The sequence below is a fragment of the Prosopis cineraria genome, unplaced genomic scaffold (assembly GCF_029017545.1).
Source record: "Prosopis cineraria cultivar Desert tree isolate PC_DT_omini unplaced genomic scaffold, ASM2901754v1 PC8, whole genome shotgun sequence".
Classification (NCBI taxonomy): Eukaryota; Viridiplantae; Streptophyta; class Magnoliopsida; order Fabales; family Fabaceae; genus Prosopis; species Prosopis cineraria.
The window spans coordinates 22,338,550-22,460,821 of record NW_026555339.1 but is presented as its reverse complement, the minus strand read 5'-3'; the positions used below and the strand labels follow the sequence as shown (position 1 = coordinate 22,460,821).

General features: G+C 31.2%; 4 protein-coding genes, 1 long non-coding RNA gene and 2 pseudogenes across 7 annotated transcripts; 3 read left to right on the top strand and 4 right to left on the bottom strand.

Annotated features, from left to right (window-relative positions):
- Window positions 1-1,005: 1,005 nt before the first annotated feature.
- On the bottom strand, window positions 1,006-2,836 carry LOC129317121 (TMV resistance protein N-like). 2 transcript variants are annotated; one of them, XM_054961478.1, is made up of 3 exons: window positions 2,754-2,836; window positions 2,114-2,640; window positions 1,006-1,215 (listed from the first exon to the last, which is right to left on the bottom strand). In XM_054961478.1, the coding sequence occupies exons 2-3, from the start codon at window positions 2,623-2,625 to the stop codon at window positions 1,149-1,151; spliced, it is 579 nt and encodes a 192-aa protein (XP_054817453.1). In that variant the 5' UTR covers window positions 2,626-2,640; window positions 2,754-2,836; the 3' UTR covers window positions 1,006-1,148. The 2 variants fall into 2 exon arrangements, with proteins under 2 accessions (XP_054817453.1, XP_054817454.1); XM_054961479.1 differs by lacking the exon at window positions 2,754-2,836 and having other exon boundaries at window positions 2,114-2,747.
- Window positions 2,837-6,361: 3,525 nt separating this feature from the next.
- On the top strand, window positions 6,362-11,379 carry LOC129317468 (toll/interleukin-1 receptor-like protein). The gene is made up of 4 exons (XM_054961790.1): window positions 6,362-6,385; window positions 7,637-7,768; window positions 8,902-9,320; window positions 9,415-11,379. The coding sequence occupies exons 1-4, from the start codon at window positions 6,362-6,364 to the stop codon at window positions 9,557-9,559; spliced, it is 720 nt and encodes a 239-aa protein (XP_054817765.1). The 3' UTR covers window positions 9,560-11,379.
- Window positions 10,378-11,379, top strand: LOC129318001 (disease resistance protein RPP2B-like). Its single transcript, XM_054962484.1, has 2 exons — window positions 10,378-10,514; window positions 11,042-11,379. Exons 1-2 carry the CDS (start codon window positions 10,410-10,412, stop codon window positions 11,318-11,320), a joined length of 384 nt encoding a protein of 127 aa, XP_054818459.1. The 5' UTR covers window positions 10,378-10,409; the 3' UTR covers window positions 11,321-11,379.
- A 1,394-nt stretch (window positions 11,380-12,773) lies between these two features.
- Window positions 12,774-16,872, top strand: LOC129317020 (uncharacterized). 2 transcript variants are annotated; one of them, XM_054961325.1, is made up of 5 exons: window positions 12,774-12,966; window positions 13,490-14,044; window positions 14,700-14,878; window positions 15,595-15,694; window positions 16,530-16,872. In XM_054961325.1, the coding sequence occupies exons 1-5, from the start codon at window positions 12,811-12,813 to the stop codon at window positions 16,767-16,769; spliced, it is 1,230 nt and encodes a 409-aa protein (XP_054817300.1). In that variant the 5' UTR covers window positions 12,774-12,810; the 3' UTR covers window positions 16,770-16,872. The 2 variants fall into 2 exon arrangements, with proteins under 2 accessions (XP_054817300.1, XP_054817299.1); XM_054961324.1 differs by having other exon boundaries at window positions 16,527-16,872.
- Window positions 16,873-20,141: 3,269 nt separating this feature from the next.
- Window positions 20,142-65,778, bottom strand: LOC129317467 (probable terpene synthase 2; annotated as a pseudogene).
- Window positions 65,779-74,026: 8,248 nt separating this feature from the next.
- Window positions 74,027-76,190, bottom strand: LOC129318952 (uncharacterized). The gene is made up of 3 exons (XR_008595366.1): window positions 75,826-76,190; window positions 74,800-74,868; window positions 74,027-74,378 (listed from the first exon to the last, which is right to left on the bottom strand). It is a non-coding gene; the product is annotated as an uncharacterized LOC129318952 (long non-coding RNA).
- A 24,836-nt stretch (window positions 76,191-101,026) lies between these two features.
- On the bottom strand, window positions 101,027-107,701 carry LOC129317465 (probable terpene synthase 2; annotated as a pseudogene).
- Window positions 107,702-122,272: the final 14,571 nt, after the last annotated feature.

Below are 122,272 nucleotides of genomic sequence, written 5' to 3'. Positions count from 1 at the left end.
GGTGGTCTTCCCTCCCTCCCTTTTGCTAAATTCCTCGTGGCTCAATACAACATAATTTATTCTAAAAATGTGAAAAAAAAACAATTAAAGAAAAGAAAAAAAAAGGGGGTTAGCCTGATAAAAGGAACAAAGAAGGTTTTTTTAAGAATGGCCGAATTATGAGGACAAATCTATAATTTACAAATAATATGATTCTCCATAAATTTTATATTTTATGTCAAGATTGATATTTTTTTAAAAAAAATCATCATGGAGGAGAAAAAATTCAATAAGGAAAAAAAATAATGGAAGTAGTTAGAAAATAATATAAAAATAAAATGAGACAACCGCGTATAAAAACGACACACAAAAACCTAGACTTTCTTTTTCATAATGCATCAATTTATAAGAAGACGGACTCCAACAAGAAAACAAAAAATACTCCCACTAGTCACAGCTCAATTTCAGCATTTTCATTGTAACTAAAGAAATTTTAAATCTCATTAATTCCATTAATTCTGTATAAAAATTTAACAAATTTTTAATTTTATTTCAACTAAATATACATACTTTAAATATAAAATACTCTATTATTTAATAACCTTTTCAATATTTAATGAAAATAAAAAGGATAAAGATGGATACTTGAGATACTTATAAATAGGAATAAAAATAAATATTATCCCCACCTAATAAATCATATTAAAGGAGTAAGGAATAATGAGCAAATAGAATTTTAAACTTGCTCGAAATTGCTTTGAACCTTGAACTCTTAAAATATATAAAATAAATCCTAAATTTTTAAATTTATAGTAAAATAAACCTGACTATTAACTTTTTAACACCATTACTATTCACGTAGGCACTGTTCATAGTTTATTTTTTTAGGAATTTAATCTTAATTGTTATAGTACCTGTGTAAACAATAACAATGTTAAAAAAGTTAATGTTCAGGGTTTATTTTGCTATGAATTTAAAAGTTTAGGATTTATTTTATATATTTTAAAAGTTCAGGGTTTAGTATGATTTTTGGATAATAATTCAGGGTCTTATTTACTTATTAATCCAAAGAGTAAAACATCAATCATATGAAATGACATAGGAAACCACGCGCTGGCGCACAGACAGTATTGTATTTCATAAATTCTCCGACCAATAACTGTCTCACTTTAATTACGTAGTCCAAATTGGATCCGTAAATGCTCGACCACGTTTTGAGCTAGTTCTGCTTCGTACCTACAATCCCAAAATACAACACAAAGGTAAATATAAATGCTGATTAATTTTTGAATTAGAATATGTTGCTGCAATTTTCGAAATAAAAAAATTGATGTTTAATTAATATTTTGAAAAAGTTACTCTCTTTATCAAAAAATATAAGGCATTTTTAACTTAATTTCACTCCCAATAAAATAATTATTTTCTCCAAATTAATATCATCTTTTCATATTTATTCTTTTTTAATAGGGCGTTTCATTTTAAAATAAATATAAAGTGATTTATTTATTATAATCACTTTTGAAAAGTACACTAATTACATTTCAAAAAATTAAAATATTTCACATTTTTTTTAACACTCACCTCTAAAAAAATACTTTACATTTTAAATAGAGGGAGTATATTTAATCCTTTTAATTTGGTACTCTAATTTTCCCCTCATTTAATTAAGGGTTAAATGAGAATTTGGCCCTTAAATTGTAGATTCATGAGCGTAATCTAAGACCTTAAACTCATTTTTAGTATAATATTTTTCCTTAATTTTGAAAATGGTGTCATGTTACTTTTACCTTTAATAAAATTTAATTTTGATAGTTAGTTGACCATAAAATAATAGAAAATAACCAAAAAATTATAGAAAAGGACTAAACTTGTCTGTATTTTATGAGTCCTTTTCTGTAATTTTCTTGATCATTTTCTATCATTTTTAAGTCTTTTTTTTCATTTTATGGTCAATTAACAATAAAAGTTAATTTGTTAAGAATTAGGGAAACATTGTACCGTTTTTAAAAGATAAATGAAAACATTGCACCAAAAATAAGTTTAAGGTTTCAGACCCTCTTAACCCTATAATTTAGAGACCAAATTGTCCCTAAAACCTTCTATTAACAATGAAAATGGAGTAATAGACACTTACAATCCCTTGGAATTGAAACCAGATAAGTCAGCAACTTCTGTTAAACAATCCTTCCATTTTTGCACTTTGTGTGGTACGTCATCTTGGAACTTCCTTTCCCAAAAGTCCAAAGCAACAGCGAAACTCTTTTTTTGATCTCTCAGATCAGATGGATCTACACCATAAAATATGGGAATAACTTGTTGTCCTAATTGTTTTCTTGTGGCAAGAATATGTTGGAGCATATCTAAACAAAATTCAGAATCTGCATAACTTTGAGAGATAAGAACAATCGCAAAACGAGAATCCTCGATTGCTTTTAGGAATTCATTTGTGATAACTGGCGACAGATCATCCAAATAATTCGAATAAACTTTGAATCCTTCCTTACATAACGCAGCATATAAGTACCCTACGAAGCTTATGCGAATATCTGAACCCCTATAACTCATAAACACGTCAAACTTCCAGTTTTGTGTTGAATTGGAGTCAGAAGAGTTTGAGGAAGATGCTTCTTTTACATTCAGCGCCATTGGAAGATTTGTGATCTATACCAAAAGAAAAAAGACATCATTTTGCTAAAGGAAATAAAATCAAATATGGAATGAAAATAACAGAAACAAGGTAAAGAAAAATGGCTCAAGATCTAGATGTATATTACTCTGGCCTCTCAGATCAATGCTTGAAGTGAAATCTGTAAAACCCAAACTTGATATGTACAAGTGCTCGAAGAATGAGAATATATATCTATACGTGTATATAGACAGATCGAGAATCTTCGCACTGAGATGGGAATATATGGAGCCAATGCATTCTTACGACGTCATTTGACTTTATCAAAGTCAACCCATAACACGTTGTGTCTCGATTTAGGGAATTTGAACTATCCAAATTAAATAAATCTAATTCCTTGTCTAGTTTATAATATATAATATTTAAACAATAAATTATTTATTTATTTAAGAAAGTGATAATTAGGTGATTAATATAAAAAAATTCACAAAGTGAAATAAATAATATTAAATAGGCAGAATGATAGTTTAGTCATAAAAGAGGAAATTGACAGTTAAGTCCTTGATATAATTTTCTGAAAATAACTTGTAAGTATCCATTTAAATAATTGCAAATTTTTGAGTTTAATATTTTTGTTTTATTTGTTTTATTATTTTTAAAGTGCCTTACATTTGACTACTTTCCTAAGTTCCCTCTCTTAGGGACTCGTCCACGGACACATTTTCACGTTCTCTGAGCTTTGATTAAATACCAAAAAAAAAAAGGGTGTTCGGCTATTAATTTACTATTAACACACCTTAACGGATTACCATAAATAGTTCACAAGGCGCAGAAAGAGAAAGAGATTCTTCTCAGGGGAAATAGTAAATAATCTCGGGGTTATTTCAGATGGGTGTTTCTCAGTAGATCGAGCTTTGCTTGCACTTGCAGTCTCACAATGCTAATGCCTCGTTGAGTACAAAGGATCTGATTTCTAATGAAGCAGAAGTGAAGATGAAAGTGAAAGTAGAATTGGGCTAAAATTGGACTTAAAAGTATGTTTGGTGTTTTAGAAAATCAAATGGAATTTGAAGTTATAGTCACAATCAAATATTCATATCCAGTTTCTCTAGCCAATCATAGCCCTCATGACCTTATCCACAAAATGGCTAGCCACGACAGCTCATCAATTCACCTATTCAATTACAATCAAAATGCACTATTTGTACCCTTGTTAGCAATATATGTGATGTAAAACAGGAAGGGGAGAGGGGAACAGAGAGAAGAGGAGGAGAGAAAGAGAGAAAGAGATAAAGAAGGAGGGAAGCCAAAACTCTTGAACTCAAATTCAATAATACTCAAAATCTGAATATAAATGAAAAACCTAACTCTATTTATAGAGATCTAAAAATAATAAATAATAAAATAATAAATTTAAATTTAAATTTAATCCCAAATTCTAAATCTAAATCAATATTAAAGATATTGATATCTAAGATAACAATAAAATAAATAATCAAAGCTAATCTAATAGATCAATATCCTCATTTAAATATCCCTATCGGATAATTCTAATATCCTAAATTAAACCTAATTATATTTTATCCCATATCACCATTTCTCTCCCCTATTTGAAGAACTCGGCTCCAGACGAGTTAAAATTTAGGTACAAATCCAAGAAAGGAAGGGTGAGATAAATTTCAATGGAGTGCTCAAATCTGAAAATCCTTTCCAACAAGTGAGATATTGAAAAAGCAAGCTCTGGCAATAGCAAGTAACTTGATATAGGCTAGTATCTGGGAATCCGCTCCAAAAAGTTAGGTAGCAAAAGAACAAACTCTAATAAGGGTGAGTAGTTTGATCATCCATAATCTCTAGAAAACCCTTCCAATAAACAAAGTATTGTTGAATTTGACCATAAAGCAATGAAGTGACCTTGGGAGACACAGCCCATAGACAAGGAATAGTTGTAGCATAATGAGATTGATCCTTCCTAGGAACAATTTGAGAAGGAGCCATTTGTATGGTGTATAGTAGACAACTTGATCATTATTTAGAGAATCTTCAATCTTCTATTAGTAAGGAAGAAGCTTCTGCAATTATTGGTTTGCTTGATGCTTGTTCTTCCATTTGTTCTTCAATTCATCGATCATCCTCTTAATCTCATATGTTTGCCTTTATCACCTTCCACAAGTTGCTTATCATTGGATTTTGGAGGTTTGCAATTTCTTCATACATTTGTGGCATGTTGAGTAATTTTTCATTTTTTGTTGATATGAATTTAGCATAAAAAAATAAAGAGAAAAAAGGGGAAAAAGGAGGAGAAGGCCGAAACTCTCAGACTCTAATTCAATAATAGTCAAAATCTGAATACAAATGAAAAACCTAACTATATTTATAGAGATTTAAAATAATAAAATGATAATAATTTAAATTCAATTCATAAATAATAAATCTAAATCAAATATTAAAGATATTGATATTTAAGATAACAATAAAATAAATAATAAAAGCTAATCTAATGGATCAATATCCTAATTTAAATATCTCTATTGGATAATCCTAATATCTTAAATCAAACTTAATTATATTTTTATCCCATATTACACTATTGGATCATATGTTTTAATAATTACAAAACCAAGAGAAGAGGTATTTGTTATGTGTGCAGACATAAAAAATCATGGATGAAGACAAAACCTCAAGATATGAAGAATTAAGAGAAGATGATGAACTTTAAGATAAGTTATTTAAATTTTCTTAGATTCAATGTGAAAACTTTGAGAGCTTAATCACATTTCATAATCATTAAAATGAATGCATCATATGTCTCATTTATATACATTAAGACTCATCTAAGTATATTCAAGCTTGCAAGTGATGTCTTTCTACTGTGTTAAAAATCATTATAACTGAATTTAGTGTGGGCTGCAGAATCACACGTGATTCTATTTGGATGCTCACGAGAATCAACATGTTGGGCATACTAACAAATGGATCACACAAGAGTCAAAAAGTGATTCACGCGTAATTTGTCACTTATATTATGTGATGCCTTAAACGTTGCTTTTTATATGTAAAATCACGTGAGATAGCCATTGATATCCATTGTTGCTCAAACCACATATTGCTACACTGAGTCTTAAGTCATCTCAAGCTAAGTTCACTTTGTTAAAATATATGATCTTTGATTCACATGTTCATATCTCTTGATCATGCATAATCTTGCTTGAGTGCATTGCATTTTCATGCATGAAATGTAGCCACCAACTAGTTTGAGCCTTATTTCCTTACTATTTCATGCATGAGTAAAGATGTGATCCACATGTGATTTGTCCTCCCAAATAGACCAAGTCTGGAGATGGTTATTTCATGCGTGATAGCTTTTTGCTTTCACATGAATTTTGTTCACAAGAATTGGCTTTGGCTTTCTACCAGCCACTTCACGCGTGAGAGCAAAGAAGTTCCATATGAGTTCTATATCATATAGATTTGAGCTTCACTTTTTGTAAGCAATTTCACGTGTTAAAGCATAGTGGTTTCACGTAAGATGTGTCACACAAGACTGATGATAGTTTTATATTAGCTAAACCATGCATGAGAGCTGAAGGTTTGCACGTGAGTTTTAGCACATAGAACTGAGTACATATTCACATATGCAGAACCATGTGTCAGAGATCAAAAGGTTCACACATGAATTATCACATATAAATATCTAGAACATGTTGAGAGCAATTTCACACATGATTAGCAGGTCACAAGCAAGAAATTACACTAATGGCTAGAAACACTGTTCCAACAGTTTGTCAATTACCAAAATTATATATGTAATTCATTTTAAGCCTGAACAAGAACTTTTGATTCTTGCGCGAACTTATCTTTATCTGAACATTCAAAAAGTTTTCAAATTATGCTTAAACACCTTGCATTCATTCATCATTCTTAAATAGAATTGTAAAAAAATTCTCACAAGTTTAATAAGCTTTTAACTGTAATTATCTACTCTTTAAGAGAGTCTCTTTGTAAAAGTTTATTTCATTCATCTGAAATCTTAAAAAAGTATTTTTCAAGTGGTTGTAATAACTTGCTGAATTGTCGCTTGGTTTATTAGTTGATTCAAGATAAGTTAAGTCTTGTGAGTTGTATTGTGGTAGCAAGCACCCATTGAAGCTTGCCAATTTAGTTGAAAATCTAATGTTTGATCTGAGGACTGAACATAGGCCAAGTTTGGGGCTGAACTAGTATAAATCTTATGTGTCTCATCTTCTTCCTTCATACTAAAGCATTTTACTCTTTTAACTTTTTAAGTGTCATTTAATTCACTCCTTCTTGGGTGCCAGCCAGCCTATCCTCCATACACCAATGTGTGTGTGTATGTGTGTGTAAATACATAAGTTACAAATCCTCTACATGTGCAAGAACTAAGAGGCATTACAATAAGTAGTTGTTTGCCTCTGGTTCTTTTCTCTTGCCACTAATTGAAATATCACCTATAAAATGTTAAATTATGGGGTGAAATAAATATCTTAGTAATCAAGGAATCCTAACTTCTATTATATATAAGTATAAGTATTTAAAGGCATATAAAGTGGGTAAATATAAATATCAATTATATTAACAAAATTAGGCATGTATGGTCATTAATTTCCCCCTTTATCTTCTCCTTATTCATTATTCTAACCAAGTCCGTGGGCTACAACTCTTAACAAGACCAATTCATGTGATTGGATTAGTCTAAACTCTTCAATATTCAAGAGATAATAGGGCAAATGGTCACCTCTCCCCAATTCTCAACTAGGCCTGCTGGCATATAATTTTTTAGGATCAGGCTTAAAAAATAGGAAATTTTGGTATAAAAGGGCTTTTAGACCTTGCCCTAATTATATGCCCTGCAAAAACAAGCGAGCTCGGACTTAAGCTAGTCCTTAGGCCCTTACAATATTTTTTTAAAGTTTGTTTATATAATTAACTTAAAGTTATGACCAATTAGGATATAAGAATAACACAATTTGTTAAATATTTATTTTTAGTGACAAAGATGAATTTGGTCAGGTTGTTGAAATAACACGACCTTTTATTGATAGCTTTGTTGGTGTTGGAGCTCCAGTGACTTTTGCTAGAGTTTTTACAACTGGTGACCTCACTAGAAACAAGGGCTTTTCGGCAGTCGAAGGCGGTGATTTGGTAGGCGTTGGTGACTGTGGTGGACTTTTTTTTTTTTTTTTTAAAAAAAGAAACATCATAAGTAGTTTATATTTTCGCAGCATAATTTAATTCCATTTAGGTCCCTTAGTCCTACATAGCCATTTTATAATCATTTGCTCATTTTTTTTGTAATAAAAGTCCTTAGGAGGTCCTTAAATGCGATTTTCCCAACAATTACAAAAATTGCAATAAAATATTCTAGAAATTCATTTTCTCGATGAGGCAACTCAAGTTTATTGAATTGGATTTTAATAAGTAAAAATTTGACTTGCTTTTATTATATTAATTAATCATAGGATGAGCATCACTTCTTTGTCCTTAGTACGTATATGTTGTTTCCAAATTTCAAAGCATGTGAAGTTTTCTTTTCTTTTCTTTTTTATCTTTTTTAGACAGCGTTTTCTCATGTGAGAACGCGTTGACTTTAGAGGTGAAGGAAAGATGTCTCTAGTTTCCTTTCCCAATTGCATTTAAAGAATATGTCATCGATCGCGAGCCATGGCCATGGCGATCACCATGGATTTTTTCTTCCTGGTGTCACCATGATGGCCTTCATATGTTTTAATTGTTTACTTTAAAATTTAAAGTTTAGTAGAAAAAAATGAGGCAGAAGATGAGACGAAGTTTATACACAACATAAAATTTACAAAAGTTGCAATAAATATTCTAGAAATCCTTTTCTTGATGAGGTAACTCAAGTTGTATTATTGGATTCTCACAAGTAAAATTTGACTTTCTTTATTTAATATTATCATAAATTAATCGTAGCATGAGGCACTTCCTTGTCCTATATACGTTTTGTCATGTGAGAAGGCGTTGACTTTAGAGGCGAACGCTAGCTGCACGAAAGCTGTATCTGGTTTCCTTTTCCCAATTGCACTTCAAGAATTCAAACACAGCACCCCAAAAAAAAAAAAGAATAATCACAGAAATTATCAGTCTTTAGCGTTTACATATTTGGTTTGAATTCCTTTAGCTAATGATATACTTTAATTCATGTAGCATCTTTCTCAACTCAAAATCTTCCAATGGCACTGTGCGTTCAAAAAGCATCTTTCTTTAAACTCTAAATCAACCTCAAAATGGAATTTTCACGTCTTCTTGAGTTTTAGGGGTGTAGACACTCGCAAAGGTTTTACAGACCACTTACGAGATCTCTACGTAGAAAAGGACTCAGACCATTCATTGACGATGAAGAGCTTCCAAGAGGAGAGGTGATCTCAGAGAAACTCGATAAAGCAATTGAGGATTCTCTCTCAGCAATTGTCATTCTCTCTGAAAACTACGCTACTTCTCCATGGTGTTTGAATGAGCTTCAAAAGATTCTTGAGTCTAGAAATGGATTGGGGCAACTAGTTCTTCCAGTCTTTTATGGTGTAGATCCATCTGATGTAAGACATCAAAAAGGAAGATTTGGTGAAGCTTTTGCCAAGCTTGAAGACAGATTCAGAGAAGATCAGCGCAAAGTGCAGAAATGGCGAGATTCTTTAATAGAAGTTGCAAACTTAGCTGGTTGGAATTCCGAAGATTGGTGAGTAGGTTTTACTAATAAGATACTTCCTATTTATAACATATTTATTTGTATCGGTTCATAGAAAGTTCATTTGGTACTTGTTCAATTGTAGGCATGAAACAAAACTTATTGAAGATGTGGTTGAAGCATTATCAAGGAAATTAGATTCTAATTTGCCGTCTCTCAATTATGATACGCTTGTGGGAATGGACTCTAAATTAGATGCATTTCATTCTCTCGAGTATAGGATCAGATGAGGTTCAATTTGTCGGCATATGGGGTATGGGCGGGATCGGTAAGTCAACTCTTGCTCATGTTGTCTATGACAGATTGAGAAACCAATTTGAAATTAGTTGTTTCCTTGGCAATATAAGGGGGTTTTGTGAAAGATATGATGATGATAGCCATCTTCGCTTACAAAAGAAGCTTCTTTCACGTCTTAACATGAAAGGAATGGTAATTGAAAATACATATCAAGGAAAGAACAAAATCCGAGACCTTTTTCGTAATGGAAAGGTTCTTCTTGTCCTTGATGATATAAGTTCCATTAGTCAATTAGAGAATTTGGCAGAAAGCAAAGACTGGTTTGGTAATGGTAGTAGAGTGATTATTACAACTAGAGATGTCCAATTGTTGGCATCACATGGAGTGGATAATACTTACAAGGTTGAAATCTTGAACAATGAAGAATCACTTGGACTCTTTTCAAGCAAAGCTTTCAGAAGTGATCAACCTAGAGAGGGATATTTGGAATTGTCCACATCCATGGTTGATTATGCTGGGGGCCTTCCTTTAGCACTAAAAGTTTTGGGGTCCTTTCTTTATGGAAAAAGTGCACTTGAATGGAGAGATGCTTGGGACAAATTGGAGCAAGTTTCACATGATGATACTCTTAAGATACTTAAAATAAGTTATGAAGGGTTAGATGAGGAAGAAAAGACAATATTTTTGGATATCGATTGCATTTTTAAGGGATGGGACAAAAATAAAGTGATGCAAATATTGATAAATTGTGGTCTTCATGTAAGACTTGGAATAAAAGTTCTTATTGAGAGGTCATTGTTAAACAATGGCATGCATTTAGATATGCATGACTTGATTTAAAAAATGGGTAGGAGTATTGCTTTTTCAAAATGCCCTAGCAACGGTAACAAACGCACGCCCAATAGGTTGTGGTCTATGGAACTCTTAAATCGATTACAAGGAAATAAGGTGAGTGTTCATATTAAATTTGTTACAAGATTTTAGTGAATGCATGCTATGGGCTTGTTTGGTTCTGTTTTCTGTTTTTATATTTTTAAAATAATTCTGTTGAACAGCTTTTCAGAATAAGCTTGGGAAACAAACAAATGAAAAAAAAACTTTTTAAATCATTATTTTGAAAACATATCTAAATTGGTGAAATAAGGGTTAAAGAATAATTTATTTTATTAACTTAATTGTCATTATTGAAAGTATGATGTTCTTTTCCTTTTATCTAGTTTTGTAGAACAAAAAGTAACAAAACATCTAAAAAATGTTCTCTCTCTGTTTTTTTTTTAGTTCCTCAGAATAACTTTTAAATTTTTTGTTTTCAAAACAGATAAAAAAAGCACATTTTCAAACAGTTTTTTTTCATTCTTTTGTTTTTCAAAACAAAAAACTATTCTGAAAACAAGTAATCAAATAGGCCCTATATTTCTTACTTTCTAATAATTAATTATGGTTTTTTTTTTCTGGCGTTTAATATTGTTTAGCAGGGAATGGAAGTAATCCAAGGGATAGTTTTAAAGGAAGGAAAGCCATGTGATGTAGATTGGGATCTTGAAGCCTTTTCAAGAATGTGTGACCTTAGATTACTTATTATATCAAGTAATTTGAACCTTTCACATGGCCTCAAATGCCTTCCTAGCGCCTTGAAAGTTCTTCGATCGAAGGAATATCCTCTTGACACTCTTCCTCCTGGAAGCCAGCTAGATCAACTTGTAGATCTTAAATTGCGTTACAGCAAAATAAAGCAACTTTGTAATGAAGGATAGCTAATTACTTTAATGTTTGGTAGCATTGGTGAATTTGAATTTGAATTTTAAATTTAAAATCTTGCATTTCCAATCTCACATTTAAAATTCAAATATTTAAAATTCTTTGCTTGAGTAGTTTAAAAAAATTTTAAATAAAGAAGAGAGATAAGTCAAAATTCGAAATGAAAAAGAAAAAAGTGAAAGTGATTAGTTTATATTACCTCTATATTTCAATCCATATGAGTTGAGAATAGGAAATAAGAAAAGGTATAAGAGTCATAGAAGTGTCAACAATGAAAACATGAAAATAAGATATTTGAAATTATAGGATTTCAAATGAGTAATGTATAGAAGAAATTTGATAGTACAAAGGAAATATACTAAGAAATAGATTTTTATAAATTTTTGTGTATCCATGATTTGATTGAAATCAAAATCCCTATGAATCCAAACACACCAATATTATAGATATACTATACGACTGATTATGCTAGGACATTGTATTTTTCATATAGTTAATTCTCTCATGTTATTTTGATCAGTGCTTGAAGAATCTAATGCTTTTGGACTTGAGTCATTCTACGTACTTAATTAAAACGCCCAATTTCTTGGATCTTCCAAATCTGGAAAAATTAAAACTTGAAGGTTGTGTAGATCTTGTTGAGCTTCATCCTTCACTTGGTGAGCACAAAAAGCTTCTTGCGTTGAATTTGAAAGGCTGCGAAAAACTTAAAGTCCTTCCACAAAATTTGGAAATGACTTCTCTCAAGGAATTTATTTTAGAAGAAACTGGCATAGAAGAAGTGCCTGCTTCGCTTGGACTTTTGACAAGCGTTGAAGTGTTAAATCTAAGAGGTTGCAAGCATCTTAAATCCCTCCCAAAAAGGTTGGAAATGACTTCTCTAAAGGAATTTGTTCTTTGCGGATGCAATCAAGTAAAAAATCTTCCTGAGTTTAATGAAGACATGACAAATCTGGTTAAACTTGATATTGGGGAGACAAATGTGGTCGATCTTCCTGAGTCACTTGGATTATTGACTAGTCTTGAATCTTTGAATTTGAGGCATTGCAAGAATCTTGTTTTCCTTCACCATAACATTAAAAAATTGAAACATCTCAAGGTTCTTGATATTTCTGGATGCTCAAAGTTTTCGAGGTTGGCAGATAACTTGAATGAAAATGAAGCCTTGGAGGAGCTTGATGTAAGTGGAACAGCTATAACAGAAGTACCTTCTTGCATTGGGCAAATGAAAAATGTGAGAACAACGTCATTCCATGGATGCAAAGGACCAGAGTCTAAATTGTGGATCTCATTATCATCTCCTACGGGCTTAACATTGCCTAATTCTGTCTTCAATCTTAAGTCACTAAGAAAATTAGATTTAAGCTATTGTGATATTGGTGATGGATCTATTCCAAATGATCTTGGAGGCTTATCATCACTAGAGAGAATAGATCTTAGTGGGAACAAGTTTGTGAATCTACCTTCTGGATGCATTTCTAATCTTATGAAACTATATTTCCTTTGTTTGCATTCCTGCCCAAGACTTCAGTCATTGCCACAACCTTCACCAGATTTAGATACAATTGATGGAGGAGAATGTGCTTCATTGGAAAACTTGTCAAATGAAAAAATATTACGTCTCTTTCATTTAATTGGACAGGTAAGAATATTTGTTAATATATATTCATCTACATGGTTCCTCAAGTTTGTCTCAATTATTGATTTGATCCATTAAATTTAATTTTTATTGATTTGGTCCCTCAAGTTCATTTAAATTAATCTAATGTGTAAAGTATGTTGATGACTTTGCATATATATGTAGCTAAATGAGAACAAAGTAGCTCTTAAATCAGTTTAATTTTTCTCAAAATACTCTCTCATATTGCATTTTGTTCTTTTATTTTTTAAAATTTCTGAGTCTATTTTTTCCCACCTAAATAATTATAATTTTTTTTCATTATTATACATGATTACCATTAATAGTTCCTTATCCATCACAGTAGATTTTAATAGTATTATCTTCTTTATAGACAATAACTAAGATATATTTAAGGGACCAAATAAATAAAAATTAAACTTGAGAGATCTGTTGATAACTGAAGCAAATTTGAGAGACTAAAAGTTTCATTATATCTTAATTGAATATCGATCTGAAATTTTTTGTGAAAAATTGCCTGTTTTAGCCTCGCACATATGCTCACCGATGGGGATTTTCGGTTTATAACTTCGGAGCCACCATTCCAGGCAAAGAAATGCCATCATTGTTTGAGAACCAAGAGTATCTTTCATTGAATGAGAAACTTGAAGCTTCAATAATAATTGACATTCCTCCATCTGACTTGTTTGGATTTGTGCTGTGCACTGTGCTAGCTGATGATATGTTTTATTCCACTGATGAGCCAAACCAAAAACAAATCGGTTGGCTTATTTGGTCGTTTGACTTTGTTGAAGCTTGCAATAATGGTGGATTTAGATTTGTACCAATTGAAGGTAGGAGTCGCCTGAACGAGAAAGGAATAAAATCTCCTCACCTTTGGATCGTTTTTGGGCAGATCAGTGACCAAATCGATCATGAAAAATCAAGGAATTGCAGCCAGATTCGCTTGAGATTTCAGGCTCCTGAGACTCAACCTCTATTAAAATTGGATGGAAAAATCATTAAGTGTGGATGGCGTGCCATCCGCAAAGGTCATTTTGGAAAGCTAGTCAAATCAATGGGTGATGTGCACAATGATGAAGTAAGTCCTTTTCTCTCCTTGTAATATCTTATAATTTAGGTCCCGTTTGATTGCTAAAAAAGAATGAGATGTAATGGATTGAAAAAATAAAAATAAAAATAAGAGTATCAAAATTTGGAAGGGGATAAGTGAACCTTAATCATAAGGGATTTAGAAGGGTAATTTAGTTCATGAGGTTGTGATTTATAATTTATGAGATTTTTGGAGGGTGTGATAATTCCCACATGTGGCATATAGTATTGGATTTTATCATCCTTATCACAAGAAAGAAAGGTAATTTAATTTTTTTATTTTAATTTTTTCAATCCAATATCCCATTCTCATCCTTTCTAGCAGCCAAACAAGTTCCAATCAAAACACTACTATATTTAATAGGGAGAATTAGAGCTTTCAATGAGCTTTGGAGATGTTTAGTAGGGAGAATTATATACAAGTTCCAATCAAAACAATTAATTACTGCCAAGTCAATTAACAATTGAGTTTAGGGGAATGATAACACAACAATTGTGTTAACCTTAAAGTTTTGAATGGATACTTTTTCTTTTTTTTTTAATTCTCTTTACTTCCTTGATTTATATATATTATTTCAAATATTTAACTAATGAGAGGAACCACTCATCAGATATACTTATGAATTTGTGCCCTGTCTTTTAAGGAAAATACAAGGTGTTTTGATGTTGAAGAGCAAGGACAGAGCAATTTATCCATAAGTGAGAACTCTCAAACCATAATCAATGAATGTGAAACCAAGTCTCCAAAGCCATCTTTTCTAAGCTTAGAAGAGGAAGGAAAATCAGATGATTCGCGGATGCAATTCATTATTGACGATGCAAGGTATAATATACTCTTTTTAGTTTTATTTATACGTGACTTCCAATATTTTTACTTTTATTCCATTAACTTTGTTTAAAAATTTAACAAGTTTTCAACTTTACTCCTATTAAATAAATACATACTTTAAAAACAAAATACTCTGACATTTAATAAACTTCACAACATTTAATAGGGTCAAAAGAATAAAGAGAAATAAAATAATTATTGAGGTGTTTTATAAATAGGATCAAAATAAATACTTATACACTCTCTTTCCACCCTATAAATAGGATTAAAGGAGCATACACACACACACAAGAAAATGTGATTTTATCATTGGGGAAGAGAGCGCCTCCTCTAATGCCTCTTCTCTTTTACTTTTATTTATTCACTTATTGCGAACCTGAAACTTAATTTCATACGAAAAAGTAAACATTATAGGGTTATGTCATAGTCATACTGGATCTCTACCATATAAACAAATTACGCAACAATAGGGAAAAAAACCTAGTCAATTGTATGGATTGGGCAGCTTTTTTTATATAATATTATATAATTGGGTACTTTATGATGTCTATTTCTTTTTCCATCTATAAGTTTGATGATTAAAAAAATTAAAAAAACTGAAATTATGAAATTTATAATTAATTTGAAGTTATGATTTTGATATTATATATATATATATATATATATGTTACAATGTTGACCCTCCTCCTATACATTCCAATGCGAACCAGCACTGGTCTTTGCGATTTTCCTCTCCACATTGCAAGCCCAGCCACTGCGAATGCAACGTCACTCCCCATTGTTGAGCCAAATGACAATCTGATTTCTGAGGTATGTCCTTTAATTTATTGGAATTAGGGACCAGCAAGGGCCACATCCCCCAAGTTTTAAATTGTTTTTTTAGTGTATTATATAGATGTTAATTATTTTCGGCCTCCCTAAAATTTATTACTAAATCCTGGCTCTGCCACTGATTAGACTTTAGAAAAAATTCACTATCTTCCTCTCATTTACTTCACAATGTATTTGTTTGAATTTTTAGTGTATTGATGAATTCAGATGAAGTGATGGTTCCTGTAGCCAATTCCACAAAAGATTTACAGTGAAGTGTGTGAGATGCCCTAAACGAATCTAGAAAAGCAAAAGAAACCCAAAAATATGAATCATCGCGTTACTATTCACAAATGGAATGGATTGTGGAGAATATATGATATACTCCCTCCACCTCTTTTTTTTTTTTTTTTTTATACAAATCCCTCCATCTCAATTTATAAAAGACATGCTACTAAAATTTATTAACTAAATACGCTTTATAACCTTACCTTTTAAAATAACAATATAAACTTTTAAAAATCTCCTTCATTTAATACTTCATTTGTAAAAGAATATTAAAGAAAAATAATATATGAAAAGGGTAATATTAAAAAAATATAATTAATGAAACTTTTATTTTTGTTAAAGAATCTTATATTTGGGAATACCAGATCTTTTCCAAAAATGTCTTATACGTTGTCATGGTGTCTTATTATTTGCATCTTTTTGCTTTAATTTGGTGATCTGCTTTTGGATATGGTTCAATTCTGTCTAGCTAGGAAAAAACAAATTGTATTGATGATTCAATTGATGGTTGACAAGTTACAACTTCATCTTTGTGTCTTTGAAGCAGAATTTTTTAAGGAAGAGAAACCAAGCTAATGCTATATCCAAGGATTACACTCCACAAACAAGTGCCGAGGAGATATTTGAAGAACTTGAGAAAGTTTTACACTCGGAAGACACTGATGAGTTGCTGCAAATTTATGACATACTTACGACTGATGAAAGAAAATACGAGTCATTTAAGGCTCTTCCCACCAGATTAAGAAAACCATGGATTTTAATGCAAATTGGAAAGAAAAAAAGATAGATTAATTAATTTGTAATCGATATATAACCTTTTTAGGGAAAAATAATTGTGTTGTTATGCTTACTTCAACTGTGAATTGGCAAAGAAATTGCATTTGGAAATATGTTTAGATTTTGAATTTAAATGGTACTCCCTCCATTTAAAAAATATAAGGTATTTTTAATCAAATCTCACATTTTAATAAATTAGTTAATTGTCTTCAAACTAACATCATATTTTCTTATTTATCTTTATTTAATAGGGTATTTTACTTAACAATAAACATAAAATAATTCATTTAATAAGCACAATTTTTAAAAAAACACATTAATTACACTTTGAAACACTAAAAATGCCTTATATTTATTAAGTCCAACTCTTTAAAAAATGCCTTATATTTTTGAATGGATAGAATATTTATTATAGGTGTATTTCCATGCACTACCAAAAAAGAAAAAAAGACTTTTAGCAGCATTTATTGCGAAGTAAAAAATTCCCATAGAAAAAGACTTTTAGCAGGATTTATTGCGAATTAAAAAATTCCCATCACTATTTTTTTAAAAAAAAGACTAGTTAATTGAAAAGGAAAAGTTATAATACACAAGATTCAAAAAGGGTAAAAAATGGGGTAATTAAAAAAAGAAATAGATTTCAACTTCTAAAAGTTGGCAATTGATGTGACTTTAATGTTATGTTTGGATACATATAAATTTAAAATTGAGCTATATTTTCTATTTAAACACTTAAAAATTTATGGATTTAGAATCTTTTCAAATCTTTTATAAACTTTTATTATTTCAAATCTTCACATACACCTTCGAAATACTACCTAATAATAATAAACTTTGTTTTTTAAACTAAGCAAATAAAAATTTTTAGATATTTCAAGTCTAAATCTATCAATCCAAATACAACATTAAAATCACCATTGAAAGTTTGACTTCCTACCCCAATAGTTAAAATCATTTTTAAAAGTTTGACTTTCAATGATGATTTTAAAAAATTATGGCTTGAAGTGAGACTTTTAGCAACAACAATAAAATTCACCACTAAAACCTTGAAGTTCAGCACGATCTAGATGCCACCAGTCCACCATATGTCAAACTTTCAACACAAATTAGTGATTACAAAGTTATAAATAAGAGAATAGGAGTATCAAATCAATAGAAGTCATAATATCTTTAACAAGTTAAATTTTCTATTTTCTTTTATAAATAAATGAATGTCACTTGCAAATGATTCATTACGAGGTTGAAAACCAAAGAACAAGAGTATAATAGGGTTGAGATCAAATCAAAGCCAACAACCCAGGGAAAAAACAAAATCAAACCCATTTTTTTAATAAATCCCCCAAACCAGAATCAAAAGAAACCAGTGCGTATGCAAAGATTGGAGGAGGGAGAAGCAAATCAATGAGGAGGAAGAGATTGGAGGAGGGAGCGACAGAGGATGACTCGGAGTAGAGGAAGGAATATATAAGGAAAAGAAGAGTTGTAGCAAGAAAGAAAGGCATTGGAGAAGCTGTGGCCTTGGTGATCGATGGTGCAAGTGGTGAATCCACCCTTGGTGAAGTGCATGGCAATGAGATGGACAAACTAGTTGGACTCACCGGTGAAGCCATGGATGAAGGCAACAATTCCGAGGATGAGGGGTAGCAGTAGGATCCACTGGGTGACAAGCGAAGGACTTGCCAGAGGTCAGGGAGACAAAAGGGCTCTTCTCATTTGCCTCCACTATTGGGTGCATAAAAATTGTTTGGGTGGATGGATTTTGCTCTTGGCCTAGAGTATTTGCTGGAGACTAATTAAAGAGCAAGGATTTTGTTTTTTTAAAAAAAAATAATTATGACTAGGCATCTACTTGGATGCTATGTAGATCACATGTGGGCCCTACTTTCTTAAGATAATGGGTTGTTTGCTCCAACTTAATGGTAAGACACTGGGTGAGTTGGTTTTGAATGTTTTAGCAGTATATCGGACCAGAGTAGAATATATGACACTTGATGCTTTTGAGGGTATAGTTCAAAGATAAAAATAAACTTTAACCATTTATAAATCTTAATACACAATTTATAAGCCAACTTTAAAGATACACAAGTTTTTGAAGGAGTTATATATTTTGAATGAAGATTTATAATTTTTCACACCATTTTAATTTACAACTCAACTAGTGTCAAAAACATTTTCACCTATAAACGGCATAAACACAAGTTGAGCTGTTACTTTTTAAAAGATGATTTATATATAATCTTGGAGTAATATTTATAAATAATAATATTTAAATTATCAATTATTAAAACGTTTAATATTTTAATAAGATGTTATTAAAACAAATATAATATTTTTAATTACTTACTAATATTCGTAGCATTGGTGATTTGATAGTCATCCAGTAGTCAATCAAAATGGTTGGTTTTAAGTGATATTTCTGTCTTTTACATGGATAAAAAATAATATTATTCTATTGAGATTTATTTGCAATTTAGGGAACTTAATTAATAATAATTTTTTATAAGGTTCGTTAGCCCTCAACGGTTCCAATGGATAATCAGGCCTTTGTTTAACTTTCTTGAAGTGCGCATATTCGGATTGGTTGTGAGTTCCCGGGACCTTCCCTAGTGGGTTCATGTAACAGATGGGCTCAACACAATTTATATGGAGTGGGTTTTTGAGTTTACACCTATTGGCCCAGAGGCATTTATTGGGCCCAGAAGTATGAGTCCAATGGAAGTTTGTTAGGAATATAGAAAGGCAAGAAGAGAAGTGGAGGTGGAGGACGTGAAGAATATTGTTGAGCATTCTCTTGCTTTACTCTTCCCCTGTTATGTTTCTTCTTTCTCCTTCCCTCCTTTCTGCTGCAATTTCAGTTATTCTGGTGTCATTGTGTTAGTTCATTATTATAGTTTGTTTTGATGATCTAAAACTTATTGATGTACTCAGCTTATGGATTATTGCACATTAAAACGTGAGTATCTCAATTATATCTCTTAATCTGTGTATTTTCATTGGTGATCGTTACAGTTCGCACTAGCACATATTTGAATTTCTAGGTCATTATAGAAAATTAAACAAGTATTGGTATGACAAATCTAAAAACTACATTTCAAAACATAATATTATTGCGGTTTCATGAACTATATATGTGAATTTAGACATAAGATAAATTTGAAATTTTAATAAATTTGCACTTTATTTATTTTCTCTTACATAACTATTGATACAAGCAAGCATGAGAATGCTAGAATGCCTATCCAAATGGTAACAACATAAAGATAAAGGGCAAAGACTTGCCCCAAGTCATTGGATTTTGGGTCTCATGATCAAACTTAATTAATTAACTGTAGTATATCGGCACAAACTTCTCTAGCTAGATCATTCTTGTTGATGTACATTTTTAAAGAGCCAATGGATTTATTAGTAAAAATGTAATGTGATCCTTTGTTGATTCTATAGAGAAAGTGTAGAAATCAAAATCCTTGTAAATCACATCAACTGTACGATTGAGATTTAAAACTCGCAACAGCAGAGGCTTTGTTTCTCATTTACATCCTTCCACGCACTTATCACTTGCTTGTTTAACTCATCGATGGCTTCTTCTCTCTTCACACCATGCTGCTTCATGTAACACTCAATGGCAGAAGCAACATGCCCTCTCTTTTGCTCATGTTAACAAATACAAATTAAATTAATTATTGAGTTGAGTAATTAGTGAACATTTGATTACTTCCCCACCCTTAATGAAAGGCAATAACTAATTATAAAGACTCGTTTCATTAAAGATCATCACATGTTACTCTCTCATTTCACAACCTTGTTTTTGTCAATCAAGGAAACTCGATCCATGAATAATATTTATAGGACAAATTGGTAAGAAGGACCTTGAGGCAAAGATATTATGAAAAAGGATCAAGGTCCTTACAAAGAACTAAGATTAAGTGAATGATGGTTATAATCTTAATTTACTCTTGAAGGACTGCCCTTTTTTCTAAATAAATTTATCACTTCGTTCTTCTTAGCTACTTTTCCTATTTTATATTGATGGTATGACAAAAATGTACTTGAGTTAGAATGTTAAAGACCTTGAAATTAATGAATTAAGATAAAGTGAATTAAGGTTATTATCTCAATTCACTTGAAGGACTTTAGACCATTTTTCCAAATAAATTTACCCCTCGGTCTTTAGCTTCTTAGCAATTTCCCTTATTTTGTATTGACGATATAACAAAAATGCACTTGATTTAGAGTATCAAACAAAAGAAGGTACAAATTGTTGGTTTAAATGCAAACTTGCTCTTAAACTATAAGTCTTAGAATATGTCAATGCTAAACTCGATTTTGGTGCCATGATTCCTCTCAACATTTTAAAACGATGTAATATTACCCTTATCATTAACAAATTAATATTAAATTTGATTATTAGTTGATCAAAAAATTTAAAAAAATTGACTAATTTTTTTGTAATTTTCTAGTTAATTAATAATAAAAGTTAATTTTTATTAATAGTAGAAATAACAATATTATCTCATTTTTAAAACTTAAGAAAAAAATTATATTAAAAATAACTTTAGGATATCAAAAATTTCTGAAATTATAGTTTAAAAATAAAATTGACGTTTAAGTCTAAATTTATTATTGTAATTAATTAGTACCTTGTTAGACACGATGCCATCAAGAAGCCTCCCAATAATTTCTGAAGCTCTAATGATTTTAGGGTCCTTGGCGCCCCATTGAAAGGCTTCCTCTGTAGCAATGGTTCCCATCCCAATGAATGATGTGGCAGTGAACGTTCGGATCCGAATAGTTACCAATGCGTTGCTCATGTACTCCGCCATCGTTGGTGTATTATTGCTATTAAGCCACTCGGCCTCAACCATATAGGCTTGCGCCAACCTTTTCATCCATCAACCAACAATGCCAATTATTTTTTTAAATATAATTCATTTTTAGCTAATCTTAATCTAAAATATAAATAATTTAATATTTCTAAAAAAAATTCATTTACTCATATTTATTAATCTAGATTCTTGTGTTAGCTGTGAATTTATTACCTTATTTCTCACGCATCATAAATTAAAATTAAGAGTAAAAAAAAAGAAAACAATATATATTTTCATAAAAATAAGAATTTTATTAGTGTGTAAATTATTATTGAAAGCTGCTTATATTTTAAACCAAAAGTGAGAAACTCATAAAATAATGCAAAGGAATATGAAGAGAATGAACGTAATTTCTTAGGTAGTTTATTTTTTTAATCACACAACAATTTCTGATGAAAATAATAATAAAATATTGCAAATTGATTTTGGGGATGGATTTCATATAAGGCAGATTGTTTTGTCGCAAATACGGCATTGCAGAATTTTTTATGTTTTTATTTAAAAAAATTAATTCTATTTAAAATTTCATCATAAATTTTTTGGTTATGCTTAATGTATCTAATGGAGACTTCATATGTATATAAACATGAGTAAAATTGTAATTTGGCTTTAAAATTATAGGCTTATGAGTATTTAAAATTCTAAACTTGTCTTTGGTTCATTTTCATCCTTTAACATTTAAAATTGTGGCAATCTCTCCCGTCATTAACTTTGACTATTAGTTGATCAAAAAAATTATGAATTTTATTTTTTGGTAATTTTTTATATTTTTGGGATCCTTTATTATGATTCTTTTGGTCATTTTCTATAATTTTTTAATTAATTAATATTCAAAGTTAATAACAGGAGGATATACCATGATTTTAAATGGTTAAGGGTGCAAATGTACCCAAAAGAAGTATAAATTCTCACATGCACCTTGACCTATATTTTAAGGGCCAAATTATGATTTTACCCCGTAAATATTAATAGAAAAATTAATCTACAAATTTTTATAGTTTTTCTTAATTTTGAAGTAGGTTCTTGTATTTGTTTCAATCAAACTTTTATAGTTTAATCTATTAGATATTTTAATCTTTCAAGGTTAAAATTATAAATGAATAATTAATTTTATCAAATTAAAAACACTTTTAAAGTTTATATATAATTTTATTTAATATTTTTTGTCAAAAAAAATTTTTAATTTAATAATATTTTTAAATTTTTATGAAAATTCTGTATGTATAAAAATTATTTCGAAGACACCTATTATTATATAAATTTTGAGTTATAAAAATTATATATCTAAAAGTATTATTTAGATATAAATTTTTAGGCATGAAAGAAAAAAGAATCTTACTTCGTCTTTGGCATACTTTACACAAAATGCTCTTCCTTCCTTGGTCATTTCTTGCTCGATGTCTTCATAAATATCTAAAAGTGCCTCATGAAAGAACCTCATGTATTCTGGCAGAAAGTCAACGCACGTCATCATATCCCACCGGAATTTGCGTTTTCCAGAACTCTCTTAATTTTGACTCGTAGTTAAACAAAATTTTCTATTTAGACTTAAAAAAAAAATTAAAGGCTAAATTTATTCTTAAACTTTTATTTTTGTATGCAATATTTTTTTTCAATTTTTAAAAAATAATACAATATTACCTTTATCATTAATAAAAATTAATTTTAATTATTAAAAAAATCATAGAAAAGGACATCAAAACTTATAATAAAAAAAATTCTTAATCCTTTTATATAATTTTTTGGTTGTTGTTTATAATTTTTTAATCAACTAATAATTAAATATAATAATAGAGGTCATATTACACTATTTTTAAAAATTAAAAAATATTATATGAAAAACAAGTTAGTGTTTACACTTTCCAAGATCTATATTATAGGGAAAATTTTATCATTCAACCCAAGAAAAAAGACTTTGGTTTCTCTTCACTATATTTTTCCTTACTATGGCCTCCATTGCAAATATGAATAATTTAAATTAAATTTTAAAGGTACAAAATAATCTATGTTTTTTAAAACTATAAATTTATATCATTAAATTTAATTTAACAGTTTATATTTATAGTGCTTCTTAAACTACAGTGGAGGGAAGTCAATTAAAAAAAAGATGTTTAATTATTGATTTGAAGTTGATATGTATTCAGTTCAGACCTCTCAATCGCTGTGGTCAGGAGTTGCAACTCTTTAAGTGTACCGTACATGTCATGAATATCATCAAGGACTGATGTGATAGAAAGAACTTTGGTAGTTATTTTTCTTGCCAAAGAATAGTGGGGCTCACAATACACTCCCAATATCCAAGAGTAACATTCCACCAATCTATCGCGAGAAAAAGCAAGCTTTTGGTAAAATTTAATTCCTTCCACCACCTGTATATAATCAAAATCTATAATTAAGACTTTAGTAGGGCATATATTATATAAAGAATTACTATTTCAATTATTATATAATAATAGGCTAAATGGTAATTTTATCTTTAAACTATATATTTAGGAATTTTTGGGATCCTAAACTCATTTTTAGTCTAATGTTTCTTTTTAACTTTTTAAAAAAAATACAATAGCTTGCATTTTTTTAGCATTAATTGTTAGAGAGAATAACAATAAAGTCTTGAAATGAAGAATGTATGATAGTTAAGTCTCTAACAAAATTTTTTAAAAATTAAGTTGTAAATATTAATTTAAATAGTTGCAAATAGAAATCCCAATTACAAATTGAGATTTATATTTATAATTTAAATATCTTATTTTCAATTAAAAATTCTAAGTTTGCAACCACTTGATTAATATATATTTAAAATTGATTTTATAGAAAATTTTGTCAAGAACTTAACTATCATAAATACATTGTTTTGGGACTTTCTTAGGTTATCCACCCTTGGTGGATCAAGCCCATATAAAAGCTCAAATTGAGGAATGAGGTTCTTGTCACAATTATGAGAAATGTTTGGATTCAATGTGCAATTTACTTAGGGCTTCAAATGTAATTTTCTCCAACCTATAAATTTTGAAAGGGAATGGTTAAGAAACTGTATATGCCGTACATTCCCATAAGTGATCAGTTATGGGTGCAATTCTCGCTAGTTTTTTCTTGAGTGAAAAGAGTAGAACGGTTTCATTTTTTTCTTGGCTTCTCATTCTCTCTATGAGTGCATTTGCTGTATGTATTCAAATGAAGTTTGACCGATGTAGCTTTATGCCTGCATATATCTATGCAAATCAACGACTCAAAGTTTGCTTTTCTCCTCATATTTTTTTATTGGTATTTGAGCTTTCATTTCTCCTAGGCTGTGTTTCTTATGTCTGAAGAACCTATAATGATTTGCTTAACTATATACATGTAAATCTATAAGTTCAGTTTTTTTTTGTTTTCTTACTGTGTTTTCACATGAATCTGCCTCTGTCTGTCTTTATGATTATTGTTGCCAAAATGAACATGTTTATATGCTTCTTGGGTGATATGAGTATTCTATATAAGGCTATACACGTTTTGCATGCAATCAACAGTGATGAACATAACGACTGAAGACAAACCAAATAATGGGTGTTTAAAAAATGAGTTTTTTGAACAAAAGGATTGCATAAACGTGTAGAGCTCAAAAAAATAAAGAAAACAACACCAAGAATGCGTAAAATGGAGACTGGATGGAGGATATATAGCCTCTGGAAGTTTCAAGTCCTACGAACCCGACCTGCTAGAGGAACCGGGTCAAGTTGATCTAGTTGGAGGTAGACATCATTTCTGTCCTCATCAAAATGACACGTCATTTTGATGTGTTGTTCCTTAAAAAAAACCTAAAAAGGTTGCTTTTGGGCTATGAGCCTAGAAGCCCTAAAAAAATAGTCTTGGGCTTCCTAGCCTAACCCAAAGAAAAAACTTTTTTGTTTTGGTTTATGGGTCCATGTGTTGGGTACATAAAACCCAACCCAGATTAAAAAAAAAGTAAATAAAAAATATATATTTAATTCAAATTTGAAAAATAAAATACAAAAAATATTTGGACATGTGGCACATGGGACCCACCGGGAGACTCCATCGGTGTGTGGTTGACCCCACCTTGAATCTGTCGGTGCTTGGAGCACAACGGTTCGGCATGTGTCGTCATCGGAGCACAATAAGGTGGCACGTGTACAACACGCGCCTCCTCGAGAGTGGAATATTCTTTTTTTGTTTTCCCAGAATTTCTTAATCTAGAATCATTCTTGGGTATGTGCCGGAGAGTGTGGAACCAGATTGGGACACAATTTATCTTAAAAAATCCCTAAATTAGAGATCTTCATTTTGGTATATAGTGTGCATATTTTAGAGACAAAACAAGAATTTATTTTTTGAGTTATCTAATGCATTTTATGAGTTTAAAAAAATTTCTAAATTTTTTTCTCTTTTATTTTTTTAGGCAAATATGAAGTAAGAAGCTTCTAGCAGCATTGATAACTCAAAAAATTATTATGTTAGCATTGAGTATCTGGATGAATCAAATTATGAGCCTCTTAGTGAGGATTCTGACCTAGAACCCTTTGAAGAGGAAGAGGAGGAATATGAACCTCAAAGTGAGGATTTTGATTCTGATCCTGAAGAGGATCCCAATGTTGATTTCAAAAATGTGCCGGAAGGATGTAAAGAGGTGCACATGCTGTCGGGACCAGAATATGAATCAGAGGGTGATGAGAATGTTCAAAATGAAAATGAAGATGTGGAACAACCTTTCACAACCTCAATGATCATAAATATAGCAAAAAGAGAAGCTAAAAGAATAAAAAAACTGGATTAAATTTCTTCAATAGTGAGAGCATATTCAAGCTTCATAACAAAAGAAAAACAAGCTGTGGTTGTAGGAGAAATTTTCAAACAACTTAGGAAAGAGCTTGTGCAACATAACAAGCGAAACAAGTCGTACTTAGGAAATCCTCTATGAAATAGAGCCATCAAGGAGATGAAAGTACAAGAAAAATATAAAGACATAATTAAGAGTTGTCTTTTTAGGTCTGTACCTTAAGCATTGTTCTATTTTTCAAGAGTTTGTTTTTAGGTAAGTTATGTTGTATTAAGACCTTGATGATTTATGATATATTTGAAGCATGTTGTTTTATTTTTTATTGCTTTATATATACTTTATTTGAGTGGGAGCTCTAAAGTGATAAGTCATTTAAGAGCCCTATATGACGATTATGAAAATATTTGTAAAATTCTTTATAGATGATAGTGATTTTGTTAGAATCAATGTGATGGGAGATACAAACGTAGCCTCCTGATTGTTGACTTAATAGAGTTGTTATCACTCTAATAAAGAATAATATAAATATAAGACATTGTATGTTTCTTATAAGTATTTTATTCTTGGTTTAACATAAAAAACTAGTAATGTGGGATAGTTTCAATCAAAACTAAGAATGGCGACAAAAAACATTATCGCTGAAATTGAATAAGGGCGACAAATTAAACAGGGATAACTGGGATATCTAGCTCCATAAGGTGTCATATTTTTTAGAAGAACAAGACGCTGTTGAGCCACTGATTGTGGTTATGGTCGAGCCTGAGGTAGGAAACTTGGCTTAGCATAGGAGAGACTAAGAGGAATTTATGGCATGGAAACGAAAAAATAGCATTACACGAATAACACTTCTAAGTGCTATGGCAGACAATTTGATATGCGAATTTAAGAAGCACTCTACTGTCCAAGCCATGTGGGCTACCTTAAAAGAAAAGTTCATTGGTACCTCAACCAACAAACTGAGAAGGCTTACAATTAAATTTGACACTTATAAACTAAAGCTAAATACTACTATGCAATATCACTTTAGAGAGATGGCCAACATAATTCGTGAACTTAAAGAAGTTGGGCATGATTTTTATGATGAATAGTAAGTACAGGCTGTAATTAAATCGCTCCCAACCAGCTAGGAGCATATGAAAGTTAACCTAACCTATAATGAAAACATCATTAACTTTAACGATGTGGCTAAGCACTTAGAGCTAGAGGCTTACAAGTCATCTAGACAGGCTTACCTTATCAAGGAAGGTGCTCCCTCAAATTCTAAGCCCAAGAGGGGCAAGAAGCAATAAAAGAAGGGTAACAAGAGTGGCTCTAAAATAAAGAAAGACAAACAACCCTTCAAGAAAAAGGACAAGAAGAGTGGAAAAAAGAGAATTAACCTTAAAAAGGTCAAATGTTTTTCCTGTCAAAAGATGCGTCATTTTGTAAAGGATTGTCCTAAGCAAAGTGGATGTGATTAGATACTTGTGAATTATGTGAATTCATATTTTTCTTATGTTTTCAATAATGTTTTTCTAATGAAAACTATTTCTTTTTCTTGAATTGTAGACTCAGGTTCTACAGACAACATAAGAAAGGATCATGGATCCTTCGTAGAGTACCGTCGGTTGCCGAATCAAAGCAAGTGAATTTATGTTGGCAACAATGTGAGGATCTAGGTAAAAGGCATAAGAACTTGAAAGTGACTTTTAACTTTTTCAGTTGCAATAGATCATCAATCTCAAGTTCAAAATGGTAGTCCACACCTAGGCGTTAGATTGCATCGATCAAATTTATTTTTTCTACAAGCTTCTCAGTTGGAAACACAAGCATCTCCTTTACTTCTTCTTTGAGTATTTTAATCTTTTCCTCCATCTCCATTTTTTCACTCCCTTCTTGCAAATTCAACTTTGCGAGACATTCTTGCTAATATTGTAAGTTATGGGTTAGGGTCATAGAATTTGAGGACATAATTAAAAAAAAAACTATGAACTATATTCCATAAGCTTGTTGATGCAATTAAATATGATTATCTTTTCATACAGAAACAACTACTCAAAAAAAGTATTATGAATACCGATAATTCTAAAGCATATTGAATGAAATGGTCCCCCTAAATGTTGGGGTGCTAATTCCTGGAGCGATAAGAGCAAGGGGACGAAGTAACAAGAGGCGTACCTAAGAAAGACATTATGGATATGGATATGCTTCTTTGATCTTAGTTTTGAGTGTGTAACCTAATTATATATAGGAATTTCAATTATCTTGACACTTATAAGTGGCAGAGCCACATATACTTAAGGGGTGCGCATACATCCCCTTATTTGGGGGAAATTACATAAAAGTGGTATAAATTTTGATATTTTACCCACTCTAGTTATAAGATCTGGCACATCCTATAAATCTAGATCATTTTTATCATACACTTTAACTAATTCAGTAATACTTGATAATCAATTTTGGACTTTTTATTGCTGATATGCATAAAAATATTTAATTTAAAAGTCATATTTATCAATTAGTTTTATTTCTTAAAAGTTAACAACGCAATGATTTTACATATTATTATTGCAATGGTTAGAAAATCCTTTATTGTTTGCTCTAAGATCATGAAAAATGGGCTTCATTGTTAAAATAATAGTTTAGTACAGTTATATTTAAGGAAATACTTTTAATAATATTAATGACAATTAAATTATTATATAATCATTATTAAGAAAAAAAATCAATTAGAGAATAATTATAAAATATGTAATGTTGATTTTAAATTATTATTTTAGAGTCTTAAATTTTAAAAAATATACTGCAACCGCTAACTTAGGGTTCAGGCTCTGCTACTACTTGTAAGTTAATACTAAGTTTCTTTACAGGTATAGATAAATAAAGCTTGTCGGTGAGGAATTTTACATTATATAATGTATAATTTTATCATAATTTCATGTCAAAGGGTATATCATATTTCTAAATAGGAATTTTGAACTCATTATGAAAAGCTACTCTTAAACAGAACCCAGACGAGAAATTTTTTAACTCAGATAAATTGGTTGTTTTTTGTCTTGCAAAGTTTTTGCTATGCTAACAAGAGAGATCATATCCATTTGAGGAAGAGGGGAAGAGAGAAAGCAATTTTCACAAGTTCACAAGGTAGTTTTGATAAATTTGCATTTGTAGATTTGTTAACCATTTGATTAGGTTAAAATTTGGTTAGCTAGTCTGTAACTATTTGTAACTACTATTTAATCATTTTCAATAGTTGGATCATCAATATGTTGGTTAGTGTGAGAGTTACTCTATTCTATTTGTACTACATTCTCTGGTTTGAGTGTTTTTCTTTCTTCTGACTCTCTTCTTTTTTAAGCTTGTTGCTTTAGTGCCTTAGCTAGTTATTTGCACTTATTTATTCATTTAATTAAAACTCTCTTGTACCTTGTTTTGATTATAGTGGATTTACTTTTCATTGGTCTTAAGGACTTGTGATTTTTACCCTCGCATTAAGGGGTTTTCTACATTAATAAATTCCCATGTCTCTTGTTAAATTGTGTTCTATTTATTTCATGTCATGTATTTGTTTAATTGCTCCTTTGAGATTCTAACAAGTAATGGGACCTTATTTCCATTTCATATAAATTATCACGTTGTGCTTTTCTCATCACTTCCCTTCCTTTTTTCCAAGAGGGGTGTTCTATGTGTGAGAGGTAAAAGCGAATCTCAACTCTTAGTTCATACCTCAAATAGGAGTAGGTACAAGAGCAGGTAGGTCCAATTTGGTTTTGAAAGGCAATGTGTGTAACATCTTAATTTTTAATTTAAGAATTTTGTAGAGGAATTGCATTTATTCAAGGTTATTTGAGGTTAATTAAATGTTTAAGAAATGGATGAAAATTCAAACTGGGCATAGGATCATGAATAAGCACTATTGCAAGATGGACTTTTAACAATAGTTATTTTAATCTTTTAATGTTGGTTATTAAGGGGAAGTGAAAAAATGAGAAGTGAAAAGTATATGTTTAATATCGGTTCATTAACCGACGTTAAAAACACTTTCAACGTTGGTTTTATAACCGACGTTGAAACTATGAAAAAAATAATTTAATTTTTTTAAAAAAGACTTTTAACTACAGTTCTTCAAAAACATGGTTAAAAATCTTTTCAACTATGATTATTATATATAACCATTGTTAAAAGTAGTTTTTAACAATGGTTTTTCGATAATAACCATAATTAAAAAGACTTTTAACCACGGTTTTTGAAGAACCATGGTTAAAACTCTCATTTTTTTTTTTTTTTAAATTTCCTAGACATCCACAATTGAAAAAATGAAAATTGTATAGATTATAAACAGCCAGCTAGCATAACTATAATCAATATACAACAAGTTACAATTACATTATATATTTGTTCAATTACTAAAAAATATAAAATTATGTTCAATCTCTTTAAAAAGTATTCTTGAAGAAGTTGTTGAGCCAAAATATCCTAAATGCCATCGATCTCTTCTTCATTATAAGGCTCCGTATTATCAAAAAGCTAAATGATAAAATTAATCAGAATAATAATTTAAAGCATTAAATACAAGAATTTGAACTAAAATAATAAAACCAAATATCTCTTGTAATCTTTCAGTACTTCCAACTTGAATTATCTCATCTATGTAACGGATAACATAATATCCACTTTCTGTGCTTCTTGATTGCCTATGGCACTAAAATAAATGAAAATTTAAAATTAAACCAAAACATGCAAAGAATAATTAAATATGAAAGTTAGAGGTTCATACTTACATTGGGTAAATCCATTCCACTAATAATTTTGGCTTGCATTCCCCAAATGTAAGTATATAATATATCTTAAGTGCACTATTATCATTTGTAAATAAAAAGACATTACAAAAGTATAAATATATCTAGAAGTAAAATTTTATATAGATAAAAGCTTACTTATTAAAAATCCATATTACCTTTTTGCTTGGTGTTCTACCTAGAGAACAAAACTAGTATACTACACCTTGATTTGGACAATTATATGAGTATTAGATGACACGATTACACACATACACACACATGAATACACATTCATGAATAAAAAATACTTACCCATCAATAATTGGCACTAGATAACATGGCATTTTCGTGTTTGACATATGATTCATCACATATGTCATCCTTCTATGCACTACGTTGTGAGCTTTCTGCACAGCTTCCAGGCACAAAAATCCAAATGTATTTTGTTTTCCATTACAAAAAAAATATTTTATAGGTACCTATTATTGAAATGAGATCAAAATGTTAGTGGTCTGAAAATAAAATTTAGGAACTCCTTGAGATCTGTGTTATCAAATCCAAAATCATATCCCTTTTCCATACCTATGACTCCAAGTGGCATTTTAACAGTAATGCCTTCTGTTGTAAATTTCATGCAATTGTGCTAGGCAGGAAAACTTAACAGCATTTTTAGGTTCCTGTTAAAACATAAGATAAAAGAGTTATATAAGTAATTAAATAACTTAAAGAAAATAACATAATGTTAACTTATTTTTTTAACTCTGGCGATGTTGTATTGATATATGACGCAAGATTTTTAGGCCATATAATGAAAGAACCTTTTGCTTGGCCTATGTTAAATTAAATTAAATACATGTTTATATTAAATTAAATTAAATAGTACAAGCCTGAGGTGAATGATCAACTCTTAAAACTATCATGCTAGTGACCATAGATTTCATCTCTTCATAAAGTTAGGCCATCTTATCTTATTGGAATGATTCACGAAACTCCTACTCAACCTCTTGTCAAACCTCAGCTTGAGTATCTTCCCTAACTTTGGCCACTAACTTATGGATCTCATCTCTAGACATACTTCTTGGAAAGCTTTGTGGAGTCAGTTAAAAGTATTGCTTGAGACCAACTCCTCTACTGACCCCTCTAACTCGACCAGGATATTCTGGCTTTCCAATTACAGTTGATAAAATGTCTATTGTTAACCTCTAGAAGTTTATATTATTTCATCACATTTTCCGTAGATTCTAATCCATTCTAGTTCAATTGTATATGTTTTTGTTGCCCAAATTAGGAAAATATGCATTTTGTTTTGGGCTAGTGTTCTTAGCTTTAATTTGATATTTTTAGCCTAATTTCATGTTATTTTGATTAAAGTTTTGATTAAAAGCATTTTGGAGCTTTGTGAATGTTTTTGAAAGGCTTTTGGATAAAGAAATCAAGAGCAAAATGACTAATTTTTATTAGCTGTAAAAATAGTGTAAAACTGCTCAAGTCGTCCCAAAGTCATGACTTTCGTTCGCGACTTTCATAACTGTCAGAAAAATGCTGCATTTATTTATCAAAAATTAGTTGGCTAGGACACATATAAGCTGTGAGCTCAACCTAGAATGCATTCTTGAGACTTTTAGACACTTTTGGAGCTTGGGTGTGTTAGGGTTTGGGCATTGGAAGAGTTGGGATCAAGAGATTGAAGCTTTGAAGACATTTGGAGCTCATTTTCTTCAGTTTTTCTATTCCTCTTCCCTTTCCTCTCTCGTAACCTGAAATGAGTCCACTTATTTTGTATATTTATAGCTTGTGGATGATTATGAGTGGCTAAGCCCTTTGTTCTAGGATTATTTGGAACCCTTGTATGGATTAACACTATATTTCTCATCTCTTTTTGTGATTAATGATATATATATCTGTGTTTATTTTACTCTTTCCTTAATACTTCTAAGTGATTGGCCACCATTTAGATGTTGGGTTCACTTAATTGATGCTTGAGAGGGCTAGGTTGAGTATAGAACTTGGGTAATATTGTACAAGAACTTGATATTTGCATGTTGAATAGATGGTTTTGCTAGTAAGATAGAGATATACTTGCTAGCCTTGCATAGCCACATGAGGGTTGGTGTTTAAAATTGAGTTTTATTAATTCTAATAAGAGATTGGGCAATTAATTTAACTAAACATTTGTTCATGACTTGAGAGAGCTTGTCCAAGTATTTTTAGAACCCTAGGTTAGCACTTATTTTCATTAAAAGTATTTATGAGAGGAGGTAATTTTGGTGTTATAAAATGCAAGGGAGATAAATAATCCTAGGTAATTTTGGTGTTTGAAATTTATGGATTAATCACTTTCTTTATTTGCTAGTATTAGTTTCATTTGCAAAATCATTTTTACCTAACTATGTGTAGCTCAACTTGATCGAATTTGCTTAGTCTTTTGCTTGATCATTGTTTTTGAACAAATCCTTGAGGGAACGATACTTTACTTTCATTATATTACTTGCTACGACCCGTGCACTTGCGGTGAGCAACAAGTTTTTGACGCCGTTGTCGGGGATTTAGTTTTGAAAATATTTTGATCAACCTTAGACTAGTGATATTAGATTTTGCTTGAGCTTTGTAGATATTAGTTTTAGATTTTTATTTTGTCTTTGTTTAGTGCTTTTGTTTTAGTTTAATACTTCTTTGGTTGTTTTCTTCTTCAAGTACCTATTTGGCATATGCAACCCATAGGCCCAGAAGGATTAGAAGTTATACTTGAAGGATTAATAATCTTTGAAGAAGCTAAATCTCCAAATTTGAAAGAACTCCTGAAACTCAACTTGAAAACATGGCAAAAGACCAGTATGACACCACCTCAGTCAATGACTTTGCTAACTGAAATTTGAGGGGTACTCAATCTTGTATTCAAATGCCAGAGTTTCAAGCACATACTTTTGAGATCAAGCTCGCCATGATCACAATGCTTTAAATGAATGGTGTGTTTCATGGTCTATTCAATGAAGATGCTAACAAGTACTTAATGTCTTTTGTAGAAGTATGTGATTCTTTCAGACAAAACAGGGTGCCTAAAGATGTCCTGCGCTTGTGATTATTTCTAATTTCTCTACAAGACAAGGCTAAAGAATGATTCAACAATCTTTTCGAAGGTTCTATTGGTTCATGGGAGGATCATGAGAACAAGTTTAGAGCTCGATTCTTCTTGATGATAAAACGGTGGAAGCAAGAGGTGAATTTCTTAGCTTTAAGCAATATCTAGATGAGCATCTCTATGCAGCTTGGGAGAGATATAAGATGTTGATGAAGAAATGCCCTAATCATGGGGTTGACTAATAGGTAGTGATTCAGATTTTCTGTAATCATCTGAATCCGTCTTCTAAGGCCATGGTTGATTCTATCACAAATGGGGGATATCAAAATGTGCCTGTCAATGAAGTTTTTCACCTCTTGGATTAATTGTCTGTGAACAACACTTAAAACATGGATAAAAGAATACATCAATGGTGACTAGTGCTAAAGATGACTCTTCTTCCTAAATTGTATCTATCTTGAATGCAATGAATAAGCTTTTTGATGTGTTGGAATCTCAAATGCAAAGGGGAAATTCTCATAATGTGCATGCTGTCCAAGCCATTCCAACTGTGTGCAACCAATGCAATGATATTTATGCCCGATCAATATCTTCTTTATATGACCACTGAGTCTGTCAACTATATGGGCAAGTTTCAAAACCCTCAAAACAACCCTTACTCTCAAACATATAACTCAGGATGGAGGAATCACCCAATTTTTCATGGAGTCAAGGAAATTCTTCAAATCAACCTTCATCCTCTAATGTCAAGCCAATTCACCCTCTGAGTTTTCAAGTTCCACCAAAGCCAATATCGATTAAGGAAGAGGAGTCTAGAATGGAAAAGATGTTAGCACAAATCTTGAGTAATCAAGAATCTGCAAGAGTTGAAACTAAGGCAACTCTTACCCTTCATGATACCGCAATTAAGAATCTCAAAGTGCAAATGGGACAATTGGCTTCACAAATGAATGCTTTGTCAAGAAGCAATCTCCCTAGTGACACCATTCTAAATCTTAAAAGGGATGGTAAGGAGGAGTGTAAAGCAATCACTTTGAAAAATGGGATGCAATTACTAGAAATTCTTGTACCAAGTGCAAGTGATATGAGTAGTGGTGCTACTAAGGTGGTTGTTGATGATGAAGTGATCAATGAAGAAATTGTGGTTGAAGAGTGTGACAACTCAAAGAAGAATCAAGACAAGAAAAAGAATGAAGATAAAGCCAAAAAGGTTGGTGATGAGAAAAAGCAACAAGAGGCCAAGCCAAAATATGTGCCTCCATCACCTTTTCCTTTAAAGGCTTAGGAAGCAACAAGAAGATGGCCAATTTAAGAAGTTTCTTGATATGTTCAAGCAATTGCATATCAACATTTCTTTTGTGGAAGCTTTGGAGAAAATGCCTAAATATTCTAAGTTCATGAAAGATGTGCTCTCTAAAAAGAGAAGATTCAATGAATTTGAGACAGTTGCTCTAACTAAGAGTTGTATGGATATCATTAAGCAACTACCTCAAAAGATGAAGGATCCCAGTAGCTTCTCAATTTCATGTCACATTGGAAATAAATTTTTGGTAAGGCATTATGTGATCTTAGTGCTAGTATCAATCTTATGCCTCTCTCTATTTTTAATAAATTAGAGTTGGGTGAAGCTAGACTAACAATCGTGACTTTGCAATTAGTGAATAGAAGCTTGGCTCATCCACATGGTGTTATTGAAGATGTTCTTATAAAAGTAGCTAAATTTATTTTTTTGGTTAATTTTATTGTCCTTGATTGTGAGATAGATTGTGATATTCCTATTATCTTAAGAAGACCATTCTTAGAACTGCTAGAACCTTGATTGATGTTGAAAAAGGTGAGCTTACTATGAGGGTGGATGATGAGCAAGTCACTTTTAACATGTACAAGTTGATGAAATCTCCCAATGATCTTGACCAATGCTTCTTTATTAATATGCTTAATCAAATTGCATAATAAGAATTCGATGAGGCAATTCCTAATGATTTTTTGGAAGCCTTGTTGCTAGGAGCTCAATTAAAGACCCAAGATGGAGAAGAGTGTATGGCTATATGAATGCATCACCAGTTTATTCTAGAAACCGTGTGCAATTTGAATCTTTAGATTTATCTTCTCTAGGTAGACCATCTTTGAAATCTTTTATTGAAGAGCCACCATCTCTTGAGTTGAAGACATTACTTCTCATTTTCGGTATGTCTATTTGGAAGCCAACAACACCTTGGCAGTGATTATTGTTGCGGACTTGAATGCACAATAAGAAGAGCAACTTGTGGAAGTCTTGAAAGCTCACAAAAGAGCTATTAGGTAGACCATTGCCGACATAAAGGGTATTAGCCCTTCAATTTGCATGCATAAGATTTTCCTTGAAGACAATCATAAAACTTTTATAGAACATCAAAGAAGGTTAAATCCTATTATGAAGTAAGTTGTGAAAAAGGAGATCTTAAAATGGCTTGAGGTGGGCATTGTCTATCCTATCTTTGACAGCTCTTGGGTGAGCCTAGTTCAATGCGTTCCAAAAAAGGGAGGCATGACTGTAGTGGCTAACACCCATAATGAGCTAATTCCTACCCGCACTGTTACTGGATAGAGAGTATGTATGGATTACCGAAAGCTAAATGCGGCAACTAGGAAAGATCACTTTCCTCTTCCTTTTATCGACCAAATGCTTGACAAATTAGCTGGAAGGGAATTCTTTTGCTTCCTTGATGGATATTCAGGATATAACCATATTGCCATAGCTCTAGAGGATCAAGAAAAAATGACATTCACTTGTCCTTATGGAACTTTTGCTTTCAAGCGCATGCCTTTTAGGTTATGCAATGCATCAGCCACTTTTCAGAAGTGTATGATGGCAATTTTCTCTGATATGATTGAGAAAACTATGGAAGTCTTCATGGATGACTTCACAGTTTTTGGGGATTCATATGATGAGTGCTTGATCGACTTGGCCAATGTGTTGAAAAGATGTAAAGAGACTAACTTGGTCTTAAATTGGGAAAAATGCTACTTCATGGTTAAGGAGGGCATAGTTCTTGGCCATAGAGTCTCCAAAAATGGCTTGGCGGTAGATAGAGCCAAAATTTCGATGATTAAGTAACTTCCTCCACCTACTAATGTTAAGGGTATGAGAAGTTTTCTTGGCCATGCAAAATTTTATCACCGCTTCATTAAAGACTTCTCCAAAATAGTCAAGCCTCTTTACACTCTTCTTGAGAAAGATATTGAATTTAAATTTGATGATTCATTCTTGAAAGAATTTAAAGAGTTGAAGAAAAGACTTGTGTCTGCACCTATCATGATGGCTCCTGATTGGAGTTTTCCTTTCATTGTGATGTGTGATGCTAGTGACTTTGTTGTGGGTGTTATGCTCGGCCAAAAGAAAGAAAAAGTGCTTCACCCAATTTACTATGCTAGCAGAACACTTGATGCTACTCAAGAAAACTACATCACGACTGAGAAAGAGCTTCTTGCAGTGGTATTTTCTTTTACTAAGTTTAGATCATATCTTGTGGGTACTAAGGTGACAGTTTACATTGACCATTTAGCTTTGAAGTACCTATTCAGCAAGAAGGAGTCTAAAGCAAGGTTAATTCGATGGGTACTACTTCTACAAGAATTTGACTTGGAGATTATTGATAGAAGGGTACTGAGAATCAAGTAGCAGACCATCTTTCTAGGTTGAGTGTTGATGCTCAACTTAAATCTAATGTTATTATTAATGAAGCTTTTCCTGATGAGCAACTCTTTAAGGTTGATAGTATTCAAACACCGTGGTATGCAAACATTGTCAACTATCCTATTTGTGACATCGTGCCCTTTGATTTGAAGTTTCATCAAAAGAAGAATTTTCTCTATGATGCTAAGTTGTATTTTTGGAAGAACCCTATCTGTTTCGCCAATGTGCTAACCAAATGATTAGAAAGTGTGTTCCAGAGTGTGAGCAATAAGAAATTCTAAGATGTTGCCATTCTTCTGACTATGGAGGCCACTCCGGGTGTGACAAGGTAGAATCTAAAATCTTGCAAAGTAGTTTCTATTGGCCCTCTTTATTCAAGGATGCATATGACTTTGTGTTAAAGTGTGATAGGTGCCAAATGATGGGTAACATCTTTAGAAGGAAAAATGCCACTCAACAACATGCTTGAAGTAGAATTGTTTAACGTATGGGGCATAGACTTCATGGACCATTTCCCATGTCTTTCAACAATCAATATATCTTTATTGTTGTAGACTGTCTCAAAATGGGTTGAAGTGGCGGCATTTCCCACTAATAATGCTAAAGTAGTGCTTAAATTCTTAAAGAAGCATATTTTCACCTGCTTTGGAGCACCAAGAGTCATTGTAAGTGATGGTGGTACTCATTTTTACAACAATCAATTTTAATCTCTCTTGAAAAAATATGGTGTCAAGCACAAGGTTGCACTTGCCTACCATCCTCAAACTAACGGGCAAGCTGAGATTTCTAATCAGGAAATTAAGAAGATACTTGAAAAGATGGTAGGAGTGGCAAGAAAAGATTGGTCCACCAAACTTGATAATGCATTGTAGGCTTATCGAATGGCTTACAAAACTCTTATTGGCATGTCTCCATACCGGTTAGTTTTTTAGAAAGCATGTCATCTACTTGTAGAGCTAGAACATAGTGCTTATTGGGCTATGTAAAAGCTCAACTTTGATTTTAAGGTCGTGGGTGAAAAAAAACTTCTCCAACTGAATGAACTTGATGAATTTCGGTTAAATGCCTATGAGAATGCTAGGCAATATAAGGAGAAGACAAAAAGATGGCATGGCAGGAAAATTTTATGCAAAGCATTTGAGCCAGGCTAAAAAGTACTCTTGTACAACTATAGATTGAGATTATTTCCTGGCAAACTCAAGTCTAGATAGTCGAGACTGTTCAATGTGGTCCAAGGATTCCCTCATGGTGCTGTTGAGCTAGAGAGTAGTGAAGGAGAAAGATTTAAAATCAATGGGCAATGATTGAAGCATTACTGGGGTGGTGAGGTAGACCGTGAAGCAATCACCTTGCCCTTATTTGATGCCTCTTGAAGAAGAGAAGAGTCAGGCTGAATGACTGTAAAACAAGCACTACTTGGGAGGCAACCCAAGCTCTAAACCTTCTATTTTGATTTTTCTTTTGTAGTTTAGTTGTTTTGGTGAAGTTATGTGTGATCTTATCTCTTTTGCAGGTTAACAAGAAGTTATGAGGAAGTATAAGCCTTTGGATAAGCAAGAAATGTTGCCAAAGAATAAAAGAGCAAAAGAAAGAAAAATTTTAGGGAAGTTAATCTATTTAAGTTGTTTTTATGCTTATAAACTTTTTTTGGCAATTATTTTGAGCTTATTGGAGTAAATGCAATTTTTTATGGTTTGATTCCCATGAAAAATGATTCTTTTTAGGGCTTAATTGCATTTTAATTGAAAGAAATTGTGTATGGTTGATGAATGATGATTAGAGATTGATTTAGAGTGAATATGGTGCTTGGAAGAGGTTTTAAAGGGTGAATAAATCAGATTTTTAAAAACAGAGTGCTGCAGAATTTTGCTATCAAGAAAGTTCTGACAAAAGTCATGCCTTTGGGCTCACGACTTTGAGATTCCAGAGAAGGTCAAAGTCATGACTTTCATTTCAGGCTTAAATCCAAAGTCATGACTTTCATCTCCTCTGGACCTATTTAAAAAATAATAATAATAATTTGATTTTTTAAATAATAATAATATATATATAATATTATCAATTTTTTTCTTCTTCTTTTCTATCTTTTTCTTTTCTTTCTCTTATGTGCCTTTTTTTATTACAATGTTTTAATATATATATATATATATATATATTTATATAGTTATAATATTAATAATAATATTCTCCCTCTTCCATTCTAGCGCTTGTAGCTGGTCTTATATAAAAAAAAAAGTCACTCAAATTTGAAAACCTTCAGCTTCTTTCCTGACCAACCTCGCCGCCACACTGCTTTCCCCCACTTCTAGTTTAGTCATCTCCACCACTGACAGCCTTCAAAGCTTCTTCCCTAAAGCTGGTAACCGTCTTCCACCTCCGCACCTCCGCTATTGGTGACTACTTAACCCACCTTCATTATTTCTTCTTCTCATCTCCAGCATTTCCTCACTCGATCTCCCTCGATGTCTCCTTTATCCTCGTCGTAAACCATTGCTTCCTTCCTCACTCCATTTCTATTCTAGCATTCTTGATTCTCACTAATTTACTCTTATTTCCTCTTCACGAGCTTTCAGTCTTAGCTCTTCTCGAATCGTCGCTATCAAATACTTCATCCAGTCACTTAAAAGTATCTCTCATTCTGCCATTTCCGTTCCAGCCATCATTTCCATTCCAGCTATCATTTTCATTCAAGCCATGGCGTGTTTCTTCTTTGTAGCTGTCAACCTCTTTTTATGGTCCAATCGCTCAGAAGCATTCGTTTCACAGCCATTTCCATTTGAGCTACACTATTCACCATACCTTTTGGCCATAACCCCTACCGCTGCTACTGATTCTTCCTCCCTACCTTACCTAATAGTAGAACTCTAAGGTATTTCTAGTGCCATTCATCCTTGTTTCTCCCTTCCAAGCTTCAATCACTGCTTCAGATTCGAACGCTGATGACCCTGAGTAGCTTCAATCACTGTTATATCGTCACATTACTCGTCTAAGCTGCTAGCTGAGCTATTTTTTTTTCCTCAAAGCATTTTCATTGTCAAGATTAAGGTAACTCGGATTCTCCTTTTTAAACTTATAATTTTGCTATCTTTATGCTCAAGGATTCTTGCCCTTACCCTTGATTATTACTCTTCAAGATTGTTGCTAACTTTTAATTGTGCTTTTAGCTAGCAAAATAGCTAGCCAAGTACCTTGATTCTGTTGGACATTTTGTTTTTTGTCTTCTATGGTAATGTGTTTTGCTCTGGTCGTGATTTTCTTTTAATGTTAGGTCAGATATGTGCTTCTAATTTTGCTGACAGCCTAGGTTTCCAAGAGATATATGCATTGTGAAAAATGTAACTTTTGTTTTGAAAGCAATACTCTGGCATTTTGAAGTGATTTTGTTGCCTCATTTCTGATTTGGACTACTTAAGGGATGATACTATTGGTTTTTGGGTCTGGAAATGTTGTTGTGGCTGGTTAAATTCTTTGAATGGGATAGGATTGAATTTGCTTTGCTGGATATTTTTCCTAGTTGAATTAGACCTATTGTAAAATGGTTGTTGGAAGATTCAACTTGCTTGAGGCATTTTGTAGGTTCTCTAATCTAAATTAGCGAGTATTACGTAATTATGCTGCTGTCTGGTTCTAAATCTAGATAGTAATTATGCTGCATTTTAAGCTCTGTTACTGGCATTTTTCTCTTTGAGTTTTGTGTGTATGACTGGCTATTTATAGCTTGATAATTCTAGTTTTGGCATACTCTGGAGGATTGAAAAAGAGATATTTTTGGTTATACTTGTTCAAGTTGAATTTGCTGAGCATGAATGAGCTATATTTCTTTGGTTGAATGCTCTCATTATTAAACTTGAGCTCATGATTGTGACTTATGCTCAACACTATTGTCATGCTTCTTGATTCTGAACTTGGTATTGCTCTTCATTTTTTATATCCTCAGTTTAAATCTATTTTGTGGAAGCTAGACCTTGTTTGAACATGTTACGTAAAGTGTTATTTTGTGCTAGCTTCATTGAATCTTGTTTATTCTGATTTGAACTTTTGTCATTACCTGTACTGGCTGTTGCTTACTGGTGTTGCATTGAGTGCTTTCTTGTAGGCAATAGGTAAGAAAAGTGTCCCACTTTCTAAAAAAGTCAAGGTCATTGAGGTTGGTGAAAGTTCTAAGGGATCGGGATGGGATAAAACTCGATTTGCACTATTGCGATTCAAGATTATTTTTGAGCAAAATTTAAAAGACAGAAAAATAGTACAAGAATGACCTTTTCCTTTAAGATGGTCTAAATAATTTTATAATGATTTGCATGATGTCTATCATGCTACTAGCCTCATCCATAAACAGAGTCATGCCTCTCAGCTACTTGTGGAAGCTTACTATGCATTTGCTGCTTGCAAGGATACCTTGTGATGTCAGGTACGGGGCAAATGGGTAAAGATTATTGAGGACACATTTTGAAAGGTGTACAACCTTTCTCCCATAGAAGAGTGCTAATATACCGTTTACAAGAATGATAGAACTCAATTGCCATTTGATGATGTGGTTTGAGAGCTATGCCTTCCTAACAAAAATATTTGGCAACATGACACCCATGGCAATCCCAAGAGTATTCTGTGTTGTAATCTGAACAGGACAACTCATATATGGTGGCACTGCTTGGCATCTAATGTGATCCCAGTAACCCATATGAGCGATGTGACTGTTGATCAAGCTGCCCTTTTATATACCTTGATGTTGAGGCAACTTGTCAACTTTTAAAAATTATGTTTGAGTACATACGAAAGTTGCCTAAAAGTAGATATCGCAAGCAGGCATTTGGGTTTCTACACTTGATTACTTAAGTGTGCTTAGAAAAGAAGGTTCCCACTTTTTTGAAGGATCTCATGCTCCCTCCTTTACCAAAGTTTCAATTATAGAGAAATTCGATGTGTTGAGGGACCAAGAGGGGTACCAGATCAAACTGCGGATGGTAGGAGGTATATTGATCCACCTCATGTTGAACCTATACTAAGCAACCTCATAGCACTCATCCAGAACATGCATGAGGGCCTCTAAAGTCAACTGGATCGGATTGACTTCAGGCTCCACCACATTGAGCTATTCTTGCATCAGAGATTTTAGATGGACTTTCCAGAGGAAGAAGAGGAGGCCAATGCTAGTGTTGGCCAAGACTAGACACTCACGCTAACTAGCTTCACCCTTCTTTACTTTACTGCCTTTTATTTCTGTTTTTAATTCTAATTAGCTGTTGATTAGTTCTTTTTGGGTAAGTATGGTTAACCATGATCTTCTAATATCTTTTGTACAGGGCTAACTTTGATCTTTTTGTAGCTAATATGTAACACCTTGACTAATCTCTTGCAACTAATTACTCTATGATAACTTGTGTACATCCTGGTGTAGTTAGTTTATTTTTAGACTACCTGCGGATATATCTCAATTATACTATTATAGGTTTCTAATTTTTTGTGCCTCTCATGCACTTTTTTATCGTTGTTAAGTTGAATGAGAGAGGGCCCTCATTTTACCCTTTTGACAGTGTGGACACTGTTCAATTTAAGTTTGAGGGTGAGGGTATTATTTTAATTGATTTGACATGAACTTCAATTTTGAAACTTAGCTATTTACTGTTCCTCTTTTTTGAAATTTAAGCTAGATTGAGAAATTATTTTTTGAACAGAATGCGTGATCAATGATAGAATATTGCTTAAACTGTATGTTTTATAGGAAGTTGTGATCAATATTTTGGCATACTTGATTTGCAGGGTTAAGGCTTGCTTTTTAGTAATTTGTGAAATTTTCTTTTGCACTTTTGAATCAGACAATGATTTGAATGCCTCTATTAGGAAATTTTGTGGCAAGTTTATTTTCATTTTCTTTCTCAATTGAAAAACTATATAACCTATCTTGGAATCTCTTAAGGCATTTTAATCACTTTACATGATATTAAAACATGATCTGGGCATTTTTTCAAATGCGTTTGAGCCTTTCAGGCCTACCTATTGCATCATTTCCACTTGAACCCCCTTTTGAGCTTGGAATTGAAAATCTTATGTACTTTTTTTTGAAACCTACATTAGACCCTAGCCTCTACAACTTGAAAAACTATGAATACCTTACTCTTGAGATAAATGATAAAAAAAATTGTGTGCTAGTAGGGAAGTTGGTTTAGTTGTTTAAGGAGGTGTTGTTGTAAATTTGGGTGTGAGGAATGGAAATAAAGTTTGGAATTCTACTAATTGTACTCCTGAAAAAAGTATAAAAAAATAGAAATATACATGAAAAAAAATTGCAATGAAAAAAAAAGAGTTTCAATATCAATATATTTGGAGTACAAGGAATGATATTTGAGATAAGTTTGGGGGAAAGTATTTGGCTAGAAAGGATGGAATGGATGGCTTCTCATTGTCATTTATCTCAAGTTTTTTGAATTCTATTTATCTTTTCATTTCAATTAGCCTGAAACCTTTGGCCACGCTACAAGCTTACAAAGTCCCATTGATTTTAAATTATGTGAAGTGATCTTTTAGTGGAGAGAGAAGAAGAGTTTAGGCATATGAAGTCTTGATATTGAGCTTGTTTCATGCATGTTGAGTTGTTACATTTTGACTTGATAGTTGCAGGAAAATCATTCTCTAGTCTCACACACACATTTCTAAATTGTTGGGAAGCATGATCTTAATTTGTGAATTGGGCATTTCTTTTTATTTCACTGCTATCCTCTTTAATATATATTTGGAGCAATTAGCGAGGATATTTTCATGCATGCTTAGTAGATGAATAATTGATCAATTTAGTTGTTTTATTACTTGTTTTACTCAAGGTCGAGTAAAAATCTAAGTTTAGGGGTGTGTTAACCTCTAGAAGTTTATGTTATTTCATCATATTTTCCTTAGATTCTATCTATTCTAGTTCAATTGTATATGTTTTTATTGCCCAAATTAAAAAATTTGCATTTTGTTTTGGGCTTGTGTTCTTAGATTTAATTTCATATTTTTAGCCTAATTTCATATTATTTTGATTGAAGTTTTGATTAGAAGTATTTATGGAGCTTTGTAGATGTTTTTTGAAGGCTTTTGGATGAAGAAATGAAGGGCAAAATGACTGATTTTCGTTAGCTGTAAAAACAGTGCAAAATTGCCAAAGTTGTCCCAAAGTCGTGACTTTCATTCATGACTTTCGCCGCTGTCAGAAAAACGCTGCGTTTCATTTATCAGAAATTGGTTGGCTAGGACACATATAAGTTGTGAGCTCGACCCAGAATGCATTCTTGAGACTTTTAGACACTTTTGGAGCTTGGCTGTGCTAGGGTTTGGGCATTGGAAAAGTTGGGATCAAGAGATTGAAGCTTTGAAGACATTTGGAGCTCATTTTCTTCGGTTTTTCTATTCCTCTTCCCTTTCTCTCTTGTAACATGAAATGGGTCCACTTATTTTGTATATTTGTAGCTTGTGGATGATTATGAGTGGCTAAACCCTTTGTTCTAGGATTATTTAGAACCCTTGTATAGATTAACACTATATTTTCCTCTCTTTTTGTGATTAATGATATATATATATATATGTGTGTGTGTGTGTGTGTGTTTATTTTACTCTTTTCTTAATGCTTCTAAGTGATTGGCTACCATTTAGATGTTGAGTTTACTTAATTGATGTTTGAGAGGGCTAGGTTGAGTGTAGAAATTGGGTAATATTGTACAAGAACTTGATATTTACATGTTGAATGGATGGTTTTGTTAGTAAGATAAAGATATACTTGCTAGCCTTGCATAGCCACATGAGGGTTGGTATTTAAAATTGAGTTTTATTAATTCTAACAAGAGATTGGGCAATTAATTTAATTAAACACTTGTTCATGACTTTAGAAAGCTTATCCAAGTATTTTAGAACCCTAGGTTAGCACTTATTTTCATTAAAAGCATTTATGAGAGGAGGTAATTTTGGTGTTATGAAATGAAAGGAGGATAAATAATCCTAGATCTCAATTTGTGTTTGAAATTTGTGAATCAATCACTTTTTTTATTTTCTAGTATTAGTTTCATTTGCAAAAATCATTTTTACCTAACTATGTGCAGCTCAACTTGATCGAATTTGCTTAGTCTTTTGCTTGATCATTGTTTTTGAACAAATCCTCAAAGGAACAATACTTTATTTTCATTATATTACTTGCTATGATCCGTGCACTTACAGTGAGCAACATCCATCTTTTCACTAGGAGTGAAAGAACCTTGAGCAGCTTGCTCCTTAAGAGAATCCTACAATATATGAGTCAAGTGATTACTTAATCTTCAAAAATAATTAGAAGAAAAAATAAAAATGTTTAACTACTTACTATCTTTTTAGCAACTATAGCAACCTTTGGAATGATATACTCCCCTTTCTTAATCCTCCTAGCCTTCCATTTTCTTTGACGTGTTGGGCATGGTAGGGGTTGAACAATAATAATGGGGCTCGATTTTGCTGCTTCCTCTATTTTCTTCTAATCTTCCTAAATTAGCTTTTGCTCAACTTTCCAATATCCCCTACGAGAAATGTAATGAGGATATATATATATATATATATATTTTGATTGTATTACTTTATTTGCAGCGCTTAATTTCTATGCAAATGAAAAAAATTAAATTAGTGAAGTTAAAAAAACATTATACAAAAATTAAGTAACAACTTATTACTGAAATTCAAGATCGTTTCAAGATGCCACAAATTGTCTCCAAGTGTCTTGATCAAGAAAATTGTACTCTTCACACGGATCTTGACCCTACCTTTTCCCATTTATATAAATATAATCTCTAGTTAGTTTGGACTTGAAATCCTTCCATTGCTCAGCAGTATTCTTTAACCAATGCCTTTTCATTTCAGAGGTAGCAAAAATATCATAGGTCAACTGTAACATAATTAAGTTTTAAGTTAGTTTGGCAAGATTTAGGAACTTCAATAGCCTTTATCCCATTTAGGTATTCGGTACAAAACTTAACGGCCTTTTCAGCAATAGATCTTTCAACAATGGAGGTTTCAGGATGATATGGATTCTTCAAATATTCTTTTAATGTTTTCATGTAATGCTCAAATGAGTACATCCATCAAAGATAGGCTAGACCGCAGAGCCTTATTTCCCTTACCAAGTGAACAATTAAATGCACCATAATAACAAAAAAAGCTAGAGGGAAATACATCTCTAGTTGGCACAAAATGATATAACTTTCATTCTCCAATTTATCTAGCTTATTAGGATCAATGACTTTGTTGCAAATAGAATTGAAGAAACTACATAGCCTTGTAATTGTATGCCTCATATCATCTTTTAGTATACCTCGAATAGCAATCAGTAACAATTGTTGCATCAAAACATGGCAATCATGAGATTTCAAGCCTATTAGCTTTAAATCTTTCATTGACATAAGATTTCTCACATTAGAAGAATATCCTTAAGGTACTTTAATACCATGTAAACAACTATAGAAGCTTGATTTCTCCTTTCTTGTAAGTGTATAGGTCGTGGGGTGTAGATAAGTCTTTTTTCTCTCTTCTCATCATGCAAATAATTGTTCTCTTATTCCTATCTTGGCCAAATCTAGTCTAGTATTTATCCCATCCTTAGTCTTTCCATTAATGTGCAAAAGTGTGCCCACAAGATTATCACAAACATTTTTCTCTACATGCATCACATCAAGACAATGGCTTACATAGACCGCCAATATGAAAAACCAAAGAAGATAGACCTCTTTTTCCACAAATTATTCTCACTTGTAATCTTTCAATTCTTACTAAAGATTGCATTGATCCTCTCTGCATGATAGTAAACTTAGTCATTGGTTAATGCCTTAAGAGAAAATTATACTTTTGCGAGCCATTAAAAGCTTTTTCAATATGTGATAAGGATGGTATCGACTAAGAAATCTCCTATAACTAAGGTAGAGGGTCATCTTTTCATGCTTTCGATGTTAAGAGTACATTCCTTCTTCATAAATAGGACATGCATTATGCCCTTTAACACTATACTTGGACAAGTTCTCATATGTAGGAAAGTCATTTATTATGCAAAAAATCATGTCACATAGCTTAAAAGATTGTTGTCGGTAAGCATTGAATATATCAACACCCTTCTCCCACATCATCTTCAAGTCCTCAATTAAGGGTATCAAGCATACATCGATATCGTTTCTAGGTTGTTTTGGTCTCGAGATCATCATGGTTAACATGATATACTTACATTTCATATACAACTAAGGAGGTAGATTGTAAACTACCAGAAGAATTGGCCACGCACTATGTGTGCTACTAAAATTACCAAAAGGGTTAAATTTATCTGTATAAAGTCCAAGTCAAAGATTTCTTAGCTCACTACCAAAATTAGGAAACTTTTAATCTATTGTCTTCTATTTAGGAGAGTCGACTGAGTTCTGATGTCACGTCTCAAAAATTAAGCATGATCGTCATGGGACATATGCACAAACACACATCCCTTAAGCCTTGATCAATAAAATTTTTATTTCATATCTTATTCATTTGAAATATGATTGGAAATTATAGTAACATTTTTCATATAAATAAAAGATTCCTAAACTTTCTGTAGAGATTTCAGCAAAATTTTCCTCTGTAAATAGAACCTTCTAAATTTCCATAATAACCACTTGCAGACAAATTAATAATATAGAGTTTTACTTCTCAACAAGTAACAGTCGATATAAATTTACAAATTAGAATCACATCTGTATTTAATGTGGAGCACTTAAATTTAGTCTCAAAATATAGCATATAGTTGAATATGTGCATAAAAAAAGATACAACCTTATAATAAATATTCACCCAGCTTATTGGCAAGCCTTTTCAATAATCGGCAGGAGGTTCAACACTAAATAATAAATCTAAGACCAAAATATTTTTCAGTGAATAGCATCCCAAAAATAAAATTTTAAAAGAGTAAAAATAATAAACTCAAACAATTATGTAAAATACTTGAAAAGTTGATAATTTAATATATTAAACTTAATAAGCTTGTAAATTTTAATCATAACCATAAAATTAAAGTAAACTGGAATTGCTTTATTCAATCATGCCTAAAGAAAACAAATTATTCAAATATAAATAAAAGTAGCACACTTTCTAACTGAAATTATTGAAATTTCAAATACACTAATTAAATTAAAAAAAACTTTTTATTTTTGAGGACTTAACAGAACAGGTATCAAACGTGGACACACAATCTACAAGGCTAAGTAACCAAATGTAGCTGAAGCCATGAAACAAACGTGGACATACAGTCCATGAGGGTAACTAACCATACATGGCCGAAGCCACAAAACAGATGTGGGTACAAGACCCACAAATAATAGACGTGAGAATAAAGCTCACGAAAATCAAATTAGCTAATCATTGACCATGGTGTACCAAAGGCTAATAGAATTACCATTACTTTCTATATAAAGTCCTCTTAGAAATCACATTTCAAACATGCGAGAAAAATAATCATTACTAAAATAAGATTTTTATTTACAATGCTAAACTCACTTGAATTGTTTCAAATCTCAAAGCTTGCCATAATAATACTTCATAGCTAATGTACAAGCTTGCATTGCATTAATTGAGTAACCAAGAATTTCCAGAGTAAAATAAAAAAAGATTCCTTCCTTAATCTTGAAAGCATATTTCTTAAAGAAAATACATGCACATACAATAATTTAACTAACCTTCATTACCATTCTAACTAAAATAATTTAATTGACAAAGTACTTAATAATTGTCTTAGTTGATAAAAATGATTTATATAAAATATAATATTTTCAAAAATAGAATACTTTTACTAATAAAATAACAGGGGTGCTATTCATTTACCTATAGAGTTCCCAAGTGTATATCTTATTTCCAACCTAGTCTCTTAATGACAATGCTTTCTCCTTAAATTTCCTAATATTCAAATAATACAATTGTCACTTCCTCATACTTTACCATCCAAAAATATTCATTAATCCAAAATAACTAAAAAAAATAAGACGAAGAAAACTTTTACTTTTATCTTTCTCAACATTGTATGAAACATAAAATTATAAATAATTAATTATATAAATAGCAACTTGGTCCTTAAATTACCAACTCAAATATCTCTCTCAAAAATCTGAAATTTCTATTTTAACTTTCCAATTTTCAAGTTTCATATTTAAGCTCTCTTTCAATTTCATTCTAACCAATTCTTCAACATCAACCACTCTAAACAAAATTACTTTAACCTAAAAACTCTAACCCTTGCTTATTATAATCATGCTATCAATACCGAAATTTCAGTTTAATTTTCTTTTTCCTTTCCCTCAATAGCCACGGACAGCAGCCAGAATTTTAAAAAAATCAATTATAAAAATATTATATCACACATAGTCACATGAATGCAGAACTAATTAGAGGAGGGTTCGAAACTCCTCTCCTCAACCTAGCACAACAGAACAAAGGAGAAGTATGGAGGAGAAGGGGTTGACCATGTGAAGCTGAAAGTGGGAAGAACTGTCTCACACAAAGCAACAAGGAAGAACATAGCCAACAAAGCAGATGAACAGAGGACGAACAAGTTGAACCATGACTGGAAATGGTGAGCGACTTGCAATGTGAAACAAGGGAGAACTCACAGTCAAAGCTCCAAAAATGGCAGCCAAGCTCTGTGGTGTTTACTACCCACAGAAAGACAAAAAGAGAGACGAGAAAGGAGGTTCAACAATTCTGAAATGAAGAAGGATGAAGAGATCGACAGTGAAGCAGAAACAAGGTGAGAGTAGACCAACCTAGAACGGACTCCTTGAAGCAGTGAACTCATGGTAAAGTCGAGACCTATGCCAACGAGAATGTGATGATGGAGAAGGAAGAGGAAGAAAATAGAGATGGCCAAGGGTTTCAGTCCAATCTTCTCTCTCTTGACTGGTCTGGAATTTTTGAAAGTTGATACAAAGAAAAATGAAGAATTAGCTGACCAACTTCCTCTGCTACTCTTATTCATTTATTTAAATTTCATTGGTTTTTTTTGGTTTTAAGTCGGAGGGCGTTCTAGTAACTTTACCCAAAACTGAAGCTAGAAGATAAGAAAGAAAGATGCACTAATGGTCTCATGAAGAATCAATCCTATGACTTGACATAAGGAATGTTAATCTAACTTCCACTAAACCAACATCCCTTCTTGCTACGGTTGTTCCAAAAATTAATATGAAGATACTTACAATATCTTTCTATATATTTTAGTTTATTTATTTATTTATTTTGCTTAAAAGTTCCTTCATTATTACCATAATTAAATTTTTGAGTTATTACAGCCGAAGTTTACTATCACATATTCTTTCATCAAAATGCCATCTCAAATTCTTTGTTTCTTTGGCATTAGAAAACAAATGTTTAAATCGTGGTATCATTGGAAGATACCACAGCACCTTTGAAGGTGAGCCTTTAGTGATCTCATTAATATCACCACTGATGTCCTTTTTTAATTTGTATCATGATACGCTGCATTTCAGACATTTATATAGCCTTTCATACTCTTTTCTATACAACACAAACATTAGAAGTATGTATCTTTTTATATTACATACCCATTGAGCACAAGATTTTCTTGGCCTTGTAATGACAATTAAGAAGCATATTACTATTCAGAAACATATTTACCAACAATTCAAGCAACCAAGTAAAACTCATATCAGTCCATCCACATCTTGCCTTCAAGTTGACTAAACTCAACACACCAGTCAAATGTGTATACTTTTTACACCCCGGATACAAATGCTTATCTATATCACTTTGCAAGCTCTCAAATGCATGTGCTTGTGTAAAGGACTCCATTCCAATACCACGGATCATATCCTCTATTCTATCATTCCAGGCATTTTCACTTCTTTTTCTTGGGACATAGAAGTCAATCCTTTAGTTTCACCATGCCATATCCATTTCTTATACCTTAAATTTATCCTATTACAAAGCAAATGCTCTCTTATTTCATCAATACCCAGTCAATTTCCATTTAAACACTTACGCATGGACAAAAATATCGTCCATTTTTACTAGGAGCATTTCTTTTAGTGAATTCAAGAAAATATTCCACCCCATTCTCATATTCTTCACTTGTTCTTCTAGCATTCATCCAACTATGATCCATTGTTTAACTACCTAATTAGTCAAGATAAATAATATTATATTTAAAAATTTTCCAACTTAATTTAAGAAATTTTGGCAGAGTTTTTCCTAAAAATAGGACCTTCCAAATTTTAAAAAAAAAAATTCAACTCAGATCTTAACAATAATGAAGTGCCAATCAAACTCACAAGCCATTACTATATTATGTATATAAATTTTGTAAATATTAAAAAATTTTTGGCAAAGTTTCCTCTTAAAATAGGACTTCCTAAAATTTCAACAATAATCGAGTTTAACTTGAATCTCAAACAATTTAAAAATTTAAGTAAATCTAAAAAAAATTAAACATATAACAATTTCTTTAAATAGGTACAAATTCCATTATACTATCTAGCAACATCATAGCATAAAAATCATTATAACAAATTTAATTCATCTAAATAACTACAAATTTCACTCCTCTATCAAACAATATTCATCATAAAAAATTAATTCCTCTATCAAGAATCATTTTAGACAAAGAAAAGAATTATTTTAATTATAAAAAAATATAAATAGTAATATAGAAAAATAGAAAAAAAAATATACAACCAACCAGTAAAAATTTTTATTAATAAAAAATTAAAAAAATAGTAACACTTACTTGGAATCTATGAAAATGAAAATGCAACCCAAAAGATCAACTTGAAGCCACAACCAACAATGGAGGAAGAGAGAAGAAGAAGAAGAGGAAGTACACCCATTGAAATGGAAGATTAACTGGCAATAGAACACAATGGAAAAAAATAATAAAGTAAGTTGAAGGCCCAAATCAAAGATTAAACTTCACCCACAAAGATAAAAGAAGAAAATCAACCTTTAGAGAACTAAAGTATCATAGGAATGGGGGAGGATAACAAAGAAGTGCAAATCGGCGGTGGTGGTAGTAGCTTCGACAATGACCAGACCCAGTTTTGACTGGGGTGATTTGCTTCTTTGACTTCAGAGTGTTAGATGGTAGAGAAAATAAACTTGAAAATTGAAATTTGGAAAAAAAATTGGAGGGGGGGCGGAAGACACACGCGGAGAGCTTATAAAAGAGGGGAAACGACATTGATTACTATATAACTGAAGTCGTTTCCCATTCCTTGTGCACTGTTCCATCTTATCCTCAAGTGCTATTTTTTTAATTCAAGGGATACAACGTCGGTTACCCATGTAACCGACGTAATCGGTATCGTATCCCTTTGAATTTCAAAATTTTTTAATTTTTGTCTTTCAACATCGGTTACCATAGTAACTGATGTTAAAACTTTCAATATTAATTTTTTTAATGTAATAAGTGATATGACATCAGTTTCTCATATAATCGGTGCCGTATCCTTTTAATTTAAATTTTTTTATTTTTTGGGTTTTCCACGTCCGTTACATGGTAACTGACATTGGAAACCATATTTTTCACATTTGTTACTCATATAATCAATGTGGAAAAGACTTTTAACCTCAAATATCTCAACTTATTTACATGTTTGCCACTGCTTTATTTATAACCATAGTTTTTTGTAAAATCAACGTTAAAAGGTGATGTAAAAAACATAATTTCTAATAGTGAAGGGTTGTTAGGGGTCCAGCATTAGTATTAAGCTAGATTGAGCTCAATATAATGGGCTTAAGTGAGGGTTTGTATTTATGTGCCATGTATCGTGGCACACAATGCAAAAAGCTTGAAGCTTGATATTAAAAAAAAAAACTTAAGGCTTAAAGTTTTTCTACTACAGTAAATTATCATTATTATTAGTTCATATCTTTTCTACCATGGTAGAAGTTCCTTGTTGGCTTTCAAAATTATAAATTAAATTCTTTTAACTCTAGCAGTCTTTCAAATTTAGTTTTTTTTTTTTCCTTTTCTACTATGGTTAGTTAGTCTTAAATATGGTCAAGCCATTCTAACATGGAAAAGGTTAGTTGAGGGGTTTTAATCATAATTACCATGATAGAGTACGTTAAGTTGTGATTAAAATTTGGAGACTTCACAAAGTTGGAGTCTAATAGTGATTCTATGTTGCAAGCTACTTTCAAGGTTATATTTTGCTTGAGTTCTTGAATTGGTTCATGTGGCTTTTTTTAATCTTAGCAAAGCTTTGTGATTGTATAGTTTCAAGTGGATTCCAAGTTTCCTTCAGTCAATAATGAGTAGTGAACTATATATTTTTTAAAAAGATGTGCTCATTTGATAGGATGTCTAAACCCACATCCCAACTCGATCGGAATAGGGTTTCTAAGTTGTCAAGTGGTTATATCGGTCATTGTTAGGCTCCTTTACTCTTTGAGTTTCTTTTCTTACTGTTTGTTTTGGGTTACTTTGCCTTAGTTGGATTCTAGATTGCTTATACTCTGCTTTATAACTTTTAAATTTGGTTATTAATATAATTTTTTCTGTTGTGACAAAAAAAAAAACTCACCATAATTTGATATGGAAATTAGCATGAAACTATTTGTATTAGCAAATAATTAAAACGCAAGGCACCTACCAGCAGAGCCAGGACACTACATGAGGAGGTGCAATCTCTTTTTTTTTAAATTAAAAGCTCGAAAAATAATAATTTAAAATTAAAGTTACATATTTTATAATTGTTCTCTACTTGATTTTTTTTTTTACTTTGCGATAAGTATATAATAATTTTATTGTCAATGTTAGTAAGAGTATTTCCGTAAGTATTGCTGTACTAAACAATTATGTCAATAGTGCCGCCTATTTTTCACAATCTTTGGAGAGAAAAAATAAAGGATTTTCTTAACTATTGTAATGACAATATGTAAGATCACTGTTAACTTTGGAAAGAAATAAAACTATTAGATAGATGTCTTTTGGATTAAATATTTTTGTTATGCATATCAATAACAAAAGTTTAACATTGATTATGAATCATTATTGAATTAGTTAAAATGTGTATTAAAAATTATTTAGATTCATAGGAGCTAGGTGCAAAATCTGATAACTAGATGGGGCAAAGCATCAAAATTTATATTACTTTCATGTAATTTCCCCAAAAATGAGAGTTGGATGTGCATCGTTCAAATATAGGTGCATTCGCCACCGACACATGCCTCTCTGCAGACGCTGGATGACAATATTGCATAAAAAAGACAGGCGACAATGAAATTAGGTGTGAAGGATACGTGTATATCATTTGCCAGGGAAGGTTTTGAAGAAGTTGTATGATTAGGTGGAGGACTAGGGTTTGGTTCTTACGTGTGTATTAAAATCTTAAGGAAAAATAGCAATATAATAACGGAATTTGTAAAGGTATTAATCATCATTAAAGATAGGGAAAATGACCCTTACAAATCTTGTCAAGGCATTAATGACAATTAATTGAAGTCCTTGAATTATTGAAATGTTATGGAATGATCATGGTCTTTATTTATCATGAATAATTATTATTAAAATAACCAAGGAAATTCACTGATGAATTAAGTACAATTAGTTGTGAATTTAAATAATATTAGTTGTAAATAAATGGAAAGTTAATTGTGAATTGATAGACATTCTTATAAATTTGAGGATAGTTAGTTGTAAATTTTTGGGAGGTCACTAGTAAATTTATACAAATTCAGTTGTGAATGAATATTTGGTCTCATAAATTTATACATTACTTGTGATTTGGGAGTGACTTCATAAATAAGTAACATTCCAAAAATTTACAAGTGACAATTAAAATACCAGGTGAAATGCGATATTCATGTTGCCTTAGTAGCCTAAACAAAAGTGCAAGAGCATTAAGGTCGTCGTCTTCTTCAAAAGTAGTTATTGTACCACATGAATCAGCTGCAATAGATTATCAATCTCAAGTTCGAAATGGCAGTCCACACCTAGACGTTGGATTGCATCGATCGAATTCATTTTTTCTACAGGCTTCTCAGTTGCAAAGACAAGCAACTTCCTTACTTCTTCTTTGAGTATTTTAATCTGCTCCTCCATTTCAGCAGTCCCTTCATGCAAATTCATCTGGATCCTTTTTCTGTAGGCTTCTCAGTTGCAAAGGCAAGCATCTTCCGTAAGATGTACATTGCAAGTCAAAGAAAAAAAGACCTAAGAACTATTCCATAATTATATAGATCTCTCTAACATGCTAGCCAAAGGATTAAGCTTGCTTGTTAATACAATTAAATATGATTATCTTTTTATACAGAAACAACTGCTAAAAAAAAGTGCTGTGAATACCAAAGATTCTGAAGCATATTGAATGAAATGGTTCCCCCAAATGTTGGGGTGATAATTCCTAGAGCGACGAGGGCAAGGGGATCAAGTAACAAGAGGTGTTGCTACAAAAGACATAATGGATATGGATATGTGTCTCTGATCTTAGTTGAGTGAGAAACTTAAGTTATGAGTATACTGTATAACCTAATTTATATATAGGAATTTCAATTATCTAATTGCTACTTGTAAGTTAATGCCGAGTTTCTTGCACGTATGAGAAAGTGACTCTGGGGCTATGTTGATAGATAAATAAAGCTTGTCGGTGAGGAATTTTGCATTATATAATTTATAATATTATTATGATAATTTCGCATCATAAGGGGTAGATTATACTTCTAGATAGGATTGTTAAGGTGGTAAGCCCAAGTAAACTCATTTTCAAAAGTTACTCTCTAACAGAATCCAGAAGAGGAATTTTTTTTTTAACCCAGATAAAACCAGGTGGTTTTCATCTTGCAAAGTTTTTGCTTTGCTAGGGTTCTTCTTGTTGGGGTTAGGCTCCCTTCCTATGTTGAAAGAACCCATATTAAAACTCATTATGAGTTTTACTAATTAAAGTGGACAGGGATCTGATTAGGATAAATGAGAGAGAAGTCATATTCAAGGTTGACTTGCACAAGTTATGGGGTAGTTTTGATAAATCTACAGTTGAGGATTTGTTAATCAAGATGAAATTTGGTTAGCTATAACAACTATTTAATATTTAACAGTTGAATCATTGACTTGTTGCCTAGTGTGAGAGTCATTCTATTCACCCCATAGCCCTAGGTTTGAGTGGCTTCCATCCTTCTCATTCTCTTTTTTGTAAGCTTGTTGCTTTGGTGCCTTGGTTGGTTATTCGTGTATTTGATTAAAACTCTTGTACTTTGTTTTGATCATACTGGAGTTGCCTTTCATTGGTCTAGAGGACCCATAGTTTTTACCTTTGCATTGAGGGATTTTTCATATTAATAATTTTGGTATCTCTCATTTAATTGTGGCTATATATTTCTTTCATATATTTGTTTAATTGCTCCTCTGAGATTGTAGCAAGTGATAATAATTTATTTTCGCTACATATAAATTATTGGATTGTACTTTTCTCATCACTTCCATTCCCTCATTTTTTCTGAGGGGAATTCTATGCATGGGAGATGAAAGTGAGTCTTAGCTTCTGGTATTGTTATCTAAAATATTTTTCAAATACTTTATATCATTTTGTGTAGATATTTCAGTCATTATTAGGAGATATTATTATATAATTATTATTCATTATTGTTTGTCTATTTTTAATGTATATAATCTACCCTTTAGATCAATAATACATGTGACATTTTCAAATCTCTCTTTAATTTTATCTCTCTTATCTCTGATAGCTTTCGTGATACTAGAGCCATATAATATTATTTTTCATCATAAGTTAGTTTTGGAAGAGTGTTAACCTTCCTTTGCATTAGTGTTGCCCTCCTTCATCATGAGTTTAGATCCACGTCAAAAGTATTTCCTCATATCCATAGGGAAGCTCTAGTAAATAAATGTTTGTGGATTCGTTAACCATTGGATCATGTTGAAATTTGGTCAATAGGTATGAACATCTATTGCATCATTTTCAATGATAATAGATCGTTGATTCATTGTTTAGGTTTGAGAGTTATTCCATTTAAAGTACATTCTTGGTTTTTGGTGTGTTTTTCATCCTTCATTCTCTTTGTAAGATTCTTTTCCTTAAAAATGGGAAAATGGTTACTTAATCTATCGTAGTTGCTTAAATGGTTTGTAGTTAACATAGTTGGTTGGCAAAATGTGATCTGCTGTAGTCCTACCTTTAGAATCTTCTTTGGTTGAACTTGAAACTTTGTTGTGTACTTACTTATCTCCAAGTCCTCTAGGCCATCTGCTTCATTATCTACTCTCATTGGATAAATCTACTTACTATTGTGTACTTTTTTTGACATATCATATTGACAAGTTAGGAAATTTCTTCTTCTCTATGACTCCTACTCTACTTCCATCCATCCTATAACACTCCGTGCATTCCCTAGCCATTCATGATACATATTTGTGTTCTTCCATTAGCTTCAACCTTCTTTTTGTTGGACAACTAGTTGATATGGGTTATGATGTGTTATTTAATAAATGTGGTTTTATTGTGTGTATATGGTCTTAGACAAGACTAAGCACAAATTTGGTCGCATGTTCGAGCTCACCTCAATGCACCTACCTAAAATCACCATTTTTACATTGTGTGCTACCTCCACATCCTCTTCTCTTGATTCTTTTTTTGACTTATGACACCATCATCTTGCTCACAGTTTCTTTGAATAAATGGTGTCCTTTATTTTTTTAGTGGTCTTTGGGAAAAAATAAAGAATTTTCTAACCTATTTTAAACAATTGATGTAAATCATTGTTAACATTAGAAAAAAAGATACTAGTATATAAATAGGTGTCTTTTGGATTAAATAGTTTTGCTATGCATATCAATAATAAAGTTTTAAATTATTACGAATTTTGAATTAGTTACTTATAAAAATTATAGATAAAAATTCTAGATAATAGAGTAGAGCTAAGTAGAACTTAAATGACTGGTGGCAAAGCATCAAAATTTATATTACTTTCATGTAATTTTCTCCAACAAATTTAGTTGCAAATGATATATAGTCTCATAAAGTTATACATGTGGATTCAGGAGTGACTTCATAAATTCATAAGTAACATTCTAAAAACTTAAAGTGATAATGTTTAAATTCATGGAACTATATATTCATTCACAATTAACATTCCATATATGCATAAGTGATCTTCCTAAATTCACAACTAACTTTTCTTAAATTCAGAGTGAGTTTATTTTATTGATTAGTATCAAGTAAAGACGATATGGTCCTTTTCTATATTTCAATATTTCAAAGGTTAATTGTCATTAGAATCTTTACAAGGTCGTTAATTGTCATTTTCTATTAAAGATCTGGGATTATTGAGATATCATGAAAGTTCATGGTCCTTTATTTTGTAACATAATTAAAAAAACACACACACAGTTACAGTTAATTGGATTTCACCCTTTAATAATTATCTGCATAGGGTATTTGGTCTTCTAAACTTTTTTTGGCAGTGCAATGTTCATTTTCAACATTCGAAAACAATGTAATGTTGCCCTTATAGTTAACAAATGTTAACTTTAAAATCATTTAGATGAGCCAAAAAAATTATGGAAAAGACCTTGAAAATTATAAAGAAATACCCTATAAGAAAATTCATTACTATAAAAATGGAATTTAGTAACATGTATTTTATAACAATTAAAAACAAAAAGCCATTAAAATTAAAGCTAAAAGATCTTAGGTGACATTTCTTATATCAAATATGACACTGCTTATCAATTATTCTATTATTTATAATTTTAGTACAATAACAAGATGTGGCGTTTTTTACATGAAATGCCACAGCCCCTTATTATGGAACAATCAAGTGGCTTTCAATAACAAAACACCACCAAATTTATTTTTAAAAATTAAATAAATAATTTTAAATAATTCATATAATGATGTTTAGTATTATTATATTATAAGAACTATAATATAAGAAATACAATGTTATTAATATAATAATTACTCACCTAAACATTACAAAAAAGAAATATAAATAATTTTTATTATTATTAATTTATTATTTTTATTATTAAAGTATATATAATTATTAAATATTATTATTATCATAATAAAATAAATTTAAATTTACAAGCCAGAGGTGACATTTTCATCCTTAAAAATGCCACTTGAGGGCATTTAAATTTTAAAATTTAAAAGCTTCAAGTGACGTTTCTAAAGGGTGGAAATGCCATCCCCAGGGCATCCAAGAGCTTTTAAATTTTAAAATTTCAAAACCTCAAAATTCTCGAGAATGAAAACGTCACTTCTAGGCTTTTAATTACACCCACAAAGTTATTAATTAAATATATATAATTTTAAATAATATTGTATTAAATATAATCATAAATATTATTACTATAATTATAATAAATATAATAACTTTAGTATCATTATTATTTTATTATTTTCACCATGAATTATAATATAATAAATGAGCTAATTTAAGTAAATTAAGTATATGTAATTAAATTATTTAAGACAAAATAATCAGGTAGCCTTTCCAACCTTAGGAAATCCACCTGAATTATTTAAAAAAATTTAAAAAAATATAATTTTAACTAATTAACATAATGATTTTCAGTATTATTATAATTATAAGATATAATATAAGAAATTTTATGTCATTAATATACCAATTAATAACCTAAACATTTGCTGCCAAAAAAAGAATAATAATAATAATAATTATTATTATTATTAATCACTGTTAATATCAAATTAAATAATTATTAAATCACAGTATTATCAAAATAAAAAATATTTACTTGAAAAGGCAGATGTGGCGTTTTCAATATTTAGTGAGTTGTTAATTTTTGATGGTGCACTTGTATTTTTCGAAGAAAACTTGTAATTCATCATTAATACAGTATTTTAACTTATAACAATTGGGATTCTTTTCTGCAAATTTTTTGATCAATTAACACTTCAAATTAACCTTTGTTGTTAATAGTAGGGGTAACATTGCATTGTTTTTAAAAGTTGAAGAGAAAAGTTATATCCAAAATAAGTTTAGGTTCTCAAAAATTTTCTGAACTTATAGTTTAAAAAGTAAAATTGCCCATTAATCCTAAATTGATTATTGTAATTAATTAGTACCTCGCTAGTCATGATGTCATCAACAAGCCTTCCAATAATTTCTGAAGCTCTAATGATTTTAGGGTCCTTGGCCGACCATTGAAAGACTTCCTCTGTTGCAATACATCCCATCCCAATCAATGATGTGGCTGCAAGCATTTGGGACGCAGAAGATACTAATGCGTTGCTCATGTACTCCTCCATCGTTGGTGTATAATTGCTATTAGATCACTCGGCCTCAACCATATAGGCTTGCGCCAATCTTTTCATCTATCAACCAACAATAACAATGATTAATTTTTTGGGTCCAGAATATAAGTCATTTTTCTAGCTAATCATGATCCAAAATATAAATAATTTAGTATTTGTAAAAGAAATTCATTTTACTCATATATTTATTAATCTAGATTCTTGTGTTAACTGTGAATTTATTACCTTCTCACTCATCATAAATTAGAACTAAGAGTAAATAAAGAAAACAATATATATGTTCATAAAAATAAGAGCTTTATTTAAGTGTGAATTATTGTTGAAAGCTGCTTATATTTTAAACCAAAGGGGGAAGAACTCATAAAATAATGCAAAGGAATATGAAGAGAATGAACGTAACTTGTTATTAGAAAAAGAGAATGAACGTCATTTCTCAAGTAGTTTATTTTTTTTAATCACACAACAATCTGTGATGAAAATAATAATAAAATATTGCAAATTGATTTTGGGGATGGATTTCATATAAGGCAGATTGTTTTGTTGCAAATAAGGCATTGCAGAATTTTTGCGATCATTTTTTTAAACTTTAATTCCATTTAAAATTCCATCATAAAATTTTTGTTATTCTTAATGTCATCTAATGGAGTCTTCATATGTCAGTAAACATGAGTAAAATTGTAATTTGGCTTTAAAAATAGAGGCAAGAGTATTTAAGAATCTAAACTTGTCTTTTGTTCATTTTCATCCTTTAACATTTAAAAATCATGGAAATCTCCCCAATCATTAACTTTCATCATTAGTTAACTAAAATGTTATGAATTCTACTTTTTTTTGGTAATTTTCTATAATTTTTGGATCCTTTATTGTGATTCTTTTGGTCATTTTTTATAATTTTTTAGTTAATTAATAGTCAAAATTAATAGCAGGGGATATATCACAATTTTGAATGTTTAGGAGTGCAAATGCACCAAAAACAAGTTTAAATTCTCACATGCTCCTTGGCCTATAGTTTAAGGGCTAAATTGTGATTTCACCCTCTAAACATTAATAGGAAAATTAATCTACAAGTTTTTAAAGTTTTTCTCTATTTATTTTAATCAAGTTTTTATAGTTTAATCCATTAGATATGTTAATCTTTGAAGGTTAAAATTATTATGAATAATTAAATTTCTCAAATTAAAAACACTTTTAAAGTTTATATATAATTTTATTAATATTCTGTCAAAAAAGAAAAAAAATTGATGTAATGATTTTTTATAATTTTGTAAATTTTTTATGAAAATTCTGTATGTATAAAAATTATTTAAATGACGCCTATTATTATATAAATTTTGATATATAAAATTATGTAATTAATTAAGAATTTATATATATTTTAATAAAAATATAAAAGTTTTGATGAATTTTATTTCTTAAAAAAATTCAAGAATTTGACATTCAGGGATTAATAAATTCAAGAAATCAAAATTATAAGGGTTTAATTATAAAATAAATTATAGGAATATTATTCAAAATGAAAAAAAACTACAAGGATTTGCAAATTAATTTCTCAACTTTAATTGTTCTTTTTTTTTGATAAAATTATTCTACATATGGAAAGATTCTACTCCACTGATATTTGATGAAATTTTAGCCAAATGTTACCTTCTGCATCAGAAATTAGTAGAGGCATGAAAGAAAAAGTATCTTACTATTTGCATACTTTACACAAATGCCCTTCCTTCCTTGATCATTTCTTGATCGACGTCTTCATAAATATCTAAAAATTAACGCACGTGATGTCCCATCTGAAATAGCATTTTTCAGAACTCTCCTAATTTTGACTTATAGTTAAATTAAATTCTCTACTTGAATTAAAAAAAAATTAAGGCTAAATTTTTGTTTTCGTATGCAATAGTTTCCTTTAACTTTTTAAAAACAGTGCAATATCATCCTTACTGTTAATAAAATTTAATTTTAACTATTAAGAATTATAAAAAAGGATATCAAAACTATAATAAAGAAAATTTTCTCAGTGCTTTTATATAATTTTTTAACTAACTAATAATCAAATATAATAATAAGGGTCATATTACACTATTTTCAGAAGTTAAAAAAATATTATACAAAAATTGAGTTAGGTTTTTACACTTTCCTAGATCTATAATATAGGGGCAATTTTACCATTCAACCAAGAAAAAGACTTTGGTTTCTCTTCACTATATTTTTCATTCACTACGGCTTTCATTGCAAATATGAATTGTTGAAATTAAATTTTAATGATACAAAATAATCTGTATTTTTTAAAACTAGCAAATTTATATCATTAACTTTAATTTAACGGTCTAAATTTATAGTTCTTCTTAAACCACAGTGGAGGGAAGTTAATTCCAAAAAAAAAAAGATGTTTAATTATTGATTTGAAGTTGATATGTATTTAAACCTCTCAATCGCCGTGGTCAAGAGTTGCAACTCTTCAAGTGTGCCAAACACGTCATAAATATCATCAATGACTGATATGATGGAAATAACTTTGGTTGTTATTTTTTTCTTGCTAGAGAATAGTAGGGCTCAAAACGCACTCCCAATATCCAATAGTAACATTCCACCAATCTATCACGAGCAAAAGGAAGCCTTTTAGCAAAATCTAATTCTTTGCACCATCTGTATATAATCAAAATAAATAATTAAGACTTTAGTAGGGCATATGTTATATAAAAAATTACTATTCCAATTAATATATGTTAATGGGCTAAAGAGCAATTTCACCCTTAAACTATATATCTAGAAATATTTGGTATCCTAAACTTATTTTTAGTGCAATATTTCTTTTCAATTTTTAAAAACAATACAATACCTAGCACTCTTGTCGTTAATAAAAGTTAATTTTAATTGTTAATTGACTAGAAAATTATAGAAAAGAATATAAAATATCATAAAGGGATCCAAAATTGCAAAAAAAAAAACCCAAAAAAAAAATTTTCAATAATTTTGAGGTTCTTTTCTATAATTTTTTGTCAACTAATGGTTAGACTTAACATTTGTTGAAGGTATGGGCAACATTATATTATTTTTAAAAGCTGAAGGGAACATTATACAAAAAATGTGTTTAAAATCCTAGACACTCTGAGACTTATAGTTTAGGGGTAAATTTTCCATTTAATCCTTCATTTTTTTAGCATTAATTATTAGGAAAAATGGCAATAAAGTCCTGAAACAAAGAATATATGACAATTAAGTCTCTGACAAATTTTTTTAAAACTTAAGTTGTAAATATTAATTCAAGTAGTTGCAAATAGAAATCCCAATTACAAATTGAAATTTATATTTAGAATTTAAATATCTTATTTTCAATTAAAAATTTTAAGTTTGCAACCACATGATTAATATATATTTACAAATGACTTTATTAAAAATTTTGTTGAAAACTTAACTGTCATAAATACATTGTTTTGGGACTTTAGTATCATTATCCCTAACTATTATGGTTATCAGTTTATGAAAACTTGGAAATATTTCCAACTTCACGTTGATGTAACATTTGAAGCATGTTGAAATCCAACTTTGCAAAGGTGAGCAAGGCTTCATTGTGGCAAGAATCATTTTGGTAAAAGGAAATATAATGCCAAGCCTCTAGTCTGGGGTAGTTTTTACGAAGTGGGTGTGTAAGCTGTAATTGACTTTTGTAGCAAGAGACGAACCAAACGAACGATCATTGATTCAAGGTGTGTAGTAGTGAAAATAAGTGCCTCATCTAATATGTCTTCTCCATGAACTCTAAGATGTGCAGCTTCATATAAGCTTAGCATTCCCTCAACATCAGTAGTTAGTTCTTCCTTAAAATTGCCATGCTCAACTTTCAAATTTTCAAACACAGCTATACATATGATGAAACAATCACTAGCAAGTCATATAATATTTTGTCATGTCACTTGTATCCATTTATTGCTCGTTTGTTTAAATACATATGTTAGGTAGTTGCAAAAGAGAAAACAAAACAGTTGCTTGAAGCAAAAAATGATGTAGTGGACAGGAAATTTTCTGCTACAAGTTCATCACAATTGCAGAAAGAAGTCTTACCACAAAATTTGCAGTGAAATCACAAGTCATATAATTTTGGGCCAAAGTATACTTTTGGTCCTATAACTTTATATAAGATTTTAGTTTGGTCTTGCAAAGTATATTTTTAATCCTCTAATCCTCATGTCATTATTTTTTATATCAGTCATTATCATTTAAAAAATAAAACTTATATATATTAACATTTGAGAATACTTTATTAATATTTAAAAGTTCAATGTAAAAATTTCTTGTTGATGAAACTAACGGTGTTAGTGTTAAAATGATTGAAAAGGTACTATTTATAATTAAAGGATTAAAATAAAATTTGATATAAAATTAAAGGATTAAATTAATTAAAGATGTACTTGAGCCTATATTTTTGTTATCTCCCCCCTTGCATCCATTATTTGTTGCTTGTTTGTCTTAATATGCATGTCAAGTCGACTATCAAGTTGCAAAGAGAGAAATTGACACACGGAGGTGGACTCCACTTTTAAATTATCTACGACAAAAGCATAAAATTAGCAACACAATTTTGTGATTTTGAACCCACTCACTTTATATTTTGACCCCATTGACCCCAAATTTAGACATGTTTGGGTTCGACATTCTTTTATAGGTCTTTGAGATTTTTATTTAAGCCTAATAAATACAAAATGTTGGACCAATGCTCAACTTAAACAAATAATTTTTTATATATTTTGTAAAAATATAATTAAATTTTCCCTATTGGTCAAGGTCCTAGATCCTCCACAATTACTGCTCATGATTCTCTATGCGTTGCTTGGCTCGTATTATAATTAAGAAATACTTCTTCGGTTTAAAATATAAGCACATTTTGACAATAACTCACATACCAATAAAATCTCTATTATCATAAAAATATATGTTGTTTTTCTTAATTTCAATTTATAATGCGTGAGAAGAAGGTCATAAATTTCAGGGCACAATAATCTAGGTTAATAAATATAATGGATAAAATGGGAATTTTGTTTTACAAACACTAAATTGCTTATATTTTGAACTAAAATTAACAGATAAAAAATGCTTATATTTTGAATCAGGAGGAGTAAAGGAAAAAAAAAAACTTGTTCACAGTTTATTTTATCTTGCTTTGATTGTTTTTCCTGAATCTAAGTAAAGAATCATATTGTCAGCAAAAATAAGACTCAGCCTTACCTACCTCTCTTTTCTCTTCAAAAGAGTGTGTTTCACCAGATCCAAATCAGAAATAGATAGGGCGAATTAAAATGTGAAAACAATGTCATTCCATGGATGCAAAGGACCAGAGTCTAAATTGTGGATCTCATTATCATCTCCTACAGGCTTAATATTGCCTAATTCTATCTTCAATCTTAAGTCACTAACAAAATTATATTTAAGCTATTGTGATATTGGTGATGGATCTTTTCCAAATGATCTTGGAGGCTTATCATCACTAGAGAGATTAGATCTTAGTGGGAACAAATTTGTGAATCTACCTTCTAGATGCATTTCTAATCTTATGAAACTATATTTCCTTTGTTTGCATTCCTGCCCAAGACTTCAGTCATTGCCACAACCTTCACCAGATTTAGACACAACTGATGGAGGAGAATATGCTTCATTGGAAACTTTGTCAAATGAAAAAATATTACGTCTCTTTCATTTAATTGGACAGGTAAGAATATTTGTTAATATATATTCATCTATATGTTCCTCAAGTTTGTCTCAATTATCAATTTGATCCATTAAATTTAATTTTTATTGATTGGTCCCTCAAGTTCATTTAAATTAATCTAATGTGTAAAGTATGTTGATGACTTGGCATATACATGTACCTAAATGAGAACAAAGTAGCTCTTAAATTAGTTTAATTTTTCTCAATATACTCTCTTATATTGCGATTTGTTTCTTTTATTTTTTAAAATTTCTAAGTCTATTTTTTCCTACCGAAATAATTATACTTTTTTTTTCATTATTATGCATGATTACCATCAATAGTTCCTTATCCATCACAGTAGATTTTAATAGTATTATCTTCTTTTTAAACAATAACTAAGATATGTTTAAGGGATTAAAGAGATAAAAATTAAACTTGAGGGATCCAATTGATAACTGAAGAAAATTTGAGAGACCAAAAGTTTCATTATATATCTTAATTGAATGTCGATTTGACATTTTATATGAAAAATTTCCTCTGTTTCAGCCTCGCACATACGCTCACCGATGGGGATTTTCGGTTTATAACTTCGGAGCTACCATTCCAGGCAAAGAAATACCATCATTGTTTGAGAACCAAGAGTATCTTTCATTGAATGAGAAACTTGAAGCTTCAATAATAATTGACATTCCACCATCTGACTTGTTTGGATTTGTGCTGCGCACTGTACTAGATGATGATATGTTTTATTCCACTGATGAGCCAAATCAAAAACAAATCGGTTGGCTTATTTGGTCCTTTGACTTTATTGAAGCTTGCAATACTGGTGGATTTAGATTTGTACCAATTGATGGTAGGAGTCGCCTGAATGAGAAAGGAATACAATTCCTCACCTTTGGATCGTTTTTGGGCAGATCAGTGACCAAATTGATCATGAAAGATCAAGGAATTACAGCCAGATTCTCTTGAGATTTCAGGCTCCTAAGACTCAACCTCTATTAAAATTGGATGGAAAAATTATTAATTGTGGATGGCGTGCCATCCGCAAAGGTCATTTTGGAAAGCTAGTCAAATCAATGGGTGATGTGCACAACAATGAAGTAAGTCCTTTTCTCTCCTTGTAATATCTTATAATTTAGGTGCTGTTTTATTGCTAAAAAAGAATGAGATGTAATGGATTGAAAAAATAAAGGTAAAAATAAGATTATTAAAATTTGGAAGAGGATAAGTGAACCTTATTCATAAGAAATTTAGAAGGGTAATTTAATTTATGAGATTCATAAGTTATAATTCATGAAATTTTTGGAAGGTGTGATGATTTCCACATGTGACATATAGTATTGAATTTTATCATCCTTATCATGAGAGGAAAAGATAATTTAATTTAATTTTTTTTGATTTTTTAAATCCAATATCCCACTCTCATCTTTTCTAGCAGCTAAACAAGTTCCAATCAAAACAATACTATATTTAATAGGGAGAATTAGAGCTTTCTGGAGGTATTTAGTAGGAAAAATTACATATAAGTTCCAATAAAAACAATTAATTACTCCCAGGTCAATTAACAATTAAGTTTAGGAGAATGATAACACAACAATTGTGTTAACCTTAAAGTTTTGAATGGATACTTTTTCTTTCTTTTATTCTATTTACTTCCTCGATTTATATATATTATTTCAAATATTTTACTGATGAGAGGAACCACTCATCTAAGGAAAATACAAGGTGTTTTGATGTTGAAGAGCAAGGACAAAGCAATTTATCCACAAGTGAGACCATAATCAACGAATGTGAAACCAAATCTTCAAAGCCATCTTTTCTAGAAGAGGAAGGAAAATCAGATGATTCATGAATGCAATTCATTATTGACGACGCAAGGTAAAATATACTCTTAGTTTTACTTACAAGTCACTTCCAATATTTTTACTTTTATCTCATTAACTCTGTTTAAAAATTTAACAAGTTTTTAAGTTTATCCATATTAAATATATACACACTTTAAAAATAAAATATTCTAACATTTAATAACCTTCACAACATTTAATAGGGTCAAAGGGTAAAGAGAAATAACATACTTATTGAGATGTTTTATAAATATGGCCAAAATAAATACTCATACACACTTTATCTGCTCTATAAATAAAATCAAAGGAGTAATTATATACACACATAAGAAAATGTGATTCTAGCATTGGGGAAGGGGGCGCTTCCTCTAAGGCCCCTTCTCTTTTACTTTTATTATTTATTTATTACTTATTTTGAACCTGAAACTTAATTTCATACGAAAATATAAACATTCTAGGGTTATGTCATAGTCATACTGGATCTCTACCATATAAACAAATTACGCAACAATAAGAAAAACAAAAACAAAAACTAGTCAATTGTACGGATTGGGGAGCTTTTTTTAATAATATTATATAATTGGATACTTTATGATGTCTATTTTTTTTTTCATCTATAAGTTTGATGATTAAAAAATTAAAAAAAAAAAGGTGAAATTATGAAAGTTATAATTAATTTGAAGTAATGATTTTGATATTATATATATATATATGTTACAATGTTGACCCTCCTCCTATACATGCCAATGCGAACCAGCACTAGCCTTCGCGATTTGCCTCTCCACATTGCAAGCCCAGTCGCTGCGAATGCAACGTCACTACCCATTGTTGAGCCAAATGACAACCTGACTTCTCAGGTATGTCATTTAATTTATTGGAATCGGGACTAGCAAGTGCCACAGTCCCAGGTTTTAAATTTTTTCTTAATATTATATAGATGTTATATGTTTTCAGCCTTCCTAAAATTTATTAGGGAGAATCACATCCAATAACTCCTCAAGAAAATTATTCATGGACTAGGACCAATACAAAATAAATTGTTGTTAAAATAGGCACATGACTTGTATTTTTTTGGAATGAAACTTGTTAGTTCTTGTTTATAAATAATTTCCTTGAGGGATCTTTGGATGTGATTTTCCTAATTTATTATTAAATCTTGACTCTGCCATTGATTGGAATTGAAAAAAAAAAAATTTCACTATCTTCCTCTCATTTACTTCATAATGTATTTATTTGAATTTTTAGTACGTATTGATGAATTCAGATGAAGTGATGATTCCTGTAAAAATATTTTTCGGCCAATTCCACAAAAGATTTATAGTGAAGTGTGTGAAATGCCCTAAACCAATCTAAAAAACCAAAAGAAACCAAAAATATGAATCCTCGCGTTACTATCCACCGTTTTTTTTTTTTTTTTACAAATCCCTCCATCTCAATTTATAAGAGACATACTAATAAAATTTATTAATTAAATACACTTTATAGCTTTACCTTTTCAAAACACCAATATAAACTTTTAAAAATCTCCTTCATTTAATATTTTATTTGTGAAAGAATATTAAAGAGAAAAAAATATATAGAAAGGATAATATTAGAAAAATATAATTAATGAAACATTAGTTTGTCAAAATATCTTATATTTAGGAATACCAAATCTTCTCCAAAAATGTCTTATACGTTGTCAAAGGGTCCTACTATTCGCATCTTTTTGGTTTATTTTGGTGATCCGCTTTTGGATATGGTTCAATACTGTCTATCTAGGAAAAAGCAATTTCTATTGATGGTTGACAGGTCTCAACTTCATCTTTGTGTCCTTGAAGCATAATTTTTCAAGGAAGAGAAACCAAGATAATACTATATCCAAGGATTACACTCCACACTTACAAACAAGTGGCGAGGAGATATTTGAAGAACTTGATAAAGTTTCAAACTTGGAAGACACTGAGTTGCTGCAAATTTATGACATACTTACGACTGACGAAAGAAAATACGAGTCATTTAAGGCTCTTCCTACCAGATAAAGAAAACCGTGGATTTTAATGCAAATTGAAAAAAAAAAAGATAGATTAATTAATTTGTAATCCATATATAACTTTTTGAGGGAAAAATAATCTTGTTGTTATGCTTATTTCAATTGTGAATTGGCAAAGAAATTGCAGTTGGAAATATGTTTAGATTTTGAATTTAAATGGTACTCTTTTCATTTAAAAAATATAAAGCATTTTAAATCGAATTTCACATCTCAATAAATTAATTAATTATCTTCAAATTAACATCATCTTTTCTTATTTATCCTTATTTAATAGAGTATTTCACTTAAAAATAAATATAAAATAATTCATTTAATAAGCACAATTTTTTTAAAAAAATAAATTAATTGCACTTTGAAACACTAAAAATGTCCCACATTTATTAATATCCAACCCTTAAAAAAATACTTTACATTTTTAAATGGATAGAATATTTATTATAGGTGTATTTTCATGCACTACCAAAAAAAAAGACTTTTAACATTATTTATTGCGAATTAAAAAAGTCCCACTAATTTTTTTATAAAAAGACCAATTAATTGAAAAGGAAAAGTTATAATACATAAGATTCAAAAAGGGTAAAAAAAAGGGGGAATTAAAAAAATAACTAGATTTCAACTTCTAAAAGTTGGCAATATGACGTGACTTTAATGTTATGTTTGGATATATATATATATATATATATTTAAATTTGAGCTATGTTTTCTATTTAAACACTTAAAAATTTATAGATTTGGAATCTTTTCAAATCTTCTTTAAACCTTTATTATTTTAAATCTTCATATACATCCTCGAAACACTACCTCATAGTAATAAACTTTGTTTTTAAAACTAACCAAACAAAAAATTTTGAATATTTCAAATCTAAATCTACCAATTCAAATACAACATTAAAATCACTATTAAAATCACAACATTTAAAAGTTTGACTTTCAATGATGATTTTAAAAAATCACCACTTGAAGTGAGACTTTTAGCAACAACAATAAAATTTACTGCTAAAATCTTGAAGTTCAGCACGATCTAAATGCCACTATTTCACCATATGTCAAACTCTCAATAGTGACAAATATTGTGTTGTGTCTGAAGATATTTAGTGGTGAGTTTCATGTGTTCCCACTTAAATAAAGATTTTTGTGCTGCTAAAGTAAGACTCTTTTAGGGCATCAGCTTGTCACTGTCATTCAGAGTTAGAAAACGGGCGAGCCTAACCCATATGGGCTCAACCCTTATGGGCCTGGCCCTTAAGGGCTTAGGCCCTTAATCCTAATTTTCTTAAAATACCTCATTTTTTAAAGCCCGGCCCTTATATAAAGGGCTTAGGGCTAGGCCTATAAGCCCTTGTATTATTTTTTATAATTTTTAAAAATTAAAATTTTTAATTATAATATTTCATATATTTTTAAAAATATAAATTATAATGTTTAAAAATTAAAAATAAATAATAAAAATTCTAATTTTAAGGTATAAACATATATTTTAAAGTTTAAATTCAATTTAAAAATTAAAAATATTTTATTTTTAAGAAAAAACAAAAACATGCCTAAAAAGGCTGCTCGAGCCCCTTTTTTCAAGGCCTATTAGGGTTTGGCTTGAAAACCTGATTCTCTTAAAACAATGTCATTTTTTCAAGCCTGAATCCTTATAAAAATTGGCTTAAATGGACTGCCCTCTAGGCCCGACCTTTATTCTCGACTCTACCATCGTTAGATATTTAGTGGTTACATTTATTTGTCACTGCTAATAATATCACCTTCTCTTAGGACATTTTTTTGTCACTACTAGAATATATAAGTTTCTTTTTATTTTTTTTCCTTTTTTTCAATCCAAAAATTAAAATTTTAAGATATTAAATGTGTTATACTACTTTATTTTTATCATTAATAGAAAAAAAAATAAGGTAATGAATTTTCATTTTTATATGTTTTATGCTTAAACTGATTCTTTAAATAATATAAAATTATTATAGCAATAAAGTTTGAAATAATTTTTTGCCTATAGAGTATAAACTAATTTGAAATATTGAATTTTTCATGTGATTTTATATTTTATATTAAGAATATCAAATGCTCCTGCAAAAAAAATTTATGAGTATTTTTGCACTTTAATTCTATTAATTATATATTAATATTTCATATCATTAAATTTATTTACTTATTTAATTGATTTAAAATTAGTAAAACATCAACCGTTCTATATTATAAATATAAGGAATAAATCCTCTAATTTTTTATTGGTGATTGGTGAGATCTATACATCGTTTTAGCTTATTTTATAGGGTTGCTAACAAGTTGACAAACACTCGACTTCCTCACTTCTATGAAGCAATGAATTGTCTAGGGGGAACGACATTTAGGGACATTGACAAAGACTCAACTTAATACATTTCTAAAAAAGCAATGAATTTGTCCAAGGAGAATGATATTAAGGACCAAATTATATTAACTTTAGTATCTCAATTCTCATAAATCAAATAAGATTTAAGGATAGTGATGTGTGTACCCGAAGAATTCATTCTTGGATACAAGACCACGATTACCTCGAGTATAGGCCGATGCACAATCCAATTGTCACACCCCAAAAATTTAAGGCGTGATCGACACGGAATATGTGTATAAAACCATATCCCTTAAGCCTTGAACAAATATACTTTGGTCCATGCAAAACTATAGGCATATATATATATATATATATAATTTTTAATAGACCTTTCATGTAAATAAGACTTCCTGTAATGTATGACAAAGAACAATAATAATAAAATAAAATAAAATAAAAAGGATCTTGCTCCCTACTAAAATATATACAGTCTTTAAAGAAAGACGAGAATCCTACCTACATTATATGTGGAGCAGTTAGGACCAGGCCATGAAATTAATACAGGGTTCAAATTTTCATCAAGCAAAACTTATTTGAAATAATTCTTCCACTCCACATTAGTGATAAAATGCCTCAAGTAACACCTTGATATACAAGTTCAACTTATACTACCTGAGGCTAAAAATATATTTTTCAGTGAATAACGTCCCAACAATAAATAATAGAACATAAGTAAAATGAAAAGTTCAAAATAGATATGTAAATTAAAGAAACAAAAATTTCTATAAAAATTCAATAAACTTCATAATAAAATGTCTCTATAAAAATTCAAAGAAAATCTCAAATCATTGAACTATCATAGCAACTGATAATATCACTTGATTTAAAAAAAACATGTAAATAAAATAAATATTTGTAAACAAATTACTGAATAAAAATCAATGGAATATAAAATCATCAAATAATTGGATTCATAATTATAGGGACTTATCAGAATAATTAACAAACGTGGACACACAGTCCATGAGGTAAATAACCAAACGCGGCTTATACCACGAAAACAAACGTGGACACACAATTCACGAGGGTAAGTAACTAAACGCGGCCAAAGCCACGAAACAAACATGGACACACAATCCACAAGGATAAGTAACAAACACGGCCAAAGCCACGAAACAAACGTGAGTACAATGCTCACGAATAACCATCCCTCCATTCCACGTGCGTTGCCCATTGCATGGGACAAGCACCTCCTATAAACACCCTGCTAGTTAGGTGTACCATGGCGTGCCAAGAGCTAACGAAACTGCCGTTAGCAGACAGTGTTCTGTACAAAGTCCCTTTTTAAAACCATTTTCAAACATGCGAGAAAATCATCACTTTCAAGATACAGTTTCATTCTCAAAATTAAACTCGCATGAATACTTTTAAGCATTAAAAACTTGCCAGAATCAAATTTCATATCTAATGCTCATGTTTGCATTTATAAAAAAAATTTCAACTTCAAACTCGCATTAATCATTCTCTGTATCTCTTCAATATTTGATAGAATAAAAATCTCATAATCAAAATTTAAACTTGATTTAATTGATCAAATAACATTTCAAATTTGGTAAAGCTAATTTCTCAAAATAAAGTAATGTTAATCAACAAATATTCACTATTCACATTAATGCTATAAAAATGATTTCTATAAAAATATAATATTTTAGTAAAGGAAAATTTTGATAAAAAAAATTAGTTGGGATGCTATCCACTTACCTGGAGTATTCTTAAGGCTCCAAACTCATTTCTTATGACTCTATTTGAGCTTCCTTCCTTCCAAACATCCTACAATATATAATATATAAGACTTTATTGCACCTTCTATAAATTACAAAGGTTTCCTTCTACTTCTAACACAATCCCAATTAACTTCCATTATTTAAAATTCCAAAACTAAAATTCATATCTTAAATTTTTGTCCCATTGTCATCATTTATATCACCAATTTTCTCCATGTTGCTTTAACCATGCCAATTTATTTACTTGAGATATAAAACTCTCTCTAGCTTTACATCCAATGTCTTAGATACATTATTTCTAATCACTCAATTAACACTTTCTAATATTCAATCTCTTGTCCACAATTTATTACTAACCATATCATTCCTAAGAATTCAAATAGTTTACAAATAGCTTATACAAACCAATTTCTACACAATACCAAGTTTAATTCACAAAACACTAGTATCCAAGTAAGTTATATCTCCATAGAGATTTAATGAGTTTTGAAAAATACAAACTCAAGCAACTCTCTCTAATAAACATTTCATCGAACATTTTATAGGCACTAACATTTAACTTCTAAATTTTAGCTCTTTATCCAAATCTCATTCCAACCATTTCTTCAACATCAACCCATTTAAAAGAAAATCATTTTAACTCAAAAGCTCAATCCCATACATATCCTCATCCTACTCTTAATAATTTTTTTTATCTTAATTTAGCATCCCCACCTGTTCATCACGGCAGCAATAGCACAAGGGAAAAAGCTTATAGTTTCAACCAATACATCACACACTCACGCACTTAGTACCCTTAGGAAGAAGAGTTCAATACTTCTAACCTTAATCACACACACAACGCAGCAAGGAAGAATAAAATTTTCATGAGCTGTACAGGGGAGAGGGAGCCCAATAAAACCACATCACATTGCAATCGAAGAAGACAAATTCTGATTTTTCTATGGTCACTAGTGGCAGATGAAAAATAAAGATGAAAGGAGAGGAAAGCTAGATCACTTACACATATTTACACAGATGCTGAAGAAGGAAAAATGATACGGAACAGGGGAGAGCTGGACGAAGCACTGTGCACTACCCACAGTGAGGATTCCGGCGTTCTCAAGGTTGCCAGCGACTGGACGAGTAACAGGGACGAGGGCGGAAGACAAAGATGGCGGGATCAAAGGCTCGAAGCTACTGGAACCAAGAAAAATGTCTAACTCTCTTCCTCTAGTCCAGAATGCGTGTGCACCACCGAAAAGAGAAGAAAAGAAGAGGAAAAATGGGGAAGACTTGGCTGGAGGTAAAATAAAGAGAACTCACTGGAAAAATCGAAGAGGAACAGAGGGAGACGACATCGGCAAAACCCCTCAGTCGAAGGATCCAGAAAATGGTGTTAATCTTGTGCGTGAGTTTGACCGAGAGGGAGGAAAATAAACAATCTGGATATTAGAAAATTGTGAAAATTACAAAAGAGGGAACAATATTTTCCTATAATAACATAACAAACACGGGCACTTTTGTAATTTTCCCAAAAATTTAAACTAATAAAATTTAACCCATTGCTTAAAAGAATTCAAACTCTGAATCTTTAAATAAACTATTAGTATAAATTTCACTAAGTCACCATTCTCTAGTTACCGTAATATTTATTTAAATATATAAATTGAAAGAATATATTATTATTATTATTATTATTTTATTTATTTATTATTTTTTTTGTAAATTTTAGGCCATTACACCACTGGACCCCCATATTTTGCAGAGAGTTCAGAGATAATAGAAGAAGTGAAACTATTGTATATTTGTGGTTATCAACTGATTGACTTATATGGACCAGATCAGTAACTGTTATAATAAATAAATTAATTAATTATATTTCATTATCTTTAACTGAGTTAGTTAAGAGATAGGGAATAACTGACGGCTATAGGTTTATAGGTTGGGCCTCTGCTCATTGGGCTCACTTGTATGGTCTACCTATCACAGTTCACACAAGATAATAAAGATTAATTTGTTTGGGCTTATTAATTAATGTACATCCATAAATAAACATTCCAACAATCTTCCACTTGGATTGCATTAACTAAGCAAGTTGTATAAAAAGCCACAAAAAAATTTAAAAAAATAAAATTTCACAAATCACTGGATTTTATGGGGAAACAAGTGATATAATATCTCATAATCTGAATTAAACAAAATACAAAATTTTTATTCCAAAAACAGTTCAATAAGATAACAACATAAGATCATTGATTCCTATGGGGAAACAAGTGACATGTATAGCAAATCACAACAAAATCATTGAATTTTATGGGGATACAAATGATATAGATATATCTAACTGAACTGAATATAGAATAGGTCTTATGACCATAACTCGATAAAGAAACAACACAAAGTTACTTAATCGTATAGGAAAACAAGTGACACAAGGTGCTCTAACACAAATTATTGAATCTTATGGGGAGACAAATGATATAAAGCAGTGCAACATCTCTGAACCTAGATTGAAACTCAATAGAGAAACAATACAAGATCACCGAATCCCAAGAGGAAACAAGTGATACAAGATGCATAAATATGAATCATTGAATCCTATGAGGAAACAAATGATATAAAGCAATTCATTATTTCTGAAACAAGAAACCATCAAATGTCTTTAAAAGGATACAACTCAAACTCCTACTGAATTAAGGCTATCTCAAAAGATCAATAAAACCCACATAGGCAAGCCTTTAGTCATACAAATGCATAAGCATACATTTACCACAGAATGAACTACATGAGTTTGAGTGTCTATAATCTTCTCCAACAAAATATTTGAGAGAAGTTTGAGATAGACAAAATATCGCATTTATAGTTGAAAGAAACAACAAAATACATGTCCAATAATAATTTTCTCAACTATATAACCTAATAAAAGGCTTTCCAACAAGCGATATATATATTCCATATTCTAAATTAAGGCAGCTATAAGTGTCTATAATACACTCATTTTTTACAAGATAGGTCTCCTCTATATTATGAATAATAAGATGCACGTTCTAAATCCTCATAGTCACAAATTTAAAAGAGGTTCAAATTTCTAACAACCAACATTAGGTGTCATAAACCTTTCAGCATACAAGAATTTTCTAAAATGATCCTAATATTTTCTTGCTATGATTTTGCAAGTACTTACCAAGGGGTACGTGAAGCAAAATCTATATCAAACACCAATGCATATTTTAGCATCATCAGAGTCATTCATAATGGAAGCGTACAAAATTCTTTATATACAAATTTTAAATCCTCCTCAACATTAGTATTAAGGATGTGAAAACTTAAGCAACTTTACACCCCTTAAACAGGTATCAAACTAGGAGTATGTATTAGATCTCTAAACATTTGATTAAAATAGGTTGCTTGAGACAAATCAAGGTTGCAATTAGACATATTAAAATGAATATTAATCCTTGAATAAAATATGTCAGACAAATAAATTTTATATCAAGATAGTATGACTATAAGTATGTTGTCTCATTTACTTGATTATTAGCTAGTGACTAGCTATTAACATGGAGCATAAGAAGCAAAAGGCTACTTTTCGCAAATATTTAACAAATATTCACAAATCTAAAGTATTTTGAGTAATATTAAAGGGAGCTAATAGCCTCATCAAAACTTCAGATATCACTACTTAGAGATTTACTTATTCTCAAAGATGATTTTAGATAGTTGCACCTTAAATGTTCCTAACTAAATTCTACAAAACTATCTTATTAAAGAATTTCAATCCCTTCCCTCAAGTCTTTGTTCGTTTGAGATAATTTAATGGCAAATTATTATGACATCTTTGAGTAATGTGATAATGTCCTCACAATATACAACAAGAAAGGTTTATTTTAACAAGTGGATTCCTTAACAACCTCATCATCATCAAATGAAGTTGATAAACAAACATGCTTAGGTAAAGGTGGTGCTCTTAACAAGTAGGCCAGTGGTATATACCTATAACTCTCACTATTAATTTGAAAGTAAGATTTAAATTTGATTAACTTGATAGTGAGTAACAAAATTAGCACCTTCTTAATCCTATACAATAGCAAACAATGAATCCTTTAATAGATTTTAAAATTAAGCTTTTTCAACTAAAGATCTCACTTATGATTTCAAGCCTAATACAAATAATTTATCTTATATTATTTTAGACACTAGATTATTAGGCATTTAACTCAAATATGAATTAAGGACTTTATCAAAAAGGGTTTTAACAAAATGTATTATCACCATACCTATAGGGTATAAGAAATATCAAAACATTAAAATCCTTATTTGCAAACTTGTTAAAATAAATGCCCAACTACCAATAATGGTAATCTTTGTTTTACCGATAACGTCCTTTATCAATATGGTATTCTAAGATAATTTCAAAGTTTTTTTAAATACAAATTACATTAACAATGACATACCTATAGGGTAAAATTCATTGTTAACATAATATCTTGAAATATAGTTGCAAATAATACACCACCATAATTTGACCTACTATAGGTGAGCACACAATCATTAAGTGTAAATGACTCTTAGAATGTGGATGGAAATGAAAATTCCAAATATCAGTAATTTATCCATCTCTCTAATAAAGCTAAATTATTAATGGTAGAACATTCTATACAGGCCTTACAATAGAATGGATTTTACATGCCCAAAGTACCAAAAGCTCATCATAAGTTTAGAATTGTATAAACTTATAAAAGGACAATAATCTAGTAACTCTTGCTTAAATGAGCCTTATCTTTCAAAGCTGTTGAAAACTTGAAACATTTCACCCCTTAAATTGGAAGTTGTTATGGGCTACTACTAATGTTGCATGATCCTTCAATCTCTCCCATTTCTTACATAAAGTAAGAAGATGTCAATAATTCATAATTAGGTTGTAATAATTTTATAAACCAAAAATGCTCCAAAGTCAACCCCATACAAATTCAAGACATACCCCCTTTAACACCAAATGTCCCATTATAACTAAGTGTTGTCAAGCATCACATAATATATCTTGTTAGAAATGTTGTCCTTAATTCCTTTCCTTAATGGTGAATTCAATCACTGCCAAAGAGAGCCAACTAATTCTCAAAGTGGTAAGGTACATATTTAAGGACTCTCACAAATGATCATAATAAGTCCTATAAAGAGCCTTTACAAAAAAATAGTTGCACAAAATAAAAACTAAAATTGCAAAACATAATATGGGAAATGATAATTATGCATGCATAACATAATTATAGTACAAAATTCCCAATAAGCTAATTTCAATTATGTAACTATTATCATGCACCAAGTCCCATAAAAGGCCTTAACAAAAGATAGTTTCTCATAACACAGAAATTGAAATCGCAAAATAGAATATGGGAAATAATAATTATGCGTAAATAATATAATTATAGTACAGAATTCTCAATAAGCGAATTTCAGTTATGCAACTATCATCATGCACCAAGAAGGCTCTCATACCACATAGATTTGGCTCACACAAAAGTCCGTACCCAAAATTATGTATTAAATATTTCCATGTCTATGGGGTATAATAAATATCTAATACATAAAAAAATGCTATTTGTCTATCCTTATGTCAAAATCACATTAATAATGTCACACTTATAGGGTACGTCAATTATTAATGCTATAAAATCTTAAGTATCATCAATAATTCACAAAATTACAAGCTTTATGACTTTAGGACAAAAAAAAATAATTTCAAAAGTCCTTAAGGTCTTTAAGGAATTAGAGAATAAATCTAGGACTTCAGTAAAATTTTGAAAGGTATCCAAGTGTTAAAAGGTAATTCTGGAAGAGTCTTGAGGTCAAAAAATGCAATTCTAAAAGTTAAAGGGACCATAATATAATTTCTAAAAATTTCATTGGGATACGGAGTAAATTTCATAAATTCTAGGCCAAGGAGGTAATTATTAAATTGGGGCCGAATGCAATTACTGAAACTTTAAAGAGAAAAAAATTTGTTTCAAAGCCCCCAATAGAATTGGGCCTAAAATCTTAGCCCACACTTTCAGACCTCTGCCGCCATTGGGATCCCTAAAACCTGATTTGCTTGGTTTCTTGACCTGATTTATTGTGCCTTCCAGTAGCTATGAACTAGAAACGATGAGGTAGCCATCTCTGATGTTCAAAGGCTATGTTCCGGCAACTTGGCAGCTGTCATCTCAGAAACCCAACGTCAGCGCCTAGACAAATTTTGCAACCATTATTTGTAAACTTAACAGCAGAGTCCATCGCCGTGAACAAGGAGTTTGAGCAGCAAATACCCACAGTGATGTCGTGAACCAGCAAATCTCAGTAGCAATTTTTTTTATAGCTCATGCATTTTCCAATGGCAGTGACATAGGCAACAAAACACTTGGATGACATCATTGTCATGTGATTATAATATTCATTGCCTTAGTCAATTTCTAATGTTTATAATATTCATTCAGTTAGTCATGATTCACAAAAAAATTGGCTTCAAATCATGAAAATAAAAATATTCCTTGATTTCACTCCTCTTAATTTGCCAATAATAAAACTAAATGCTAGTATACAATATTCTATATTCACCAAATAGAAGACTCAATAAAAGATGAGAAATCAACAAATTATAATCCATAAAATGAACGAGACACTATAAATTAAATAATTTAAACCTGGCTCTAATGCCACATGTTAACTTTAGTATCTCAATTCCCATAAATCAAATAAGATTCAAGGATAGTGATGTATATATTTGAAGAATCCATTCTTGAATAGATCTTGATTATCTCGAGTATAGGTTGATACACAACCTACTGAACCCTTATAGTTTGTAAAGAGTTTAGAGATAATGGAGAAAGCAAAACTATTGTACATTTATGGTTATTGACTGATCGGCTTATATAAACCAGATCAGTAACCACTATAATAAATAAATAAATAAATTATATTTTATTATCTTTGACTTAACTAGTTAAGAGATAGGGAATAACTAACGGCTACAAGGTTGTAGGTTGGGCCTTTACCCATTGGGTTCAGTTGGGTGGTCCACCTTTCATAAGCCACACAAGATCATAAAGACTAATTTGTTTGGACTTATTAATTAATATAAATCCATAAATAAATATTCCAATAAATTAATCATATTTAAAGACTGAAACATTTAAGAAATTTTAAAAATGATTGATCTAGGTTCTTTAGTGATTTGACCTAAATAATGAATTTACAAGTATGCCCTTATAATAAAGTAATGAATTTCATTTGTAGGTTGCTAGCTAGATTTTTAGAGTGTTGTGTCCCTTGCGTGTACTAAGGATGCCAGAAGAATTTATCCCAATTTGTATGAATCAGCAATTGCGACTTTCTAAAATCCATTACCACACTATAAGATAGTCAAAAGAAAGTAACAACTCATTTATAGAGAATGTGTACAGTGTGGGTGTTCTGATGAACTAAGTGAGAAGCAAAGTAATAATTATCTAGATGGACTTGATCCTAGATAGATGTTGCGTAGAGTGAAGATTAGCTTGACAAAACACACATACACACACAGAGTGCTTGGTGTTTTGGGTTTTATACTTATGTGTTGTTGCTCCCTAATTCAAATTTGAATCCAAGTAGAGTTATAACCATTCATGCCATCTAGGAGAGCCCAGCGTTATGAGATGGGAGAATGTGGCTCAAGTGAGTGCTTCAAGATTCTTAGGATCTTATTGCCACCCTCCTGAAACATGGCATTTCACTAAACTTCTTTGAGGTTTGGCCTTTTAAGAATCTATCCCATTGGACCTGCATCTATCTTCTAGTGTATTAATTGGGCCTTTTACGTTTGGTCCAACCCAATAGTATATTTTTTGGTCCAAACACAAATTAGTGATTACAAAGTTAAAAATAAGAGAATAGGAGTATCAAATCAATAGAAGTCATAATACCTTTGACAAGTTAAATTTTCTATTTTCTTTCATAAATAAATGAATCTCACTTGCAAATGAATGGTTACGAAGTTGAAAATCAAAGAACATGAGTATAATGGGGTTGAGATCAAATCAAAGCCAACAACCCAGGGGAAAAAATTCAAACCCATTTTTTTAATAAATCCCACAAACCAGAATCAAAAGAAACCAGTGCATATGGAAAGATTGGAGGAGGGAGAAGCAAATCAATAAGGAGGAAGAGATTGGAGGAGGGAGCAATAGAGGATGACTCAGAGTAGAGGAATGAATAAAGGAGAGAAGAGTCATAGTGAGAAAGAAAGGCATCAAAGAAGCTATGGCAACTGATGCACACAAATATGTAATGAATTTCACAAGTACATGATTCGTAAAATAGTAAGTGATAAATTAAGGTCAATTCTATAGAGAATTAAGGTAATTGGTAATTAGGCAATAAATTTTCCATTTCCATTTAAGTCAAGCAAAACAAAATTTAGATTTGATATTGCAAAATGAGAAATTGAAATTATATGAATGCACTAAAATTAAAATTTCGACAACCACAAACAATCAAGGTAATCTAAGGTGGCTAATTCCTTTTTCAATTCATAGAGCATGTAATCACCCAAAAAAATTCACTTAATATTAATTTGTTAATCTAGAGTATTAATAGGAATAATTATCTTTTGATTAATTACACCCTTCTAATGAATTAATTGTTATTCTTAACAGAATTACCCAAGAGGTAAAAAGACACAAATTCATTCTAATGTGATTATATGAGTCCAATTTGTATATTCCTATCTTATTAGAATAAATTATAATTCTACATTACTCAATCTAATAGTCTAATTCAGATTTTCATCTTCCAAGGCAAAACCTAACCCCCAAATTCACACTCAATGGTAGCCAAACATTAAGAAGATAAATAAGTACAAGATTAAGTAAACAAAACTAATATTATTCTTAAATAAATGGTTAATATGCTCTAATCCAAGAATCAGTTTATAGCTACCCTAGATTAAGATAAAATTAGCCACATATGGCTCTAAGACAACAAAAATTAACAATATATATATATATATATATAGCAAAGTAAAGAGAAGAAGGAGAAGAAAAGCTTAATCAGAGCAATCTTTAGCGAAATATTTGATTTTCCACTAAACTCAAGCTTCTCCAACCCTCCTTTGGCTCTTTTTCCTCTCCTTGGACATTCTACAATTGCTGGAGGTGAAGAATGCATGAAAATGAGTTACCTAAAACTTAAAAGTTTGCTAAAGATCAAAACTACACATTTTACTAAAATTGCACTTTGCTGTAATGAACATGACATGTTTAAATTTTCCTTTTAGATTTAATTTCTTTGACTTGTACTCCAAAATTTTCTTCTTTGAGTCCCTAAATTGGGCCTCCCTGTATGCATAAAACCTAAAATTAAAGATAGAATTGGTCCACTAACTTCCAATCACATTTCCAAGCCCATATTCACACACAATCATTCACTTAATCATATTTTTGCTAAAAAAATTCTAATAAATGACTTCCAATTACATTAAAAACACCAATAAATTCAATAAAATATTGAAAGCCATCAAACCCCCACACTTGAATGTTTGCTTGCCCTCAAGCAAAAGAAAATAACTATACAAAAATAGCAAAAGAAAATATGAATGTTTTAAGGTCAAATGCAATTCAAACTTTCAAGAACTCAATTTAATTATAAATCTTTCCTTCCTTCCAAAAATAATAGTAGCAAGGCAATTAATATAGCAAAAATAAATTTCAATAGATTATCCCTCACCAGTGAAGTGTTTACACTCTACGCTCAAGGTGTCTAAGGATTATGTTTCACTCAATTCTATCATAGGCTTGTTTCTTATCTCAATCACCACTAAATTATGCCATTGCCCACACAAATCAAAAGGACTTTTGAAAGCTTGTAATGTTTTAGGTAGGATAATGAAATGGAATTATTCAATGGATCAAATTACATACTCTAATTAGTGCTAAGCATATTTAATAAGGATCAAGAAAATTGAAGGATAAACCACAACCATTTACAAGAGATACTAATGAGGATCAACATTTTTTTCACTTGATTTTTTTATTATTCATCATCATTTTTTTTTCATTTTTTCATTTCTTTTAAACTTTCAATCTTTTCTCTTATTTCTTCATCTTCTCTTCTTTTGTTTCCATTTTCTTTTTTTTTGAACCACTTAAGAAACCCGAACTAAATTCTAGTCCTTCATTTCCTTTCATAGATGTAACACTTAGCACTTACCAAAGTAATAAATGGGAATAAAATTGGATAAAAAGTGGGTAAATCTTAGTAAATCTTAAAAAGGCTTATGGTGATTTTTTTTAATAAGGCCAAGGCTCAAATAGGTGAAACAATAGATTTATATGAAAATGGATGGTTATTTGGCCAAACTAGCTAAGAAAATGAATGCCTTAATCATTTTTATGTATGCAAATGGCTATTATAAGTCTCAACAAAGATTCAAAATAAGTTCTAGATATGGAATCACAATAAGTATACTCCCTCTTAAAGGAAATAAACATTTAGACTCAAAATTCTCATGAGTTCTTTAGACAAACTATTGTCAATTATCCAAACTTGATCAATTACCTATTTACTAAAATTTTAAGAAGGTAGAACTGACTTCTAATCAAATTTAATTCTCTCAAGTTCAAACTAATCTAACCTTAGCCACATTCACAAAAAAAAGACACCAAAACTAATTGACTAAAACAAAAATGTTTATGAGATTTTCAAAAATTTTAAAATTTTTTATCATTTTTTAAACTATGTACAAATATATACAACCAACTCCTAAAACAAAACAAACTCAAGGACAAGCAAAATAACAAATATAAAAGCAAGTATGCTCTCCTCCGTACTTGAATTAAACATTGTCCCTAATGTTTAAAGACCAAAAACAAACAAGGAAAGAAAGGGACATCGAAACTCTCCTGACCAATAGATGTGGCGAGTTGACAAACAGAAAGACTTTGATAATGGGATGAGAGTGACATATTCTTCAGAGAATGGTACCTGCTAATAACATCTAATAGATAAGTGAATAAGTTGGAAATAAAGAAGTTAATTACTGACCATCAAGTAAAAAGTTATCAAATATCAGTTACAAACCAAAATAGTAAATGAAACAGTCATAAAAATAGCAAAATGACTAAATAGAACTAAAAGCAAAGGAACTAAAGACACAAAGCAAGAAGACACAAATCAAGCAAAGTGGAAGCTTAATTTCATGGTGGGTTCAGTCTAAAAGGGATCCATGGATAGAGTAAGAGAAGGTGCCACAGAAGAACTAGGCACGTCATGACCCAATATGTGCAAATGTTGTATGATGAGGATAGATGCTCTTTCAACCTCTTGACAGCATCTACTAATGACTCCAATTATTGCTTAGCCCACACATTAAAAGGAGGAGAACAAACAAGGGTAGGCTAATTGACTTCTTCCCCATGTTCTATAAGAGACTCCTCTACTCAAGATGACTTGGCATGCATTTTGTGGTACTTGGTAGGCTGATAAGGTTATTGTTGGTCCTCATCATTAGTAATTGGAACCTTGGCAGTAAAAAGTAACTCAATAATCAAATAAGGAAAGGCAAGTACTCTCTTAGCCTTGACATTGGAACACAGCTTCAAAGAGTCAGAGATAATAATAGTTAGATCAACCAATTTTCTCTCCATAGTGCAATAAACAAGGAAAGAGTAATCCTTGTCCATTTTTAATGCATTCAATGTAGGCATAACATTGTGAGCCACAAAATAAAACTAGAATGTGCTCTACCTTATGAGTATACCCCTCAATAGCCCTCTTTGACAAAAGCTAGTAGATTCAAAATATAAACGCTTAGCTACTGTCTCCCAATCGGGTGTAAAGGTATTCATCTTGTATTGGCGAAGATAGTCAGTAGTGGAAGGGAATCCATAATAATTCTAAATAACCTTGGCATTAATTACGACTTCCTTGTCGTGCACCCAGTAAGTGTTATTACGATAATAAAACGCATTAACATAAAATTCCCTAATTAGATCAAGGATATAATATTGAAAATTTTCATTTGTCAAATACACCATCCATCCCCTTTGCACTATAGTTTGAAAGTCAGCTTTAAAGTATAAAATTGCACAATAACAGTCAGAAATAAAATTCTTAGATCCCACAAGAGAGAGAAATCTATCCTAGCATGTGTGATTCATGAATTTCTCATTATTAGATGGTTACTTTAACTTCTTAGTAGCTTTCTAAGCAAAAGAAGAAGGGGAAGTCTTGCATTTAGCTATACTCTTGCGACCTATTACTAAAACATAAACAAAAGAAAGCCACCATAAGTAACAATAAGCAAACTACCATAATAGTAATCCCATGCCAAAATTAAACAAAGACAACCAAGTAAAAATAAGAGCCATGTCAACATGTAAAAGTGGGTAATTGAAAATATAGCCAAGAGAAAAGGCCCTACTCATATCATTAGTATAGTATATCATCTATTAGTAGATGACAAAGTAAGAACAACTAACTTTCAACATAAGCAAACAAAAATTAAATTTTAGGACTTAGTGCCAAAAAGTGATGAAGTCAAAGAATATTTAACTAAACCATTGTACCCTTAGTAGTACAAGCACAGTGGTCCCCAACTTTGAGATTTTAATTTGTCAACTAAGCTTAATAACCAATAACAAGAAAGCCAAAGCAATATACTCAGTATCCAAAGCACCTAACCATAAAAAAATAAGCAACCCAGTGTAACAATTTAATTTATATCAATAGTATGCAACAAGGGTATTTCAACAGATAATTACTCAAATACAAAAATGCCACCAAGCAACAATAATTGTAGAGCAAGTGCATTCAACCTACATGTGGCACAAACCAACTAGAAATACCCACTTCAACTCGCACACATATATTCGAAACAAAAAAGCCAACAATAAACAATGAAGCATTTAAAATTTTAAACCATAAATTTTTTACTATACTAGATAATTCTAAGCTTAGAGCATAAAGTCAACAACATCAATTCAAACCGTTAACACCCATTTGAATTAGTCAAATCCAAAATAACCAGAGCAAAGAGAATGAGTGTGAGATACCTACTTAAAGCTTGACAAAAATGTGCACCATGGGAAAGAAAGGGAAAGCAGTATGCATAGGGTTAAGATTAAGGTGTCAAAGATTGACTAATAAGTGAACAGCAGCAGGATGAAGTTTGAATGGTTATGTGAGTGGAATAAAATAAAGGATAGGCCAAAATAGTAACCATATGAGACGGTGATAAGCAGACCTATGAGGAAGAGAATTGAACACGATGATTGACAAGGTAGAAAAAAATGCAGAGCTCAATGGAAAAAAAGATAGAAGGTGAATCGAGGCATAGTCAAGACAGTAGTCGATGAAGGTTGAAAATGATTTATTGAAGTGAGAGCCATAAGGAGGAGGAGTTAAGAACAGTGAAAGAGAGTTTATGGCAGTGCTAAATAGAATAGGGCAATAGTAGAAGAGAGTGGAGACATAGCTAGGATAAGGGAATTGAAGTTGATGCCAAGAAGACTGAGTAAGGAGGAACTAGAATAAGGTCATTGACAAACAGGGATAACAAAGTAGCTCAGAGTGAAGGTGAAATATGGTAGTTCTTGATAGAATAGGGCAATGGTACAAGATGGCCGAGCATGATGGTTGATGAGGCTTGAGATGGTAGAGCTCAATGCATGTTATAATTAAGTAAGAGAAAATGAAGGCACGACTAGGATAATGTGGTGGTTGGAGGTTTAGTGGGACAATATGGTGATGGTGGAAGAACATGAATAGGGTCTTTGATGATCAGGGAGAATGAAATGGATCGGAGGTTAAGTATGGGCGAGCTATATACGAAATGCATCGAAGGCGAAGAGAAGATGAAATGAAGGAGATGGCAGAGGTTAATGGTAGGTGGCAGAGACAATAATGGTGAAAGGAAGCTACACATAGTAAAGGACAACAGTCAAAGACACCACTAGGCAAGAAGGAACAAGAGGTCGGCCGAAGGATGAAGATGAGAGAAGGTGAAGGGGAAAAATTAAGGTAAAAGTGCAGAGGGGTAAAAATGTAAAAATAAAAGAAAATTAATTTAAATTTATTTAAAGAAAATAAACAAAATCTACATTATTCTATTTTTTTGCAATTAAAATAAAATAATATTTTAGTAAAATATATTTTTATTTTTTAAATAAATATTTACAAATTTATTCTTATTAAACTATTTTTTTACTTAACCAAAATTTCGCTCCAGCAAAGGTGCTCTTTACAAGTTAGTTAAGCTTTTCACAGAACAATCCTTCACTCCAGTGAAAGTGTTCTCTGGAATTTTGGTGGAAAGTCATAGAGGCATCTACCGCTAGAGCGAAATGAGATTTTGCTACAGTGAAAGTATTCTCTAGAATTTTGGACAAGAACACAAAGAAATCCTTTATTGGGGCAAAATCATCTTTCATTGAAGCAAACAAAACAAAGAATAAAAATACTCAAAACCTAAAAATACACACAAATAAAGCCAAAACTCATAAAGAAAATGGTAAAAACACCTCCCAATCAACACAACCATCATACCAAACCTACTTCCACATCTCCTAACATTTAATTAACAACTTTCAGTCCAAAAATTCACCAACACATGATCTTGATCCCATATAAACACATATAAATATCATCAATTAAGCACAAGGATAGAATACTCCTTTAAAATATTATTGGCTCGTTCTTTGATTCTAAGACTTGGCTTTAAGCTTACAAATTCTTCAAGAACTCTACAATACTACAAACACACCAAAAAGAAGAACAAACAAAGACAAAGAAAACAAAAAACCAAAAACACAAGTAAAGAAAAAATAAACTTAGGTTTCCTCCCAAAAAGTGCTTGGTTTATAGTCTTCAGCCAAACTCTCTTAGATCATTAAGGTAGATCAACCAAGTAGACAACAGACTTCAATTGCTCTATGACACCTCCCTAATAATGCTTAAGTCTTTGTCTATTAACTTTGAAAGATGAACCTGTTCTTTTATTAAGAACTTTAATTGCTCCATGTGATATTACAGAAAGCACTTTAAAAGGATTGAACCATCGAGATTTTAGCTTTCTAGGGAACAACCTTAATCTTGAGTTGAAAAATAGTACTAATTGTCTTAGCTCAAAGGTTCAATGCAAGATATGTTTATCATGTCACGTCTTAGTTCTCTCTTTATAAAGTCTAGTACTTTCAAAAGCATGGAGTCTAACCTCTTCTAACTTATTCAATTGCAATATTCTTGAAGTACTAGATTTCTTAGGATCCATATTTAATTGTTTAATTGCCCATCAAGATTTATGCTCTAATTCAATGGGTAAGTGACATGCCTTCCCTAAAAACTAAACAGTATGGTGACATCCTAATCAGAGTTTGAAAGGCTAGGCGATAAGCCCATAAAGCATCATTAAGCTTGTCTGACTAATCTTTTCTAGTAGGACCCACTATCTTCTTAAGTATCCACTTGATCTCTATGTCCGTCATCTCACAAAGACCATTAGTTTGTGGGTGATAAGCAAGGGACATCCGATAATGGACTCTATACTTTGACAAGAGAGCTTTAAATTGCTTGTTGTTGAAGTGAGTATCCTAATTAGTGATAATAGCTTGAGGAGTACCAAATCTTGTAAAGATGTTCTTCTTTAAAAACTGGATCACAATATTATCATCATTTGAATGACATACTATAGCCTCTGCCTACTTGCTCACATACTCTATAGCAACAAGTATGTATTGATTTCCTCTAGAAGAAGGTAATGATCCCATGAAATCTATACCCCAAACATAAGCAGTTCCACTTCTAAAATCTCAAACTAAGGCATCTTATGTCTCTTAGAAATATTCCTTGTCCTTTAACATCTATCACACTTGGTAACAAATTAGTGAGCATCTTTAAACAAAGAAGGCCAATAAAAACTAGACTCAAGTACTTTAGATGTAGTTCTTTATCCCCTATAATGCCCCCATATGTAGATACATGACATGCATGTAAAATGGCTTCTTGTTCTATTTCAAGAACATATTTTCTAATGATCAAATCATCACACCTTTTAAACAAAAATGGTTCATCCTAGATATAAAAGTCAACATCATACAAAAATTTCTTCTTTTGAAAAGGCTTCAAATCAGGAGGTAACACTCTATTCATAAGCTAATTCACAACATCCACATGCTATGGTAAATCACAAGTACCAACAACAAATAATTACTTATCAGGAAAATTTTTAGCAATCAACAAGTTATCATCGCAATAAAAAATATGAACAAGTCTAGATAAATGATCAGCAACCTGATTTTCAATTCCGTTCCTATCAACAATTTTCACATCAAACTCTTGTAACAGCAAAACCCATCCAATAAGCCTAGGTTTAGATTCTTTCTTATTTAACAAATATCTAATAGCAGCATGATCAATATGAACTATAACCTTAGCACCCATAAGATAAACTCTAAATTTTTCAAAAGCAAAAACAATGGCAAGCATTTCTTTTTTAGTAGTTGAGTAATTTACCTATATGCTAGATAATATTGTGCTTGCATAATAAATAGGATGAAAAATATTTTCACATCTCTGTCCAAGCACTGCTCCAATGGCAAAGTCACTTGCATCACATATGACCTTAAAAGGTAGTGACTAATCAAGAGCGATAATGATAGAGGTAGATCTTAATATACTCTTCAGCTCTTCAAAGGCCTTTATACACTCTTCCTTGAAATTGAAAGGAATGTCTTTCTTAAAAAGTTGTGATAAAGGCTTTGAAATCCTAGAGAAATCTTTGATGAATCGGTGATAAAAACTAGCACACCCTAGGAAACTCCTTACAGCCTTCGCATTAGTGGGTAATGGCAACTGTTCCATAATTGAAGTCTTTCCTCTATCCACTTCAAGACCCTTCTTTGAGATTTTATGAGCCAAAACTATATCTTCAGTCACTATATAATGACATTTTTCTCAATTAAACACCAGGTTAGTCTCCTCACATCATTTCAAAACACTTGTCAAGTTTGACAAGCCATCTTCAAATGATTCTCTAAAAATAAAGAAATCATCCATAAACACCTATATAATCTCTTCAATCATATTAGAAAAGATGCTCATTATGTACCTTTAAAAACTGACAACTACATTGTAAAGACCAAATGGCATCCGTGGGGTTAGTCCGCTGTGTGCTGTGTGCTGCAATGTGGGGTTAGTCCGCCACGGTGCATACATGCCAACACACCTGGGAGAAGCTCTCTATTCCATGCGCCACAGTGCATTGTGTGTCCACTACTATGCATGGTCAGAATTTTGCAGTATTAAGTCGTGAATCTGAAGTGGAAATGAAGAGAAAACAAAAGAGAACGAAGAAGTAGCGAAAAAGCTAAGCTAAGGTTTGAAGAAACTGATTGTTAGGAATAATTTAGAGCTCATAAACACCCATGATAAGCTTCCTAGCTTAAATCTTCCTCTCTTCTTCCATTTTCTTGATGGTAGAAGTTAGGGTTTGATTTTTAATGGTAATTTTTAGTCTATAGAGATTACAGGTTCAAACCCATTGACTTAAATAGAGTTAGTGGGGGTAGATTGACCTAAGTAAACTTGATATTTATGAATTTATGATGATTGGTGGTTGGAGGACATTAAATGTCTAAAATTCTCATAAATTTGGTGGTTGGGAATAATGTGGCTTCATTAATGCCCATTTAAGAGCTTAATATTATAAATAAGAGTTAAAGGAAGCTAAGAAACCTTATGGATACTTCTACATAAGTTTAAAATAAAGTTTGAGTATTAAGAAATGATGAAAATGCTAGTAAAAAATAGCTCAAAATAGATATTGATGTTTTGCATGGTAAATGCTTGTAGTGTAATTACCATTGGCACCATTCAAGCTTCTTGGAATCTTCAAGAGAAAATAGTTGAGGGGTGAAACCTTTGACCTCTTAAAGGTTTGAGGTAATCAGGGAAAATATATCTTATACTTGTGTGTGTCTATTAGTTCATTGATTTATGAATTATCATTGAAATGTATAAACTAGAAAAGAATGCAAGTGTGGCTTAAATTGTGAAGAAATCTACTAGATCAAACTTGTGAGGTTTATGCTTTACGATGCAAAACTTTTTCTTGAGAACAATAGTAGTGGATTTCTATATTAATGTTTATTGGGAGTGCAATGATTTTTATAAATTGAGAAGCAAGGTGAATCCTTATTTTAGGAGGGGTTCAATGATGTTTGAAAATAAGGAAGTTCAATGACTTTAAAAGTGTGAGGTACAATGATTGTGATTTGGGAGTTCAATGACTTATTTGGTTTTAAAATTCCATAAAATGTGTTTGAGAAGTCCAATGATTGTGTAATGATAAAGTTCAATAAAAATTATTAATTTGAAGTTCCATTATTGGTGTATATGTGAATTATGGCATAAATATGCATTGCATAATCTTGAGAGGCGGGAGTTCACCTAGGAAGTGGAGTAGATGATAAATCTACGTGGTAAGGTCCCATCTATGTGATGAATTGCCTAGATTAATTCTATCCATATTGTCCCACTTATTCAATGAGAGACTGTCCCACTAGTTTAACGAGAGACTCAAACCTAGCTAGCTATCTATTGGTTCAATGAGGAAGCTAGTATAGGGAGTATGACACCTCATAGTGTGAGAAATGAGGGAAATCATGATCCATTAGTGAGTTGGGTACGCCTTAACCGGGTACTCCCCTCACAAGTATTTAGGTTAGCAAAGTTAAAGAATATAGACTATCCCATTGAGTTATAGCCTACAGTTTCATGTCAGAGGAATAAGGAGGTGATAAGGAAGGTGTGATCATACATATAGTGAGTAAGGGCACTTATTGTCTATATTGAGTCCATAATGATGGCATTTTAAGTTAAGTATTAATTTCTGCTATTATGCTTATCAATAATTTTCTTGATCAACTCTATCTCTATGAAAAGTTTTCTAAATAGTTGCTATTATGTGAGCTGAACTGTGAATATTAAGTTTTCAAATGTCTCACATGGGTTTAAATATTAATATTAATTTCCACTTACATTTAAAATAGATGTCATGCATTAGTATGGGCTAGTCGAACCTTGGTTATTGAGTAGTTGTACTCACCCTGTTATCTTCAATATTTCAGGAAATAGCTCAAAAAGTGTGGATAGAGGAAAACAACCTGAAACTTAGGATCATGATCCATTTATAATAAGCCTCTTTATTTTGGGTAATTTATATGTATGACAATTTCAATTGCCAACTAGGATTTCCCTTTTTGTTACTTACTTGCATAAAGAGAAAAGTAAATTGTAATGGTATTTTAGGCCTTAGGAAGAGAGTTGATTGTTATGTGTTATGTTGATAGGGCCAAAATACTAATGCAAGTGAGAGTAGTCCATATTATATGATTATTTGAGAAATCTTGATGAAACTTGTGGTAAACTCCCCCTTCCTATGATTTTGACTTAAGAGGTTGATTAGTTAAAATTTGATTTGAAAATATTTCTTGTGTCTTGGTACATTTTATGAGTTAATTTTATTGAGTTGTATATGGTCATGTGGTGTCGGTGGCCATTGGTCCTTGATTTTGGGATAGGACACTTGAAATTTAGGAAAGTTAAGGTAAAGGAGTAAGTTTTGAAAGGGGTATCCAATTCTTGTTTTAAAAAATAATTTGAGCCTGAGACTAATGCCATTAGTTAGAGCTCGAAAAGAGCTTTTCATAGATTCCTAGTTCACATCATTCAAACATCGGATGGAGATTTGGGGCGCATCGAAAGTTAGCCCTAAAGCTGTCAAATTGATAGCAGAATTCATTATCAAAATTTATGCATTTACACCATGGAACACACCTTAAAATTTTTCAGAATTCTTCTTGTTTTAAATTCTTACACAAATGCACTCACTTATGAAATGATTACTTGCTTCTGCGCATTTGCGAACTTTGATTTGCCTCTTTGTAGGACTTGATTTGACTTTAAATTTATAATCTTAGGGTTCCAAATTTGTTAACCAACGAGAATTTTATATTTGATATTTCCTATTGTCTCATTTCCTTAATTACTTGGGATTTGAGTCTAATTATGGGTTTAAAGGAGGAGTACATTACAAATCACCATCCAAGAAGCATAAGAACACTTTTCCAACTAGTCTATCCAACATTTGATCACTGAACGGAAGAGGAAAATGATCTTTCCTTGTGACATCATTCAACTTCTTATGATCCATGCAAATATGCCATCCAATAACTGTTTGAGTTAAAAGTAACTCATTTTGCTCATTGGTAATTACTGTCATCCTTTCTTGGGAGCATATTGAACCGAGCTAACCCATATAATATTAGAAATAGGATAGATTATTCCAACATCTAGCCACTTAGTAATTTCTTTTTTTACTCTTTCATCATAAGATTCAACCTTCTCTAATTTTGAACAGATTTCTTATGCTCATTTTCTAACAAAAATTTTATGCATCACAATAGAAGGACTTATACCTTTAATATTTGCAATTGCCCATCTTAAAGCTTGTTTATGATCCCAAAGAACTTTGAGTAACCTCTCCTTTTGATCATCAAACAAAGCAGAAGAAATGATAATAGGCAATGTCTAAGATTCACCTAAATAAGCATAAGTAAGGTGTGGTGGTATGGGTTTAAGCTCCAAAGTTGGTGCTTATTCAATTGAAGGCTTTAAAGAAGGAGCTTGCGTAGATTCCAACTCTAGATATTCAAATACTCTTCTTCAATTGAGAAACTAAAGAGTTGCTTGAAGTAATTTCTTGCATTCAATAATATCATCATTTTCAACCACATCATCTCCTAATAATATATCATGTAATAAGTCTTTCACTATAAAGGACTCTAAAGTCTGTTAAACTATCTTATTTAGAATCTCTACTCTAAAACAAATTTCATATTCCCAAGATACTTCATTTCTTTATGCATGTTGAAGCTAACTTCTTCATCATTTAATCTAAGTTTGATCTCTCCTCTCTCAACATCAATGAGAGCTTATGTTGTAGCTAAAAAATGGTCTACCCATAATAAGTGGGAGATTTCTATCTTCATCATAATCCAAGATAATGAAATCAATAGAAAAGATAAATTTATCAACCTTGACCAACATATCCTTAATTTTACCTTTAGAAATACTAAACTTCTATAAGCTAATTGAAGAGTTATTGAAGTAGGACTAGCTTTACCAAGTTGCAATTTTTTAAATACAGAAAGTAGCATCAAGTTGATACTTGAGCCTAAATCACATAATGCCCCACCTTGAAATTTATCTCTAATCATATAAGGAATTGAGAAACTACTTCGATCATGGCATTTTAAAGGTAATTTGTTCAAGAGAATGGCACTTTACTCTTCAGTAAGTGCAACCATTTCACATTCACCTAACATCCTCTTCTCACTCAACATCTCCTTCAAGAATTTAGCATATTGAGGCATTTATTCCAAAGCTTCAATGAGAGGTATATTGATGTGCAATTTCTTGAAGATTCCCAAAGATTTCTTGTATTTCTCCTTTAATGCCTTGTTTTGAAATCTTTGAGGGAATGGTAACGAATGCACCCAAGAAAGATTATCACTAGCTGGTCCTTTTTTCTTAGATGTTGTCACTACCTCCTTTGGAGATTCATTCTCAATGTCATCATCAACAATCACAACTTTAGCTTTAGAAGGTGTAGAAGATACCTCTTGCTCAGTTTAATCAACTTTTGGCTTAGGTGCAGACTCATAAGTAGGAGGAAAAATTTTAGATAATTGCTTTCTACTCATTAAGGTAATTGCCTTACACTCTTCCTTCCCTTTCCCATAAGGGTTAGGCATAACATTGCTTGGCAATCCACCTTGAGACATTATATTTAACGTAATAGCCATCTGACTCATTTGCACTTCAAGGTTCTTGAGAGATGAATCTACTCTAGCATTTATGGTAGCTTATTCCTGACTATTCTTGATATGAGATTCTATCAACTTTTCCATCACTTCTTCCAAGTTAACTCTTGACTCTTGAGTTAGCATAACTTGCTTTCCAACTTATGAGAAACTAGGAGTATTAGTTGGCCTTGCACCAGATAATGAAGCTTGATTTAAAGTTGTACTATTTTTCCAAGAGAAGTTAGGATTTTGAAGCCATCCAACATTATAAGTGTTTTAAAATGGATTGACTTAATTGTTACTACAGTAATTGCTAACATAGTTTACCGTCTCAACCTGTCGAGAGAGATGACATTGTTTAGTGGCATATGCATTTCCACAATAATCACATTGAGCGTATGTGGCATGAGCTCCTATTGGCCCACTATTGTTCCAATCAACTCTTGCTTTTAAATGATCAAATCTCTTACTGAGAGTTTGAAATAAAGCTACCACTTAGGAAGATGAAGAGTCATCAATAACTCTTTCTAGTGGTCTCTCAAGTCTTCTCCCATTGTTATTTTGGATGCAATTAGCAACAAGATCATTTAAATAGTTCCAAACATAGTTCACTGGTTGCTTTATAATCCCACCATTAGTGACTAAATTCATTTCAGACTTGGATTCAGGTGTTAACCAGCTACTAAAAACTTAAATCAAAACCTATTTCTCTTGATTATGCCTAATACTCTGCTTCACTAATTGCTTTAATCTTTCCCAAGCTTCATACAAATGCTCACCAAACTATTGATTAAAATGGAGAATGTTGGCTCTAGAATCAACCATCTTGATGTGTGGGGAAAATCTAGATCTAAACTTGCTTTTCATTTCCTTCCATGATGAGACACTACCCTCATCCAAATTATTAAGCCAATCCTTAGCTTTTCCTTGTAGAAAGTAAGGGAAGAGGTGAAGATAAATGACATCTTAAGGAACTCCTTTGCTCGAATGAGTCACATATGTCAAGGAAGTTCACCAAATGTCTATTAGGATCCTCATCTTAATTTTCTGCAAATTGCCCATTCGTCTCAATCATCTTAAGAATGGTTTGCTTAATCTCAAAGTTGTTATCTTGGAAGTTAGGCACTGTAATCCTAAACTGGTATCCTCTAGCTTGTCTACCCAAAAAATCAATAACACACAACCTATCATTCTCATCCTTCACCATTTCTTTGTTTGTAACTTTTTCACCAGTCGAAGGTTGAGTTTGAGGTGAAAGAGCTTCCAAAATTTCTTTAAGGCTCCTTATTCTCGTAGGTGTTTTTTTCAATCTAGCTCTATATGCCATGAAATAAGCAAGGAAAAAATGACAAAATAAATGTTCAAGCTAAAACTACTCAAGGCCTTATATTCCTAATCATCAATTGCTTATATTCCCTGGCAACGGCCAAAAACTTGATGCACACAAATATGTAATGAATTCCACAAGTATACAGTTCATAAAATAGTAAATGATAAATCAAGATCAATCCCACAGAGAATCAAGTTAATTGATAATTAGGCAATAAATTTCCCATTTTTATTTAAGTCAAAGCAAAACAAAATTTGGATTTGATATAGCAAAATGAGAAATTGAAATTATATGAATGCACTAAATTAAAATTCTAATAGCCACAAACAATTAAAGTAACCTAGGGTGGCTAATCTCTTCTTCAATTCATAGAGCATGTAATTATCCAAATAAATTCACTTAATATTAATTTTTTAATCTAGAGTATTGATAGAAATAATTATCTTTTGATTAATTACACCCCTCTCTTGAATTAATATGTTATTTTTAACATAATTACCCAAGAGGCAAGAAGGCACAAACTCACTCTAATGTGATTATATAGGTCCAATAGGTATATTCCTATCCTATTGAAAAATTAGAATAAATTCTAATCCCACATTACTCAATCTAATAGTTTAATTTAAATTTTTCTCTTCTAAGGCAAAACTTAAACCCCCAAATTCACATTCAATGGTAGCCAAGCATTAAGTAAACAAGTAAGCAAAAGATTAAGTAAACAAAACTAATATTAAACTCAAATAAATGGTTAAGTATGCTCTAATCCAAGAATCAGTTCATAGCTACCCTAAATTAAGAGAAAATCAGCCACATATGGCTCTAAGACAGCAAAAATCAGTAATATATATACCAAGGTAAAGAGAAGAAGGAGAAGAAAAGCTTAATCGGAGCAATCTTAATCCTTGATTTTCTACTAAACCGAAGCATCTTTAACCCTCCTTTGGCTCTTTTTCCTCCCCTTGGATGTTCTACAGTTGCTAGAGGTGAAGCATGCACAAAAATGAGGTTCTTAAGACCTAAAAATTTGCTGAAGATCAAAACTGTGCATTTTACTAAAATCGTACTTCGCTACAGTGAACATAACCTGTTCAGATTTTCCTTTCAGATTTAATTCCTTTGACTCAGGCTCTGAAATTTTCTTCTTTAGGCCCCTAAATTGAGCCTCCTTACATGCATAAAACCCAAAATTAAAGATAGAATTTGTCCACTAACTTTCAATTATATTTCCAAGCTCTTATTTACACACAATCATCCACTTAATCATATTTTTGCTAAAAAAATTCAAATAAATGACTTTCAATTACATTAAAAATACTAATAAATTAAATAAAATATTGGAAGTCATCAACACCAATTCTGAGGATGAGGTGGGTGATAGTAGGATCTACTGGGTGACAAGCGTAAAACTTGCCAACGGCTAGGGAGACGAAAGGGCTCTTCTCATTTGCCTCTACTATTGGTTGCATTGGGTGCATCAAAATTATTTAGGTGGATGGATTTTGTTCTTGGCCTAGGGCATTTGCTAGGGACTAAAGAGCAAGGAATTTTTTTTAAATTATGATTAGGCATCAACTTGGATGCCATGTAGATCATATGTGGACCCTACACTTTTAAGACAATGGATGTTAGCTATGACTTAATGGCAGGACACTAGGCGAGTTGGTTTTGAAAGTTTAAGCAGTATATTGGACCAAAGTAGAATATATGACACTTGGTGCTCTTGAGGGTATAGTTCAAAGATAAAAATGGACTTTAACCATTTATAAATCTTAATACACAATTTATAAGTCAACTTTAAAGATACACAAGTTTTTGAAGGAGTTATACATTTTGAATGAAGACTTATAAATGTTCACACCATTTTAATTTACAACTCAACTAGTGTAAAAAACATATTCACTTATAAACCTCATAAACACAAGTTGAGCTGTTAATTTTTAAAAGATGATTTATATATAATCTTGGAGTAATATTTATAAATAATTATATTTAAATTATCACATATTAAAATATTTAATATTTGAATAAGATGTTATTAAATTAAATATAATATTTTAAATTACTTACAAATATTCGTAGCATTGGTGTTTTGATACTCATCTAGTAGCTGATCAAAATGGTTGGTTTTAAATGATATTTCTGTCTTTTACATGGGTAAAGAATAATATTAGTCTATTTAGCTTTATTTGTAATTTAGAGACTTAATTAGTAGTAATTTTTTTATAAGGTTCATTAGTACTCAAGAGTTCCAGTGGATAAACAGGCCTTAGTTTAACTTTCTTGAAGTGCGCACGCTGTGTGTTCATGGGATCCTTCCCTAGTGGGTTCACGTAACAGATGGGCTGAAGACAAAGATGGAGTGGGTTTTTGAGTTCACACCTATTGGGCCAGCGGCATTTATTCGGCCAAGAAGTGTGGGTCCAATGGAAGTCAGTTAGGAATAGAGAAAGGCAAGAAGAGAAGTGGAGGACGTGAAGAATGTTTTTGAGCATTCTCTTGGTTTACTCTTCCTCTGTTATGTTTCTTCTTTCTCCTTTCCTCCTTTTCTGCTGCAATTTCAGTTACTCTGGTGTCATTGTGTTAGTTCATTATTATAGTTTGTTTTGATGATCTGAAACTTATTGATGTACTCAGCTTATAGATTGTTGAACATTAAAACGTGAGTATCTCAGTTTTATCTCTTAATCTGTGTATTTTCATTGGTGATCGTTACAGTTTGCACCAGACATATTTGAATTTCTAGGTCATTATAGAAAATTAAACAAGTATTTGTATGACAAATCTAGAAACTACCTTTCAAAACATAATATTATTGCGGTTACATGAACTATTGACATAGAAGCAAGCATGATGAGAATGCTAAAATGATTATCCAAATGGTAACAACATCACGACAAAGGGAAAAGACTTGCCCCACAAGTCATTGGATTTTGGGTCTCATGATGAAACTTTATTAATTAACAATAGCATATCAGCATAAACTTCTCTAGCTAGAACATTCTTGTTGATGTACATTTTTAAAGAGCCAGTGGATTTATCAGTAAAAATATAATGCGATCCTTTGTTGATTCTGTAGAGAAAGTGTAGGAATCAGAATCCTTGTAAATCACATCAACTATATGATTGAAATTTAAAGATCGCATCAACAGAGGTTTTGCCATTTCGGTGGGGTTAAGCAATTCCTCATTCACATCCTTCCACGCACTTATCACTTGCTTGTTTAACTCATCAATGACTTCTTCTCTTTTCACACCATGCTACTTCATGTAACACTCAATGGCAAAAGCAACATGCCCTCTCTTTTGCTCATGCTAACAAATACAAATTAAATTAATTATTAAGTTGAGTAATTAGTGAATATTAGATTACTTTCTTTCCCCTTAATGGAAGGTAATAACTTACAAAGACTCATTTTATTAAAAATAATCATGTGTCACTTTCTTATTTCACAAAGCCCTTTGTTTGTCAATCAAAGAATCTCAATCCATGCATGAATAATATTTTATAGGACAAATTGGTGAGAAGGACCATAAGCCAAAGGTATTTTGAAAAAGGATCAAGGTCCTTGCAATGAATTAAGATTACGTCAATCATCATTATAGTCTTAATTCACTCTTGGATAACTGCCTTTTTTTCTAAGTAAATTTACTTCTTGGTCCTTCTTAGCTACTTTTCCTATTTTATAGTGATGATATAACAAAAATATACTTGAGTTAAAATTTAAAGCCCTTGAAATTAATGAATTAAGATAAAATGAATTAAGGTTATAATCTTAATTCACTTGAAGGACTTTATACATGTTTTCCAAATAAATTAACCTCTTGGCCCTTCTTAGCAATTTCCGCTATTTTATATTGATGACTTAACAAAAATGTACTTGATTGAGTTTTACCCCAAAAAAAAAATGTACTTGATTGAGAATATTATAGAAAAGAAGGTATAAATTGATGGCTTAAGTAAAAAATTTTCCCTTAAACTAGAGGTCATGGAGTGTCTGGCAGCTAAAATTAATTTTAGTGCAATGTTCTTCTTTAATACTTTAAAATGGTGCAATATTGCCTTTACTATTAACAAATTAATGTTAAATTTGGCCATTAGTTAACCAAAAAATTAAAAATAAATGACTAAGAAAATTTTCTCAATTATTTTATATAATTTTTTGAGTTATTGTTGAAATTTTTGGGTCTTCTTTTGTATTTTTTTTTTGTTCTTTTTTATGACCATTGGGATTCTTTTCTACAATTTTTTTAATTAATTAATAGTTCAAGTTAACTTTTGTTATTAACAGTAGAGGTGATATTGTATTGTTTTTAAAAGTTGAAGAGAAAAATTATATTAAAAATAAATTTAAAGTCTCAAAAATTTCTGAACTTATAGTTTAAAAAGTAAAATTGCCCAGTAATCCTAAATTAATTATTGTAATTAATTAATACCTCGCTAGTCATAATGTCATCAACAAGCCTTCCAATAATTTCTGAAGCTCTAATGATTTTAGGGTCCTTGGCCAACCATTGAAAGACTTCCTCTGTAGCAATACATCCCATCACAATGAATGATGTGGCTGCAAGCATTCGGGACGCAGAAGTTACTAATGCGTTGCGCATGTACTCCTCCATGGTTGGTGTATAATTGCTATTAAACCACTCGGCCTCATCCACATAGGCTCGCGCCAACCTTTTCATCTATCAACCAAAAATGCCAATTATTTTTTTTTTTTGGTCCAGAATCTTGATCCAAAATATAAAGAGCTATACATTTATTAACTTAAATTCTTGTATTAACTGTGAATTTATTAACTTCTGGGTCATAATAAATTGGAATTAAGAGTAAAAAAATAAAATAATATATATTTTTATGAGAATTATTATGTTGAAAGCTGCTTATATTTTGAAGTAGAATGCAAGGAACTCATAAAATAATGCAAAGGAATGTGAAGAGAATGAACATAATTTGTTATTAAAAAAAAATCAGAGAATGAACGTAGTTTCAAGTAGTTTATTTTTTTAATCACATAACAATTTGTGATGAAAATAATAATAAAATATTGCAAATTGATTTTGGGTATGGATTTCATATAAGGCAGATTGTATTGTCGCAAATAAGGCATTGCAGAATTTTGTGATGTTTTTTTTTTAAATTAATTCCATTTAAAATTTCATCAAAAAAAAAATTTTTCCTTAATGTCATCTAATGGCCTTAAATTATAGGACTATGAGAATCTAAGATCCTAAACATGTTTTTGGTTGAAGGTTAAAATCATAAAAAAAAATAAATTTCTCAAAACAAGAACACTTTTAAAGTTTATATATAATTTTATTTAATATTTTTGTCAAAAAAATTGATTTAATGCAATTTTTATATGTTCTTTAAATTTTTATGAAAATCCTGTACGCATAAAAATTATTTCAAAGACACCTATTATGATATAAATTTTGAGTAATAAAAGTTATATAATCTTTTAATAACAGTAGAAAATTTTTGAATTAATTTTTATTTTGTAAAAAAATTCAAGAATTTTAACATTTAGGGATTAATAAATTCAATAAATTAAAATTATAAGGGTTTAATGAAAACAAAGTAAATTATAGGAACCTCATTCAAAATTGAAAAAAAACTACAAGGATTTGCAAATTAATTTTCTCAACTTTAATTATTCATATATATTTTTTCTTGATAAAATTATTCTTATATATTTAAAGAACTCTGCTGACGTTTGGTGAGAAAATTTAACCAAATGTTACTTTCTGCATCAGAAAATTAATAGAGGCATGAAAGAAAAAAGAATCTTACTTAATCTTTGGCATACTTTACACAAAATGCTCTTCCTTCCTTGGTCATTTCTTGCTCGATGTCTTCATAAATATCTAAAAGTGCTTCATATAAGAACCTCATGTATTCTGGCAGAAAATCAAACGCACGTGATATCCCATCTGAAATGGCATTTTCCAGAACTCTCTTAATTTGGACTTGTAGGTAAACCAAATTCTCTACTTGAATTAAAAAAATTAAAGACCAAATTTACCCTTAAACTTTTATTTTTTATATAATATTTTCCTTCAACTTTTTAAAAACAATACAATATCGCTCTCACCGTTAACAAAAGTTAATTTTATCCATTAAAAAAATTATAGAAAAGGATATCAAAACTTATAGTAAAGAAAATTTTCTTAATCTTTTTATATAATTTTTGGGTTAACTAATAATTAAATTTAATAATAAGGGTCATATTGTACTATTTTTAAAAGTTAAAGAAAAATATTATACCAAAAATGAATTAGGGTTTTACACTTTCCTTAGATCTATAATATAAGGGAAATTTTACCATTCAACCCAAGAAAAAGACTTTGGTTTTTCTTCACTATATTTTTCCTCCATTACGGCCTCCATTGCAAATATGCATCATTTAAATTAAATTTTAATAATACAAAATAATCTGCATTTTTTAAAAATAACAAATTTATATTATTAAATTTAATTTAACGGTCTACATTCATAGTGCTTCTTAAGCTACAGAGGAGGGAAGTCAATTAAAAAAAAAAGATGTTTAATTATTGATTTGAAGTTGATATGTATTCAAACCTCTCAATCGCTGTGGTCGAGAGACGCAACTCTTCAAGTGTACCATACACGTCATAAATATCATCAAGGACTGATGTGATGGAAATAACTTTGGTAGTTATTTTTCTTGCCAAAGAATAGTAGGGCTCAAAATACACTCCCAATATCTAATAGTAATTGAGATTTTAAATTTATTTTTAGTATAATATTTCCTTTTAATTTTTAAAAATAATACAATAACTAGAATTCTTATCATTAATAAAAATTAATTTTCATCATTAATTGAGTAGAAAATTATAGACAAGAATATAAAGATAATAGAAAGGGTTCCAAAATTACAAACAAGGACCTAAATTTTTTTTTCAATAATTTTTGAAGTTCTTTTCTATAATTTGTTGTCAGCTAATGGTTAGGCTTAACATTTGTTTAAAGTATGGGTAATATTATATTATTTTTAAAAGTTAAAGGAAATATTATACCAAAAATGTGTTTAATGTCCTAGATATTCCTAGACCTATAGTTTAGGGGCAAATTTTCCATTTAATCCTAGATTTTTTTAAAAAATTAATTATTGGGGAGAATGATAATAAAGTCCTGAAATAAAGAATGTATGATAGATAAATCTCTGATAAAATTTTCTAAAAATTAAGTTGTAAATATTAATTCAAATAGTCACAAATATAAATCTCAATTACAGATTGAGAGTTATATTTAGAATTTAAATATCTTTTTTTCAATTAAAACCTCTATGTTTGCAACCATTTGATTAATATATTTACAATTGATTTTATAGAAAATTTTGTCAAGGATTTAACTGTCATAAATAATGTGTTTTGGAACTTTAATATCATTCTCCCTAATTATTAAGGTTATCAGTTTAGGAAAGCTTACTTGGAAATATTTCCAACTTCACGTTGATGTAACTTTTGAAGCATGTTGAAATCCAACTTTGCAAAGGTGAGCAAGGTTTCATTGTGGGAAGAATCATGTGGGTAAAAGGAAATATAATGCCAAGCCTCTAGTCCGGGGTAGTTTTTACGAAGTGGGTGTCTTAAGCTATAATTGACTTTTGTAGCAAGAGATGAATCCAAACGATTGGTCATTGATTCAAGATGAGTAGTAGTGAAAATAAGTGCCTCATCTAATATGCCTTCTCCATGAACTCTAAGATGTGCAGCTTCATATAAGCTTAGCATTCCCTCAACATCAGTAGTTAGTTCTTCCTTAAAATTGCCTTGCTTATCTTTCAACTTTTCAAACACAGCTATACATATGAAGAAACAATCACTAACAAGTCATATAATATTTTTGTCATGTCACTTGTATCCATTTATTGCTTGTTTGTTTAAATACATATGTTAGGTAGTTGCAAAAGAGAAAACAAGAAAGTTGCTTGAAGCAAAAAAATGTTGTAGTGGACAGGAAATTTTCTGCTACAAGTTCATCACAACTGCAGAAAAAAGTTTTACCACAAAATTTGCAGTGAAATCACAAGTCATATATTTTTTGGCCAAGGTATACATTTGGTCCAACAACTTTATATAAGATTTTAGTTTGATCTTTTAATTTTGTAAATTATTTTTTTAATCCTCTAACCCTAATGTTGTTAGTTTCAAATCATTATTTTTTGTATCAATCATTGTCATTTAAAAAATTAAACTTATATGTTAACATTTGAGAATGCTTTGTTAATATTTGAAGGTTCAATGTAAAAAATTTTGTTAATATTTAAGGGTTCAATATAGAAATTTCTTGTTGATAAAACTAACGATATTAGCATTAAAAGGATTGAAAAAGTACTATATATAATTAAAGGACTAAAATAAAATTTTGTATAAAATTAAAAGATTAAATTAAAGATACTTGAGCCTATATTTTTGTTATGTCCCCACTTTTATCCATCATTTGCTGCTTGTTTGTCTTAACATGCATGTCAAGTTGACTATGAAATTTGCATATGGAGGTGGACTCCACTTTTACGAGACCTAAACAATCTACGACAAAAACATAAAATTAGCACCACAATTTTGTGATTTTCGACCCATTCACTTTATAATTTTATATTGTAATCCCCTTAAGCCCAAACTTAGACATGTAAGGGTTCGACATTCTGTTGTTGGTCTTTGAGATTTTTATTTAAGCCTAATAAACACAAAATTTTGGACTAATGCTCAACTTAAACAAATAATATTTTATAGATTGTGTAAAAATATAATTAAATCTTTCTATTGGCTCAAGATCCTAGATCCACCACAATTATTGCTCATGACTCTCTATGCGCCACATGGCTCATAATATCATTAAAAAACACTTCTTTCAGTCCAAAATACAAGCACATTTTAACAATAACTCATATAGCAATAAAATCTCTATTATCATAAAAATATATGTTGTTTTCTTAATTTCAATTTATAATGAGTGAGAAGAAGGTCATAAATTCATAGGCACAATAATCAAGGTTAATAAATAAATAGATAAAATGAAAATTTTGTTTTACAAACACTAAATTGCTTATATTTTAAATTAAAATTAATAGAGAGAAAATGCTTATATTTTGCATTAGAGGGAGTAAAAAAAAAAAAAAAAGTGCAACAGCATTCAGGTCGTCTCATTCTTCGAAAGTGGTTATTGCGCCACTTTCAATATAACTGTCATGAATCTGTTGCAATAGATCGTCAGTCTCAAGTTCAAAATGGTAGTCCACACCTAGACGTTGGATTGCATCGATCAAATTAATTTTTTCTGCAGGCTTCTCAGTTGGAAACACAAGCATCTTCCTTACTTCTTCTTTGAGTATTTTAATCTGCTTCTCCATCTCCATTTCGTCGGTCCCTTCCTGCAAATTCAACTTTGTGAGATCACTCTTGATAACATTGCAAGTTATGAGTTAGGGTCACGGAATTTGAGAACATAATCCAATAAAAAAGACCTATGAACTATTGCATAAGCTTGTTGATGCAATTAAATATGATTATCTTTTTACACAGAAACAACTGCTTAAAAAAAAGCATTGTGAATACCGAAGATTCTGAAGCATATTGAATGAAATGGTCCCCCCAAATGCTGGGGTGATAATTCCCGGAGCGAGGAGAGCAAGGGGAAGAAGTAACAAGAGGCGTAGCTACGAAAGACATTATGGATATGGATTGCTGATCTTAGTTTTGAGTGTGTAACCTAATTTATATATAGGAATTTCAATTATCTTGCCACTTGTAAGTGGCAGAGCCACATATACTCAAGGGGTGCACATGCATCCCCTCATTTTGGGAGAAATTACACGAAAGTGGTATAAATTTTGATACTTTGCCCACTCTAGTTATAAGATCTTGTACATCCTACAAATCTAGATCATTTTTATCGTACATTTTAACTAATTCAGTAATACTTGATAATCAATTTTAGACTTTTATTGTTGATATGCATAACAATATTTAATTTAAAAAACATATTTATCTATTAGTTTTATTTTTTAAAAGTTAACAACGCAATGATTTTACATATTATTATTGCAATGGTTAGAAAATCCTTTATTATTTGCTCCAAAGATCATGAAAAATGGGCTTCGCTGTTAAAATAATAGTTTAGTATAGTTATATTTAAGGAAATACTTTTAATAATATTAATGTCAATAAAATTGTTATATAAATCTTTATTAAGCAAAAAAAAAATCAATTAGAGAATAATTATAAAATATGTAATTTTAATTTTAAATTTTTATTTTTGAGTCTTAAATTTTAAAAAATATACTGCATCCCCTAATCTAAGGTGTAGGCTCCACCATTACTTATAAGTTAATATTGAGTTCCTTGCAAGTTGGTGCACAAAAAATGTTTCACCACAAGTGTAATATAATAGTGCGTTAAGGTCGATCTCATAAGGAATCAAGCATAATAGTAATTAACCAATAAAGTTTTCATTTTTGTTCACGTTAAGCAAAATCAATTAGAAGCAATTGATTAAGCAAAATTAAAAATTGAAATGAATAAAATGCAATGAGATTCCCAATCCAACAACCACAAATGTCCAATGCAACCTAGAAACACTAATCTCTTACTAGCTTCATAGATCTTGCTTTTTACCTAATTAATTAATTTTAATGCTAATTTTGTTAATCTAGAGCATTAATGGCTATAAGGGTCTTTCGAACCTCAAATAACCCTCTCTCAAATTAATTATGTTATTTCTAACAAAACTATCCAAGAGGCAACTTTAATTCTAACTCACTCTAATTTGATTATATGAGGCAATTAAGTATATTTCTATCCAAATTACAAATTAGATCATAGTCTAATTTCATATTATTCAATCTAAAGGTCCAAATGAGATTCTCCTTTGTCAAGAAAAAACTCCAACACCCAAATTCATATTTAATGATGGCCAAACATTAAATAGACAAATTAATGCAAGATTGAGCAACCAAAATTAATATTAAGCATAACCAATGGATAAAAACAAGCTCTAATCCATTAACAAGTTCATAGTTACTCTAGGTCAAATGTGTTCAACCACTAACAACCATTAAAACAACATGAAAGAATAATATTCAGCAAAAGATACATTAAAATGTAGAGAAAAGGGGAAAGAAAGCTTAGGAAGGATGATTTCTATCACAAATCGCAAGACCCAAGTGTTTTCCAAGCTTTTCCAACTCTTTCTTCACCTTAGAATGCTCCCTGGATGTGCAGCTGCTTGTTGAAGACGAATTAGAACCGATATGAGGTGCTCCAAGCCCTAAAAATTAATTGAGAGTCAAAATTGTGAGTTTCACTAATATCACACTTCCCTACAGCAAAACGCATTTTTGCTACAGCAAAGATGACCTGTTCAAATTTTCTTTTCAGATTTAATTTCTTCAATTTAGGCTCCAAAATTCTCTTCTTTGGGCCCCTAAATTGGGCCTCCCTATATGAATAAAATTCAAAATAAATGATAGAATTAGTCCACTAACTTCTAATATATTTCCAAGCCCATTTTCACACACATTCATCTACTTACTCATATTTTTGCTAACAAAATTTCAATAAATGACTTCCAATTACATTAAAAATACTAATATATTCAATAAAATATTGAAAGTCATCAAACCCCCATACTTGAATGTTTGCTTGTCCTCAAGTAAAAGAAAATAACTATACAAAAATGGCAAAAGAAAATGTGAATATTTCAATGTCAAATACAATTCAAACTTTCAAGAACTCAATTTAATTATAAATCTTTCCTGCCTTCCAAAAATAATAGTAGCAAGGCAGTTAATTAAGCAAAGATAAATTTCAATAGATTATCCCTCACCAGTCAAATATTTACACTCTACGCTCAAGGTGTTTAAGGGTTGTATTTCACTCAATTTCACCTATTATAACCCATCTACCATAGGCTTGTTTCTTACCTTAATCTCTACTAAATTATGCCATTGCACACACAAATCAAAAGAACTTTTGAAAGGTTGTAATGTTCTAGGTAGGATAATGAAATGAAATTATTCAATGAGTTAAAATTGCATACTCTAATTAGTGCTAAGCATATGAAATGAAGATAACAAAAATTGAAGGATAAACCACAACTATTTACAAGAGGTATCAATGAAGATAACAATTCCTTTTTATCACTTGATTTTTTTTCATCATTTTTTTAAACTGTCCATATTCTTTTCTCTTCTTTCTTCATCTTCTTTTCTTTTCTTTTCTTTTTCTTTTTTCTTTTGAACCACTTATTAAACCCCAACTAAATTCTAAGTCTGTCATTTTCTTTTATGGATGTAATACTTAGCACTAACCAAAGTAGTGAATGGGAATAAAAATAGATGAAAAGTGGGTAAATCTTAGCAAAAGGGCAAATGATGATTTTTTTTTTTTTAAATAAGGCCAAGGCTCAAATGGGTGAAACAAAGGATTTATGTGAAAAAGGGATGGATAATTGGCTATACTAGCTAAAAGAAATGAATGCCTAAATCATTTTTGTGTATGCAAATGGCTATTATAAGTCTCAACAAAGATTTAAAACAAGTTCTAGAGATGGAATCATAATAAATGTAATCTCTCTTAAAGGAAATGAACATTTAGGCTCAAAATTCTTACAAGCTTTTTGGACAAACTATTGTCAATTATCCAAACTTAATCCATTGCCTATTTACTAAAATTCTAGGAAGGTAGAACCGAATTTTAATCAAATTTAATTCTCTCAAGTTCAAGCCAATCCAACCTTAGCCACATTCACCAAAAAGACATTAAAACTGACTAAAAAATGTTTATGAGATTTTCAAAATTTTCAAAAATTTTTTTATCATTTTTTTAGACTATGTACAAATATATACAACCAATTCCTAAAGCAAAACAAACTCAAGGACAAGTAAAATAACAAATATAAAAGCAAGTATGCCCTCCCCCATGCTTGAATTAAACATTGTCCCTAATGTTTAAAGACAAAAAACAAACAAGAAGAGAGAGGGACACTGAAACTCCCCTGACCAACAGACGTGGCGAGTTAACAAACAGAAAGACTTTGATAGAAGGATGAGAGTGACATATCCTCAAGATAATAGGTGCCTACTAATCACATCAAATAGATAAGTGGATAAGTTGGAAATAAAGAAGTTACTTACAGACTATCGAGTAAAGGGTTATCAAACATCAGTTACAAACTAAAATAGTAAATGAAATAGTCACAAAAAATAGGAAAATAACTAAAAAAAACTAAAAGCAAAAGAAATAAAGATACTAAACAAAATGACACAAAACAAGCAGAGTGGAAGCTTAATTCTGTGGTGGGTTCAGCTTGAGAGGGATCCATGGATGGAATAGGAGAAGGTGCCACAGATGAGCCAGGCATGTCATGACCAAGTATGTGTAAATGCTGCATGATGAGGCATAAATGCTCTTCCAACCTCTTGATGACATCTACTAATGACTCCAATTGTTACTTAGCCCACATATTAAAAGGAGGACAACGAACAGGTGTAGGCTGATTGACTTCTTCCCCTTGTTCTACCAGAGACTCCTCTACCTAAGATGACTTGGCATGCATTTTGTGGTACTTGATAGGCTGACGAGGTTGCTATTATTCCTCATCATCAGTAATGGGAACCTTAGCGGCCAGAAGCAACTTAGTAATCAAATGAGGGAAGGCAAGTGCTCTCTTAGTCTTGACATTGATACACCGCTTTATAGAGTCATAGACAATAGCAGCTAGATGAAATAATTTTCTCTTCATAATGCAATAGATGAGAAAAGAATGATCCTTGTTCATTTTTGATGCATTTGATGTGGGCATGACATTGTGAGCCACAAAATGAAACCAAAATGTGCTTTGCCTTGTAAGTGTACCCCTCAATAGCCCTTTTTGATAAAAACTAACAAAGTCAAAACATAAACACTTGGCCACTGCATCCCAATCAGGTGTGAAGGTGTTTATCTTTTATTGGCGATAAAGACAGTCAATAGTGAAAGGGAAGCCATAATAATTCTGAATAACCTTAGCATTAATTACCACTTACTTGTCATGCACTCAGTAAGTGTCATTGCAGTAATAAAATGCATTCGTATTCCCTAACTAGAGCAGGGATATAAGATTGGAATTTTTCATTTGTTAAATACACTATCCATCCCCTTCGGCCAGTGTTTGAAAGGCAATTTTGGTGCATAAAATTGCACAAGAACAATCAAAAATAAAATTCTTGTATCCCACTAAAGAGATAAATCTATCTTGGCATGTGTGATTCATGAATTTTTCATTGTTAGATGGTTGCTTTGGCTTCTTAGCAGCTTTTTGAGAAGAAGAAGAGGGAGCAGTCTTGCATTTAGCTATACTCTTGTGACCCATTGCTAAAACATAAACACAAGACAAGCCACCATAAGTCACAATAAACAAACCATCACAAAAGTAATCACATGCCAAAAATTAAGTAAAGATAACAAATGGAAACAAGAGCCATGCCAACTTGTGAAAGTGGACAAGTCAAAATAAAGGCCCCACTCAAATAATGAGAACATGTCATCCATTAGTAGACAACAAAGTAAGAATAATCAACTTTCAACATAAGCAAACAAAAAAAAGTCAAATTTTAAGGTTCAGTGCCAAAAGTTAGTAAAGTCAAAGGATATTTAACTAAACCATTGTAACCTCAATAGTACAAACAAAGTGGTCCTTACTTTGAAATTTCAACTTGTCAACTAAGGTAAATAACCATTATATTATTCAAAAAGCTAAAACAATATGTACAATATTCAAAGCACCTATCCATGAAAAATAGATAACACTGCTCACAGCTAAATTTCACATTGAGATATGAATGGGTCCATACAATGCACAACAAATATTCAATTCAAAGTTCAGAGCATAAATTCAGCAGAACCAATTTCATACCACCAACACTCATTGTAACTCTCACAAGTAATTCAAAGCATATAAGCTAACAATAAACAAGGAAGCATCTAAAATTTTGGTTATAATTAGTCTGCTCGAAACATAGGATAGAGGTCAATCAATAACCTTTTTAACTCATACAAAACAGAAAACTCACAACCCTCATCATAGATCAAAAAAATAAACAATGTGCTGTGAACTGTGAAAGTGAGATTCAGGGAATGCAAAATAGGGCTAGCTAAAATGTGTGTGTTGTGGCTAATTGAGAAAAGTGTGAAGTCTGGAATGACAAGGCTACAGCTAAGCTTGTTGCAGCTAAGTGAGGGGAGTTTCTTGTAGTTTTTAATGGGACAGGACAACGGTGGAAGATAGACAAGCACAGTGGTTAATGAGGCTGGAGATTTAAAGCTCTACAATGCCTGGTGGTGACAGCTAACGATGGACGAGCAGGTAGAAGTGAAGATGGTGAATCACGCCGAAGTTAGAAGCTTTACACATAAAAGTGGATGAGAAGCAAAGATTCATTAGATAAGGAAGGAGAAAGAGTGGCAGTCAAAGATGAGAGAAAGTGAAAAGAGAAGGAAAAAAATGATTAAGGCAAAAGTGTAAAGGGTAAAACTATAAAAAAATTATTTATTTAAATTTATATAAAAAAAGAAAATGCATTTTTTTAAGTGCAAATAAAGTAAAATAATCAGTAAAATATATGAATATATAAATATATTTTTTTGAATTTTTTAGTAAAATAAAAATAATAACTAAAATGATATATATATATATATAATTTTTTAAAAAAAATTTTAAAATATTTTTTATTATTTTATAGTAATAAAATAATATTTAAGAAAAAAAAATTTTAACTTTTTTTAAGGTAAAAAATATTCACAAATTTATTCTTATTAAATTAAAAAAAATTAACTGAACCAAAAATTTTGCTCTAATGAAGCAAAATTTCGCTCCAGCTAAGATGCTCCTTATAAGTTGGTTAAGCATTTCACAGAATAGTCTTTCACTCCAGCAAAACAAAGTTTCACTTTAATGAAGGTGCTCTCTGTAAGTTGGTTAAGCATTTTACGTAATAGTCTTTCACTCCAACAAAACAAAGTTTCGCTCCAGCAAAGGTGCTCTCTGTAATTTTTAATGAAAAGTCACATAGGCATCTACTGTTAGAGCAAAATGAGGTTTTGCTACAGTGAAGGTGCTCTCTAAAATTTTTGATGAAAACATAGAGAGACCCTTTGCTGGGGCAAAATCCTCTTTTGCTGAGGTGAATAAAACAAAGAACAAAAATACTCAAAATCTAAAAGAAATACGCAAATGAAGCAAAAACTCATAAAGAAAATAGCCTAAACATCTCCCAATTAACACAATCATCATATCAAACCTGCTTCCACACCTCCTAACATTTAATTAAAAACTTTCAATCTAAAATTTCATCAACACAAGCTCTTGATCCTATATAAAGAAGACATATAAATATCATCAATTAAGCATAAGGATAGAATACTCCCCTAAAATATTATTGGCCCATTCTTTGATTCCAAGACTTGGCTTTGAGCTTCCAAATTCTTCAAGAACTTTGCAATCCTACAAACACACCAAAATAAAAGAAGTACAAACCAAAGATAAAGAAAACAAACATACCAAAACCACAAGTAAAGAGAGAATAAACTTGGGTTGCCTCCCAAAAAGCGCTTAGTTTATAGTCTTCAGCTAGACTCTCTCAGATCATCAAGGTGGATCAACCAAGTAGACAACAGACTTCAATCGCTCTAGGTCACCTCCCCAATAATGCTTGAGTCTTTGTCTATTAACTTTGAAAGATTTACCCGTTCTTTCATCAAGAACCTCAATTAATCCATATAGTGCTATAGAAAGCACTTTAAAAGGGTTAGACCATTGAGATTTTAGCTTCCCAAGAAACAACCTTAGTTTAGAATTAAAAAGAAGAACTAGTTGTATTGGCTCAAAAGTTCAATGCAAGATATGTTGTTCATGCCATCGCTTAGTCCTCTCTTTATATAACTTCGCACTTTTAAAAGCATGGTATCTAAACTCTTCTAACTGATTCAATTGCAAAATCCTTGATGCACTAGCTTGCTTAAAATCCATATTTAGTTGTTTAATTGCCTACCAAGCTTTATGTTCCAACTCAAGAGGCAAGTGGCAAGCTTTACCAAATACCAAGCGATAAGGGGACATCCTAATTGGAGTTCGGAAAGTACTACGATATGCCCAAAGAGTGTCATCTAACTTGTCTGACCAATCTTTTCTAGTAGGTCCCACTGTCTTCTCAAGTATTCACTTGATCTCTCTATTGGTTAGCTCACAAAGGCCATTAGTTTGTGGATGATAAGCAAGAGACATCCGTTGCTAAACTCCATATTTTGATAAAAGAGCTTTGAATTGCTTGTTGTTTAAATGAGTTCCCTCATCAATGATAATAGCTCTAGGAGTGCCAAACATTGTAAAGATGTTCTTCTTCAAGAACTGGATCACCGTATTGCCATCATTGGATTGACAAGCCATAGCTTCCACCCACTTGCTTACATACTCCACAACAACAAGTATGTACTGATTGCCTTTTGAAGAAGGAAATGGTCCCATGAAATCCATCTCCTATACATCAAACAATTCCACTTCTAAAATTCCAGATTGAGGCAACTCATATCTGCTTGAAATATTACTTGTCCTTGGACATCTATCATACTTGGTAACAAAATGGTGAGCATCTTCAAATAAAGAAGGCTAATAAAATCCAAATTCAAGAACTTTAGATGGGGTCCTTTGCCCCATAATGCCCTCCATATACAGATGCATGATAGGCATATAAAATGGCTTCTTATTCTATTTCAAGAACACATTTTCTAATGATCAAATCAGCACATCTTTTAAACAAAAATCGTTCATCCCAAATATAAAAGTCAATATTATGCAAAAATTTCTTCTTTTGAAAAGGCTTCAAATCAAAAGGTAACACTCTACACACAAGATAATTCACAATATCCACATACTATGTTAAATCACAAGTACCAATAACAAATAATTCCTCATTAGGAAAATTTTCAAAAATCAACAAGACATCATCATAATCAGAAACATGAACAAGTCTAGACAAATGATTAATAACCTGATTTTCACTTCTTTTCCTATCAACAATTTTCACATCAAATTCTTGCAACAACAAAACCCATCTAATGAGATTAGGTTTAGATTCTTTCTTATTCAATAAATATTTAATAGTAGCATGATTAGTATGAACTATAACCTTAGCACCCATCAGATAGACTCTAAACTGTTCAAAAGCAAAAACAATAGCAAGCATTTATTTTTCAGTAGTTGAGTAATTTACCTGAGCGCTAGCTAAAGTCTTGCTTGCATAGTAGATAGGATAAAAAATATTTTTGTGCCTTTGTCCAAGCACCGCTCAATAGCAAAATTACTTGCATCATATATGACCTCAAAAGGAAGTAACCAATTAGGAGCAACAATGATAAGGGTAGATGTTAATCTACTCTTGAACTCTTCAAAGGCCTTTGTACACTCTTTATTAAAATTGAAAGAAGTGTCTTTTTCAAGGAGTTGAGATAAAGGCTTTGAAATCTTGGAGAAGTCCTTAATAAATCGATAATAAAAACCAGCATGCCCTAAGAAACTTCTCACAGCATTTACATTAGTGGGCAGTGGCAACTACTCAATAATTAAAGTCTTAGCCCGATTAACCTTAAGAGCCTTCATGGAGACTTTGTGACCCAGAACAATGCCTTCAGTTACCATAAAATGGCATTTTTTTTAATTAAGCACAAGATTAGTCTCCTCACATCTTTTCAAGACTTTAGCCAAGTTGGACAAGCAATGTTCAAATAATTCTTCAAAAATAGAAAAATCATCTATAAATATCTCCATAATCTCTTCAATCATATCAAAAAAGATGCCTATCATGCACCTTTGGAAAGTGGTAGGTGCATTGTAAAGACTGAATGGCATCCTTCTAAATGCAAAAGTGCCATAAGGACAAGAAAAAGTCATTTTCTCTTAGTCCTCAGGAGCTATAGCAATCTGATTGTAGCCTGAATAACCATCCAAGAAGCAAAAGAACTCCTTACCAGCCAATCTATCTAGCATTGGTCAATGAAAGGAAGAGAAAAGTGATCCTTTCTTGTGGCATCCTTTAACTTTCTATAATCCATACAAATGCACCATCCAGTGACTGTTCAGGTTGAAATTAACTCATTTTGTTTATTGCTAACCACTGTCATTCCTCCTTTCTTAGGAACACATTGTACTGGGCTAACCCATGCACTATCAGAAATGGGATAGATTATCCTAGTATCTAACCACTTGAGTATTTCCTTTTTGACCACTTCTTTCATCACAGGGTTTACTCTTCTCTAATTTTGAACAAACTTCTTATGATCTTCCTCTAACAAAATCTTGTGCATCATAATAGATGGACTTATACCTTTGATTTCTGCAATTGTGCACCCTAAAGCCTGCTTGTGATCTTAAATAACCCTTAGTAATCTCTCTTTTGATCATTAGATAAAGCAAAATAGATAATAATAGGCAATGTCTCATATTCACCCAAATAAGCATAAGTGAGGTGAGGCAATGGCTTAAGCTCCAGTATTGGTGCTTGCTCAATTAAGTGTTTTAGGGATGTAGCTTGTCTAGATTCTAGCTCTAAGGATTCAAATACCCTTTTAGAATTGAGATAGTGAGGAGATGCTTGAAGAAGCTTCTTACATTCAACAATATCATCATTTTCAACCACATCATTTCCTAATAATATAGCATGTAGTGAGTCTTTCACATCAAGAGTCTAAAGTCTCTCGAACTACCTCATCTAGAATATTCATTCTAGAACAAATTTCAAATTCCCAAGGATACTTCATTGCTTTGTGCATGTTAAAGCTAACTTTTTCATTATTCACTCTAAGTTTGATCTCTCCTCTCTCAACATCAATGAGAGCTCGTGCTGTAGCTAAAAATAGTCTGCCCACAATGAGTGGGAGATCTCTATCTTCATCACAATCCAAGACAATGAAATCGATAGGGAAAATAAATTTATCAACCTTGACCAAAACATCCTCAATTTTACCTTTAGGAAAAGCCAAACTTTTATCGGCTAATTAACGAGTTACTGAAGTAGGACTAGTTCTACCAAGTTGCAATTGTTTAAACACAGAAAGTAGCATCAAATTAATACTTGAGCCTAAATCACATAATGCCCCACCTTAAAATTTGTCTCCAATCACATAAGGAATTGAGAAGCTACTTGGATCATGGCATTTGGGAGGTAGCTTGTTCAAGAGAATGGCATTACACTCTTTAGTAAGCATAGCCATTTCACACTCACTCAATCTTTACTTCTTACTCAATATCTCTTTCAATAATTTAGCATATTAAGGCATTTGTTCTAAAGCTTCAATGAGAGGAATGTTAATGTGCAATTACTTGAAAATTCTCAAGAATTTCTTGTATTGCTCCTCTGATACCTTCTTTTGAAATCTTTAAGGGAATGGTAAGGGTGGCACCCAAGTAAGATGATCACTAGTCAATCCCTCTTTCTTAGATATTGTCACAACCTCTTTTAAAGACTCCTTCTCAATGTCATCTTTAACAATCACAATTTTAGCTTTAGGAGGCGTAGAAGATACCTCTTGCTCAGTTTGATTAACTTCTAGCTTAGGTGTAGACTTAGGTATAGGAGAGGAAATTTTAAATAATTGCTTTCCACTCCTTAAGGTAATTGCCTTGCACTCCTCATTTCCTTCTCTATGAGGAGTAGTCTCCGTATTGCTTAGCAATCCTCCTTTATAAAGTACAGTCACAACAGTTGCAATTTGCCCAATTTGAACCTTAAGATTCTTAAGGGATGAATTAACTCTTGTATTAATGGCCACTTGTTCTTAATTGCTGTTAATCTGAGAACTCATCAAGTTAGCCATCATATCTTCTAAATAAACTTTTGGCTCTTGAATAGGAATAGATCGCTTTTCAACTTAAGGAAAGCTCAGAGGAATGATTGGCTTTGCACCAAAAGATGAAGCTTGATTAAGGGTTACGCTATTTCTCTAAGAAAAGTTAGGATTCTGACACCACCCAGGATTGTAAGTGTTTGAAAATAAGTTGACTTGATTATTACCATAATAATTCCCAGCATAATTTACCGTCTCAATTTGTTGAGATAGATGGCACTAGTCAGTTGCATATGCATCTCTACAATAATCACATTGAGCGTATATGGCATGAGCTCCTATAGGCCCACCATTGTTTTAATTAACACGTGCTTCTAGACAGTCAAATCTTTTACTCAGAGTCTGAAGCATAGCTACCACTTGTGAAGATGAAGAGTCATCATCAATTCTTTCTAGAGGTCTCTCAAGTCTTCTGTCATTGTTGTTCTGAATGTAATTAGCAACAAGATCATCTAAACAATTCCAGAGATAATTCATCAGTTGCTTTGTAATCCTACCATTAATGACTGAATTCATTTCAGATTTGGATTCTAATGTCAACCAGCTATTAAGGACTTGAATCAAAACCCATTTCTCTTAATTATGCCCTGGACTCTACTTTAACAATTACTTGAACCTTTTCCAAGCTTCATATAAATATTCACCAAACTGTTGATTAAAATTAAGAATGTTGACTATAGAATCAACCATCTTGTTATGTGGGAAAAATCTAGATCTGAACTTGCTTTCCATTTCTTCCCATGATGAGACACTGCCTTTATCCAAATTATTGAGCCAATCCTTAGCTTTTCCTTGTAAAGTGTAAGGGAAGAGTCGAAGATGAATGATATCTTGAGGAACTCCATTTTGCTTGAATGAGTCACAAATGTCAATGAAGTTAACCAAGTGTCTATTAGCATTCTCATCTTGATTTCCCGTAAATTGCCCATTCATCTCAATCATCTTAAGCATAATTTGTTTAATCTCAAAGTTATTAGCTTGAAAGTCAGGCACTTTAATCCCAAACTGGTACCCTCTAGCTTGTCTACCTAAGAAATTAGTGACACATAGCCTGTCATTCTCATCCTTAGCCATCTCTTTCTTTTGTAACCTTTTCACCAATTAGAGGCTGAGCGTGAAGTGAATTAGCTTCCAAGATTTCTTTAAGACTCCTTGTTCTCATAGGTGTCTTTTTTTGACTTAGCCCTCGTGGCATGCAAAATAGTCCTGCAAGAACAAGAAAAGATCAAGGATTGAATTGAACAAAATAAAAGAAAACAAAATAAATGCCTAAGCGAAAACTACTCAGGGTCTTCTAATGCTAATAACCAATTGCCTAGATTCCCGGCGATGGCGCTAAAAACTTGGTGCACAAAAAATGTTTCACCGCAAGTGTATGGGTCAAAGTATAATATAATAGTGCGTCAAGGTTGATCCCACAAGGAATCAAGCATAATAGCAATTAGCTAATAAAGTTTTCATTTTTGTTCATGTTAAACAAACCAATTAGAAGTGATTGATTAAGCAAAATTAAAAAGTTAAATGAATAAAATGCAATGAGATTCCCAATCCAACAATCACAAATGTCCAATACAACCTAGAGTCACTAATCCCTTGCTAGCTTCATAGATCTTGCTTTTCACCCAATTAATTAATTTTAATGCTAATTTTGTTAATCTAGAGCATTAATGGCTATAAGGGTCTTTCGAACCTCAAATAACCCTCTTCAAATTAATTATGTTATTTTAATAAAATTATCTAAGAGGCAACTTTAATTCCAACTCACTCTAATTTGATTATTTGAGACAATTAGGTATATTTCTATCCTAATTACAAATTAGATCATAGTCTAATCTCATATTACTTAATCTAAAGGTCTAAATGAGATTCTCCTTTGTCAAGGAAAAACTCCAACAGCCAAATTCATATTTAATGATGGCCAAACATTAAATAGACAAATTAATGCAAGATTGAGCAACCAAAATTAACATTAAGCATAACCAATGGGTAAAAACAAGCTCTAATCCATTAACAAGTTCATAGTTACTCTAGGTCTAATGCGTTCAACCACTAACAACCATTAAAACAGCATGAAGCAACAATATTCAGCAAAAGATACATCAAAATGTAGGGAAAAGGGAGAAGAAAGCTTAAGAAGGATGATTTCTATCATAAATCACAAGACCTAAGTGTTCCCCAAGCTTTTCCACTCTTTATCTACCTTAGAGTGCTCCCTAGACGTCCAGCTGATGGTTGAAGATGAACTAGAACTTATATGAGGTGCCCTAAGTCTTGAAAATTCGCTGAGAGTCAAAACTATGCATTTTACTAAAATCGCGCTTCACTGCAATATAACGCATTTTTGCTACAGCGAATATGACCTATTCAGATTTTCTTTTCAGATTTAATTTCTTTGACTTGGGCTCCGAAATTCTCTTCTTTGGGCCCTAAATTGGGCCTCCCTACATGAATAAAATCCAAAATAAATGATAAATTGATCCACTAACTTCTAACATATTTTCAAGCCCATTTTCACACACATTCATCTAAATCATATTTTTGCTAACAAAATTTCAATAAATGACTTCCAATTACATTAAAAATACTAATAAATTCAATAAAATATTGGAAGTCATCACAACTATGAATGAATAAAGCTTGTCAGTGAGAAATTTTGCATTATATAATGTATAATTTTATCGCAATTTTGTTTCACAAGGGTTGATCATACTTCTAGATAGGAATTTTGAACTCATTATGTCACGCCCTAAAAATAGAGAGTGACTGGCATGGGTGTGAACCACTCATACATTCCCATAAGCCTCAGAATAAACATTTATTCCATTTTACAAAAGAAAAGACAAAAATTAATCAAATTACATGGGAGTTAAAATAATTCCTTTAAACTCATTATCATAAGAAAGTGTCGATATTTTTGTAAAAATTTCGATAGAACCTCCTCTGTAACTAAGATCTCCCGAAAATTCTACAACATAAATTTTTATAGATAACAGTATAAATCAGAAGCTTAGCTCCTTCTAGCTAGTAACCAATATACAAACCAAAATAAAGTCTATCAACAATCTATGTGGAGCATCTACTCTTTCTTTTAAATCAAAAAGACATACAAATTATATATTTATATTAAAAACAACTATACCAACCAAAAGTTTCCACCCAATGTAGCTATTTTGCCCTTTAGAGGTTGATGGTCAGATCGACGTTAGCTAACAAATCTGAGGCCAGAAATAAACTTTTCCACTGAATAGCATTCCCATAGTAAAATCCTTAAAATTTAAATTAACAAACTCTAATAATGGTATCAACTAATTCAAGTAATTCCACAAAAATTTATAAGCCTGTAAGTCATAACATAATTGTAAACTA

Bases quoted from the DNA above. Each gene is read 5' to 3' on its own strand.
- LOC129317121 (XM_054961478.1), bottom strand. From the start codon at position 2,625: ATGGCGCTGAATGTAAAAGAAGCATCTTCCTCAAACTCTTCTGACTCC. The intron at 1,216-2,113 runs GTAAGTGTCTAT...TTGGGATTGTAG, and splicing joins GGTTTCAATTCCAAGGGATT to GTACGAAGCAGAACTAGCTC.
- LOC129317468 (XM_054961790.1), top strand. From the start codon at position 6,362: ATGGCTAGAAACACTGTTCCAACA. The intron at 6,386-7,636 runs GTTTGTCAATTA...GAATTTGGTCAG, and splicing joins CTAGAAACACTGTTCCAACA to GTTGTTGAAATAACACGACC. The intron at 7,769-8,901 runs GTAGGCGTTGGT...CTTGAGTTTTAG, and splicing joins CAGTCGAAGGCGGTGATTTG to GGGTGTAGACACTCGCAAAG.
- LOC129318001 (XM_054962484.1), top strand. From the start codon at position 10,410: ATGGGTAGGAGTATTGCTTTTTCAAAATGCCCTAGCAACGGTAACAAA. The intron at 10,515-11,041 runs GTGAGTGTTCAT...ATTGTTTAGCAG, and splicing joins ATCGATTACAAGGAAATAAG to GGAATGGAAGTAATCCAAGG.
- LOC129317020 (XM_054961324.1), top strand. From the start codon at position 12,811: ATGAAACTATATTTCCTTTGTTTGCATTCCTGCCCAAGACTTCAGTCA. The intron at 12,967-13,489 runs GTAAGAATATTT...TGCCTGTTTTAG, and splicing joins TCTTTCATTTAATTGGACAG to CCTCGCACATATGCTCACCG. The intron at 14,045-14,699 runs GTAAGTCCTTTT...CTGTCTTTTAAG, and splicing joins GTGATGTGCACAATGATGAA to GAAAATACAAGGTGTTTTGA.